Source organism: Phocoena phocoena, chromosome 13, assembly GCF_963924675.1.
Source record: "Phocoena phocoena chromosome 13, mPhoPho1.1, whole genome shotgun sequence".
Classification (NCBI taxonomy): domain Eukaryota; kingdom Metazoa; phylum Chordata; class Mammalia; order Artiodactyla; family Phocoenidae; genus Phocoena; species Phocoena phocoena.
Window position 1 is genome coordinate 43,635,001 of NC_089231.1, and position 144,179 is coordinate 43,779,179.

Genomic DNA, 144,179 nt, shown 5'->3' on the forward strand with positions numbered 1-144,179 from the left:
TTAGTCAGAATTTTAATAAGTATACTTAAAACATCCAGTACAGGGGCTTCCCTGGTGGCCTAGTGGTTAAGAATCCTCCTGCCACTGTAGGGGACATGGGTTTGAGCCCTGGTCCGGGAAGATCCCATATGCCACGGAGCAACTAAGCCAATGCGCCACAACTACTGAGCCTGCGAGCTACAATTACTGAGCCCACGAGCCATAACTACTGAGCCCACGTGCCACAACTACTGAAGCCTGAGCGCCTAGAGCCCGTGCTCTGCAACAAGAGAAGCCACTGCAATGAGAAGCCCGCGCACAAGGAAGAGTAGCTCCCGCTCACTGCAACTAGAGAAAGCCCGTCTGCAGCAGCAATGAAGACCCAACGCAAACAACAACAAAAAAATCCAGTACAGTAAATAGAATAAAAAGTGTGGGCCAATATGTGTATTATATATTTAAACCTTTCTTTTTTTAGTGTTTTAAAGTAGCATAGCATAAAAATCTTTGAGCTTACAAAACTTTAAAAAGTGAAGTATAGTTTATTTATAATAGTGTATTAGTTTCAGGTGTACAGCATACCCATTCAGGATTTTTGCAGATTATATTCCATTATAGGTTGTTACAAGATATTGGGTATACCTCCCTTTGCTATACAGTAAATCCTTGTTGCTTATCTGTTTTACGCATAGTAGTTTGTACCTGTTAGTCCCATACCCTAATTTGTCCCGCCCTCTCTCTGATAGCCATAAGTTTGTTTCCTATGTCTGTGAGTCTTTTTCTGTTTTGTATATACATTCACATTTTTTAGATTCCACAGAAGCTTAAGAAACTTTTAATGTACAAATTTTCTCAGCATCCCCTGACCTCCAATGCTCTGATGTACCGGTAGGTATCTCCTATGTGAGATCCATGTACTCAGGAATCAGAACCGGTTTTTTATTGGCTTTTGAAGCTAATACTCAATAGCACCATCTACTGTTAACACAGTGAAATTTAATAATAGTAGAAAGAATAACAGATTCTCGTATCTTCATACTGGAATGAATACAAGAAATCTTCTAGTCCCAACTTCATAAGCTTACAGATAAAGAATGTGAGGTTCACAAGACAAGTAACTTGTTAAAAGTCACAGATTTCTTGCTAAAACTGTATTACAAGCTATTGCAAGCTAAAATTTCTGTAGATGCTTTCAAAGCGAGGAAACATATGGAAAAACAATTTATCCTAGTGATCAAGTCTCTAGGATTAAGAACCGAGCTGGTTCTGCTCCAGTGTTATCTTTGGCCAAGTTAATTAATTGCTCTGTGCTTCAGGTGCTACATCTGAAAACTGGCAACACATGTGCTTCTCAGGGTTTGTGTGAGAAGCAGAATATATATGTAGTAGACATATATGTGAAGTGCCATGCTTGATATATGGTGAACAATAATGGTGGTATTATTTTTATTCACAAGTGGTGGAGTGGTTTTGAATTCAGACTTCTTTGACTTCAGTGTCTATATTCTTGACCACACCAGACATCAGAAGAGACTAGCAGTATCACACGTGCAAAATAAAACAATCCATGAATGTTTGATAACACAGTATTTCAAAATTGGCATAGCATATGTTTTATGGGATTTTTGATTCTGGGGAGAGTAGTAAGCTGGGCCTTATCTTCAATACTTGGAAAAGAGATCCTTAGTTGCTTGTGTTATTACTATTTTGTCCAGCAAGCTTCCTCTCTTTAAGTGATAGACCCTGTCTGCTTGGCCTTGAGGGTGGGCACATGGCCAAGGCCTGGCCAACCATAACACTTCATGTTTCCTGGACAGAGTAAATGGTTCAGAGGACAAGTGATGCAAAAAGGGTCATTGTCCAGAGGAGTCAGAGAAATGAAAGACATGTGATATCTTAGACCTCAGGCAAATATCGATACATCCTGCAAGGTACCTCATTCCTAATGAAGTGGAGTGGAGACCGTTGACTGTCATCCCATATTCATTCTCCTCTTCATCTAGCAACAGAACCCTCAAGCCTACATTTTCCAGTCTCCTTTGGACACACTGGGGCCAGTGGGATGTCAGTGAAATTGCTGAATGCCATTTCTACAATTTGATCTGAAACCATCAGTCATGTACGTTTCCATTCTCTTTTCCCCATTCATGTAGGCTGAAAAGCAAATGTGGCAGTGACTCAGCTTTAATCTTTAGGGGAAGACAATACCTTAGAAGTTGAATATGTTAGATAGTTTAGGATAAACTAGAAGAGAAATAGTGTTTTACAGTGCTGTCACTTACTGGAAACAGTGCATGCATGTGGTGTTAGATTGTAAAGGCAATGCATAAGACGAAAATCCATTTAGGCATAGTCATAAAAAGGAAGGACGTACTGATTCATGCTACGATATGGATGAAACTTGAAAGTTATGCTAAGTGAAATAAATCAGACACAGAAGGCCATATATTGTATGATTCCATTTACATGAAATGTCCAGAATAAGTAAATCCATAGGGACAGAAAGTAGATTAGTGATTGCCAGGGGCTAGAGGGGGTGTTGCGGTGCAGACTGACTGCTAGGGGGCACCAGGCTTCTTTTTGGGGTGATGAAAATGTTCTGGAATTAGCAGTAATGATTGTGCAACTTTCTGAATACAGTAAAACCCACTGAACTGTACACTTTAAAGGAGTGAATTTTATGGTATGTGAATTATACCTCCAAAAATCCATTTAGGCTAAATTACCCTTGAAAGTCCTTCTCACAGAGCCTAATACAGCTAGTTTTACCTTCAATGTAAAAAATAAATTGCCTTTTTAACTTTGAGTTGAGTACTAAAGTAGTATGCTTGCATTAAGGAGCCCTGTTACCAAAAAATATATGTTATAACTTGAGTCACGCTCTGTTGTGTGAGATTCTTACATTATAAAGGGTAAGGGATATATTAGAGGTATTCAAAAGGTAATATGTATACCCCTGGGGATAAAAGAAGGCTTTCCAAGAGGTCCTCAGGCACAGCCAATTTTAAGGAAATGAATTTCCAGATCCTCAACTCCCACGTGTTATCTTTTCTAGATTGATCTGTGGCTAAGTTGTCATGTCATTATGTCCTATTGTCCTTTCCTACCTCCCATTTTTCAATTTATAGGAGAAAGGCATACTCACCTGTAATAAATTCTTACCAGGGTAGAAACTTCAGGGTGCCAATCAGACAATTTGAGATACTCTTGTTTGGGGAAGCCTCCTTTAAATCAAGGACCGTAAAGCCATGATGTTGGCTTTATGGGTGTTGCATTTTTTTTTCCTTGTCTTACCTTTTTGTCATTTAATTCAGAAGGAGCTGAATAATATTATAGTAAAATTCCTTTCATTCACTTCTACATATTTAGAGGAAAAATCTATAAAAATTAAAGTTAGGAATAGAAGTTCAGGTCTCTATTCGGCACATAATTACTGGATTCCCACACCTCCTTCACTATAAAGTAAATACTCTAGCAGACTATAAAAAGGCGGCAGCGGATGAACGGGTCGGAGGTTGGGCACATCCTTTCCATGAGACCAACAAAAACGCAGTAGTTTCTCTTACACTCGGGCTAACTGCAGCGCCCACAACGGCACACATTTCTGCTCACTGGTTGAGTTCACATGCATGGCAGTCCTTTCTAAAAGCTTTCTGAAAGCATGGTTGTGTTTAAATGATAAGTGGCCTGTTTAGGCCGGCTCCAGCGAAACATCCAAACACCCGGCGGGCAGCACGCTCTCTCCGCTGAGCGGGTGCCCCCAGTCGCTCCACCAGGAGCGTGGGAAGGGCAGGGCGGGCGGGCGGGCAGAAAGCTCGAACACCACATGGTTTACCTACCGTTTCCCAGGAGGGTCGAGTGGGCGTGGAAGACGAACGGGTGCCTGCACCACTGTAACAGCACAGACCACGAGCTTCGGCCTACCGACCCTTACGTCACACTTCGCTGGGCTTTGCCAAGGACGTGCGCGAGAACCAGGCCAACCCCCGCGTGTCTCCGAGCCTGGCTCCGCCCACCGCGCTCGTAGCCCCGCCCCAACCCTGCCCAGTACGGGGGGGCCCACCAGTCGCACTTCCGGCGCCAGCCTCCAGACCGGCCTCGGTCGCTTTTTGCTTCCCTCTCCCTGGCTTTCTTCCCCCGCCCCCAGCTTCTTTAACACTGTCACGTGAGGGGCGAGCGCGGGGGCTGCTGGGATAAGTACGCCGGTGGGTCAGGGTTCGGCCCCAACATGGCGGTTCCTGTCGGGCGGACACCAACGCTTTGCCGTCGGGAGGATTAACTGGCGATTGTTGGCGTCTCCACGTATCAGGGTGGAATGCAAGGACGCCGGGGCGAGCGCTGAGGAGCGGCGGTGACGGAGAGGGGTCGGTGGCGGGTGCCCCGGGAGCCGAGGCGGCGGCGTCTGTTCTGTTGGTCTCAAGGCTTCAGTGTCGGGCCCCGCCCGGCCGAGCCGGGCCGGGCCAGGCCGGCGGGCGGCGGCAGTAGCTGCTGCAGCCGCAGGATCAGCCTCTGAGAGTGGGCCGGAGGGCGGGCGCCGCTGCTGCCTCTGCCGCGGTAATGGCCCAGTGTGTACAATCAGTGCAGGAGCTCATCCCGGACTCCTTCGTCCCCTGTGTCGCCGCGCTGTGTAGCGACGAAGCCGAGCGGCTCACTCGTCTCAATCACCTTAGCTTCGCGGAGTTGCTTAAGCCCTTCTCTCGCCTCACTTCTGAGGGTATGTGGTCTCCCCTTTTCACTGAGCTCCCGCAAAGCTGGGGCCGGGAGAGGGAAGTTGGGGGCGGGCAGGGAAGAGAAGGGCGGTGTTTACATCCCGGAGCCGGTAGAGTGGCGTTGGGCTGGGCCCCCGCGGTGTCTCCGGTGGCCGCAGGAGGAGGGGCCGTGAGGTGGTCAAGACATCTTGGTCCTAATCTCCAGTTTTTCTAGGCACTTCCCCGACCAGCCACACTGTTAGGTAATTAAAAATGTGAATCCCAGAGAAGGGCATTGAGACTGTTCTCAGCCGCCACAGGGAGGGAATTAGGAAGTTGCAAGGCAGGGCAGGGTAAAAAGATGCTCCCTGTTAGACCGATTAGGTCTTAGGGGGAAGACGACGAATCATTTTCCCCTGGGAGTTAAACCGGGCTTTCAAAGTTGTCTTGAGTATTATATTCTTTAGCAGTGAGGTGCATCCCCTTCAAGCGTTCTGTTCAGTTATTTTACTTTTTTCTTTTGAGAATTCAAACATTTCCTTAGGTATCCAGTATTTTACTTAATCTCTCAAGAAAATAAAAATTAACGAAACTTGCAGCAGCCTTTTTTTGCCTAATGGACGAGGAAATAAGGACAAGTTGTAGTTAATTTAATCGAGATAGTTGGAGTTATGATTTATAGAGATGGAAAAGTCCTGAATTTTTTTTTCAGTTAAAAGTTTAATCAACGGGAAAAATATCTTTTATAGAAGAGCTGCCTGTTTTCTCCAGCTTTAGATTCTTTATTAGGGAAAAGTAAGTGTAATAATAGTCAAGTGAGGTTTAACCAATATCTTTACCTGTACTTTGCAAACAGAACATAGTAAAGTATAGGGAAAGTTCTGTGTTAAGAACTTTAAAATAAAAAGGTTCTATAATAAAGCTGTGTCAAGCCAACGACCATGGTTTTTTGGTTATGACTTCACACAAAAAAATGCTGTGCCATAAATTTATTTATTTACATGCCACACGTGTGTATTCTTTGGGAGAATATCTCCATTAATAAGTTTGCTTTTGTATTTATTATTTTTTTAAAATAAATTTATTTATTTTTGGCTGTATTGGGTCTTCGTTGCTGTGCACGGGCTTTCTCTAGTTGCGGCGAGCAGGGCCTACTCTTTGTTGCGGTGCGCCGGCTTCTCATTGCGGTGGCTTCTCTTGTAGAGCAGAGGCTCTAGGTGTGCGGGCTTCAGTAGTTGTGGCTCGTGGGTTCAGTAGTTGTGGCTCACGGGCTCTAGAGCGCAGGCTGAGTGGTTGTGGCGGACGGACTTAGTTGCTCCGCGGCATGTGGGATCTTCCTGAGCCAGGGCTTGAACCCGTGTTCCTTGCATTGGCAGGCAGATTCTTAACCACTGCGCCACCAGGGAAGCCCTCACTTTTGTATTTAAAGGAGAGAGAGAGAGAGCTATCCAATAAAGCAAAGATTGGGAACTCTTGGATTTTCTTCAGCATGTACTTTAGCCATCCATCTCACCTCCTCCAGTATTGTCCTAAGTCAAAAACAATAAAGCGCGCTACATTCTTAAATTCTTAAAAGACAAAACAGTGCGTTTGAGTTTGAGCTGTGTGCTCTTTTCTGCTTTGTTAATAATAATAATGCAAACACCTATACCTACTTACGTAGCATTTGTCTTTGAGTCCTCCTTGAATCCTATGAGGTAGATACCGTTAATACCATTTTAAATTTGAGGACGTTGAGGCCCAGAGATGTTAACTTGTCCAGTCTTGCAGGTGGGAAAGATTTAAAAACAGGCAATTTGATTCAAGACAAGGTGTTCTTAATCAAGTCGTCTTATCTGCTGGTAATATTTAGAGTCACCTATTCACACAACGGAGCAGTGCTGTCCAGTAGTAAAATAATGTGAATCACATGTATAACTTTTATTTAGTAGTCACATTTAAAAAGGCGAAAAGAAATGGGTGAAAGCAGTTTAAGTAATATCTTATTTAACCCAATATTTCCAAAATGTTGCCATTTCAACATGTAGTAAATATACAACAATCTTAATGAGCTATTTTGCATTTTTTTTATTGCTAAGTCTTTGAAACTTGGTGTGCATTTTACACTTACATTACATCTCAGTTTGGACTAGATATGTTTCAAGTACTCAGTAGACACATGTGGCTGGTGCCTCCTGTATTGGACAGTGCAGTGAATAGAGGCAGAAATCAGTACTCTGCTTTCCTTGTGTAGACTGCAAAAGATTTAAGGAAGGAGTATAGTGAGTTGGACTTTAATAGGTCGACGGTTGGTGGAAAAGAAGAGGGTGGGCATTCCCTGTCGAAGACAGGGATGAGGTTAGAATGGTATGGGCAAAGGTATAAATTATGATTCATTGGTTGGGGGGAACAGTGGGGGAAGTCTCTATTGAGTACAGGATAGTAAGGGAAAATACCTAGATAAGGAAGGATCTTGAATTCTGGGAAAGGAATTTTTGATTTCATATCTAATGGTAAATATGTGGCACTCACAGATTTCTTAAGCAAGGGTGTGGAGTTTTGGGGGAGTTGGTGTGGTTTATAAGCAATTGAGTTAAAAAAAAATTTTTTTTTAGTACAGTAAAGTTTTGTGTGCTACGTAAAAACAAAAGATACCATTATTTTATTTTTCAAAATATGTTCTGTAGTACACCAGTTGTATGTTTCCTGGAAAAATTTTGTGGTCAAATAAGTTTGCTTAATATAGCATGTGTTTGGGAGAATTAGTGTCATTCAGCATATGGAGAGTTCTGGGAACACCTGCTGTAAAGAGACCTTTTAAAAACTTAATCCAGTATTTCCCAAATTTATTTGAACATGGAGTTGATTTTTCAGACAGCTATCTTGAGCAACCAGTAATCCATGGGCAGCACAGTGGGGAATGTTGCTTCATAGTACAGTATTCAAGAAACTATATTTATATGGTAGTCTATAAAAGTAAGGTAATGGTAGAGCTGAATTTCACCCTGAAATTGAGATGTTATATGATGCATAACATCACCTTTTGTGACATTATAATCTTAATGAAGCCTTAATATAATTATTTAATTCTGAACCTTTGGATTTTTTGTGTGTGATTTAAGAGCATTTCTCAGTCATTCTTAGCTTTTGCCTTTCTCTTTACTAAGTTGGTTTTGTGCTACTCCAGTATATTACTTATCTATTGTTGTGTAACAAATTACCCCCAAACTTAGCACCTTAAAACAAAAGCATTTATTATCTCTCAGTTTCTCAGGAATCTGGGAGTGGCTTAGCTGGACAGTTCTCTCTTGAGGTTACAGTGGAGCTGTTAGCAGGGACTGTGGTCATCTAGGGCTGGAGGATCCGCTTCCAAGCTCACTCATATGGTTGGCAAGTCTCACTTCCTCACTGGATGCTGGCCTGAGACCTCAATTCTCTGCCGTGTGGGCTTCTCCATAGGTTCCCTGAATGTCCCCATGACATAGCAGTTAGCTTATCCCAGAGGGAGTGATCAGAACCCAAGATGGAGGCTGAACCCTTTTTTTAAAAATATAAATATATTTATTTATTTATTTATGGCTGCGTTGGGTCTTCGTTGCTGCACGCGGGCTTTCTTTAGTTGGGTCGAGTGGGGGCTACTCTTCGTTGCGGTGCACGGGCTTCTCATTGCGGTGGCTTCTCTTGTTGTGGAGCACGGGCTCTAGGCACGTGGGCTTCAGTAGTTGTGGCATGTGGGCTCAGTAGTTGTGGTACATGGGCTCAGTAGTTGTGGCTTACAGGCTCTAGAGCGCGGGCTCTGTAGTTGTGGTGCATGGGCTTAGTTGCTCCGCAGCATAAGGGATCTTCCCGGACCAGGGCTCGAACCCGTGTCCCCTGCACTGGCAGACGGATTCTTAACCACTGTGCCACCAGGGGAGCCCTGAACTCTGACAACCTTATCTCAGAAGTAGTATACCATTGTTTTTGCTGTGTTCCATTGGTCATACATACCAGTCCTGGGATGTGGGAGGGGACTCCACCAGAGTATATACCAGGAAATAACTGGGATCATTGGGTGCCATTTCAGAGTCTGGCTGCCACACATAATAACTAATTTCTGGATTATTAGTAAGATTACCCAATAACTAATAACGTAATAACTGGTTAACCCGTTCTGAATATAGGGCACAACTAGAATAACCTTTTCGTGTTAACACTTCTGGATACTAGAGTCAATTTAAAATTTTGAAAGAGGTTTAATACATACATGGCTACTTATGTTATTTGACAATTATGGATGAACCCTTCAAGGAAAGTACTTGTAAAGTACACTCTAAAAATATCAGAAATGTACCATAGTATTTTTGTGATTTTTGGTCTCTCTGTTTCATAGTTAGACCAGCTGAGAAGTTTCATTAGGGAGAGAGGCCTGCATATGTTTATTTAAATAATTTAGAAAACAATTACAGATGGATGCAGAGAATACAAGAAACATCCAGGTCCTCATTACCTAGAGCCAATGAAATCTTGTCATATTTGCTTTGTATCTTTTCCTTTCCTTTAAAAAGAAACATTATAGATAGAGCTGAATTCACCTTTTTACCCTTCCTCAGTCCCATTTTTTTCCTTCTTTCATCATAGGTAATCATTATAATGGAATTTGCGTGTATACTTTCTGTACATATATTTAGTTTTGCAATACAAGTACACATATTCATGCCACATAGTATTTTTAAAAGATTTTTGTTTAATGTCTTTTAATTAAAGATTTAGAAGTCAACAGAACACACAGGAAATTTAGGAAGACAGTTCTTTTTTTTTTTTTTTTTTTTTTAGGAAGACAGTTTTCAACAGATGTAGCTTTATTTAAAATGTAGGCGGGCTTGAGCTTAAAAGTTTGGTATAAAGTGTTTTCCATTGGTGAAAATAACGTCAGTTTTTAATGGGTAGGTACCCAAAGTCAGTTTTCCAAAAAGTGCCTCGTATTTGTATATGATCCATGATGTACTTGAAATAGAGTATGTTGTACATGCTGCCTCCATCTTAACTATACAGTCATGTGTCAGGCTTGTGCTGAGTGCTTTACACTTACTGTGTCTTCTAAGAGTATCTCACCTAAATCCTTCAAATAACCTTGTAAAGTACATTACTTTCTTTATATATTATAGATGAAGAAATTGAGCATGGGAAAGTTTAAAAGTTGTTTAGGGTAACCCAGTTAATAAGTGGTGGGTTGGAATTTCAAATAAAGTCTGACTCCAAAAGTTGGGCCCTTAATCAATACAGTGGACTGCTTCTTATAGTACCATGGCAACTAATCATCTTGTCTTATTATATTTATGAGAAAAAATACGCTCACATTTCCTTCTGTGCACCGTGGACACTGTTGCTACAGTCGCCTGAGAACCTGTTCCTTGGCCTTGAAGCCCTGAACCACTGGTTATAAATCCCATAGACTGAACCAAGGCAGAGAGGAGGCAGGAGGTATTGGGTTAGAAGAAGGGATCCGGGCATTGGTTTTTTTTTTTCCTTTCTTTCTTTTTCATAGACTTTATTTGTTAGAGCAGTTTTAGGTTCACAGCAAGACTGAACAGAAAATACAGAGAGTTCTCATGTACCTCCTGTTCCAGCACACGCACAGCCTCCCCTCACTGTCAACATCCGGCGCCAGAGCAGCATTGATTTTTATGATACTAGAATAGGGGCTGAGAATGGAGGCATTGCTATCGGAGAAGCAGAGGAAGCCTGCATGCAGCATTTAATTCCCTTTCTGCCCTTTTCCTATTTTCAGTGCTGATACCATAGACCTCACACTGCCGTGGACCAGCCTTAGGGTGAGGTGAGAATTAGACATTTGGTATGGATGGTAGTTGGTCCCTGGCAACTCTAACATAAGAGGAAGGAGAGGACCTAGAGTAGAGTAGTTGTGAGCAGTAGCATTGTGGGAGAGGAAGGTTAGACTGTTTAGCTAGCCCTTTTGGTGTATAATGGAATGTTGTAAGTCAGTTGTATTCTCGAAGACTGTTCCACTTGGAATTTCTGGTTTCCAAATTGAGCATCCTCTATAAACCATTAACCCAGTTTATTATTGTTGTAATAGTTGGCCTGTTATGTTTTGTATAGAAATAATTTCAAGGTTTTTTCTTTTTTCTTTTTAAGTTCATATGAGAGATCCCAATAATCAGCTTCACATAATCAAAAACTTGAAGATAGCAGTAAGCAACATTATCACCCAACCACCTCAGCCTGGAGCCATTCGGAAGCTTTTGAATGATGTTGTTTCTGGCAGTCAGCCTGCAGAAGGATTAGTAGCAAATGTGATTACGGCAGGAGATTACGACCTCAACATCAGTGGTATGTAATAAGGTTTATCATTGTTTTTAAAATGACGTTTTCTTTTTATTAGAAAAGGTAATTCTATAACTTGGAAATCATTCAACACTTAAGTGCTTGCTGAGTGCTAGAGCCTGGAAATACAATGTTGAAAAAAAAAGTCCTTGCTTTTAAGGAGGTTACAGTCAAGTAAGCAGGCAGCCATTCAAATAACTATGAATTATGTGATTTCACTTTACTTTTTCATAATGAAAAATTTTTTTTGTAGTTCTAATTGTAAAGTTAATACAAGCTCCTTGAGGGCAGGAACTTTGGCTCTTTATTTTATTCCTAGTATCTAAAGTAATACCTAGATCATAAGCATAATAAATATTTCTTGAATGAAAGAACTAACAGATAAAAAACTATTCTCTTGTGACATTAAGTAATACTGTGATTACATAAAAAGCATTAAGTTTATTATATTTTTTATCTTGCTTAGCGCTAAGTGGAGGAAATGTTTATAATATATAAATAAATATTTGATCTTAATCTGATTTGAATGATAAATGTTTTCATAATAGGCTTGGTAGGTAAAATTATGTAATACTCTGTAAAGTGAGTTAGCAGTGGTTGGTGTGACTCTTTTCCAGTATGAAAAAGACTTAATGGGGAGACATGGGATAGATTTTTAGAGGGGAAAGATTAAAAGTACATCATCTGGGAGTTCCCTGGCAGTCCAGTGGTTAGGGCAGTGCGCTTCCACTGCAGGGGAGCACAGGTTCAATCCAAGATCCTGCAGGCTGCATAGTGCGGCCAAAAAAAAAAAAAGAAGTACATCATCTAATTAGGATATTTTAGCAGCCTAATAAAATAATCTGAGATCAGTATAACTCATAATCTATTACTTTAATACCTCCTAATTGCATATTTAAAGATTTTTCCAAACATACAAAGAGAAATTAAGTGGCGTGTTTTAAATCCTGAAGTTAGTTGGTTGCACTTGTATGGTTAGAAGTATTTGTAGATTTATTTTGTTTAAATGTTTATAATTTTTCTTCTTTCTCTCTAATTTTAATTCCAGCAAGGCAAGTTAACTTAATAAGACTAAGTTTAGAAGATTATGGTTATCTTTGTAAATCAAAAGAATCCATTTTCAGGATACATAGTTTAAGCAGTTCCTGGCATAACATGTTTTCAACATGAGGCAAAATTTGCAGATTTCTGGGAGAAAGCAGTGGAATTTGAACTGTTTCTGTCATCAATGGAAAATTGATGTTGAGATGTGAAGGGCAATGAATCAAGGGCCAGTTATCCAGTAATTAATTGGATAACTTGAATAAGTCACTTATTCAGAATCAGTTTTATTCTTTGAAAACAAGAGGAATTGGCTAGATTATGTCTTAAGGCCTCTTCTAGACCTTTAATCCTGTGATTCTATTTTATAGGGACTTTAACATTTTTATTATACATGCAACAAATATTTATTGATTTCCTACTGTATGCTTTGCATTGAGATCAGAGATGAATGAGATGCTATATATAACTTCATATATTAGTCATATATCTGGTCAATGATTATAATACATTCGAATTTATAGTATCTTAAGATGACAATATGTTGTGATAGAGATATGGCATATCCAATATGCCAAAGTGCTGAGGGGCACACAGAGAAGGATTAACTATCGTATTTTAAAAAAATTATCTTTTTCTATACTGAAAATATTTTCCTAATCTCCAAAGCTTATATACCTTTAACATAAAAAAAATTTAATTTATCAGAATGATATATACACAGAGACATAATGCTAAAAAGACTTGAGAGGAACAAGCAACAGTTGATCTGCTCTCTGCACCCCTACCCCACCAACTCTTTTCTCTGGTATTCATTTCGTGTTTCTAAGTAATATTTTTATATGGCTATTTATGGCTTAATTAAAATTTTATTTATTGATTTCTCATTATAATTGATGAAGATTTAGCTTAATTACTCCCCTTCCTCCATCTCCCTAATGCAGTTTTTATAATTTTTGATTAATACTCACTATTTACAGTACTGTGACTGAGTATTCACTTCTTCACTGCTGAGACGAATGTTGGGCTTTCAGTTCATTCTTATACAGCTCTTTTTTTTTTTTTCAGTATTTAGTAATTGCTTTTTTAAAAACAACTTGCCCAGAGTTCTTTGTATTTTTTACTAGTCCCTCAGACTTCTAATAGCCTCTCACTCAGTAAGATTTTCCCCTTGACAGATTAATTTATGAGATAATCCATTTATTAAGATCTCCTTCCTGAAGTCTTCTCTCTTTCTATTCCAGGCATTCTCAATGGGGAATGATACCATCCCTCAATGGGGTGAAAATTTGGTACTTGGGGAGCAAAAATATTAGATATTATAATGGTTTGTGGCTCTCCAAAGTACCATAGTCTGTAAATGGATACACAGTGTATCTAAGTATCTAAGAATATTTTTAAGTATTCTTTGGGGAGAATGATCAATTAGAAAAATGTCTAAAAAGGCTCATGGGGGGAGATAATGAAATAAAAGTTTCAAAACACTGTTCTACTCAGTCGTGGTCTGGTTGCTTTCCAAGGCCTGCTCCACTGCTGCCTTTCTGGAGATTTCTTTCCCTTTTCTGTAGCCTCTCATTCATATCTTTTTTGGTGTATTTTGTTGATTTGGTGAAGGATCTCCAGCGGTTTCCTGAGAAAAGTTGTGTGGAAGGTAAAATTTTTGAGGAATGAATGTCTGAAAAGGATATTAGTAAATTGTTGTTGGCTTCTTTTAAGTCTTTAAGTTTTCTTCTATCCTATGCTTTTTCTTTCATTTGTATTATTTTTCAGTTTGTTTTGTTCTCTTTTTCATGTTGGAAACTTTCCTTAAATGTCTGGTGAGCCTTTGGCATTATTTTCTATTTCAAATTGAGGTATTATAACCCTGATTGGGCATAAAAAGGTTTGTCATCTTGTGGACTTCTTTATTGGGTGGTAAGGCTGTGAATAGGCTTGAGAGTTGCCCAGTTTTTATTACTCACAGTTCTTTTTTTTTTTTGGCCGCACTGCGCAGAGTGCGGGATCTCAGTTCCGTGACCAGGGAGTGAACCCGCTCCCCCTGCATTGGAAGCTCGAAGTCTTAACCACTGGACCACCAAGGAAGTCCCTTCTCACTATGAATTATTTGGGGTCATTTAATTATCTTTAGAGAAAGATTCTCAAATCCAGTGTCTGGTTGCCTGTATGTTAGGGATTGGCATATTTATTTTTTTATAGTTTATTAAAGTTGTTTGGTATAGATAGTTTATAGGAACAATGTGGTCATGATTTAGTTGTGAGAAATTTTATCTAATTATATTACTTACATTCTCAGGTCCCTGCCAACATCTCCACATAAGGAAAGATTCAGTGCCATTTGCTTTTAAAAGTGGGTGGAGGCATTACTATAGCTGAACTCCTTAGGCAGATTTTAAAAAAGAATTCCAAGTGGTTAGGACAAACTACAGAAGAAAACAGTTTGTTCAAGTTCTTTCCCTGCTACTTAAGGCACCTCCCTTTAGCTTTATTTTTATGTTGATCTTGAAGACTGGGAATGTGATATGAAGGACTGAATTCATTTTAATAAGATTCTGTTATAACAGAATACTTCTCTTTGGAGATATGAGAGTGGTTTTATCCATTGTAAATAAGATTAATTCTCTGTTTGTCTAGAAATACGCTTCTAGTTTTTACCATTAATGTGAGTCATCATACTTTTCATGCATTCTATTTGTGAAATACATGTTAGATATTTACCTCATAAGCTTGGCTTAACAGTGCCACGTTTTCTTCATCAGATTGGTCAATTAAAGCTAGTGTTCCTTAGTACAGTAATTGGAAAGACACAATGATGGAATTGAAAGAATCTTCCTTATATACAGTTATTTCCTGTGGTGGTCTGTTCCAGATTGTTTACACTCCACTCCTTGCCTATTATCTTTTTTTCCATTCAGCTACTGCTATTATTAGCATTTCTCATTTTTCTAAAATGGAGATAACTTTTATCTATCCTATCATCTACTGTCTATTGTGTTTACTTTTTTTTTAAAGCAATTAAAAATTTTTAAAAAAATTTTATTATTTGGCTGCGTTGGGTCTTAGTTGCAGCACATGGGATCTTCGTTGCAGCATGCAGGATCTTTTGTTGTGGTGTGCAGGCTCAGTAGTTGCGCTGCGTGGGCTTAGTTGCCCCACGACATGTGGTATCTTAGTTCCGCAACCAGGGATGGAACCTGCATCCCCTGCATTGGAAGGCGGATTCTTATCCACTGGACCACCAGGGAAGTCCCTATTGTGTTTACTCTTTTATTTTTAGATATAAATTTATTTATTTATACTTGGCTGTGTTGAGTCTTTGTTGCTGCGTTCGGGCTTTCTCTAGTTGCGGCGAGCGGGGGTTACTCTTTGTTGCAGTGTGTGGGCTTCTTATTGCGGTGGCTTCTCTTGTTGTGGAGCACGGGCTCTAGGTGCGCGGGCTTCAGTAGTTGTGGTGCGCTGGCTCAGTAGTTGTGGTTCACAGGCTCTAGAGCACAGGCTTAGTAGTTGTGGCGCACGGGCTTAGTTGCTCCGCGGCATGTGGGATCTTCCCAGACCAGGGCTCGAACCCGTGTCCCCTGCATTGTCAGGTGGATTCTTAACCACTGCGCCATCAGGGAAGCCGGACATATAGCATTTTAGACTAACACTGTCTAATAGAAATATGTAAGCCATTTACATTATTTTCAGTGTTCTGTAGCTGCAATAAAGAATGTAAAAAGGGGGCATTCCCTGGTGGTCCAGTGGTTAGGACTCTGTGCTTTCACTGCCGAGCACCCAGGTTCAATCCCTGGTAGGCAAACTAGATCCCACAAGCTGCGCATTGTGGCCGAAAAAAAAAATATAAAAAGAAACTGGTGAAACTAATTTTAATAATATATTTAATTTAATTCCAGTTTATATATATATACACACGAAAAAATATTATCATTTCAAATGTAATAAGTGGAAAATTTTATTCTTTTTTTTATATTGTCTTAGAAATCTTATGTGTATTTTACACCTACAGCACACCTCAGTCAGACAAGCTACATTTCAGGTGCCCGCTAGCCACATGTGGCTAGTGGCTACCTACTTTATTGGACTCTGATGACAATGGTGAAATTGATCATATACAGAAATCCCAGTCTATGAGTCTTCAGATGACAATATCCGGGACAATTTTCCTCAAGCTCAAGAACTGATGAGTGAACAATGTATTTCTAAGAACAAAAAGAAAATACAGTATTTTCATCCAGCTAATCACTAATTTAGCAGAAAAGACTTCACACAATATTTTGAGATGATAACCTAGACCATCCCATTTTGTTAAAGGACGTGACCATATTCTTTCATCTTTTATGATCATAAGTTTGTGTAACAAAATTTACTTGATACAGTTTGTAAGTGGACAAATGCTGAAAGCAGGTATGTGTATGAAGGTAATCTGGAAGAATTAGATGATGTAGAAGTAAAAAATTTATTAGCTTGATCGTTCTGTTTGCTGTTTAGAAGTCTAAAGAATGAAAACGTTTTGCAGTGATGGAGCAAATAGAATGACCTTTTTCTTTTCAGCAAATATGAGCCATCACATTTTTCCAAAATATTGCACCTTGACTATGCAAGTGCAAGAAGAAACAGAAGTAATGATAAACTAGAAGTTGTTAGAGATGTGTTTGAATCTGGAATTGGTATTTACATGATGGATGTGTTCTAGGTTTGTGCATGATAGTTGATGAACAGTTAGTTGCATTCAAAAAACGTTGCCTAACTGAGGCATGTATCTTTAAAATGGGGAATATATGGAATACAATTTGAGTTTGCTTTACTAAAATTTATTAAAAAGTTTGTTATGGTTGTACTCTTAATTCTGTAAATTATTTGTAAAATGAATTAAAAATACAATAAAATATCAAGGGTCAGTTAGATCCAGATAGTAAATGCAGTGACTATTTTTCCTGATATACTGAGGGTTACAAGGAATATAGTTTCAATAAAGGACAACCTGTTTTAAAAAGTCTTCTCCTGTGGTGTGTGAGAAATTTAATAATTGGGCATAAGTAATCATGACTCTCATCTCTTTAGAATACTTTGATTTTTGCTGATTTTTCTGAAAACACTTGATTAGAAATATTCTCTTCAAGGATAGTTCTCAAGGTTGTTGTTAAAATACAAGGTTAGTATTTCTTAGCTCTTCATATTATTTAAGATTATTTGATTTGCAAAATGCTCATAAATTTTATATGAGTTCTGGTTTTAGTTTGTTGGTGCTTTTGTAGTCTAAGATACTCTGAATTAAACCATATATTCTGATAATCACTGTGTTGTCAAGTATTTTTGACCTTGAAACTGTATTTTAAAGAATTAAATAATTATACAGCATCTAGTTATCTGATTTCTTTTCCTTACTTGAATATTTTCATTCTGAAATATACTAAGTTTTGGTACTACTGTTTATTTAAAGTTATAATCTTAAGTGACAACATTGTGTGGAATTTGTAATATTTCTTAGTGCTATTTTGTTTAGTCTGAATGGTGGTTTTCTGGTACTTTCAACTTTTGTGAATGATTAGAAAGGGAAAATATGTGATTTACAGGTGACATTTATGTTTAGGGTAGTCAGTCTTTTTCACTGGCAGGTTTGGGATTTCTAGTGATAGTATTTGGTTTCAGTAGAAAGAGGACCAGAGTTGCTCTAGGTCTAGCTCTAGGTCTAGCTCACTGCCGGCAGCCCTTGTTAGGTATGTATTGGAACACTAGTAACTCTGTGTCTGAAGCTACTGGCACTAAGAAGGGAACAAAGAAGAAATGGGGAGAGAGAGAGGGCTGCATTTTATGAGTGTGAGTGGAGGGTATAGAGCATTATGTTGTTTTTCAGCTCTTAGCTGCCTTCCTTACCCTTCTTACCAAGGGAAAAGTACATTCTGCATAGAGAAACTTGAACTGGTAGGATAACATGGTTGCTGTTTCAATTCCAACCAAAGAACATGTAGAGATGGAAAGGAGTATGAACAAAATACCGATTTCATCCCAAAATAAGTACAAGAGAATTTTTAAGGGAAGAGAATTGTCACTAAATGTTAGTCTTTTGTTAATATTAAAAAAATTAATAAACTATTTTTTTTCTACTTTCTTCAAAAATGTCACTAGAAAAAGCAAAAAAGAAGGATGCCCTAGACTTATTGACATGTAAGAAAAATAAAGGGAGACTTCTAGCCCTTCAAGGAAACATGTGGCTGAGGGAAAAACTTACCGCATCAACCTGAATGTGACCTACCTGAAGGATAAAACCCACTTCTGCCATATACATTTAGAAGATTTTCCTGTGCTCCTTATATTCTTTGTTGAGTACCGAGTGTTTTCTTGCACCAGTATTTAGAAAGTATTATTTCCGTTTAAGAACTCCTGCATGTGTGTACTTGGTATTTTTCTTTTTAATTTTAGTTATGTAGACATTTATATTGTTCTAAAGTCAAAACTGTGAAACAAGGTACATTTGCAGAGGTCTAGCTTCTGTTCAGGCCCTTCCCCTTTCTTATCTGTTCTTCTTTCTCTGACACGTGATGGCATTTGTTGGTGGCATTTATCCTTCTGTTATTTCTCTTTGACAATGTAAGCTAATACATGTGTGGCTTTCTGTATCTTCTTCCCTTTCACAAAAATGTATACTTCTCTGCTGTTGTCTTTTTTCACTTAATGTATTCTGGGAGCACTTCATAGTAATATATAGAGATTTTCCCCTTTCTCTTAAAGCTGCATAGTGCCTCCATTTAATGTCCCCCCCGACGGACATGTAGGTTTTCTAGTCTTTTATTCCAGATAGTGTTGCAAAGGATAGCTGTTTTGGAAGACCTAATTTGTTTATTCAGAAGTCCCCAGCCCACCGTGAAACAAACCCCTTTCCATATGTCTACATTTTATATGTCTACATATGTCTACAACTTACTGTTATTTGTTAATTTGTTAATAATTTGTTAATGTTGCATCATTGAAGCAACAAACAGAAACATAATCAAAGCTGATAAAGTCATTTCCCCCATCTGTGGAGATTCCTTCTTCTTTAAGCAAAATTTTCATTATCTAATCTTTATATTTTCTTGGCATTGGATTAAATGAAAGTTAATACTAATTTTCAAGTTAGAGACTAATTTTGATTCATTTGGGGGGAAGATATATTTACTGGTTGGTAAGAAAATTGCTTTCCTGTTTTAACAGACTAATCCTTGTCATTCATTCTCCGATTTTTGCCACTTTTCATATATATTGTACTGTTTCTGGGAATGTTTTCCCTCTTTTATAGCAATGAACATGAGATTTTTGTAATAGCCCTCCTAAACAATATGTGGGTTATTCTCATAGGCATTTTTGCAATTAAAGTTTTTTTGTATATATGGCACCAGGTTGGATATGCTATTTGGTCAAAATGAATAGCTTTTTTTCTTCAACCTTCCCAGTCGTTTAATGTAGTATTATAATGTAAACAGAAAATATACTTGCTGTGTTTTCAGTGATTCTAAGAATAAGACAAAAAAGTACACAAGGTTTTATAGTCAGCATAAGTAAATAGGAATGGAGTATCCTTTTAGTAAAACTGTGATTTAGATAATCTGCTTAAACCTAATGAAATGACTAAGTTTAACTAAATTCAAATTTTTAACATTAGAATAGTTTTAATGTAAAATGCTTAGCATGGAGCAAGAGAGATTTGAATTTTAAGAATCACATCATATACATGTATACAAAAAGTGAAAACACACGTCTTTGTATTTGATTATAAGGTAAGTATGCTTTGAAATTCCATTTGAAGAGGTTTAGTTGCTATCATACTCAAGTAATCAAATTATAAAGTAGGGTTTGGCAGCCTCACCACTGTTGACATTCTGAACAAATAATTCTTTGCTGGGGTCGGGGGGTGCTGTCTTGTTCTCCTCATTGTAGGCTGTACTGCATCATTCCATCATTCCTGACCTATTTCCCAGATGCCAGTAGCACCCCCTCCCTATCCCTAGTTGTGACAGCTCAGAGTATCTCCTGACATTGCCAAATGTTTCCTGGGGGTCACGATCACTCTTGGTTGAGAACCACTGTTCGGAAATAATACCATTTATGAAAAGGAGCTACTTATGACAACATGACTAGTGGCAGGGATACAGAACTTTAGTTCTAAAATCTGATTATTCATGTAGGTAATATTGAAAGCATTAATAAGTAAGCTGTGGGATCATTGGGTAGGTTTAGGAATAGGTCAGTTTTATTTTTGCAAATATATATACTGCCATGTATGAATATATTTGTGTGTATGGCTTATACACATACATCACATATGCGTCTTAAAGCAAAAGTGAAAAATGCTTGTGTATTGCTAGAAATGATGTTTCATATCTTTTAGGAAAATGGACTTGAAATTTTGTCTGTTGTAAACTGATTCTACTGAGGACTTTTAACTGGTTTATTTATTGTTAATTTTAGCTACCACTCCATGGTTTGAGTCTTACAGAGAGACCTTTCTTCAGTCGATGCCAGCATCAGATCATGAATTTCTGAACCACTATTTAGCATGTATCCTTTGACTTTTATGTTCTCTTAAAATCAAATGTTTTGGAAGTTATTAATCTCAGAAAGAGTTATATGAAGGCAAAATTGTTGAGAGGATATAGAGATGGAGAAATTATTTTTTATTGATGATGCTACAAGTTTTATTGCTTTCTTTGTTAAATGGCATCCTAGATATAAGACTGGTGTAACTAATTTTTGATTATAAAATAAGAATACTAAGGGCTTGGTTATTTTTCTTTATCACCCAACTTGAAAATTTCATGCTTAATATGTTTTTAAGCTATTTTAGAAAGAAAAAATGTAAACTGTCGGTGTTAACTGCTTTTGCTGATTGCCTCAAAATTAATCGCTTATGCAAAAGCTCATATTTAAAAACAGTTATCCATTTTTTTAGTAATCTGTTTTATAGCTATTAACCTACTTTGACAGTTATGACTTTCATTTCCTTAATGCAGTTACAGTGAAAAGTTGGGATGGGATAGAATATGAGATCACAGTGAGATGGAATGGAGAGAAGCAAGATTCAGCAGAATTTTTCATTATGTTGATGGTTGCACAATTTTCATATTGTCCATTTTTTCATGGATTTCCTTATTACATATATAAATGATCTAAAAAACTACCAACAAAATAGCTTTACTATTTAGAACCTTGAATTACTTAGAAATGTTGAAGAAATTATCAATGTTTTATGCTTGTAGGAAAACCTGTAAAATCAGTTTTTTTAGCTCAAAAAATATCTCCCTAAAGTTTATATTAATAGGATAATATTTATTATTAAGTGATAAGTGATAATTACCTTAATATGATTTACAAGGTATGTTGGTGACATCGTCTAGTGAAGCTGAACCTATGGAACAGTTTTCAAAGTTGTCACAAGAACAGCATCGAATTCAGCACAACAATGATTATTCCTACCCCAAGTGGTTTATACCAAATACACTTAAATATTATGTACTTTTACATGATGTAAGTGCAGGAGATGAACAGAGGTAAGCTTTTTTTATTTTTTAAATAATTTCCTGTTAAATGAGTTAATGTTGATTTGGACATAGCTTAAGTTTTTGATATATTTTTCATCCAAGAAAGTAAAAATTCATTAATAAAACATTTAACTATATCTCTTATTTGGAGTTATATTCAACAGCTACATCATTTTATGTTAGATTTCATATGCTTACCCAAAATTTTCTTTCAATGTATATCTCTCTTATTGTAATCTTTGTTCACAAGTGCTTGCCATTTTATACCTATAGGTCTTCACTTATTTCTTACTTTGTATAATATTATTTCTCATTTTTTCTCTTTTCTCTTTCCCAGTTTTCCTCTGACTTTTCAATTCCTGGCTTATAGGCACTGCTTTTTCTACTCTTCACTTTCTCATCACTTTATATTTAGCCTTGATGTTTTTCACAGTCTGAGAAACATCCAAGCATTTCTTTCTTATGTTCCCTTTAATGTTCATTATTAGTGATTTGCCATAGTCCTTTTATCTTTGGGATAAGAGAATAGATATCTTTAAAGATGAGTTCTTGAAAAATAAGATAATATTAAAACAATTTTACTTTTGTGGCTTTGCAGTTTATTTTGAATTTTGGTTCAAGATGTGGATCAAATTAATCTGTTGTTTCAAACTGTTACTCTGATATCTCAATGCTGTTTAGGATATGCAATTAAATAATTATTTCTTGCCCTTGTTATGAGCACAATCCATCGTTTTAAAATAAATTTTCCTCTCTAAGACCACAGAATTGTTCTGAGGGTTACAAATCTTTAGAATTTTTTTGACATCATAAACAATCTGTAGCCTATTGGATAAAGTGTACTATATAAATAGAAATAATTTGAACTGGCTATTAAAATTAGTTTCTATCATTTGAATATGGTATATATCTTCCACATTAGATGGTTATAACTAGGATGTTTAAGTGATAATTGCAGTATTAGATCAGTGGTTCTTATGCTTAGCAGTGTCATTGGTAAAGCAAGTAGATGTTTAGTTTTTTGTACTTGAGTGTATATACATACACGTATACTTATATCTGTGTTTATACAAATTTATAACTATTTTATTTATCCAGCTTTCATTTTATAGTGTGTAATATGATTTAATTATTTGTTAGGCTTGTTATTTGTATAGTATTAGCTTCTGCATTTGAATGTGATATAGGATTATCCATGTGCTTTTTGGTTAAAAAAAAAAAAAAAAGCTGTTTAAATTAGGTTAGCTCTATGTACCAAAATTTCATTTTCCATCAGAATGTACTGTTTGATTCTTAGGCTGACTTATCATTTGAAGTGTCTTGTCTGCCACTAACTAGCAAGTCTAGTTAACTAAAAGTAAGGAAATCAAGTGCTTTTTGTTGTATCTGAGATTAGCTCATGGATCCAGCTATTAAAAATTTTGCAAGAAAAAGGGTGGATTTTTATATAATAAATATTTTGGCTGCTTTTCTTGCGTTTTCTCGGTTTTCTTCCTCTGAACTGTGTCCCTTTGGAGACAGCTAAGGGAAGGGTAAACTCTAGCAGTGAAAGATGAATTTTTGGGGGGTGCTATACTTTTTTATGTTAGCACTTACATTTTTTGATAAATGTTCTCTAAGACAGAATTTCGCAAAGTTGTATTTCCTGCAGACTAGTTCACATAGTTGAAAGAGTTTCTGATCTATAAGTTTGAAGCCACTCTTTGGAAATTCACAGTACATATTAGCAAATGGAAGGCTCTGAGGTGGTCTGCTGCAAAAGAAACTGGTTGGCTTGCTTACTGTAGTTCCCCAAACTAGCTTGACCACCAAAACTTTCTGTTTGACTAACATAAGAGTATCCTGCAAAATTTTATTCCATGACGCATACTTTGGTAATTGTGCTTTAAGGTGACAACCAAGCTAGCTAAATTTCAGTTAGGATCATGAACTTTTAGTTTTTTAAATTATTCTACCTCTAACTTTTTGTTCTTTTGGGGGGACTATTTTTTCATGGTTTTTGTATTATTTTAATATCTATTATTGCCTAAGGTCTGCTCCCCATTGGCTACAAACTTTTCCATTTTTTATTTTAGAGCTGAATCAATTTATGAAGAAATGAAACAGAAATATGGAACTCAGGGTTGCTATTTACTTAAAATTAATTCTCGAACACCTAATCGAGCGTCAGATGAACAGATACCAGATCCTTGGAGTCAGTATCTCCAGAAAAATAGTATTCAAAACCAGGTATATGTAAAAAACAACAATGAAGCAAACTACAAAAGCTGTATTTCAGTTTTATGGCTAATGGTATCACTGTAGAATTTGTAGAGTTACTAATAGTTATTTTGTGGAATCTGGCTAGTTTTGATCCATCAGTATGTGAGCTCTTAAGTCAGTAGTTCAGAAGCTGTTTTTAACCAACTGCAGTAATCCCTTATGTGTATACCTTTCAGGTATATAATATCAGTGTTAATTGATTGTTTTCTTAAAAGATGAAAAGTGGGGACTTCTCTGGCAGTCCAGTGGTTAAAACTCCATGCTTCCACTGCAGGGGGCATGGGTTTGATCCCTGCTCTGGGAACTAAGATCCCATCCTGCATGACGCGGGGCCCAGCCAAAAAAAAAGAAAGAGAAAAAAAAATGATGAAAAGTGAATTATACATTAAGAATTGAATTAGATTGACTAAACAAACATGTAGAGAATAGAATTTTTGGCTTGTACATTTAATTCATTATGAATGCTTACAGTCAATTCTTTATTATCCACATGCTCTGGGGTTGCCTTCCTTCATTTTCAACATGCTGTTCTTATGGCCACCTTTTGGAGCTCATACTTTTTAGGTGGGTGGGCTTTTTTCCCTAACTTTCCTCTGATTTTCTTTTCTTTTGAATTTCCAGGAAGTTTTGTTTCTTTCTAATCAACTCTTCTAATATAGAGTTCTAGACTAATGTTAATTGTTGTCTGTTGGCTAATGCGTGTGGGTGTAAGGTTTCACATTCTGTCCAACTTCTAAGGTAGAACTTTATGCCACTTGGTAGTGGCCAAATGCCAAGTTCCTATGCTTAGTTCAGATAATCAAGAGTTGACTTTTTTTTGTTTAGAAAGAGGATTTCTTAAGTAAATGGAAAATATATTTATATTTTGTACAGTTAAACTACATTATGTACTTGATGTGATATTATTTTAAGAAATATGAATTAGAAAGTTCATGTAGTTTTTGATGTTCTAATATAAATATTGTTTAATAATCTGTTTATTTGCCTTTTCTTTCTTATATATGGAATTTTTAATCCAGTTTTATTCACTTTAATATTGAGATAATTGTTGACCTTCTTTAAGATAATGCTGGGGAAAGGTGTCTGAGAGAAAAGAACCAGTTGGATGTGAAGGAACTTTAAATGATGTTTCAGAGCCACACTCAGAATAGGAATAGTATTGAAATATTCAATTTAGAATCCAGCCATCTTAGGTTGGGAAAGGGAACATAATAAGTCAGATTGTCCAGCTGGAGAACTTTTAATAGAAGACAGAGCTATAGAAATTCTACAGCTTAGAATCCTAGAAGCCCAGGATTGAAGGATAGTTTAAAGGTTGTCAAATCCAACCCCTGTTATAATGCTTTAATTTCCTTTAAACCTATAAATGACCTCATCTAGTAAAAGTACTCATTGTCTTCTCAGGTGACCTGTTCCATGTCTGAGCAGCTTGAGGATCAACCAGAATTTTTCTCCCTTTGCTTGTACTCAATCCTATAGGGACCATATCAGTTTTCCATTAAGACAACTTTCAAATTATACATGATAGCTCTCATGTCTTTTAAAATATTTTTCTAGACTAAATATACTGTTTCTTCAACTCTTTCTTAAATGTTGTTTTTAGACTGTTTCTTGTCCTGATCACGTTCCTCTTATTAAGTTCTAGTTTATATATTTTCCCCAAAATTTGGCACTCAGAATAATACCTCATAGTATTAGTAGTCTTATGGAGTAGTCTGGGTATTTTTAAAGTTTTTTTTGTTGGCTGAAATCAGTGCCCCTTTTACAAGTAAACGTTGCATTGGATATTTTTCTTTTCTTTTTTTTTTTTTTGCATTGGATATTTCTCCAAAACACTTCTGTGTATTCAGAATGCACTCCAACCTATTAACGCTGCATCTGTGATCCAGCAGATTCCATACCATCCTTCTTTTTTTTTTTTTCCATCCTTCTTTTTTTACCCCTGCTTGACTCTAGTAGTCCATCTGTCTTGCCATTATTCCTTACATAGATATATATACAGGTTTCATATAAGCATGTGCATACCACATATAAACAGAAAAACTGAGATAGAAGTAACTCGAATTCAGAAGAATTAGGTTAGTAGGTTGCATGTGAAACAGAATTTAAGAATATAGTAGGTGTGGATTGAAGTGATAGAATATGATACATGGAAGAAGTTAAGAATTTGGAGTATTGGAAGAAAAGAGTTGCTGTAGCAAAAAAAAATGAGGTTTACCATAGTTGTTGATGAATTTGATGGTATCTTAAACATGATTAAATACAACCATTAATGCTGTTTAAATTTTATTTTGATAGGAATCATATGAAGATGGCCCTTGTACTATAACTTCAAATAAGAATTCTGATAGTAACTTGCTTTCATTGGATGGATTAGATAACGAAGTCAAAGGTCTTGATATACTTTCTCTAAGTTTCTCTTTTGATTGAAAATATGCACTGTTGTTAAATCTTTATACGTAAAAGATGGGGGAATTTTCATGATGAAAAAAGATAATGGACAGGTTAGCTTTTCCTCTGAAGATTTTATTGAGTTATTTGAGTTTGATGTTTTTTGACATTTAAAAATTTGTTTTTTAAGAGTAATATATCAGGCTTCATAAAAAATTTTTGGGGTAGAAAGCAAGGGAAGATATTATGTGTAGCATTAATTATTCCCCCAATTCACATGATTTTGAGAGCTTTATTTTTGTATTTTAAATTACAGTTTAGACAGTGATAACTTTAAAAATTTTTGTTATAATTTTTCTTATTGGTTAGTTATGCTATTTAAAAATAATTCTTTATATTTTAACATTATTTTTCTTCATTTCTTTACATGAATTAAAAAATTTCTATTACGTGTAACAGGTATTAACCCAGGTCCTAAAATTTTAGGGGGAAAACTTTAATGTTATTGTTTTAGATTTCTTAAGAAATACAGAAAGATAAACAGTTCCAACATTCTTTCTTTTCTTTAGTAATATAGTAGTAATATCACAATTTTCTGTTGTTTTCTGAGAGTAAAATAAAGATCTGTTTTTCAGTAGATGGCTTACCAAACAACTTTAGAACTCACCCGCTTCAATTGGACCCATCTGGTGACTCTTCTAACAGCATTGATGGCCCAGATCATGTAAAATCTGCTTCATCATTACATGAAACAAAGAAAGCAAATGCTGGAATTATTCATGGTGCATGTTTAACCCTTACTGATCATGATAGAATTCGACAGTTTATACAAGAGTTCACATTTCGGGGCCTCTTGCCACATATAGAGAAAACAATTCGGCAATTAAATGATCAGGTAAGATTTAATTATTTGCACTAGTATTTTAAAAAATTTCAGTAAATAGTAAAGTTGAGAATATAGTAGTATAAGTTATTTAAAGAATTTAAGTTTTTGTTTGAAAAACAGACCAATATTAGGGTTTATTAACATTACTATCAGTGATGAAATTCTGTTAAATCCTAGAAGAGGCTTATTTATTTTCACTAGGGATTTCGTCAGCATTTTGGACAGTTTTCTTTAAATCAATGTTAAAATGCACATTTGCTCACTCTTAAAACTTTAGTTATTTAGAGTTTTTTCTTTTGTATGTAAAAGAAAAATATTAAATTCTTATATTTGTCAATATGTTTAATCTTTTCTCTTAGCTAATATCAAGAAAAGGTTTGAGTCGATCTTTATTTTCTGCAACTAAAAAATGGTTTAGTGGCAGTAAAGTTCCAGAAAAGAGCATTAATGAGCTAAAAAATACATCTGGATTGCTGTGAGTAAAATATTATTGTTTTTAGTTTTTCTGTGTTTAACTCTGATTAGTGTTTGATTATATGATGTTCTGCAAAAAATGACTGTGTCTTTAGTTTCTTAGTTTCATATTGGTCAAAGCTGGGGTAGATAAGAATAGTGACCATAAGTAAATTATATTAAATTAAAAAACTATAAGTAATTGGTTATCTAAAAATAAACAATAAGGAGGGTCACTTTATTTTAGGTCTATTTTCCTATTTGTAAAAAGATGGAGTTAGATTAAGTATTCATTAATAACTATATTAAAGTATTGAGGTCTAATAATTCTAAGACATGGCATATATTTAGAAATTTTGTTTAATATAAAATCCTGTTTTAGGGGAAAATAAAGTCCATTTTAGATTTTCTTTTTTTTTTCTGCTGTACATAAAGGTGAGTCACATGGAATTGATCATTTATTTACTTCATAATTTGACAATAGAGAAAATGCTTGCCTCCTGTTGAGAAGTTCTCAGTATAGGGATATAAATTATATAAATAAGGATGTAACTGTCTGTTTCCAGATATCTTTGAGAAATGACACTCTCTCCTTGGAGGTAGAATTCTTATCATACAGGATCAGTTTTTCTCATGTTTTGGACAGTTGGGTATCTTTTTAGACATTTTATAATATTTAATGGTTTAAAGGTCATAAATTGTAAATTCCTTTCTTAACTTAATTTGTATTTACAGGTATCCGCCAGAAGCTCCAGAGCTTCAAATCAGGAAAATGGCTGACTTATGTTTTTTGGTGCAGCATTATGATTTGGCTTACAGTTGCTATCATACTGCAAAGAAAGATTTTCTTAATGATCAAGCAATGCTTTATGCAGCTGGTGCCTTGGTTGGTATTCTGTAGTATTATAATTTCTTGCTTCTGCTACCATAAATGACTTAGAAATTTTTATTTATGAAATGGCAAGCAAACTATCTGGGGATAAGTTGTACTCAAATAGCATACAATGCTTTATAGGTTTTGAATTCATTTATGATAATTTGATGAATTTTTCTTAAACTAGTGCATTGAAACATGGTCATATGTGAGGGTTGGTTTCTTAGATTTGATTAGTACTTTCTATTTAATTTGAATTACAGTTTTCACTGTATTCACAGTATAAAAACTTTTTTTTAGAAGATGCTTTTTGATCTCTTAAAATGATTTAAAATTGTTTGAAATGTTTTTTTCTGATCTAAGACTATATATTGGTTAAGAACATGTACTTTGGTGTGAGACAGGCTTTCATACATTGGGGAAAATCCACTTTTAGGATGAATAAACATTTTTCTGCAACAGTTTTTAAAATAGAAAATAAAATACAGAAATAATTTAATTATCCAAAAAAAAAGAATTATCTAAAAACTGAGATATGATTAAAGCCTTTAACCTGACAGACTATATAAGTTCCATGACAGTATGAACCATATCTGTTTCAGAATACCTCTGTATCCTCAGTACCCAGCAGTGTCTGCTCAAAAATTTATTGAAGAAACTGAATGAAAATACGTGATTTTCACGTGAAAAAATTTTCTGCAGCTCTGAAACATCATGTTTTCTTAACTAGTTTACATTTTAACTAATATACATAATGATATACATAGGGGTCTATATTATACCAAAAACTCTAATATATATTATATATATGGTATAATATTATATAAAAATACATTATATTTGCTATATACGAACTATATATACTGCATATGTATACATCAATAAAAGTGTACTAAGAAAAATTCCTGTAAGAAAAATAGGCCCCAATTCTAAATTATTTTCTAATTTCATTCTACAAGAAATTACAAATCAGTATACACACAAACCGACAATTTCTAAGGATACAGTGAGAACATTCTGAATTATCACTCCAGGTTACTGCACAATCTTCAGTAATAAACCATTAAATCATTTCTTATAGTCTACAGTAATGGATTAATACATTTCACAAAGACTTTCATCAAGAACTGGAGTGATCTACTTAACCTTCAGCTAGTTATGATAAATTTAACTACAGAAAAACCACATTTCTCCAAGAATTCCTATTACTGGTTTCACCGTGATATATCTTTTAATTTTATAGTTAAAATAACTAAGTATCTTCTTAATTATCATCGAAAAAGCCAGGCAATATAGTCTGTTATCAATTAGCTACTATGTGACTGGTAAATAGGAAGGAGATATCAGTGCAAATAAAATTCATCTTAGGCAAGTTATTGAACATCTCTAAGCCTTAGTTTTCTCATCTGTAAAATGGGAATCCTAATGGCATAGGGTTAGATAAGGTATAAGTTTTGTAAGGTGCCTAGCACACTATCTAATATATATAATAAGGTGTCAGTAAGCATTGGCTATGTTAGTTTTTGTAATCAGTATAAAACCTGGGTGTTTCAGAAAGAATTTTCTATGTTTGTTGCCTTATAACCTTTTAATGTAATTGAAAAGTTGTCATAAATATATTTATAATCTGCTTTCTGTGCTTAGAAAAGAGTAAACTAGCACTGTTACTTTCTACAGTTATTTATTTAATTAAACAAGAAGTTTATTTAAACAAGATGCTTAAGTTGAAGGAAAAACTATAGGATTCATTTCTTTTAGAGTAATTTATCCCTATTTAAAGACAGATTGCCCTACATATAATAGCTATGTACAAAAAAGGTATAAAATTGTCCTTGGTTTTACAATGATAAATGAAAAATATTAAAATTCTCCTTGCAACAAGGTATGCAAGGATTTTTATGGGTTTTTTTTGTTGTTGTTAAAGAGTGAGAACAAAATAACTTGCTGAGTATGCTATCCCATCTCCATTTGATGTCGATCAAAACATACCATTGGCCATTTAGTTTAAAAAAATGCAATATGCTTTTGCACATACACCAGTTACTTTATGTACAGTAAAGGAATAGGGAAGGGGAAAATGAAAGAGTAGAGAAACTGTATTGTGGTAGTCAGGATGTGGTGGAACCAAGTTGCAGTTTTCTAATTGAGAAAGTCTTGGTCTGGAGGAACAGAATTCTGAAGTAAAGTAGCAGGTTCCCTTTTTAGTAGATACCTCCTGTCTGCTGCTGAAACACATCAATTGTATCTTCAGCCTCCATTTCCAACTGTGCAGGTGTGTCTGTTTCATTGATCGGCTTCCCATCAAATCAGAATCTGATCTGCCTCATTGACAACCCCTGTTGTTCATAATAGGCTTTCATTAGTTTACTAAGCGGTGTATGCCTCTTAAACTGCACCTCAGAACCATCCTGCCTCACCACCCTCAAATTTATATGATCGTTGTTCTTAGTCTTGACTCCTTTCTTCCGCTTTCGTTGGCCATGGCGAGCGCTGGAGTCTCCTCAGCTGTCTTTTCACAAACGAGGTCTGCCCTGTATGGGCACACAAGCAGCGCAGAAGGCGGAGCGGCAGCCCTGGAGGAGGGAGAGGGCCCGTGCCCCTCGTGAGCTCCCTCCCCCACACGCTGTGTGCCTACGTAATTTTTTTTTTTTTTTTTGCCGTACGCGGGCCTCTCACTGTTGTGGCCTCTCCCGTTGCGGAGCACAGGCTCTGGACGCGCAGGCTCAGCGGCCATGGCTCACGGGCCCAGCCGCTCCGCGGCATGTGGGATCTTCCCGGACCAGGGCACGAAGCCGTGTCCCCTGCATCGGCAGGCGGACTCTCAACCACTGCGCCACCAGAGAAGCCCCCCTATGTAATCTTTTTAAAGACAAGCTATAAACAAAAGTGGAAAGAATAAAAATACACAAGAACTCTACTTCATTGATAATTAGCATGTAGATACTTGTTTAATAACTGTCATCTCTTTTGCATTTATTTTAATACTATGTCTATAAAAATAAAATAGGTGATTTTAAACTGTAAAACTAAAATAGCAAAATTACATTACTATTTTTTATTTCTTAGTATTTTGTTGTTGTTGGGGCTAGGAGTTTATTAATTTATTTATGTACTTTTGCTGTGTTGGGTCTTCGTTTCTGTGCCAGGGCTATCTCTAGTTTTGGCAAGCGGGGGCCACTCTTAATCGCGGTGTGCGGGCCTCACACTGTCACGGCCTCTCTCGTTGCGCAGCACAGGCTCCAGACGCACAGGCTTCAGACGCGCAGGCTTAGTAGTTGTGGCGCACGGGCCTAGTTGCTCTGCGGCATGTGGGATCCTCCCAGACCAGGGCTCGAACCCGTGTTCCCTGCATTGGCAGGCAGATTCTCAACCACTGCGCCACCAGGGAAGCCCTATTTCTTAGTATTTTTAATTTTAAAAAGTCAGCTAACTTTTAAGAAACCTTCAGGAACTGAAAATATGTTACCTTTATGAATAAGAGTGTTTGAAAAATTATGTGAATTGTCCTTGGCTAGACAGTCTCTGGTCTTACAGTCATCTAGTATGAGCTAATATAAAATCACAAACACTTAAATGTTATTTCATCATTTATAAGTTTATAATTTCAAAATTGTACACAATGCATCTGCAAATTGAAAGTTTGGTAAAATCTTAGGAAAGTATGACAAAAACTTTCTATGATTTTATGGTACTTAAGCTTTTTCATTTCTATCTGCATCTGATAAATACTGCATTTAAATCATTTAGATGGAGGCATATTAGTAGCAGCTATATGAGAGAAGGTAGTTTAACACTGGAAAATAAAGGCATAGCTGCTGTAGCATAATATATGCATACCTAAAAATCTTTGTAGTCTAGAATAGCTGCCCTAAAAATAATAGGCCTTAGAGAAAAATAGGGCTGGGAGAGTCTCATAAAACCTATGTATGTTTGTAACCAGAGCATAAAATGTTTGTGTGAGGCAGGTTAGCATGGCAGGAGCTTATCTCAGGGAATAAAAAAAGTATGCAAAAACAATATGTGAACACTGGGGTGGGGAAGAGGAACTTGTAACCAGTGTAATTGCCATGAAGGTGAGCGTGGAAGGAAGCGCAGCCTGCTTTAAACCAAGAACTGTGCAAGGCTGGGAGCATAAGTCTCTAGAGAGGCCCCTTCCAGCCCCCCAACCACACACAGATACCAAGTGTAGTCATTCGTTTTATATTTTCTTAAAATACAGATTTAAAAAAGCTCCTGCTTGAGCAACAGCTAAGCTCAGCTTTTTCCTCTCCTGCTGAAGGTTATAATTCTATATTTGCTATATTTGATCCTGTTGCCTAAGAAAAACTATTTTTGAATGAATAAAAATTTCATTTGAGCTAATATCTCTTTCCTATTTACCAGTCACATAGTAGCTAATTGATAACAGACTATATTGCCTGGCTTTTTCGATGATAATTAAGAAGATACTTAGTTATTTAACTATAAAGTTAAAAGATGTATCATGGTGAAACCAGTAATAGGAATTCTTGGAGAAATATGGTTTTTCTGTAGTTAAATTTGTCATAACTAGCTGAAGGTTAAGTAGATCACTCCAGTTCTTGATGAAAGTCTTTGTGAAATGTATTAATCCATTACTGTAGACTATAAGAAATGGTTTAATGGTTGATTATTGAAGATCGTGCAGTAACTTGGGGTGATCATTCAGAATGTTCTCACTGTATCCTTAGAAATTGTCGGTTTGTGTGTATATTGATTTGTAATTTCTTGTAGAATGAAATTAGAAAATAACTTAGAATTGGGGCCTATTTTTCTTACAGGAGTTTTTCTTAGTATACTTATTGATGTATATATATGCAGTATATATAGTTCATATATAGCAAATATAATGTATTTTTATATAATATACCATATATAATATATATTAGATTTTTGGGTATAATATAGATCTCTATGTATATCATTATGTATATTAGTTAAAATATAAACTAGTTAAGAAAACATGATGTTTCAGAGCTGTGGAAAATTTTTTCACGTGAAAATCACATATTTTCATTCAGTTTCTTCAATAAAGCAGCACACTGCTGGGTACTAAGGATACAGAGGTATTCTGAAACAGATATGGTTCATTCTGTCTTGGAACTTACATAGTCTGTCAGGTTAAAGGCTTTAATCATCTCAGTTTTTAGATAATTCTATTTTTTTAGATAATTAAATTATTTCTGTATTTTTTTTCTATTTTAAAAACTGTTGCAGAAAAATGTTTATTCGTCCTAAGAGTGGATTGGCATTAACAAGTTTTTCCCCAGTGTATGAAAGTTTCATTTATTTCTAATTAAATTATTAAAACTTGGTCTACATGAGACCACAAGTGTGGACATAATAGAATATTTTACTAAGAAGCCAAAACCTTCATTCTCATCTTCATTTCAAAATTCTTCAGCACTATTGTATATTATTTGAAGTATTAACAATGGAATGGGTTTTTAAAATGAAATAAGAAGTCCTAGAAAATTGACAGTAGTATAGGTCTCAGAAATGGTGTCTGTGCCTTCTGTATGATATAGAATATAAACTATAGGGTGTATAAGTAGCTGAAAAGATGCATAGTGCAAGCTGTTATGAGCTCTGTTTTCAAATTTTGAAGCCAGTACATTGGAAGGAGACACACTTTATTTTGTTTCTCTCTATATGGTTCTGTCATTGGTCTGTTCTTTAGTCATTAAGGAATAGGGAATAATGAGGAGGAGATGGTAGCAGAAATCTTAAGCTAGGCTCACTTGGTAGTTATATATACCATGACTGAAAGTATAGTTATATATATACCATGACTGAAGTTGTTTACTAGGTCTTCTTGAAAAAACTCGTTTAAATACTGAATGACAGACTTTGGAATTTGACTAGAGAATTTTGAAACTAAAAGCATATACATATATTTTCCAAGTCTGCATTAGGCTCTCAGATTTATATATGTGGATACATAAAAAAACTCAGCAAACTTCATTCCAGTTTTTAGACTTCCTGAATGCTAAACTACAATAATATTTTCCTTTTGAAATACTATAAATAATGTCTTTTCCTCTAGGAAATGGCAGCAGTGTCAGCCTTCCTTCAGCCAGGAGCACCCAGGCCATACCCTGCACATTATATGGATACAGCAATCCAGACATACAGGGATATCTGCAAGTAGGTGACTAGAATATTTATGTTCTATCCATTTAGAGGTAAATTTGACATTTATATGGTTATTAGATATAAATGGTTCTTTGTTTTTTATGCTTTAAACTTAAATAAGCTCCCAAATCAAGTTAATATAGACATAGATAAGGTGAGATGATCTTTTAAAACTAGGGTTTTACTACATTTTCCTTTCCTTTCCAATTTTGTTTAGATATGTGGTTAGGAATTTGTTATATGTAATGTTGAGGTTATTTGTTCTATTGAGGGTGATTTATATTTTGGGGACATCTCTAACTTTAGCCACTGTTAAGCCAGGAGTTAGCTAGTTTGAACTTTCCTTGTTAAATAGGCAAACACAGAGAGTTAAATAATGGTCCAGGGAAGAAAATGAGAAATGTTTTGTACACATAGTGAGTTCTGTTGAAACTCTATGGGAGTTAGAACTCACCACCTGTAAAGGAGGCTATGAGCTGGTCCAGAGAAGGTGTCACGGTATGTTTGAGGAATAGACCTTGAAAGAAAGGTTGGTTGGTAGTTGATAGCCATAAAGACATTTTTAGTAATTGTGATTGGCAGGAACAATGTTTTGGATACAGTATTACTGCTGAAAAGGAATAGAGCCCTGGCTAGGTTAGAGGGTTTGTATATATGGAAAGGTGTTTTGAGAGAAATCAGCGTGGGGGAGCATTAACTCTCATTTATTATTATTTTTAAGCTGTAGTTAAGATTTGTGTAGTAGTAAATGGAGGAGTTACTGAATATTTGAGTAGAGCCTTGATAATAAAAGTTATTTTTCAGAAAGATTAATATGACTTTTCTATGTAGAATGGATGGGTTACAGTCAGAAACACAAAGGCAGTTTTGTGTCCTATAATGTTGAAGTAGAAGTAGTAGTCATAGCAATGTGTTTACAACACAACACTAGTAATAATGATTAACATTTATTTAGTGCTCAGCATTTACCACTATGCCAAGGTAATTTACATGCTCATTTAATCTTTAAAACAAGCCTGTGAAATGGTGGATACCATTTGATAGACAAGGAGATTGAAACTTAAAGAGTTTAACTTGCCCAAGGGTATGCAGTTAATAAATGGTGGAGCCAGTATCAAATCCTGCCCTTTGTATAGAATACTTTGTATAATCTGTTTGAGAATATATTTGGAGTTTCTGACAGGAGAAACAGCCTTCTGTGAACGAGGAACCTTTGAAGGTTTCCGAAAAAGTGAGATTCAAAAGGTAGAAGAACTATGAGAATGAGGCATTAAGGAAGCCAGAGCAGTAAAGTCCTTTCTCTGAAAAGATTTTCCTTGTCTTCATGAAGCACAGAGCTTTTGGAGAGATGCACGCGGAGTGGTGCAAAAGAAAAGTGAAAATACCAATTGACCCAGATAGCCAAATAAGCCGTGGCAATCCAGTTTTGTCCTCCTGTTCATAGCAGACTATATGCTTTTTCTAAATACATACTTAACTGACATGCATTTAACTTATAATCTTTTTTCTAAGTTACCATAATTGGTAAGGTTTATCAACAATTTAATAGATATTTTGGGATAAATTAGAAAATACTACATTAGTTATACATATCCATTTTAAGAAACTCCCTGGTCTCAGAAATATTAAAATGTAAATAAATTTTCTTAAGTACAGGATATACAATATTACTTTTGCAATGCCCTTATAATGCCAGGCTCTACTTTTTAACTGATGCAATCCTATTTATACATTTCTTTTTTGAAGCTTTCCCTTCCCTCCTTTATCTCCCCAAATTATAATAAAAATCAATGGTACCCTGTTCATTATCTGTTTTATGTCAGTTTCTGCATTTAGATAGGGATTGTGTCATAGAAACACTTGAATCTTTAGTAATTCCACTGCCTGACACAAATGACTTTTTAAAATCTTGCTTTAATAAACAAATTAATATAAAGTCCTGAACTTGGTAGCCTTGTGACTTCATAGCTGATCACAAGGGGAAATAGCTGAGGATAAAAATAAAACAATTGTGTTAAGATTTGTAAAGTTTACTTAAGAAGATTTAAGAACTGAGCATATTTGAGCATATTGTAGTATGTGAGTAGGTACTGGCAAGGAGGAGTTAGTCTTTTGTGTTCATTAAAACATTCTCAGATATTCATAAATACCAACCCGCTAAAAAAAATCATGATTTGTAGAAAGTTTATGGCAGATCACTACAGTAATTTTGAAAGTAGTGAAATGTATTTTTAAAATATCACTGTTCAGAATGACCTTCAAGTTAGTAGTCTTTGGTTGTAATTTTAAGGTCAAGTGGTATATTTTTGTATAAGAATTAGAAAGTAAAATGAGAAAAACTTTGCTGCTACAGTTGACCCTTGAACAGGATAGGTTTGAACTGTGTGGGTCCATTTCTTTTTTTGGCCATGATGTGCAGCATGTGGGATCTTAGTTCCCAAACCAGGGATTGAACCTGTTCCCCCTGCAGTGGAAACGTGGAGTCGTAACCACTGGACCGCCAGGGAAGTCCTGCGGGTCCACTTACACATGAATTTTTTTCAAGAAATATATACTACAGTACTACACAATCCACGGTTGGTTGAATCTATGGATGTGGGACTGAGGGCCAACTGCATATTTTTGACTGCACTGTTCAGTGGTCAACTGTATTTCTCAACAAAAGGATTCCATCTTGTAATTTCACAGTAAAAAATATTTTCATTTATTTTTATTATTTTGAAGAATAAAAAATCTAACTCTAGATTTTTGATGATAGTTGTCCACAAGAAAAATCAACTGATTTTGTGTTTTTACAAAGAAGATTTTTCTCAGTAACAGTCAGGCAACACTGGCTCCATGCTATCTCCAAGTGAAACATTTCAGTAGTACTAACCAGAGAGAAAATGCCTAATTATTCCTAAAAGTAGTCAGTAAAATGAAACACACATAACCAGAGTTTGCAATAAGGAAGGAAAAAGAAATCTGGGTGAAATGTTTGTATTCCTTTATGTCTGAAAGCAAGTTTTGTTAACTAACTGCTGATTCAGAGATACGAGTTGGGTTCTAGCTTTTTTCATACAGGAAATGTGACTTTGTATTGTAGTCTTACTACAAAATTATACAATGCTAAAAAGTTTTGATGAGTTACGAGAATTCTTTGAAGTTTTTTTTTTTAACCTTTTTTGGTAAGTAGAGAACAAAGACATGGATTTCTTTTTACTTAAAAACTAGAATTGGAAACTTTTGTTGAACACATGGTTACTATGATGTACTAAAATATTATTGTAGTGCTAATTATATTTTTCTTGCCTTTTTTTCTCTAGGAATATGGTATTGGCTGAAAGATGTGTATTGCTTAGTGCTGAAATCTTAAAAAGCCAAAGCAAATATTCAGAGGCTGCAGCTCTCCTAATACGGTTGACCAGTGAGGTACTAAAACTGTGTCGTATTTGTTCTAATTAGTATTGTTTCATATATTTTTTTAAGTGTTTCTTTTTTCTTGAGAGGGTATGCAAAACAAAATTAGAGGGTTATCTCTCTTTGGGAATTTATAACCTGGCTACTTTAGTAATTTGCTGAATTAATTTTAAATGCAGTATTTTGTAAACTGAATTTATTTTATTTACACATTTTAAGCCTGCATGATTATTAACCACAAACATGCACTGTATGTTTTCTATGAATTAAGTTTTGACTTATGGATAACAATATTTAAGGCAACATGCATATACATCTTTCCTAATATAAAATTGATACTTTAAAAAGTAATTATTCAGGAATTTTAAATTTTGTTTTCATTCCTATGAACTTGTTAAAAAATCATCTTACGCATTTTTAAAATCTATATTATGAATATTTCAAAAGGGAGAAAAAGAAATTCACGTAAATAGTTGCTGTTGAAGGTTTCCAACAGACATTAAGTTGTATTGACTATAGGCTTGTAAAGAATGGCAGTAATTCTTTGTAAGTATGGTTAAAGACATGTTTTTTAGATGAATGCTCAAGAACAGAAAAAACAAAATCAAACACCTTTGTGTTTATATTAATGTTCCCTAGGGTTTTAATCCTTGGACCATTGTACTTTTTTACTTCATACATGTTTTAGGTAATCTATTTACAGTTATGATTTTCACTCTCAAATCTGTCTTCAGCCCTGATGTCTCCTTGAGCTTTAGATTTGAATGGCCAACTGCCTTTTAGACTTAACCTACTTGAGTGTTCCCAGTACACCTTTGAGTCAACATAGCAATAACTAAACTTCTACTTTCTTACCTTATAGATCTTGATCTTAAATTATAACCAGCCAGCTCCTTATTTGCTCAAGGCAAAAACTACTTGAGATGTACCTATATTCTTCTATACTGTCAGTGACACAATTAGGGGATTTTTAATCAATCAATTAATTAATTAGGCTGCATTGGGTCTTAGTTGTGACATGCAGGATCTTCGTTGTGGCATGTGGATCTTTTGTTGCAGTGTGCAAGCTTCTCTCTAGTTGTGGTGTATGGGCTCTAGAGTGCGCAGGTTCAGTAGTTGTGGCACATGGGCTTAGTTGCCCCATGGCATGTGAGATCTTAGTTCCCTGACCAGGGATCGAACCCATGTCCCCTGCCTTGGAAGGCGGATTCTTAACCACTGGACCACCAGGGAAGTCCCAGGGGATTTTTTGTTTTTAAACTTCTTAAACATGTTTTTATATCTTCACATATTTTACTTATCTCTCTTTCTCTTTTTAAAATCCCTCCTATTACTGTCCTGGTTCATGTCCTTAATGTCCTTCTCTTGGACTTTGGCCCTTTTCCTCTTTCTTCACCTTAATTTAGTAGTCCTGATTATCAGTCATATCCTTCAGATATTTGTATGTAGTACCCAGGTTGTTCTAAGTGTCTCTGTCCTGTCCTTTCATATATGCTGTGAGACCTGACTTGTCATATTATATTGGAAATTATATTTAAGCTGTTAACTTCTTGAGGATAGGGAACTGGGTTGCTTTCTACATTTTTATCCCTAGTGCCTAACACTGGGCTTGACACATGGTATATGATTTACAGATGTTTGTTGAACTGAACCATTAATTATTCTAAAAAGGTTTCTGTCAGTTATAACTAAGTAGGCTAAGGGATGATTTTAAAAATATTTAATAATTGATACTGCATGGACACTGACCAGTATGAACAGTTGTCAGAAACTATTTGTTAGAGCTGAATATAGGTTCTTGAGTGTGTTGATATTCTGTATTATAATAAATAATCTTAACTTGGGTTTGAATATGTTGCTGAGTTTTTCAACCTAGGGGTTATCAGTGAACGTAAAAGGAATTTATGGTTTAGGAGCTTGGAGTAAAATTTCTTTAGAGCAAATTCTTCCATCTGCATTGTAGCGTTATTATTTTCTTTCATTATTCTTTTTCTTTCCAACTCTTTGTTTTTACCTTTCTTTTTCAAACCTGGATGATTTATTTTGTCATGAAATTCTAGGAAATTTATCATTGTCATTTACTGCTTTGGGGTGACAGATGGGGGTGAATGATATATTTCCCCAGAAATTGTGATTTTCACTGGCCTTTTCTACTATACCTGTCAGATATTTCTTTGAGATAACTTGAAAGTAAAGACTGTTAGGCATAATATGTCTAAGGTTATTAAATTTTAACTAATAATTTGTATTTATTGTAATTTTGTTAACTAGAAAGGCTGTTTAAAATGAAAAATGTACTCATCCTGAGGATAGGGAACTGAGTTACATAGTCTTGACATTCATGAATTGTTTTTCCTAGATTTTCGTTAATCCCATTATAGCAAAAGATAGCTGTGATGAAAAGAGTTGTGCTTTGACTTTATTTTTCACTGTAAGTTTATGGGCAAGTAGGTCTTATTGTTGTGTTATGCCCTGGGATTTTCAGCATGGCAGAGCAAACCCAGTTTAATGATGAAACATGTCACATTTAGTAGCACATAGGTAGTGTTTAAATTTGGTGCTTAAAACATGGTGCTTTCCCCTTCCTTGTGTCTGTGTTGAACATTTATTCTGGTCATATAACCCTTTTTGTCTGTTACTCCATTTAAATACAATAAATCACCTTATCAAGGATATAGTAATAGCACCAGTTTTTTATAAGTTTCTCCAACTTGGGAGGAACTGTTCCTGTGGTAAGTTGTTCAGCTGCTAGCACCTTTCCTGTTAATTTCACAATTATGCAAAGAAAAAAAATCTTAGTGCCATGCCATCCTTGAGATTTGATTCAGTTAAGTTTGTGCAGCGGGTGCCTTTTTTTAATGGAAGTGTTTATGGAAACCTCTACCTCCAATGATTTTTTTCCCTTATATTTATCTTCATATTTTAAGTTAGTGTTGCCTTTTCAGCTTTTGTTAAAATTATATCTTGGCTGTGGGCAAAGTTCACAGGCTGGAGTTCTTGTTGAAGTGGTATCATGGGGTTTTTTCCTTAGTTCCTTATAGAGCATATATGATAGACTTGTCATAGTGTGGATGTGAACTAACACTAAAATAAAATTTTATTCTTCAGCTCATTCAAAGAAAGCCTCTACTTTCTGGATAAAATTATCACTTTGTGAAATTCTTCCATTTTTCTTCCATCAACACAGATGGCAGTTACCATTCTTTTCAGGGCCATTTTTTGGTTTCAAAGCAGTGTTTTTTTTCTACTTTAGGTGTCACTGTAAGACAGGACCTAAACGAAGAACAAAGGCTGCAGTGAGATATGAGTGCAGGGTGTTTGGCTCTGCAAATCAGTTCTTTCTCAGCAAACAGTTTCACTGGATGCAGGAGGCAAATTTTGCTTCAGTTAAATTAATATATGCTGTGGACTTCCAGGTCTCTCTTGAATTGGTCAGTCAAATTGAAGTTCAGAATGCTGAGGGTTTACTGTGCTGGTTCTCAATTGAATTGTACATTAGAATCATTTACACACCATCAAAGATATCTAGGGTATATTCCTTACTTTATTCAGAATGTCCAGGACTGCAGCCCATCCGGGTTTTGCAGGTTAATGAAGCTTTGTAGGCAATTAAAAAAATGTTTTTATGCTGTGTGTGTGCATGTATGTGTGTGTGTGTGGGTGCATGTGCATGCTAAGAATAAACTTCAGAAATTTATAGGACTTAAACTGACTCTATTGAGAAACCTAAATAAAATTCAAAAATAGAAGAAGTAATTAGAGGGAATCTACCTGTTCTAGATATTAAAATGTATTATAAGGCTTTAGAAGTTAAAACTGTTTACAATAAGAATAGACAGAGTAATGGAATAGAATGAGAATTTAAATACTACATATAATTAGCTGTCATTTTGTCATATTAGTGGGAAATGTTAGGTTATTCACTGAATGGTATTGTGACATCAAACTAGCTGATTCCTGTCTTATTCATTACATGATAATTATAGCTTGATTAAGTTATAATATGAAAAAATGAACAACCTGGAAGAATATATGGGAGAACATTTTTTAAAATCTAGGAATGATAACATTCTTTCTTAGTTTGATACAGTATTTTGAAGCCATAGAAGCAAAGATATAGTATGTTTGACTACTAGAGAATAGACTCTGTCATGTCAAAACTGGGAAATACTATTTGCAAATATATGACAGAGGCCTAATGTTAATTAAGTGTACAAAGGGCTCTTACAAACCAGATAATCACAAAAACCCATTCACAAATGGGCATAAACAGGCAATTCACAGAAAAAATACAAAGACACATAAACATATGGAAGATGAACAGCCTTACTATTAAAGAAATGTATGTTGAGAAACAAAGTGTTATTTTTCTTTTATGAAAGTGATAAAATTAAAAAAAAATGATTTTTGGCTGAGTGGAAAATGAACTCTTATTCTCTTATGGGAATTTTTACTGGTATGCCTTTTTTTTTTTTTTACCAGTTTGGCTATATTAATTGGAATTTGAAGTATATGCATAGCTTTCATTAACTCAGCACTTCTACATCCAAAAACTTGTTTAATAAAAATATTTGTATAGTTACCCAAAAATCTTTTTGTAAAGATGTTTATTGAAGCATTTTTGTAGTAATTAAAGTATGTGGCAGTATTAAATCAATCAGTTGGAGACTGTATTAATAAATTATGCTACATTTATATAATGGAATACAATGTGGCTTTAAAAGAAATGAGAGATGTAGATGTTTTGGAAAGAAGTCCATGATATTAAGTTAAAACGCAAGATAATACTCTGTATAATACCATTTATGTATAAGGAAGTATGAGTATTAAAAAAACTGTTGTATTTAACATATAAGTACAGGGAGGGAGAGAGAGAAACGACACAAACCAGCACCATGTTGGTAATAGTAGTTACCTCTGGCAAATTGGATGAGGAATGAGGTGGGAAAGAAAGATACTCACTTTTTTTCTTCAAACATTTATTCTTTAAGGAAAAAAAGAGGCTGTATTTAATAATTTTTTGAGAAGAAAACATTTTCCTAAAAAAATAAAGAAGTAAGCTCCCTAGCTTCCCCAGGTAATTCCAATGCAAACCCTTGGTTAAGAACTGCTTGTTAATTGTATATTCCTAATTTTCCCACTCACTAGCTTTTGGATTTAGTTAACTAAGAAAATCATCTGATCATTTAGTTTTTGTTGGGGGTTGAAATAGGGGGTTGAAATAGATTAAATAGATTAAATAGATTAAATAGATTAATAATATCTACCATTTACTGAATGCTTTCTGGAGTGTCTCCTCAGATCTTTTTCCACTCTAATATAATTTTATGATTGCTACAGAGATAGTTACAGTAATCAATGGTCTATGAACACTTTTTGATGTAACTATAATTTGTTGAAATTATTGCATTTAAAGTCAATGTTTTCTGTTTTCAACTTTCCCTGGGGAAAATAATGGCAGCAGAACACATGGAAGGGCATGGTAAGTTCAGCTTGAGAACAGCTGAAAAACTAGAGAAAGTTTGGTGAAAATGTTGTTGATGCTTGATCAGCAACCTTCAGTACTTTCTCAGTTATTTGTAAAGTGACGATGGCTCTGTCATTTGAAAGGTTGTCCTTACGGGTGAAGCTATAAATGTAGTATGTGGTCTTTGTAGACTCTGTTGTAAGTCAGTTGAAGTGGAAACTAATTTGAGTTATACCATTTACTAACTAATATGCTAACAGTAGGTGATAATCTTTGAAGGGGAAGCCTTCTGGACTTTTTAATGCAAATCAGTCATTTTGACCCTCTTGAACTAGAGCAAAAACTGAGAATTCCTTTTAAGTACAGTAAAACCTGATAGAGGACAGAGTAGTAAATTAGATTATGTCATGAACTACACACATTCTATCTTTCCTTTTTTCTTGGATGGATGGAAGTATACTATTGTATGTCACAGATCAGTTTCCAGAAGAAATTAGATTAGTGTGAATCTATTTTTTTTTGTACTCCATTTTCTCGTTTATCTTTAAATCAGTATATCTGTATTAAATTCCCAGTTTATATTCTTTTTTGCCATTTGAAAAGAGATTGCATTTCTTCACAGATTTATTACATGGGGCATATCATAACCAGACATTTGGCTCTATGAAAAGCAAAAGAAAATATTTCGTGATAGAGACTTTTTTGGACTTTTTTAAAATTTGGCTTATTGGAAGAAAGAATCATCAAGACTGGATTGTCTCTTGATCTCTGCCCTCTGATACTCCTAAGTTAAATATTGCGTATGCTATATATTATTTTAAGATAGTAAATGTTTTTTCACTAATTACTTCTTTACTTTTAATTTTGTGACGTTAACCTTCTTTTTCTTTAACATTCAATAGGATTCTGATCTTCGAAGTGCACTTCTTTTGGAACAGGCGGCACATTGCTTTATAAACATGAAGAGTCCCATGGTTAGAAAATACGCGTTTCATATGATACTGGCAGGTCACCGGTTTAGTAAAGCAGGGCAGGTGAGTGCATTTGCTTTAAAAAGAAAATAATTTATTTATTTTAATTTTTATTTGTTATAATTTGTTTAGTTTATAGAGGTATGTTATTTGTCAATTTTTTGATTTAAAGTTCTAAAGATGGAATTAAATTTTGTTCTGAGGTAATGTGTTATATTGATAAAGACATGAGATTTGGATTTAGACAAATCTGAGTTTAAATCTTGATGTACTCACAACTTGACTTTTTAAAGTTATGTCTTTGAGCCTCCGTTTTCTTTTTAATTTATAAAATTTGGAATTTTGCCCCAATTTTTGTGAGGTTAAACTAAATCATATATGTGAAGGCCAGATATACTGCACTTAAGTAATTTTACTTCTTCTTAAAGGCGATTAAACCCTCCCTATTTCAACTCTGGTCTTCTATTTTCTCTCAGAATGTCTCTTAATGGTATTTACTAAATATTTGATGGGTAGAAATCTTCTGTCTCTTGTCCCTGGGAGCAGTTGGGTTGGAAAAGATCTTTATTAATTTAGAGAGATTCTCTGGCCCCAGTTGTCCTTTTAAGCGTTAGCTGGAGGGACCTTTTTAGAGGCAGTTACCACTTTCTAGAGTGGTAACAGCAGTTGAGATATGGTGGTTTACTGTAAATATAGATAGAAGTGTGGGTTGAGTAATCATCTCTGTATTCCAGGGACTTTGCTAGGAGCTGAGCTTACACCCGTAAAACTAACATGTCTTGTCTCTTAAGGAATTTTTTAATCTAGTCAGGGAGTGTGAGGATTTTTTTGAATTTAGTTAATAAGAATTTTTATGAACATACATTTTTCAAAGTCTGCGATAACCAGAACATGCCAGTGTTGTAAATTATATGTTATTTCAAAGATACAAAGAAATAAAGATGTTCTAAAATTATTCTCAATTTCATGTAAGAATGCCATGAACTTTTCAAGATTTGGGTTCCTCCCTCTATTTTTGGAAACTGGCAAGTTAGAAAATATGTGACCTTGCTTTATATTAAATACAAAACTGTAAAAATATTTATAAAATTAAAAGTCTTTATAATAATTTGATGTACTTCATGTATTAGAATTTCTCAGGCTCTGAAGTAGGGGTAAAAACCTCTGATTTTTCACAGCTTTTTTCCATAGTGAGTATAAAATGCATCTGAAACATGCTATTCCATTGTTTATCTTTGCTTAAAAAGTGTTATTCAGAAATCTACAAAATGTGTTAAGCATGTGGTTTCCTTTCCTTAGAAGAATAATTATATGCCGCGTTAGGAATGATTGTGTCTCTTATTAAAAATAAGTTATCCTGGGCTTCCCTGGTGGCGCAGTGGTTGAGAGTCTGCCTGCCGATGCAGGGGACACGGGTTCATGCCCTGGCCCGGGAAGATCCCACATGCCGCGGAGCGGCTGGGCTCATGAGCCATGGCCACTGAGCCTGCGCGTCCGGAGGCTGTGCTCTGCAGCGGGAGAGGCTACAACAGTGAGAGGCCCGCGTACCGCAAAAAAAAAAAAAATAAGTTATCCTTTTTCCACATTTTTTCCACTTTTGTGAATGGTTTCATTTATGGTTATGATGTCACTGGATCTTGTATTTACCTTCTAAAAGTACAGGGCGTATTGTTTCTAGGAAATGCATAGCAAGTTAAAAATGGCTACATTGTGGTAGGTTGACATACATTTGCTATCTGGCCTAATAATCATCTTTAACTGTAGTTATCTCATGGAGTTAATGATTCCAAAGTAGGTTGCTGTTTTGTGACCACTCTGTATACCTTGAACCCAGGGAATTGCTTTCTCAAGTAGTAGAAACTTGAAAATATAACTGGTAGTGAAGACCTATTGGAAAAGCAAATATATGTCCCTTTGAAGTTTGTCAAGAACAGTATCTTCCTTGGAAGATAGGGCACGCCTAGGGCACGTAATTCTGACTGAGGCCAGGTTGTTTCTGAGAAGCACCAACTTTTTATAACATTTCCATTAAAAACAGGTGTGTGTATTGGGAAGGATGAGTGAGGAGCATAGAGGATATTATATATATATAGTAATGTCATTTCTCAGTCCTCTCTGTGAGTTCATGTTGAATTACTTGTCCCCAGAAATTTTTTATAATTCAGTTTTTTCATTAAGAATATGAACACGTATAAGGTATTTAAAGTTAGAGAACTGACATTATAAGAGACTTTTACAGTTAAAAAAAAAAAAAATTAAGAAAGTGCTGGAGAAGGTGTTTGTGCCCAGAATACCCTGGACAGTCTTTCTATTTTTTACTTCAAAAGGCAGACTTTAAATCCTTGTTACCTCTTAAATCTCTTTAGATGCTTTTTCAAGAGATCCTAAAAAATGCACTTGAGCGTGACACTTCTAGACACCTTTGTTTCTCTTTATCTCTCAGTTTGTAAGATTCAGTAACTGTGTTCCTTTACTAAATGCAGTACGGAGATTGGGTTTTTTGTTTTTTAAAGAAACATCACTTAAAAATTATTTTGAAATAATCTCAAACTTATAAAAAAGTTACAAGCACAGTTCAGAAACTTTTGTTTACTTGACCATTTGAGAGTTGTGTACCTGGTGCCCCAGTACCCCCCAGTACTTTAGGACATATTTCCTGTTTCTTAGAAACAAATTTTTTTCTCCTGTATTACCATAAAACAATGAAAATCAAGAACTTAGTACTAATACAGTACTACTATCTAATCCTTAGACGCCATTCAGGTTTTGATAGTTGCCCCCAAATGTCCTTTGTAGTGAAGGATCCTGTTCAGAAGGATACTTTGACATTTATGATATTGACACTTTTAACGATTATAGGCCAGTTATTTTGTAGAATGTCCCTCAGTTTAGGCTTATCTGATGTTTCCTCATCCTGAGATTCAAATCGGGTATCTTTGTAAGAATATCACAAAAGAGAGACTGTTCTTATTGCATGCTATCAAGTGGCAGATGATTTTGATTTGCTTTCTTTATCTCTTTTCAAGAAAACATTTCCTAAAAAAATGAACAATTCTGGTTAAACGTGGTACAGAATTTGTAAATCTGCCCTGGAGAGGGGAGTGGTTACAAGAATTTAGTCTGAAGCAAAAGGTTAGGTGGAGAGAAGCCTTTTTCTTGGTACCAAATCCCAGTTTTAGAATGGAGGTTGTCTGAGTTCAGAGGGTGGCAGTGATATGTAATTAAAGGCAAATATCTGCTCATGGGTGTGGCAGGATGCAGTGGTGGGCAGAAGAAAAGGATGCCAAACTCTATCACTACCAAACAAACAAGACCAATAAATATAAGTACATACTTATACCATATACTCATATATGCAGTATTAGAATTCACATTACTGTTCAGCCCAGTGCGGTGGTATAGAGAGCTGACCATAACAAAATTTAGACTTTACACGATAGCTCTCAGCTACAAGCTAACGGCAAGTCTCTAACTGATCCATGACTCCATGTGCTACCGCTCTGGAAACTCCCAGATGGTTTTTCATGAAGTCATTATTAGCCCTGACTTCTTGCCCTTGGACAGAGCAGTTACTTGTTTGCTTGAGGACCACTTGGTTTTTAGCAGTAATTACAAAGGGGTTTTCATAAATGTTAGTTTCATTTTCCTCATCATCCCAGTGTCTGTTAGAGGAAGAACTAATTACCAGTTACTTGATTTCGTGTGTGTGTGTGTGTGTGTGTGTGTGTGTGTGTGTGTATTTTTTCCAGTCCAAGAGAAATTTGGATTATAATACTTTGTTTTGTATATTTTCTTACAGAAGAAACATGCTTTACGCTGCTATTGTCAAGCCATGCAAGTTTACAAAGGAAAAGGCTGGTCTCTTGCAGAGGATCACATTAACTTCACCATTGGACGTCAGTCCTATACTCTTAGGCAACTGGACAATGCTGTGTCTGCTTTTAGGCATATTTTAATCAATGAAAGTAAACAATCTGCTGCTCAACAAGGGGCCTTCCTCAGAGAATATCTTTATGTTTACAAGGTGAACACTTATTTTCAAGAGTGTATATTAAAATTATATATGTCATTATTTTCAGCAAAAAGCACATTCAGTACTAGCTAGTAGGAGTCTTATAAGTTTATTAGAATATATGCAATTATCTGTCTTAATATAGCAGGCTAGGCTTTTTGGTCATAGATCTGAGTTGTGCTGCCTTTCCACAGTTCTCATAAAAGAGAATTTTAATATTCCAGTAAACATTTGTATCTGTACTTGGAATCTTAAAAAAAAAAAGATGCCATGAGCTTTCTGAACTGTTTCTTCAGTACGTATTTTTGAATTATAACTGGTTTTACAGTATATTGGGTTATCTCTCCATTTGGAAAGTACATTCCTCTCTTTTTCCTATGAAAGATAAGGAGATACAGATATGTGGGAGGTAGATAGATTAATTTGATGTAATGCAGTAGAATTAATAATTAGGAAGAAAAAATATTTCACTGAGACAGGAGGATAGTAACTTTGAAGCATTGTTTTGTGGAGAAATGGAAAGTTGTAATTTTTTCCTCAGGGTCCATGAATAGTAAATATTTTATCTGTCCTGCAAAATATAATTACCCTTTTATACTTTATTAATTTGAAATAATATGGGTAAGAATTTTGGCAGAGAGGATGCTATAATGAGTCCAGGTAAAAAACATACAAAAATAAAGATGTGTTACATATATACAATGGAATATTACTCAGCCATAAAAAGGAATGAAATTGGGTCATTTGTAGAGACGTGGATGGATCTAGAGAGTGTCATACAGAGTGAAGTTAAGTCAGAAAGAGAAAAACAAATACTGTATATTAATGCATATATGTGGAACCTAGAAAAATGGTACAGATGAACCAGTTTGCAGGGCAGAAATAGAGACACAGATGTAGAGAACAAATGTATGGACACCAAGGGGGGAGGCGGTGGGGTGGGGGAGGGGTGGTGGTGTGATTAAAAATAAAAATAATACTATTTGGAGGTATAACATCCAGAGAGAACTAACTAGCAGAGTAACCTTAGGGAGATTCTCCTGGACTACAATCAATGATATCTAAAGTTCTTCCCAGTTATAAAATTTTATGACTCTAAAATATTAAGTAAAACTAGTAATTAATATTCTTATTTAACATGTTTGTAATATCTTGTGTATTAAAAAATGAGGAAGCACATTTTGAAGGTAACGAAGTTTTCTCAAAAATTGTTCTTTTCTTTGGTATTTTTCCTAGAATGTAAGTCAGCTATCACCAGATGGTCCTTTACCGCAGCTTCCTTTACCATATATTAACAGTTCAGCAACACGGGTTTTCTTTGGCCACGACAGACGACCAGCAGATGGTTAGTAAAGTTTAATTTGGCTTTGTTACCTCTTGACTTTTTTTTTTTAAGTTTTTTCATCTTTTTCCATTTAAAAAATAATGTGTAGTTGTTAAAGAATATTTGAAAATAAACAGCAATACCATATCATCTATTATCCTGCTACCTGAGCTACTACTTTGGGGTTTTCCTTCCAGCTTTAAAAACTAAAAACAATAACAACAAAATAGCCGTACTTATAATGACTTCTCTTATATAATATAAAGAATTCTCATGTTATTACATAATCTTGATAAACATTTTTAATGGCTGTAAAATATTCCATTCAGTGCATATAAAGTATTGTAACATTTGCTTGTTTTATAGTTTCCATCTTTTTGCTTATATAAAATCTAAGTTGTAATAAACATTTTTGTGGATAAAACTTGTCTTAACATTTTATTATGGAAAATTTCAAATGTATACAGATGCAGTGAACAGTTGCCAATATTATGGTGTTGTTATTGTAAGACTTTTTTAAAACATAGGATTATTTCCTTAGCGTTGAGCCATAGAATGGCAGTCCTGGGCCAAAAGTATAAATATATCAAGGGTCTTCATGCATGTTAAAGTAAACTTTGTAATTTTAAGCTTTCTTAATTGGAGCTTAATATGTTTCTTTTTAAGAGCTAATTTAATAATTTATTTAAAAATATTTATCAGGATGCTTATAGCAGCATTGTTTTTAGTAGCAAGAAAAGTAAAACAGCAGGGAATGAATTGATAAATTTTGGTACATTCATATAATGGTTTCATGGATAATACCCCCAGCATAAAGCTGAGTGGAAAAAGTTGCAGAATGATGGCTGAAATGTAATTCCATGTATATAAATTTCAAAAATATAAACCAACTCTATGAATTGTTTATGTATACACTCATTTGGTAAGGTAAAAAAAATAAAAAATATGAGTGCGAATGTTATGCTTCAGAGTAGCTCTGGGAAGAAGTGGTACCAGTGGAGGAGATGAAGGAGAGTGACAGGATTGGGGAGGGTGACACAGAGGACATCAACTCTATCTGTAACATTTATTTTATTTTTAAATAAAATTTGGGATCATATAACAAAGTTAACATTTGTTAAATTTTGATATACAAGTATTTATATTATTCTCCATGCTTTGTTCGTATGTTTGAAATATTTCATATAAAATTGTAGACAACTAGGAAGGTGTATTCTTTCAGAGTCAGAAGGAAAAAAGCATCAATATTATAAGTTAAGTTCCAGTCAGGCTAGAATTAGTAAGAGGTTATTTTTCTCTCAGATAATTGGAAATAGGCAAGAATGGTATATGTGTTTATTTGGGTACTTTAGACCTTTATTTTAAATATATTTCATTTGAGGGCAGGTGTTAATAAATATGCGTATTTAATAGTGACACTTTTCTTTTTTCTTTTTTTTTAAGGTGAAAAGCAAGCAGCTACTCATGTAAGTCTTGATCAAGAATATGACTCTGAATCCTCTCAGCAGTGGCGAGAACTTGAGGAACACGTTGTGGCTGTGGTCAACAGAGGAGTACTTCCATCCAACTTCCACCCCACAGAGTACTGTTTGAACTGTTACTCAGATAACTCAAGATTTCCGCTCACAGTTGTAGAAGGTGATATACTTGAATTTCTTTTTTAAAAATATTTATTTATTTAATTATTTATTTATTTATTTTGGCTGTGCTGGGTCTTAGTTGTGACACACAGGATCTTTAGTTGCAGCATGCGGGATCTTCTTAGTTGTAGCGTGCGGACTTCTTAGTTGTGGCATGCATGCAGGGTCTAGTTCCCCAATCAGGGATCCAACCTGGACCCCCTGCATTGGGAGCGTGGAGTCTTACCCACTGGACAACCAGGGAAGTCCCTTGAATTTCTATTCATGTTCCCCCCCCCCATCTTTATTGGAGTATAAATGCTTTACAATGTTGTGTTAGTTTCTGCTGTACAACAACGTGAATCAGCTTTTATTTTGTTTACAGTGTATTCAGGATAATGTGGGGTTTTTTGTTCTTTTAATTTAACTAATTTATTTATTTGGGCTGCGTTGGGTCTTTGTTGCCACGCGTGGGCTTTCTCTAATTGTGGCGAGCAGGAGCTACTCTTAATTGCTGTGTGTGAGCTTCTCATTGTGGTGGCTTCTCTTGTTGCGGAGCACGGGCTTTAGGCACACGGGCTTCAGTAGCTGTGGTACGTGGGCTCAGTAGTTGTGTGTCGCGGGCTCTAGAGCGCAGGCTTAGTAGTTGTGGCGCACGGGCTTAGTTGCTCCATGGCATGTAGGATCTTCCTGGACCAGGGCTCGAACCTGTGTCCCCTGCATTGGCAGGTGGATTCTTAACCACTGCACCACCAGGGAAGCCCTCAAGATAATGTTCTGCTTGCCAATATGACTAGAAGTTGGGGATGCAAAAGTAAATTGAGTACTCATAATATAGTGAGCTGCATTTATAAAACCATGCAGTGAGGGCTTTAATACAGGAATATGCAATGTGCTTTTGGAATATAGAAGACAGAATGACATTCTTTGGTACAGAGAAATTGGGGAAATCTTGAGAAGGTAATTTAAACTGAATCCTGAATAAATGGACATTTACAAGGTGATAGGCAGAAATGCAGGGCTGTGAAAGCAAGGTGTGTTCAGAGAATTGAAGCATAGGGTGATGTATGGGGTTTATTCAAGTTATTAATTTAGGCCTTTCTTTTATAGAGCCAATAACAGTGGAAGTGGCTTTTAGAAACCCTTTGAAAGTTCCACTTTTGTTGACTGATTTGTCATTGCTCTGGAAGTTTCAACCTAAAGATGTCAGTGGAAAGGAAAATGAAGAAGTTAAAGAACTAGTAAGTTGTTAAAAGGTATTTGTAATAAGCATGTTTCAGTAACAGTCTTAACAGATGCTGTAATAGCATTTCAACTTCTTCTGTTCAGTGAGCTGAAGTTACTCTTTTTTGTTTGTTTTGTTTTTTGTTTTTGCGGTACGCGGGCCTCTCACTGTCGTGGCCTCTCCTGTTGCGGAGCACAGGCTCCGGGCGTGCAGGCTCAGCAGCCATGGCTCATGGTTTCTTCATGAGCTGCTACTGGTGATGGACTAAGATGCTGAACTGGAATTTAGGGAAATGAAATTTTTATTTCTTGTGTCAATTAACTAATTTCATGGTAAAAGTTAAACAGGGTTTATGAGGATTAAGTTTACCCCAGTGTGAGTCAACTTTAGCCCTGCTTTTGGAAGAGACAGGACTTTTTTGCTCTTCCGCACTGCCCTTATTGTCCACGAATCTTATGTATCCTACTTAAGCTGTTATTACTTTTTCCATGTGTAATTGGCCAATTTGGAAAGAGGCTGGTCGGAGTAAAATAAAAAATTTGCTCTTATTGCAAGATTAAATTAAATGGCCATTTTGGCCATTTTTTTACGATGAGCAACTGAACTTGTATCTCTTGAGGTTTTATCTTCTTGGTGGCTGTGAATTTGAGTAATCACTTATCTTCTGCAGTTGAATTGGACTGAATGAAATGAAAATAAAATAAATCAAGTGCCTACTACTGCATGACTTTACTGCCGGTGTGAAATCAAAGCACTTTGCATATTGCTTAGCACATGGTGAAAAGCTAATAAATGCTAACTATAGCTGTTGTTATTGTTCTTAAATATTGATACATAGAAATGTTAATAATCTGATACTTTATTCATTAGAATGCATATTTTACATAATTTACTTTTCAGGTAAAAGGTGACCCTGAAATGATTGGAACTGAAGTTGTTTCAGAATTCTTAATTAATAGTGAAGAATCTAAAGTGGTAATTGTTTCATTATTTTTCTGTCAAGTCTTTAAAAGTAAGATGAAAACAAATTTTAAAAATCCATTTATTCAGTTTGTTTTATATTCCAGTTTTCTTAAAAACTAAAATTTGGAATATTAGGAAAGTGGAATTGCACGGGGGAGATTGATTGGGAAAGTAGGTTTGCAGTGGTCTTTAGTTTGTTAATTTCCTAAGAAGCCTGGTGGAAAAAGTTTTTGCTTTCTTTTTGGGATGAGTATTGTAATTTCATATGATATTTGGTTGACCAGAATATTTTGGCTTTTATTAAAAGTATTGATGAGGATCCAGGCCTATAACTTTTGAATTTAGAAAATTTCTTTTGAAGAAAATGCGTTCTAGTAAGAGAAATCAATTGATAGTTAAGTTTAGGTCATGAATTTATATTGATATTAAATTATTGATATTATATTGATATTAAATATAAATTCTGCAACATTACAGAATTTAGGTATTGCACTATTTAAGAGACTATGAAAACAGATAATAAGAGTGACTTATATATCTCCACAGGCAAGGCTGAAGCTCTTTCCCCATCACATAGGGGAGCTGCATATTCTGGGAGTTGTTTATAATCTTGGCACTATTCACAGCTCCATGACAGTAGATGGCATTGGTGCTCTTCCTGGATGTCACACAGGTAAAGCTATAGAAACTAATAATTAAATCTCCATAGAATAAAATGAAAAATGAGGTATTTTAAAAATAAGTTTAATGTACATTAAATAAGGCATTTAATCAAATGAAAGAATGGATAATTTGGATTATTTTTAATTCTGCCATTGCTTCAAAAATAAAACAACTTTATTCCCTTCTGACGTATTTTTGATAATTCTTTGGTTCTACCCTATGTATTTTTCTTTTTTGTTATTGATCCAAATTTAGTAAATTCTAACTAAATATATTCTAACTATTGGTTGAGATATCTGCTGCCAGTACAAAAATTGTATTAATATATTCTATTTTTTGAATATGAAAACTAAAGACCAGTGTTTTCATATCATTGGATGTGAAACACCTTAAATTCTGTCATCTGTTTTGTAAAAAGAGTAGGATTTAGAGTTACGCTGATATTCTTGGTGTCCCAGATGATAAGTTTTACAAAGTTTTGAAGAGTAAAACTACTAGATATATATGTTTAACATGGTTTGCCTTTTTTTTGCCCTTTAATTTTCAGGGAACCCTTCTTGTATTACCTTGTAATTGTTATTTGAGTTTACGTTGACAAGATGCTAGAGAGAGAGTTTACTATAAAATCCATCACTTCTATCTCTTAATTTTAGTAGCTAAGTCTTTTTTTTTTTTTTTTTTTTTTTGCGGTACGTGGGCCTCTCACTGCTGTGGCCTCTCCCGCTGCGGAGCACAGGCTCCGGACGCACAGGCCCAGCGGCCATGGCCCACAGGCCCAGCCGCTCCGCGGCACGTGGGATCCTCCCGGACCGGGGCACGAACCCGCATCCCCTGCATCGGCAGGCGGACTCCCAACCACTGCGCCACCAGGGAAGCCCCTTATTATTTTTTTTAACAAATTATGGTCATTGGCAGACTTGAATTTAGCATTTACAAAAGCTGATTATATTGGGAAATCTTTTGGGAACACTTGGAAAATTTGTTGGTCCTTTTAACCTTCAGTTGGATATTTCTCCTTGCCTGCATATCTAGGATAATTCAATAAAACATTTTTTAAAAAAGTATACAGAAGTGGAATGAATCCATAAGAATTCAAAAATTATAAGGAAAAAATTGATACTAAAGTTGAGTATGGTGTTTATGCATTTTAGTACTATATGTGTAATTCTTGGTTGAAAAGCACCAGACAAGATTCTTTTATAAATAATCTTGCTAATTTTTGAATATTTTAAGTAAGTAAACTGAGTGTTAAAAACTTTTTGAAGCTTCTTTCCTTTCCCACTGTACCTACCTAGGATTTTAATCGAGTACTACAAAGTTACGGTTGTCAATAAATTATAGCTAATTGCTTCATTTAAGGTACCGAATATATGCATTAATAAATATTTTATGACATTAATGGGAGGAGAACTTGAATTAACTATTAAATTGCATCTTATAGCAGAATTTTTATGAAGTTTTAGTGTAGTTCTATTTACTATGTAAAATGCTAATAGGGATCTGGGTCAGATGAGGTATGGGAAATGCTACATTGTGTGTCTGGTCTGGGAGTATCACAGTGATCTTCAGCACATTAAAGACTCTAAGTATTCCTGCAGGAAATAAAGTTGTACACCCTGGCTTTTTTCACACCTACATGCAATGTGTGGAAGCTTTTGAGGAAAATCTCACATGATTATTAAGTGAGTTTAATTTTGAGAAAGCTACCTTTACTATCTTTAATTTTCTTTGTGCATTCTATTAAGAAGATGTAGTTATTTATAATCCAGAAATAATTCAAATTAGTATATATATACTGAATATGAGTAGCTGTTCTGTCAGATAGATCTTTTTGGTTAATAGCCATTATGGTTAAATGTAGGTTTCAGAAACTTCCTATTTAGTAGTCCTTCTGTAAAGTAAGTAAATCCTAATAAAATTAGAAATTAAGCAGCATACAATAGGTGTTGTTAAGCATGGAAATAAAATATGCTTAATTCTTTGATTAACCATGCTAATTAGTAATTGTCTAGAATTTTTCTAGAAATAATCTGAAACATACAGTATTCATATATTCAAGCTAAATTGATGTCAGTTAACGTACCAAATTATTTTAGGGCATTGATTGTTTTTTATTTCAGGAAAGCATTCCTTGAGTATGTCAGTCCGAGGGAGACAGGATTTAGAAATTCAAGGTCCTCGACTTAACAACACAAAAGAAGAGAAAACATCTATTAAATATGGTCCTGATCGACGTTTAGATCCCATAATCACTGAGGAAATGCCACTGTTGGAGGTATTTCACTTTTTAAAATTTCATACACTTAATAATTTATCTGTAAGATGAGGATATTTTGGGTAGGTTAATTTTAGACTTTGGTATTATTGATAGATTGAAATGCACTTTTAAATTCTTGGGGACTTCCCTGGCGGTCCAGTGGTTGAGACTCTGCGCTTCCACTGTGGGGTTGTGGGCGGTGTGGGTTCGGTCCCTGGTCTGGGAGCTGGGATCCCGTTGCTGTGTGGTACAGCCAAAAAAAAGCTGATGCTGAACAGATGTAATTTACAAAGATAAGATAATCATGCAAATTAGCATTAAGTCACAGCCAGGTTGTAAGATACAATCCTCAAAATACTAATGGAAGTTGAGAAAAACCTTCTGAAAGAACACTTTGGTTGTTATTAAAATCAATGGCTCTTTCTGGGTAGGATATAAAAATAACAGGAGTTAATTCTTGTAAAAAATTTAAGCAATATAGATAATTTTTATATGAATAAAACCAATATTCCCTTCACTTTCTTTGTATCCCACCCTGTCATACTTTCATGCCATCTTTTAGTTGCAAAAGATAGAAACTGATGCTGGGTAGCATAACCCGCCTCCCCCCACCAATATTATTTAGTTTGAAGGATTTTGGAATATCTCATGGAAACTAAAGTATCACAGAACAGTAGGTCTCAAGGAAGAGTAAGGACTCAGCAGCTCCAGGGAATTCGTAAAGCCTTTAGAAAGCATTACTTTTGATATGACTTCAGTCTTACAACTTCTGGTCTTTGTGCCACTTCATTACAAATCTAGGAAAGAACTGTGGCCCACCTTGAATCAGGTGTTTACCTGAAAGGCAGGCCAGTGGCACAGCCATGAAGTATAAGTGTGAACACTGGAAGGAGGGCCTTCCTCCTGCATCCTCATGTTTCCCTAGTAGGGGAGTTAGAAGCTTAGTCATTCACCTTCAGAAAGCGCCAGTGATTCCAAACAGATGTTTCTCTTTTCAGACCTTTCGTTTTACACTTACATATATTTTTAATAATCATACCGCACATTTTATCCTGTGACTTGCTTTTTGTCTTTAACAACAAAGCTTGGTCTTTGTTCACAATCAGTAAAATTCTTTTTTAACAGCTGTAATGTATTCAGATACATTACAATGTATTTTAATCATTTATGTATTAATGGGTATGGTTCTAGTTTTTCATCATTACTGACAGTTCTGCAGTAAACATAATTTATATACATATTTTGTTCATGTTCTAGTTGAGACTAGGCTTTTAGAAATGGAATTGTTGGGTCAATCATGCAATATACTATAAAATTACCTTCAGCAAGGCTGTAGGAATTGACACTTTTCCTTCAGAATGAGAGTGCCCATTGCTTCATGTCTGTGCCATAATGGATACTATCAGGTTTTTTTTTTTTTTAACTTCTGCAAATCAAAATGGCATTTCTTTGATAACTGATAGGTTAGTCAATCTTCATCTTTTTGGTCCGTATGATATTTTCCTTCTGTAAGTCCATATGATACCCTTTAATTGGGTTACTTCCTTTTTCTCATTGGATGATTTTATGGGTACTAATCCTATAGTGGTGGGGTAGGTAACATGCTCATGGAAACGGTGATGTGTGTGTGTTAAGGGAAAGGTATTGTTGAGCTGCATGTATTCTGCCCAGATTTTACACTTGCTTAATTATGTTGCATTTAAAGAGTTGTGTAGGGCAAATAAAAGACTCATTAAACACTGATGGCAGTGCCAGTTTCTGGTTGATAAATATTTGCACATACTTTAACTTTGATTTGGTGTCTTTCATCACTTAAAGATTTTTAACTTATATTAAATCATTCTTAACTGATAGTCCTTTACTTGGTTGCTTCTAAGTTTTATATTTACTTACAGAGACTTCCCTAGTCAAAACTTTTATAGTTTTATTGTTTAGTGTCTTTGCTTTGAAATCCAAGGGAATATACTCTCTGAATGTCAGGGGGTAGGGATCAAACTTTGTTTCTAGTCCCAATTACCATTAATTGAATATTGGCAACTTATTATGGCATCTTCCTAATATACTAATATCCTGAAAGTATGTTATGCAGATGATACCTGTTCTCCTTGACATTTCTTCTTCTGTTTTTGTGTCATTTCCATACTCTTGCTTTATCATCTTTTTTTAATTTGGCAAGCCGAGGCCTGCTCATAATAATTTTTTTCTTACACTTGTGCCACTTCTGTCCAAGTTCCCACAATAATACAATAATGAAAATTGGCATTTTTATTACAATTGCATTGCTATAGCTAGGAGTTTTGAGACTGAAGATGAAATGAGTTGGGATCCAAATGTTATTTTAGGACTATTCAATACCATTGTAGTTTAGAAGTTACTAATAAACATTTTGCTTAGGATTGTATATGTAAGAATTTGCTACAGCTTACTTGCGAAAGGGGAGATTCTGACCTCTCTGGTTTAAGTTTTGAGATAAATCAATAGAGAATACCAAAATACTCAGTTTTTATAGATTCTCCTAGCTTATGGTTTTTATTATACCATATTAGTTAAATGTTCTTCAATTATTAAGACTGCTAAATGTGCCAATGGTTTTTAAGTGCAGTGCTTCTCAGGCACACATTAAGGATAGAGCTTAGCTTTTCAGCTTCTGTCTAAGCCCATCTCTAATTATATGATCTTGGAAAGTTTCTTCACTTATAAAATGAGGGAAGTTGAACCAGTTGATGTTTGACTTTAAGTTCTGTTTAACTCAACAGTCTTTAAATTTACATTCATCTTGTTTTCGATATTGCTGGTTCTGTACTTAACTTTGCCTCTTGCATACCATAGTGTTTTTGTTTTGTTTTTAAAATTTTATTGTTATAGATGCAGTTCTCCCTGAAGAGGGTGTTTTAGAGCAGAGGACCTCTTGTTCTACATAATACAGCAACTGGTGTTTGGTTGATTAAACAAAAAAGCTTGTAAAGTGAATAACCAAAAAAACCATAATAAATCCATACCCTAAACATTTTACCTTAATTGAAAACATACGAATATCTATTTATTTACTATTTTGGGGGTGTGTGTTTAGGTTAGAGACCTTTTCTATGAGTTCTTTGTGTTGGTATGGGTTTCCTAATATGAGTTTCATTTCATCTTTCATGCATTCTTCCACATCCATAAGTTGACATTTTAAGTGTCCAGTTTTGGTTTCTTCAGAGTGAGAAGCTAAAGGAAATTGTCAAGTAATCTAAGTACAGTATATGTCTAGATTTTATCTGCAGATAAAAGTTGTACTTTAAGGTATAAAAGAGGGTGGGTTTAGTAGAAAACCAAAAGCTACTAATGTTCAGTTCCATAAACATCACTTAGTATTTTCTACTGAAATACTAGAGAATTTGGTTAATCCAACAGACATGGTATGATGGAGGTCAGTTAAGAGACCTTATATTATACTTGGATGAACAGTAGTGTACATTAATATCAGTAAAAATCATAGAATATTCCCATTCCTAATATCTTATGTCAGAAATATTTTGTAGAGTTTGAAGTGTTTAAGGGAGTAGTGAAAGAAGTAATCAATCTACAGCATCTGATGAAATAGTCTCTAACTGTATATGTTTATCAAAACAAGATTGAGGATGAAAATTAGAGAAACTCATTGAGAAAATATAATTAAAGTGTCATGTGTTAACTCTAATGTGTATAGCATACTGAAAGCAAACAGTGAACTATGAGCTGTATCTACTTAGAAATATTTTGTATTTAAGTTCTGTTGGAGAAAAAATGGTATCATTCCAAAACTTTTCTTCACTTACTGATTTTTAACATTTTGTTAGGATAAATTTTAACATAGAATAGCAGAAAGAAGAGCAGACCCCTTCAGGTTCTCACTGCATAGGCAGTAAGTTGTGTACATGTAGTTTATTCAACCAGACTTGTCTGTCACTTGTGTCCAATCACTTGCTGTTACAGATAAAACCACAGTAAATAACCTTATGCATATCAGTTTTATACATTATGTATATGCATATCACACATATATCTTCGGGATAAATTAGTAGAAGTCACACTCCTGGTTCTTGGTCTTATTTTCCATTAAAATTTGAAGCTGTCCAAAACACCACCTGTTTAAAAGGACTTTTAGGGACTTCCCTGGTGGTCCAGTGGTTAAGAATCTGCCTTGCAATGCAGGGGACGTGGGTTCAATCCCTTGTTGGGGAACTAAGATCCCACATGCCATGGGGCAGCTAAACCCGTGCACCCCAACTACTGAGCCTGTGCGCCACAGCCAAGAGTCCACATGCTGCAATGAAAAGATCCTGCCTGCCACAATTAAGATCCAATGTAGCTGCCCCCGCCCAAAAAATAAATAAAATAAAGGACTTTCAGCAACAGTGCATTTGAAGTAAAGGCTAGATACACTGGTTCTCCTTAGAGTCAACATAGTGTATTTAGTAAAACCTTTATTCTGAAGGTATATTACACAGTATCCTACAAGTGGTGTATCACTGGTCTTATTCCATCACCCTTCCCATTCTACCAGTGCTGTAGCCTTATTGATGGTATCTGGGTATCGGTGTGTGTTTTAGTGTGTCTTTACAGTACTCTGTTTCACTTGTTACTCATGTAGTTGTTTTTGATATAACAACTCAAAATTGATATTCCCTCACAAATTTTAGCTTATTTGACTAAGCTTATTTGATACTAGCTAATTAGTACATCATCAGTGTCTTCAGTATAATGCTATACTTGGTTTATTTTTTCCCATCTTCTTAATCTGTGTTTTGGATTTCTGCCTTAATCCCTTATTTTCTCATGTCTATTTTTAAAGCTTCTGATTTCCCCAAATTTTATCTGATTCCTTAAGAATGTGGCCATAATGAAGTCCTATTCAAACTAAGACTAAAAGACAGATATTTCCACTGGACTTTGTTTTTTTTTTTTTTTTTTTTTTTTTTTTTGCGGTACACGGGCCTCTCACTGTTGTGGCCTCTCCCGTTGCGGAGCACAGGCTCCGGACGCACAGGCTCAGCAGCCATGGCTCATGGGCCCAGCCGCTCCGCGGCCTGTGGGATCTTCCCGGACCAGGGCACGAACCCGTGTCCCCTACATCGGCAGGCGGACTCTCAACCACTGCACCACCAGGGAAGCCTCCACCGGACTTTCATAACTCCTTTGGGACAGCCAGCTGTAACTTTATTCCTCATACTGTTACCTTTATATTCTTCCTTTCTTAGATGCTGTCAGAGTACTTCTGACATTTATTCTTCTGGATCTTTTAAATGCAGATGACTTATTGGATGATTTTGTTAGTCCGTATTTCCATCTCTTATCTGAAATCCTGAGGCCAGGCATGTGTTGGAAGTCAATTTTTTTTTTTAATTTTTAGAAATTGTGCATATACATGTGTGTTTTTATCTAAAGCGTTATGTGACCCCTGTTGGGTTTGTGGCAGCACCTGGTAATCAAGCACATTAATGTGGCTTGAGTGAACCACATGAATATGACACTAAATGGAAAAGGCTATAAAGAGCCTCCATTTGTCAGATCAGGTTTTGCTTCCACACAGCTTACTGAAAGCCTGAGGATATTCGAAGATACTGGCTTTTAAAATTATACATATGGAATCATGCATCTATATGCTTTTCCCTTTTAAGACCTATTGTGCCTCTTTTCATTTTAATGCTGTATAAATAGATAGTTGAGCTACTTTTTAAGTTGACAATGTTAAGGGTTTTTCAGCTGATAATTGTTCATGTGACCATGCTAAATTACTTATAGCTTCTCTTGTCCATAATCTACACAGTTGTGAAAGTTTTGCCGGTGACCCTGTAGTTATTGACACTGTACCTTTAATTCATAACTCTGAAATCTGCTACTGAGTAACACTGGTCTCTGTCTCATTCTCTTTTTTAAAATGGAGTTCTTAATACCACATACCCAGGGAGATATCAAAGAGAATTAATAAAATACTTGTAAACCTGTAGTAAAGAAATACAGCATCTTAAAGTGTTATTAATTAGAGGTTCAGAATTTTTAACAGACAATATAATAATATTTTTTCCCTCCAATGCAGGTGTTCTTTATACATTTTCCTACAGGGCTTCTCTGTGGAGAAATCCGAAAAGCATATGTAGAATTTGTCAATGTCAGCAAATGTCCTCTTACTGGATTGAAGGTTGTTTCTAAACGTCCAGAGTTCTTTACTTTTGGTGGTAACACAGCTGTTCTAACACCACTAAGTCCCTCAGCTTCTGAGAACTGTAGTGCTTACAAGACTGTTGTGACAGATTCTACCTCTGTGTGTACAGCACTCATATCATCAGCTTCTTCTGTAGACTTTGGCATTGGCATAGGAAGTCAGCCAGAGGTGATTCCTGTTCCCCTTCCTGACACTGTTCTTCTACCTGGAGCTTCAGTTCAGCTACCAATGTGGTTACGTGGGCCAGATGAAGAAGGTGTCCATGAAATTAACTTTTTGTTTTACTATGAAAGTGTTAAAAAGCAGCCTAAAATACGGTGAGTATTATAAAACTTTTTAGGTTTAACCTCTGCATCTAATATATATAGATATATATACACCCATTCAAATAAACATTTTGATATTTGTTAACATATGTCATAGTTTACTAAGAAATTACTCCCTTCCAAATTATGCATGAAGTTTATATCTGAGGTTGTCCCTAATCTAATTGTAAGTTCTAAGCAGCCAAAAGTGGAAAAAATTAAGCTACATTAATCTTTTTCGTGCTTCTTTCTATAAACTTCATGATTCTTCGATACAACTAAGTACTATGGCCAAAGTTATCACATAATAATGAAATTCACAGGTATCATGTATTAAAACAGGGTGTCATTTGTATATGAAGACAACTTGCCTACAGTCATCCTTTTTAAAGAAAATTACTCTGTTTTCCTTTTCCTTTTCCCTAGTGCCCTCCCCTGCCTCCCAAAATGTATGTATTTGCAGAGCACATGATTTAGGTGGTGTTATGGGCATCACTGAGGAAATCAAACCTAGCTGGCTTATACAAGGATCTGTAGCCTGTAGTGCAATAGAGTATTTTATGATAATGCCATTGTCATTTTTACAAAATTAACTGGGAGTAATTGTGCTACATTTAAAAATTTAATAAAATATCTTGTAAGGCTTACTATGAGAACCAAAAGATATAATATTTGTAAGGACAGGTACATTTTAGGTCCTCGGTAAATGTTAATTCCCCTTAAGAAGATGATAGAGAGTTCTCTGGCCAAAGCAATCCATTAAGACTTTGTAGAATGTAGTAGTGGTAAAATGAACTTCCAAAGAAGGTAAAGATTTCAGAATTTGGATCAAAGGGGATAGGCAAGAGAGTAGTGGGTATTCCCGGAAGTAACTGTATATATGAATGAAAATTTCCAACTTGGGAAATATGAACTGCATGTAGTTTGGCTACAGTATAAAATGTATAAAGGGGGAATAAAGGTGGAATTGTAAAGCTCTATTGTGGAGAGCCTTAAATGCCAGGTGAAAGTTTGGCATTTACTTGGTAGGCATTCAGTCATTAACTTTGGAACTACTATCAGAAGAGGTATAATCAAGACATGACCATATGATGATTATTTTCATGTACTATACGGTGGCTGAGTTGGATGAGCAGGGAAAAAAGGAGACTTATAGTTTTCTTCCAAACTGAGAATAAAGAATTGAACTAATGTTAGGCTAACTAGATAATTTTACCTTATTGTATCTGTCTTGGTTTTTTTAGAGTATAAATTGTCCTGAGGGTGAATAGGTTTAAAAAAGCTTTATTTGGAATTAGAGAATCATAACAGTGGGAGAGAGTCTTAGATTAAATTTGTAATTTTTACTTCTTTAGTCACAGAATATTAAGACACACGGCAGTCATTTGTACCAGTCGATCTTTGAATGTGCGAGCCACTGTCTGCAGAAGTAATTCTCTTGAAGATGAGGAGGGCAGAGGAGGCAATATGCTAGTCTTTGTGGATGTGGAAAATACCAATACCGTAAGCTGGTTTAAAACTAAATTTTGTCTTTAATTATATTTTAAGTGTATCCTTTGTTTTTCATAATGATTTTTTTTCCTTCACAAGACAGCATAAGCTAGGAATTTAGGGATGTTCATATAGAATGGAATGTAGAAACATGTTAATTCTCAATTTGCTTTGTAATTTTATCCCTCAGTACTTCAAATTAAAGGATCTAGTGGTATTGGGCTTCCCTGGTGGCGCAGTGGTTGAGAGTCCCCCTGCTGATGCAGGGGACATGGGTTCGTGCCCCGGTCCGGGAGGATCCCACATGCCGCGGAGCAGCTGGGCCCATGAGCCATGGCCGCTGAGCCTGCACGTCCGGAGCCTGTGCTCCGCAACAGGAGAGGCCACAACAGTGAGAGGCCTGCGTAACGCAAAAAAAAAAAAAAAAAAAAAAGCTCTAGTGGTATTAGTGGTATTAATATGATACATAATCATATGGTATATGGCCATATACCAGTAATTCAACCAAAAAAAGATCTCATAAAGTGCTTTCTAGTCTCACCATTGAGGATGTGTTGTTTTTTTTTTTTTAAATGGGTAATTTTTTTGTTTATTGGTACTTATAAACGAACCAGCCAACTGGTAGTATTATGATGTGGACAAATTAAAACATCTTTCTACAAATACTAGACTGGTGGAAAAAATTAGGGGTTGTAGTAAAATAGCAAAAAGGGGTAGAGGAAATCAGTAAAGCACATTGTAGCTTAACCCTTCACCTTAACAACTGAGGTTCTTAACAAGTAAAGCCTCCCCATCCCAGAAAATATGAATAATCCTTCATTACACATCTTTGTACTTTTGCTCCCTATTCTTGAGGTTAGGTTCTAGATCCTAAAGATACCAAAAAAATAGTATTATAACCTAGTTATCTATAGCCGCCTGTCATCTTTTATCATGATGTCCGTAGAAGCCAATGCTTGTGAAACCTCTTTGAGTAGACACCAATCATACACCCCCAAATTGACACAAAAGGCGCAATGAAAAGCAGCTTATCAAGGCAGAGAGATACGTAATTGTAAAAGAAAAATTCTAGGGAAGTAATAACAGTCACAGCTCAAATTGAGATTGAATAATACAGCCATCGTTAGAAATCTTCAGACTGTGTGTTCAGGGAGTAATTTGGGAATAAATCCATGATTTGCTGTTGGGAATTGAAATACTTAGCAGTTTACTGTATTATGTTATAGCTTTCCCCGGCAGTTTCCAAGGTGGCCTCCAAATCACTGACAGGAGAATTTTGCTAGAACTGGATCTGGGGCTGCAGGAATTCCTCAACATAGTTGTTGAATTGATTGTTCCAAGTCTGGTTATTCCAAGCTTGGGGGCACCAGGTCTGACTGTTCCAGCTCTGGTTGCTCCAGGACTGACTATTCCAGCTCTGGTTGCTCCAAGTTGGGTTATCCCAGGTCTGGTTACCCCACGTGGGCAGGTTTCCGGAAGAGTTCACCAGGCATCCTTGGTGGTAGGAATAGAAGCCCGGGTATTCTGTAGTTGCTGGGCCCTGAGTCACAATGTTGCTATTCCTCAGCCAGTTGTTTTTCTGCCACCTCTTACATTTCATTCTCTGGTTCTGGAACCAGGTCTTAACCTGTTTGTAGCTAAGGTTCAGGATGTTGGAAAGTTCTTGCATTTGCTGGAGGCTGAGGTATTTCTGCCTGTGAAATCTGTCATTGAGCACACACTGCTGCGTCTGAGAGAACACGGTTCTGGTCTTCTGCTTCTTGACCAGGACCTTCTCTTCCTTCTTCTCTGTGCTCTTGTCCGCAGCCATGGCTATTAGTTTTACTGTGGGGCTTGTGGGAGAATCAGGACTGTCCTGAATAAGCAGATCCATGGAGAAGGAAGGAAGAGGAGAGACAGTCTCCATGTCGTGGGTCTCAGCAGATGACATTTGCAAGGACACATAATTTTCTTCAGGCCCGTAAATCTCAGGCATTGGTGAAGATTCCCTAGAATTGGATGCTTTGGGGCCACGCAGGCTTTGGGGACAAGCTGGGTCCACACTCATGTTGTTGAATCGAAGGAGAGGGAGAAAACCAAAGAGCTAGATAGATGGTAGGAAAAGTCCAGGCTTAAGAATCTAGGTAGAAGAGCTTAGAGAAAGGTGAAGATCTCCAGGTGTAAAAGTATTAAAAACATGGGATGAAGGGAAGTCACCTGTATGGTAACAGAAGCCTACCAGCCCAATGTAGGAAAATGACGAGGATGTGAGGAAAATGACGAGGATGTGTTTTGATGTGCTTAAATTTACAAAGTTCTGTTAGGATTTCACATTCAGTATTAACTTGATAACCCCTTACTTATACATTTCCAGCAGTACCATTTCCTTTATATAAAGCATTTTAAACATTTTATATTTCCTGTTTATGTACTCTAAATATCAAAATGAATATTCTTGAAGAAGGAAATGTGATCTTATTAAAGGAGAATCTTAGCTTCATATTGATTCAGTTTAGATACCTGTTTGAAATGTTACTTATTATTTCTGTCATGTCTTTTAGCTTCATAAATTTGTATGGTCATTTTAGGACATTCAAGGTCAATGTGCTGATATTTCGGTGTTCTTCCCAAAAAAATCAGTATTTGTAAGAGTAAGAACATTTGAATAATTTCAAATTAGCTCCTATTCAGGAGAATAAAAAATATATGCAATTTAAATAATTTTATGTACATTGACTGTATATTGGGATTCTGTTCTTTGTTGCTTTTTGCCTTAACAGGAATGTGAGAGAAAGATTAGAAGAAATAAAAGTGCTATGGTTTTGATTAAAAATTGGCAGCAAATAATTTTTGATATATTAAATAACTCATTATAATAGATTCTAATAACTGAATGCCTTTCAATATTTAAAAATTTGCCACTGGGAGTATATTATAATTAAATCTATTTTGTGAATAAGATGATGACTTATGTGTTTTAAGAATGTTTATAGAGGGATTGAAATAATTTACATTTCTGAAATGTATTGTTAATTTATTTCAAAATAAAAATTTCATCTTATGTTAATTGATACTGACTTTGGTAGCAGTGTCATTCTCATTAGAGTATTCTACGTTAGTGCTCCTAAATCTTGAATGACTCTTATTTCCTTTTGATAGAGTGAAGCAGGTGTTAAGGAATTCCATATAGTACAAGTATCAAGTAGTAGCAAACACTGGAAGTTACAGAAATCTGTAAATCTCTCTGAAAACAAAGGTTTGTGCCTTTTTCCCTCTTCATAATAAATTCTGATATCTTCCTTCATTGATTTTATTTTTTTCAGAACAGTACCAGAATGTCATAAGATTATTGGTGCCTTTCTTTTTTTTTAACTCATTTAAATATCTGTATATACTTTGCTATAATTATATCATATATTACATTATATCAAAGTCCTTTTTTTAACATCTTTATCGGAGTATAATTGCTTTACAACGGTGTGTTAGTTTCTGCTGTATAACAAAGTGAATCTGCTATACATATACATATATCGCCATATCTCCTCCCTCTTGCGTCTCTCTCCCACCCTCCTTATCCCACCCCTCTAGGTGGTCACAAAGCACCGAGCTGATCTCCCTGTGCTATGCGGCTGCTTCCCACTAGCTATCTGTTTTACATTTGGTAGTGTATATATGTCCATGCCACTCTCTCACTTCATCCCAGCTTACCCTTCCCCATCTCCGTGTCCTCAAGTCCATTCTCCATGTCTGCATCTTTAATCCTTTCCTGCCCCTAGGTTCTTCACAACCATTCATTTGGTTTTTTTAAGATTCCATATATATGTATTAACATATGTTATTTGTTTTTCTCTTTCTGATTTACTTCACTCTGTATAAGAGTCTCTAGGTCCATCCACCTCACTACAAATAACTCAATTTCGTTTCTTTTTATGGCTGAGTAATATTCCATTGTATATATTGCCACACCTTCCTTATCCATTCATCTGTCGATGGACACTTAGGTTGCTTCCATGTCCTGGCTATTGTAAATAGAGCTGCAATGAACATTGTGGTACCTGGCTTTTTATGGTTTTCTCAGGGTATATGCCCAGTAGTGGGATTGCTGGGTTGTATGGTAGTTCTATTTTTAGTTTTTTAAGGAACCTCCATACTGTTCTCCATAGTGGCTGTATCAATTTACATTCCTACCAACAGTGCAAGAGGGTTCCCTTTTCTCCACGCCCTCTCCAGCATTTATTGTTTGTAGATACTTTGATGATGGCCATGCTGACTGGTGTGAGGTGATATCTGATTTTAGTTTTGATTTGCATTTCTCTAATGATTAGTGATGTTGAGCATCCTTTCATGTGTTTGTTGGCAATCTGTATATCTTCTTTGGAGAAATGTCTATTTAGGTCTTCTGCCCATTTTTGGATTGGGTGGGTTGTTTGTTGTTTTGATATTGAGCTGCATGAGCTGCTTGTATATTTTGGAGATTAATCGTTTGTCAGTTGGCTTCATTTGCAAATATTTTCTCCCATTCTGAGGGTTGTCTTTTGATCTTGTTTATGGTTCTGTTTGCTGTGCAAAAGCTTTTAAGTTTCATTAGGTTCCATTTGTTTATTTTTGTTTTTATTTCCATTTCTCTACGAGGTTGGTCAAAAAGGATCTTGCTGTGATTTATGTCATGGAGTGTTCTGCCTATGTTTTTCTCTAAGACTTTTATAGTGTCTGGCTTTACATATAGGTCTTTAATCCATTTTGAGTTTATTTTGTGTATGGTGTTAGGGAGTGTTATAATTTCATTCTTTTACATGTAGCTGTCCAGTGTTCCCAGCACCACTTATTGAAGAGGCTGTCTTTTCTCCATTGTATATTCTTGCCTCCTTTATCAAAGATAACGGGACCATATGTGCATGGGTTTATCTCTGGGCTTTCTATCCTGTTCCATTGATCTATATTTCTGTTTTTGTGCCAGTACCATACTGTCTTGATTACTGTAGCTTTGTAGTATAGTCTGAAGTCCAGGAGCCTGATTGCTCCTGCTCCCTTTTTCTTTCTCAAGATTGCTTTGACTATTGGGGGTCTTTTGTGTTTCCATACAAATTGTGAAATTTTTTGTTCTAGTTTTGTTAAAATGCCATTGACAGTTTGATAGGGATTGCATTGACTCTGTAGATTGCTTTGGGTAGTAGAGTCATTTTCACAATGTTGATTCTTCCAATCCAAAAACATGGAATATCTCTCCATCTGTTTGTATCATCTTTAATTTCTTTCATCAGTGTCTTACAGTTTTCTGCATACAGGTCTTTTGTCTCCTTAGGTCGATTTATTCCAAGGTATTTTATTCTTTTTGTTGCAGTGGTAAATGGGAGTGTTTCCTAATTTCTCTTTCAGATGTTTCATCATTAGTGTATAGGAATACAAGAGATTTCTGTGCATTAATTTTGTATCCTGCTACTTTACCAGGTTCATTGATTAGCTCAAGTATTTTCTGGTAGTATCTTTGGGATCCTGTATGTATAGTATTGTGTCATCTGCAAACAGTGACAGTTTTACTTCTTTTCCAATTTAGATTCCTTTTATTTCTTTTTCTTCTCTGATTGCTATGGCTAAAACTTCCAAAACTATGTTGAATAATAGTGGTGAGAGTGGGCAACCTTGTCTTGTTCCTGATCTTAGTGGAAATAGTTTCACTTTTTCACCATTGAGAACAATGTTGGCTGTGAGTTTGTCATATATGGCCTTTATTATGTTGAGGTAATTCCCTCTATGCCTACTTCTGGGCGGTTTTTATCATAAATGGATGTTAAATTTTGTCAGAAGCTTTTTCTGCATCTGTTGAAATGATCGTATGTTTTCCTTCCTTCAGTTTGTTAATATGGTTTATCACATTGATTGATTTGTGTATATTGAAGAATCCTTGCATTCCTGGGATAAACCCCACTTGATCATGGTGTATGATGTTTTTAATGTGCTGTTGGATTCTGTTTGCTAGTATTTTCTTGAGGATTTTTGCATCTGTATTCATCAGTGATATTGGCCTGTAGTATTCTTTTTTTGTGACATTTTTGCCTGGTTTTGGTATCAGAGTGATGGTGGACTCGTAGAATGAGTTTGGGAGTGTTCCTGCCTCTGCTATAGTTTGGAAGAGTTTGAAAAGGATAGGTTTTAGCTCTTCTCTAAATGTTTGACAGAATTTGCCTGTGAAGCCATCTGGTCCTGGGCTTTTGTTTGTTGGAAGATTTTTAATCACAGTTTCAATTTCAGTGCTTGTGATTGGCCTGTTTATATTTTTTATTTCTTCCTGGTTCAGTCTCGGATGGTTGTGCTTTTCTAAGAAGTTGTCCATTTCTTCCAGGTTGTCCATTTTTTTGTCATAGAGTTGCTTGTAGTAATCTCCCATTATCCTTTGTATTTCTGCAGTGTCAGTTGTTACTTCTCCTTTTTCATTTCTAATTCTTCTTCCTGTTTTTCTTGATGAGTCTGGCTAGTGGTTTATCAATTTTGTTTATCTTCTCAAAGAACCAGCTTTTAGTTTTATTGATCTTTGCTATTGTTTCCTTCATTTCTTTTTCATTTAGTTCTGATCTGATCATAATGATATCTTTCCTTCTGCTAACTTTGGGGTTTTTTTGTTCTTCTTTCTGTAATTGCTTTAGGTATAAGGTTAAGTTATTTATTTGAGGTGTTTCTTGAGGTAGGATTGTATTGCTATAAACTTTCCTCTTAGAACTGCTTTTGCTGCATGCCATAGGTTTTGGGTCGTCGTGTTTTCATTGTCATTTGTTTCTAGGTATTTTCTGATTTCCTCTTTGATTTCTTCAGTGTTCTCTTGGTTGTTTAGTAGTGTATTGTTTACCCTCTATGTGTTTGTATTTTTTCCAGATTTTTTTCCTGTAATTGATATCTGGTCTTATAGTGTTGTGGCTGGCAAAGATACTCGATACAATTTTAGTTTTCTTAAATTTACCAAGGTTTGATTTGTGACCCAAGATATAATCTATCCTGGAGAATGTTCCATGAGCACTTGAGAAGAATGTGTAATCTGCTGTTTTTGGATGGAATATCCTATAAATGTCAATTAAGTCCATCTTGTTTAATGTATCATTTAAAGCTTCTGCCTCCTTATTTATTTTCATTTTGGATGATCTGTCCATTGGTGAAAGTGGGGTGTTAAAGTCCCCTACTATGATTCTTTTACTGTCAATTTCCCCTTTTATGGCTGTTAGCATTTGCCTTATGTATTGAGGTGCTCCTATGTTGGGTGCATAAATATTTACAATTGTTGTATCTTCTTCTTGGATTGATCCCTTGATCATTATGTAGTGTCCTTCTTTGTCTCTTGTAATAGTCTTTATTTTAAAGTCTGTTTTGTCTGATACAAGAATTGCTACTCCAGCTTTCTTTTGATTTCCATTTGCATGGAACATCTTTTTCCATCCCCTCACTTTGAGTCTGTATGTGTCACTGGATCTGTAGTGGGTCTCTTGTAGACACTGTATATATGGGTTTTGTTTTTTATCCATTCAGCCAGTCTGTGTGTTTTGGTTGGAGCATTTAATCCATTTACATATAGGGTAGTTATCAATATGTATGTTCCTATTCCCATTTTCTTAATTGTTTTGCGTTTGTTTGTCTTTTCCTTCTCTGTTTCCTGCCTAGAGAAGTTCCTTTAGCATTTGTTGTAGAGCTGGTTTGGTGATGCTGAATTCTCTTAGCTTTCACTTATCTGTAAAGGTTTTAATTTCTCCATCGAATCTGAATGAGATCCTTGCTGGGTAGAGTAATCTTGGTTGTAAGTTTTTCCCTTTCATCACTTTAAATATGTCCTGCTACTCCTTTCTGGCTTGCAGAGTTTCTGCTGGAAGATCAGCTGTTAATCTTATGGGGATTCCCTTGTATGTTAATTGTTGCTTTTCCCTTGCTGCTTTGAATATTTTTTCTTTGTATTTAATTTTTGATAGTTTGATTAATGTGTGTCTTGGCGTGTTTCTCCTTAGATTTATCCTGTGTGGGACTCTCTGTGCTTCCTGGACTTGATTGACTATTTTCTTCCCCATATTAGGGAAGTTTTCAACTGTAATCCCATCAAATATTTTCTCAGTCCCTTTTTTATTCTCTTCTTCTGGGACCCCTATAATTTGAATGTTGGTGCATTTAATGTTGTCCCAGAGGTCTCTGAGATTGTCCTCAGTTCTTTTCATTCTTTTTTCTGTATTCTGGTCTGTGGTAGTTATTGCCACTATTTTACTTTCTAGGTCACTTATCTGTTCTTCTGCCTAAGTTATTCTGCTGTTGATTCTTTCTAGAGAATTTTTAATTTCATTTATTGTGTTGTTCATCCTGGTTTGTTTGCTCTTTAGTTCTTCTAGGTCCTTGTTAAACGTTTCTTGTATTTTCCCCATTCTATTTCCAAGATTTTGGATCATATTTACTCTCATTACTCTAAATTCTTTTTCAGGTAGACTGCCTATTTCCTCTTCATTTGTTTGGTCTGTGGGTTGTTACCTTGTTTCTTCATTTGCTGTGTATTTCTCTGTCTTCTCATTTTGCCTAACTTACTGTGTTTGGGGTATACATTTTGCAGGCTGCAGGTTCGTAGTTCCTGTTGTTTTTGGTGTCTGCTCCCAGTGGGTAAGGTTCGTTCAGTGGGTTGTGTAGGCTTCCTGGTGGAGGGGACTGGTACCTATGTTCTTGTGGATGAGGCTGGGTGTTGTCTTTCTGGTGGGCAGGATCATGTCTGGTGGTGTGTTTTGGGGTGTCGGTGAACTTATGATTTTAGGCAGCCTCTCTGCTGATGGGTGGATTTGTGTTCCTGTCTTGCTAGTTGTTTGGCATACAGTGTCTAGCACTGTAGCTTGCTGGTCGTTGAGTGGAGCTGGGTCTTGGCATTGAGATGGAGGTCTCTGTGAGAGCTTTCGCCGTTTGATATTACGTGGAGCTGGGAGGTCTCTGGTAGACCAGTGTCCTGAACTTGGCTCTCCCTCCTCAGAGGCATAGCCCTGATGCCTGGCTGGAGCACCAAGAGCCTTTCATCCGCACGGCTCAGAGGAAAAGGGAGAGAAAGCAAAAAAAAGAAAGAAAGAAAGAAAAAAAATGAATAAATAAAATAAAATAGTTATTAAAATAGAAAAAATTATTAAAAATAAAAAAACAAGAAAGTAATTTAAAAAGAGAGAGAGAAAGAAAGAAGAGAGCAACCAAACAAGAAAGCAAATCCCCCATTGATAAGAAGTGCTAAAAAGTATACCAAAAAAAAAAAAAAAGGACAATCAGAACCCTTGGACAAATGGCAAAAGCAAAGCTATAAAGACAAAATCACACAAAGAAGCATACACATACACACACAAAAAGAGAAAAAGGAAAAAAAAAACCTCATATATATATATATATATATATATATGTAAAATAAAAAAGGGAAGAGAGCAACCAAACAATAAACAAATCTACCAATGATAATAAGCTCTAAAAACTAAACTACGATAAACATAAAACCAGAAACAAATTAGACACAGAAAGCAAACACAGTTGCTCCCAAAGTCCATTGCCTCAATTTTTGGATGATTCGTTGTCTATTCAGGTATTTCACAGATGCAGGATACATCGAGTTGATTGTGGGGATTTAATCCTCTGCTCCTGAGGCTGCTGGGAGAGATTTCCCTTTTTCTTCTTTGTTCGCACAGCTCCTGGGGCTCAGCTTTGGATTTGGCTCCACCTGTGTGTGTACATCGCCTGAGGGCGTCTGTTTGCCAGACAGGATGGGGTTAAAGTAGCAGCTGATTAGGGGACTCTGGCTCACTCAGGCCGGGGGGAGGGAGGGAGGGGTATGGAATGTGGGGCGAGCCTGCAGCGGCAGAGGACAGCGTGACGTTGCAACAGCCTGAGGCGCACCATGTTCTCCTGGAGAAGTTGTCCCTGGATCTTGGGACCCTGGCAGTGGCGAGCTGCACAGGCTCCTAGCCGGGGTGGTATGGATAGTGACCTGTGCTTGCACACAGGCTTCTTGGTGGCTACAGCAGCAGCCTTAGCATTTCATGCCCCTCTCAGGGGTCTGTGCTGATAGCCACAGCTTGTGCCCATCTTTGGAGCTCGTTTAGGTGGTTGATGACTTTCTTATAATTAACTTTTGTAAGCATTAAATTGTGCTTTCATTACTTTACATGACTGTAAGTGAAATTACTGTGTTAATCGATTCTTTCTCATCTTTTTATTCCACATCTTTTCTATTTGTATATATTTTTTCTTTTTTAAAAAATTCAGTTGTAAAATCAGTGCCTGAATACATGGTCACTCAAAATTTCGAGCAGTACAGAAACATATAGACTAGAATTGAAAGTTTCTCTTTGTTTCCTTTACTATTGGAAAGCTGGTTTTTCTGTGTGTAATCAAACTTGTGTGTTGACTGGCTTTTCTGTGTATTTGCGTACCCATATAACTTTAAACAAAAGAATATGCACACTTGTGATACATACTGTAAAATTGTTTTCCAAAATATTTCCATCATTTTATCATCCTGCTAGTAGTATGAAAGTGCTTAGTGCTTGTAAGAGTAGATCAAAACTGGCAAAATATTTACTGTTTCTGGAAAGAATTGTACAATGTATTTTAAAAGATTTTAAAAAAATGTTTAAACCCTTATCTAGCCTCATAGTAATTCTTATTTTTGGAATTTATACAGAGGAATTAATTCAAAATATAAGAAGATCCATATATTCAGAGCAGTTTATTGTAAGATTATGTTTAATAGAGAAAAATCAAATGGAGCTTTAATGTGAATTAAGCTACAACTCAGATTATTTTGTGGTCATTAAAATATATAAGCTTTTAAAATATGTCACAATAGTGGGGAAATGCATCATAGCAAATATGTGCATATAGTAATATTGGTATAAATCCTCCATATGAAAAAAATATTGATAGGACATGCAGAAGTGATAGAGTGGTGGAATTGTGGGCTCCCTGGCTGCCAAGTTCTAATTTTTCAAATTTTCTGTTTATCTATAATGTCATACATATCTGAATATATATGTGCATATGAACGTGCATTTCAAGAAAATTTAATCTTACCTTTTTAAGGAGCTGAATGAGATTTGCTTTATTGAGAGGAAAGCAAAGATGCTTTTCATTAAACACTATTTATAATTATGAAATATTTTCCAGTGTGACTGAAGAAGTCTGAGTAATGAATTAGGTTTTACCATGTTATAAACTGAGAAAGATACTTGAAATTTTCTCTTTTCTCTTCCTAGATGCCAAACTTGCAAATAGGGAGAAGGGAAAGTTTTGCTTCAAGGCAATACGATGTAAGGAGGAAGAAGGTAAATTCATTTTACTGTCACACTTTCTTAAATGGTTATTTTATATTTCATGCCAATGATATGATTAGTTTGTTCTCTCCTGTTTTTTAGTTGCTACACAGTCCTCAGAAAAATATACCTTTGCAGATATCATCTTTGGAAATGAACAGGTATGCGAATAAGCGCAATAACGTTTGATTTTAAAAGTCACAGTCTGGAGTATCTTGACTATTTTGGTAAAACTATTGCTTTAGTAATCCCCAAATTCTTTGGTGGATGAACATGTCAGCTTTGTTGGGTTTTGCAACTTGTCTTCATGCCCCAAAGCAAACAAAAATGCTATATGGAATATAGCATTTTAATTAGTTATTTAAATTTAACTTTCTTTTAGAGTGTAAGATACTCATGAAATAAGTTTAGTCCTTGGGATTAAAGAAACAGGATTATATGAAGGAACCTGTTTATTTGGGAACGTGGTCACAGTGGAACAAACAGATGATAACCCTCTGGATTTGGGAATATCATATGGTTCTGTGACCCAAATAATAAGCTGTTTGGTAATTTTAAATGTATTATTGACTAGGGCACTGATACTCCCAATAATTATATGTTACAACCACCTTGAGAGTGGTTTTCAAACTTTGAAATAATGTGCATGTAAGTCACCTGGGGATCTTGTTAAAATGCAAATTCTCAGTCAGTGGGACTGGATGAGACCTGGGGCTCTGAATTGCTAAAGCTTTGAGGTGATCTTGAGGTTCAGTCTGCACCCTCTATTTTTTAAAAATTTATTTTATTTTTGGCTGTGTTGGGTCTTCGTTGCTGCGCACGGGCTTTCTCTAGTTGTGGCGAGTGGGGGCTACTCTTTGTTGTGGTGCGTGGGGCTTCTCGTTGCGGGGAACGGGCTCTAGGTGCGTGGGCTCTAGAGCGCAGGCCCAGTAGTTGTGGCGTGTAGGCTTAGTTGCTCCGCAGCAAGTGGGATCTTCCTGGACCAGGGTTCCGACCCATATCCCCTGCATTGGCAGGTGGATTCTTAACCACTGCGCCACCAGGGAAGCTCTGCACACAATTTTTTATCTAGAGAATTTTCATAAAAATGAAAGCTTTGCTGTCCCACCTCTAAAGCTCTGGCTCATACTTTGGGTAGAGTTTGGGAATACACATTTTCATCCAGCTCTGCAGATAATCTGAAGAGGTGATTTGGGGACCTGCTTTGAAAAATACGGACCAAATTCCCTGTCGTTTTGTGCTGTTACTAGTATTATTTCTTTGTGTTCTTCTCCTTGATAATTCCAAACATACTTAGACTTTTGTATTGTGCTTATCATTTGCCTTCATCTGACCCACTCTTTGTACTATCTTTTGGCCATTTGAGGAAGCAGCTATTTAGAAATATCCCAGAGCACCAAAAGTCCAATAATTCCAGAATGAGTATGACTTTTGGACACTGTGCTTCCTTGCTTCCTGAATGGTTGAATTTTAGCTTTTAGGACTTAAGTTGTTTGTTTTGTTTGTGTCTTTTTAAAAACATTCCCTAGAAACATCATCAGGACCCTTAAATTATATCAAGGTTGTAATTTTTATTATATTTATTGTTAATAATTTTGTGTAGGAGCACTGCAGATGGCATAAACAAAGACATTTTCCCTTTTGATGAATCTGAGTAAATAGAACTCACCAGGCACTACACGTTGATGAGATAACTATGTGGACAATGGTTTACCAGAAAAAGTTCATGTCTAAGGGGGAAAATATATGTATTTATTAATATTTAATAATTAACTTGAAGCTTAACAGCTATATAATATAGTTTATAATGCAAGAAATTGTTAAGTGTAGAGATTTTACTGTGAAACACAGTAGTCATTAATTAAGGGAAATTCTGTAGTTCTGAGTCTGTTTAAAAATCTTTTCTCTTGTTCTCTCCCTTCAAGTATAAAAGCCAGGTTAATGCCAGTGTCTTCATTCGTTCTGTTTCATTGGATATCACTTAGTCTTCCAAGTATTTGAATGGGAAATATTTGTTATTTTTAATAGTTAAAAAAATCATAATTTCCTTTAAACAATTCACTTTTTTTTTTTTTTTTTTTTTGTGGTACGCGGGCCTCTCACTGCTGTGGCCTCTCCCGTTGCGGAGCACAGGCTCCGGACGCGCAGGCTCAGCGGACATGGCTCACGGGCCCAGCCGCTCCGCGGCATGTGGGATCTTCCCGGACGGGGGCACGAACCTGCGTCCCCTGCATCGGCAGGTGGACACCCAACCACTGCGCCACCAGGGAAGCCCAACAATTCACTTTTTAAAAAATTGAAGTATAGTTATTTTACGATGTTGTATTGGTTTCAAGTGTACAGTAAAATGATTCAGTTATACATATATATGTTGTTTGTCAGATTCTCAACAATTCACTTTTTATTCATTTTCTTAGAGATACCCATTTACCCTCCCTGGATACTTAGAAGGTTAAAGCCAGTGCCATGGAAGTGTAGATTTATGAATTTGAGCTTCAAACTTTAAGATTCAGGGTAATTTGTGCCAAATATTTTAGGTATTCAAGTCTTAGGGTGGCCTCCTTGTATTCAACCAAATTGATAAGAAATTACTGAATAAGCCTTTTGGGTATATGTAAGTTGTAGAAATTTAAATTTTGGCAGGGTATATCTAATTGAAAACACATACAGACAAACGATTTTCTTTTAACAGATAGTAAGTTCAGCAAGCCCATGTGCAGACTTCTTTTATCGAAGTTTATCCTCTGAATTGAAGAAACCACAAGCCCAGTCTTCTCTGCATACAGAAAAACAGTCAATAGAGGACACTATGAGATTAATTCAGAAGTGCAATGAGGTGGATTTGAATATTGTTGTATTGTGGAAGGTATGTGTTGTTAAATTATTTCAGCAAGCCTCACTTATACTTGATTCTTAAGCTGAAGAGTAAATGTAAGCTGCTCTTTATATTTTCTCTGCTTAAATTTTCCAATTTGAATATTGAAGTAGTTTTATAAGTTTTTCAACAGTTCCAAAATAACTTTTTTTTTGCCTAAAGGGAAGAATTCATTCAAATTAGATGACTTTATTCTGTGTTACTTATTACTTGTAAGAGGTACTGAGAATGTTGTAGACATGATAAGCTCCATGAAAGCAAAAATGCTGTTATTAAACTCTTTATTGTGAGCATTTTCAAACTCTGAAAAAGGAAAAATAGCACTATGAGCCCATTACTTAGGCTCCAACAGCCACTAATTTGCTGCTGTTCATTTTCACCTATTCCTTTGTTTTATTTTTACCTTCCTTTATTTTTTAGCTGCAGTATATATTTTTAATGACATATTTCATCTGCTTTTATGTGTACTTCTAGCAGATGAGGACTTTCTTGTTTAATATTACCCCACCATATTACTGTCTCACCCAAATTAACAGTAATTCTTTACAATTATCTAATTGTTGGTCTCTGTTGAAATTTTTCAGATTATTTGAAAATATTTTAATTAAAAAAAATCAGATTCAACTAAGATTTGCACATACACATGGCAGACCAGAATGAGGTTGTTTAGGCATTGGTCTTCCCTAAAGTTAACTGTAATGCAGAAGAGGTTTATTTTTCACAGTACACCCTTTTGTATCTTAAGTATGTATCTTTTTTTTTTTCCACTGTAGAAATGATTCTACAGTGAAATTTAGGATCTTGCCCAGGGATAGTCACCTGAACTATGTGAGGAGGTTTGATTTTGTACTGTGATATAAGGCCTAACATGGAGACATGCTCATAGTAGATGATTAGAACATGTTATTTTAAGTTGATTCAGATGTTCTAAAGTGTTCTTTTTACCAAACTGCACACTTTTAAGTAAACTTTCTTGAAACCAAGCTGGCTTTACATGAATTCCAATAAAACTGCTTAAGCAAATTGATACTTTCGTTGACTATAGAAGGTGAAGGTGTTTAATGTTAAAAAGATAAGTTACACGTTATTAGTTTGAAATCAAATGTTCTTGGAGCTTAGAATCAAGAGAATCCTGGGCTTCCCTGGTGGCGCAGTGGTTGAGAGTCCGCCTGCTGATGCAGGGGACACGGGTTCGTGCTCTGGTCCAGGAGGATCCCACATGCCGTGGAGCAGCTGGGCCCGTGAGCCATGGCCGCTGAGCCTGCGCATCCGGAGCCTGTGCTCTGCAACGGGAGAGGCCACAGCAGTGAGAGGCCCGCGTACTGCAAAAAAAAAAAAGAGAATCCTGTTTTCAGGCTCAGTAGCATTGCCCCTTAATGTAAACCACCCATCCATTAAATGTATGGTAGACCTTTAGCATTTGTAGCTGTCACTCCACAGATTCCTGCCATGTAACAATTTGTAATATTCGTGAGACAAGATTTTGAGTTATGTGTGCTGTATTCTGTACTCATCGTTGAGCCCGCAGTAACCTTGGTGGGGGCGGGGCGGCCAGGGTTATCTTTCAAAAAATCACCCTGAATAAAAGCCAATTACTAGTATTGCTGATTATCATTGAAGAAGAAGAAAACTACCCAAGATTATGATACTCCTTAGTTAGAAAATGGAAGTTTGAATAGATTACAGGATGGGATATTAAATTTGGTAGGGGCTAGTAGCTATGATAAGTTTATTATTCAACTCATTTGAGGAAGTGACTAGTAGATTTTCTTTAGTGAAGACTCTAGATAGTGCACAAAGGACCACCTTGAACGGAAGAAAACTTGACAAGTCATTTAAGTTGTGGAGTTGATGCATAGGGAACATAGTACTCTAAAAAATTATGATTCAGGAGAAAACTAAGACCTTGGACAACATTTTTGTAAAAAAATTTAGTTGGTAAGGAGGTATAGTATAACTTATAACCAATCTTAACCAAAAATAAAGGTTTGTTTTGAAAAACTAAGACTTTGTGCAGGAAAGAGAATGCATTATAGGGTTATGCATGGCTATGGGTGACTTTTGTTTGGCCCCTGAGACCATTGGAAAAGATGTGCGACCTGTCTCAGGATGTTATCTATCAGTTGTCATCCTCTCTTGATTAAAGGTCACCCCATCAAGTATTTAACTCCTCCTGCATTTCTGGGTTGTGCATGGATGGGTGCTGAGCAGGTCCTGGGCCTGCCTCTGCCTTAGTGCAGCAGTTCTCCAAGTATGATCCATGGATGGCAAATTGTCACTCATGATAAGTATAGAAATTGAAAATAAACATTTAGGAATGTTTATAGCGTTCTGACTGAGTAATTTTGAATCTGTTCAATCTAATAGTAAAAGAAATTGGGCTTATCAAAAAAAATTAAGCATCTGTATTTGCATAGTGTGACAGTACCAGTATATCAGAGCCATGTACAGATTTTATTTTCTCCAACACAGAAGAAGTTCAAGAAGAAAAGTTACGTGCTGGAGTAAGTGTTTTAATTTAGATGAGATCAGTTCATTGTATAGGAAGAAAAAAAATTTTTTTTTTCTCTTTTAAGCATAGGTATCAATACTTAAATTTAAGATCTCCAAGGATATGGCATTTCCACTTCTAGGATTTATGATTGTACTCACTGATTTTGCTGCATTATATGATAAACCCTGGTGCATTTCAGAAGCAAGACGATAAGAAAAAGCCTTGGGAATTCCCTGGTGGCTCAGTGGTTGAAAATCCGCCTGCCAATGCAGGGGACATGGGTTTGAGCCCTGGTCTGGGAAGATCCCACATGCCGTGGAGCAACTAAGCCCACGCGCCACAACTACTGAAGCCTGTGAGCCACAACTATTGAAGCCTGTGCACCTAGAGCCTGTGCTCCGCAGCAAGAGAAGCCACTGCAATAAGAAGCCCATGCACCGCAACGAAGAGTAGGCCCCACTTGCCACAACTAGAGAAAGCCTGCACATAGCAATGAAGACCCAACGCAGCCAAAAATAAATAAATATATTTTTAAAAAAGAAAAAAAAGAAAAAGCCTTTTGCCTGTATATTGGCAGTCCAGTAAAGAAAATAACTTGTGTTATGGTATGGCACTGTTCTTTTGGACTAGTTTCTTAAGCGCTCTAGAGAAAATTGGAAAAGATTTCAAGAAGTGTCTCTCACGTATCCAGGCCAACTGTTTTATATTGAGGCAGAGCAGATTTTGACAGATACTTAATTGATTGAATGAATGAACAAAAGTAGAAATGTTGAAACAGCCATGAGTGTTGGTAATTGATAGATATTAGCCATAATACCTCTGCTTTCCATCAGATATTGCGTTGGTTACTTTTGAGGTTACTGCCAAGCAGGCTAACATTTTTGTGCTTTGTACTTCTTAGGCGTACGTAGTGGAAGACAGTAAGCAGCTTATTTTGGAAGGTCAGCACCATGTTGTTCTTCGCACTATAGGAAAAGAAGCTTTTTCATATCCTCAGAAACAGGTAATGACAGAGTTTGCTTTGGGGCCTTCCTGTGAACTTGTGGGGTTTTTTGTTTGGTTGCTTTTTGTGTTTTTGAAGGTATCTGGTTTGTGCAAGCTTTTATATTAGAATTTGAGTTGGGGCTTGGTGGCAGAAAGCTGATTAAAATTAGAAGTGAACATAAATTGATTTTAAAATTCACTAGCACTTCATAAGAGTATTGAGATGCATTTGTGATCTTGGGGTTTCCTAAGATATATTCTTTATTGAATCTAGAACTCACAGTTGGCTTGAGAGGAAGGGAACCATATTCTCTATATTATCTTGTTTGTTGTTTAACAGGCCCATACCATTGCAGAACTCTATGGGGCCTCTCATACAGTGTAAAGGATGGCCTCTGGAGTTGTGCAGAAGCTGGTAATACTGTTTATTTTCTTACTTTTCCTAAAATACTGTTTAATCTTACCAAAAGTTCTCATAGTATGTGTAAATATTTAAACCCAAATCTGTTTCTTACTTTAAGAAAATTGTTTTTCTCAAACTGATTTGATTAGTTAAAAAAGTCCCAAGTTTTAATTGCAAATTGTCATATTTTGATAATTTCGAACATCTCAAGGCAAGATTTTTCACCTAGAAAATGAAACAAAGTGATTTCTATAAAATTCACTCAAGTTATAGTCCCATTTTACTAAAATACTGTGTAGGGCATATCCTTTTTTTCCTCTGTATTTCACCTTTGAAATACTTTATATTCTCTTTATATGATTAACTGAGTTGGAAGATGCAGCATGTTCATCATACTAAGAATAATATATTTGGAGCCCAGAGACTTTCAGATTGATGGCCTAGTGCAAGTTACTCGCATAATTTGATAAACTTTTAGCTTACATATAAAACAGGGGTAATAGCACTTTATACCTTGCCTCTCTTGTGATGGGACTGTCTGTCATAAGGTTGAATCAAACCCTTATTATAAAACTACTGTACAAATTGTCCAGCACTCATTGCAAAAATACCTGTTGTTGCTTTTAAGCTAGAAGATAGGGAAGCTCTTCTAAATATTCCCTCAGTAAATTAGCTTCAGGTTTTTGGTATCCTTTTCTGGCCGTTGTTCGTGTGTGTTCCTCCTGGTAAGTAGTATGTAGAGATTCATTTAGTATAATTTAGAAGTCTCAAATAACAGCTTATTTTTCTTAGATGATTAGATTATAATAATAGTACATTTTTTAGACTTTTTATTAAAGTGTAACGTAAATGCAGAATAGTGACTAGGTCATTGACTCTTCACAAATTGAAGAACACTTCAGTATAAGGAGGACCCAGATCAAGAAAGAGAACATGACCCGCATCCAGAAGTTTTGCTCCTGCTCGCTTCCAGGCACAAGTCTTCCCTCCTCCAGAGTAAACCTCTAGTCACTTTTCTCTCACTCATAAGTCAAAAGCAGTTTTAATTCTTGCTTTTGCAGCTGTATAAATCAAGGGTCAGCAAACTTTTTCTGAGGAAAGCCAGGTGGTAAATATTTTAGACTTTGCTGGCTCAGAGTCTTTGTCAGAATTACTCATCTGTGTTGTTTGGAGTCCAAAAGCAACCATAACCAGTGTGTAAACAAATAGATATGGCTCTGTTTCCATAAAACTTTCTTTACATAAAGAGGAGGCAGGCTGAATTTGGCCCATGGGCTGTAGTTTGCCAGTCCTTGGTGTAGATCAGAATCCAGCTAGGCTAGCAGGAAATTAAAAAATCAAAATTTTCTGGACGGTGAAGGAAAATGGAGAAAAAAATGACCAAGAAAGAAATAATAATACTAGAGAAGTGGGACATGATTCTCTATTTTCGTTTAGACGATAATATTTATTGAAATGTTTACAGTGTGCCTCACACTAGCTATGTTGAGACTTTTACATGTATGTTAACCTTCAGTTAATACAGTTGAGGCACTATAATCTGTAAAAACTCAGGAAGCTATTTTCAAAAATGACTCTTTAAGGCAATTTTAGTTTTTCAACTATTAAAACAGATGCTATACAATTGAATATCTATAGCCTAAGTACTAAGCAATTTTATTAGATGAGAACCACAGCAACTTTTGAAATTATTATTATTGTAAACCCCTTTTTTACATATGAGGAAATTGTCTTAAAGTATTAAATAACTTATCCAGGATCACAGAGCTAATATGTGAGGTTGCTGGATTCCAAGTCTAACCCCAGCACATAATAAATAGAGAATGAATAAATGATTACAGATCCTAGTTTTTTTATCCTAGGTTGTATGTATTGCATATGATTTCAACTGTTAGTTTGTTAGTTTTTACAGCAGAAAAAGTATTGTTCATGCTTTACTTTATCTCTACTGGTTTTAACTTCTTTAGTTTGTGTGTGCTATACTTTATTTTAACAAGGCAGTGTTTTTATTGTCATATATTTTTTCTTTTCTCAGGAGCCACCAGAAATGGAACTATTAAAATTTTTCAGACCAGAAAACACTATAGTTTCCTCAAGACCATCAGTAGAGCAGCTTTCTAATCTCATTAGAACGAGTCTTCACTATCCAGAATCATTTAGTCATCCTTTTCATCAAAAAAGGTTTGAGATGTATTTTTGTTAACATTTTTCTACAATATACACACCTGTGTGTGCATGCACACACAGACATACACACATTTATTAATAGCATTAACCCAGATACTGAAGAAACAATTTAGAATACTATTGAGTCTGTAGAAATTGCCCTTAAGTAATTTACCCTTTACTATGATTACTGTATGTTGCTGCTGTAATTAAAAGATGGGTATTTCCTCAGCCAGTTAGTTGTCAAAAGTTTTCTTTTGGGGCTTCCCTGGTGGCGCAGTGGTTGAGAGTCCGCCTGCCGATACAGGGGACACAGGTTCGTGCCCTGGTCCGGGAAGATCCCACATGCCGTGGAGCGGCTGGGCCCGTGAGCCATGGCCGCTGAGCCTGCGCGTCTGGAGCCTGTGCTCCGCAACAGGAGAGGCCACAACAGTGAGAGGCCTGCATACCGCCAAAAACAGTTTTCTTTTGATGAGCAGGTTTATCATTAAGTCAAGAAGAAGGAAAAAATACCGTCATTTTGTTTTTGTTTTAAGTACAGAAATTAAATCTAAGACATGACTGTAGTATAGACTCATCAAACAGTTTAAATTTAGACAGCATCATTTACTTAAGATTTATTAAGTGTTAAACTTCTGGGGGACTGATGTATTTATAACTTTGGTAAATAGCCTGATTATATAAACTTAAGGTTCTAAAATAAAAAGTCCTAAGTCAGATGACACTTCAAAAAGTGGCTGGTTTACAGATACAAAAGAAGATGGAGAGAAGTCTGTTAGAGCTAGTCTGTGAATTATAACTGAAGGTATAAATTTTGGTGAAGTCACCTTGGATAGAGGTAGGGATGGGGTGGGATAGAACAAAAGAGAATGGTGACCTATAGAGCAGTGGTGTTTGAGAGATGAGCTAAGGAAAAAGTCCACGAAGAAGACTGATTGGGAAGTAGCAATCAAACAATTAGGAAGAAAAGACCAATGAGGAGAAAGTGGCATCACAGTGGCGGAGTGAGAACAGTTCAAGGAGGGAGAGCGGTTAACAGTTTTAAATGCTGCAGACAAGTCGTTCATTGGCTCTGACAGTAAAGAAATTGCTCATGCTTTTGAGAATGTTATTATATAGTGGGGGTGGTAGCATGATATAGTAGGTTGAGGAGAAATGGGAGGAAGTAAGTAAAGATACTCATGTAGACCACCCTTTCAAGAAGCTGGGCTATGAACAGGGATCAGGGGATAGCCATGCAATATTATTGTTTTACTAGGTAAGATATGGATGTATTTATGGTCTTGAAGGAAATGATGGGATACAGGAAGGGCAACAGAATCCTTAATAGATGGAAAGATACACCAAAGAGTGGCAGGATTAGCTTTGGACTGAAGAACGGACCTCCTTACTATGGAAACGGGGAAAGATGAAAGTAGGGAGAAATTTTAACAAGTTACACATTATTGGAATGCCTCCACTTTTCAGGAGTTTATAGAAGCACGGTTAAGTACTCAAAGTAATCTAGGAAATAAGAGAATAAAGGGTAGAGAATTTTTAAAAGTGAAATTTGAGAACAGCTACTGAGAGGAATGAGGAGCTGGCCAAGGACACACAGAAGGAGTGCTGGGCAAAATTAAGATGTTGACTTAGCATCGGAAATATTTAAAAAGTAGCTTAAATGGTGCTAACCATTTTTAAACCCTTTTATCGTGAGATATAACACACAGAAAAGTGCTCAAAAATGAAAACTTGTGGCCATAGTGATTATTTTTCACAAAACTGATACCCAAATAATCACATCTAGGGAAGAAATTAGAATATTGCTAGCAACCTCAGAAGCCCCCTGTGTACTCCCTTCCAGTCACTCCCCCGTCCATCCCCAGTATTAGCAGTCATTTCTTTGCTCCTCTTTATAATTTTCCAACCAAGTGTTACATATCTATATTTTGATTGTCATGGTTTTTTAAAAAATATATAATTAATTTATTTATTTATTGGCTGCGTTGGGTCTTCGTTGCTCTGCGTGGGCTTTCTCTAGTTGCGGCGAGCAAGGGCTACTCTCCATTGCGGTGCACGGGCTTCTCATTGTGGTGGCTTCTCTTGTTGTGGAGCATGGGCTCTAGGCCTGTGGGCTTCAGTAGTTGTGGGTCGCGGGCTCTAGAGTGCAGGCTTGGTAGTTGTGGCACATGGGCTTAGTTGCTCCGTGGCATGTGGGATCTTCCTGGACCAGGGCTCGAACCCGTGTCGCCCGCATTGGCAGGTGGATTCTCAACCACTGCACCACCAGGGAAGTCCTGTGGGTTTTTTTGAACTTTATTTATGAATGGAATTATACAGAGTATATTCTTGTTACGTCCAGTTTCTTTCACTTAATATTATGTTATTCATCAGCCATTGACGAAGCTGTGGAATTTTCATTGCCAAATGAATATGTTTGAACATATTAGAATTAGTTTATCTACTCTATTGTTGATGAACTTTTGGATTATTTTCATATTTCAACTTTCTGCTCTTGAATATTCTTGTATATATCTCCTGGTGCATGTGTGTTTGCTCCCCTCTTTTTTTTCCACATTTATCTAGGAATTTTTTCAAAGTAGTTTTACTAATTCGTATATTGCACTAGTAGTGTTTGGGAGTTCCCTCTGCTCATAACCTTCAGCAACACTTTCTGTTGTCACACTTTTAAAGATTTTAGCCATTTAAGTTATTTTTAAATACTTTTGGTCTTAAATCTTTGTCTAGGTCTTAATTGCTCAGTAGTCATTCTGTATGCCTTTGACTGACAGAGGCACACTGGGGTCACCTGGGGAAATTTAAGAAATACAGATGCTTTGGTCCTACTCCCAGAGATTCTGATTGGCTGAAGGTTGGGGGCTGGACATCTAGATTACCTAAAGTTCTCCAGGTGATTCTAATGTACAGCCAAAGCTGAGAAAAAATTTCTTGTTTTATCCCTAGTGAACCTGTCTTCCCACTCTTCCATAGACAGTTTTGATTCCATAATGTTTCATTTTAACCCACCGTTCTACTTTGTCCCTGTTTATCAAACCTGTCCTGCTTCACATACTTCCTGAATATCTTAGATGCCATGGTGCTGCTTAGTGGTTGAAACCCTGGCTATGCCTTAGAGGCTGGGATATGTAGGACTTCTCCATGTGCTTCTATTATGGTAAAAAGCATCATAGACTCTAGGCAGTTCAGGGAAGTATGTGAAACAGGACAGTTTTGATTAAACTAAAAGGAGAGCAGTGGGCTAAAATAAAGCATCATAGAATTAAAACTGTGCATGGAAGTATGTGAGAACAAGGCAGATTTGAGAAGGACAAGATATGGCAGTTTCTTCCAACTTTGGCTCCACATTAGAATCACCTGAAAAATTTTTGAAAATCCTGATACTTAGGCCAGTTAAATCACAATCTCTGGGAGTAGGACCTATGTGTCTATATATTTTAAATAAATCCTCAGATGATACCAGAGTGAATCTGTATCCGTTTCTATTGCTAAATAATGCTTCGTAAGAACGCACTCCAGAATTCAGTAGTTTACAAGGCATTTATTCCCGCGCTCATGGGTCTGCAGGCCAATGACAATTTGGCTGAAGCTCTGCTTCAGGCTGTGGGTTGGTTGGGTTCATGTTTGTGCCATATACATTTGGGGTCAGTCCAAATGGGCAGCAGCTAGCTGGGTTATGTTCTTCTCATGGCATATCTCTGGAGTACAAAAAGTGAGCCACATTGCAGTAGCACGTTTAAGCCTTCTGTTTGCATCAGAGTCATTAATATTCCATTGCCAAATAGCCTTTCCTTCACAATCAACAAGGATGATCCACCGTTGCACAGTGGGAGGTGAAGGGAATGAATAACTGCTAAACAATAATTACCATTATCACAGTAACCAGGATTGCGAATCAGTGAAGTCGAGGGTCAAGTGATTGGGCATCCTTGTGAAACTAAAGATCAGAAGTGTAATTGAGTGAGAGAGCTGGAGATAGTGGTCAGAGAGTGGAGAATCTCAGTAGTATTTCAGAGGCAGTTATTTTAGGTGACTAAAACAAATTCACAGTATGGTCATGGAAGTTAGATGGCTGAGTTTTGAATAGTATTGGTGGTCATGGAGGTGACAGATCAAGGGTTTGAGAAGGAGTTGAGTGAGTTGTCTACCTTGACAGTGAAGTTCTCCAAAAAGATGACAAAATTCAGGATTGAAAAGAAGAAAGCAAACTCATCCAGAAGCTTTTAAAAAATGAAGCCAATAAGATGATATGGAAGAAAAATCTTGAGCAATGTTTCCTTTCTAGATGGTAGGCCTCTGCTTGACAGATATACTAGATGAATTTCAGGTGGGGGGAAGAGGGTGAAGCAGATATTTCAAAAGGCTCATCCCCTCCCCCTCCCCCTCCCCCAAAGAATCTCTGCTATACTGAGTTACTGTCACTGGTATTAGTTTGTCAGTATGGGGACAGAAAAAAAGAATAAAAACCTTGGAGTAGTTTATGACCAAAAAAATGAGGTGTTTTTATAGGAGAGGTAGGAGGAAGAACTCAAGAAGTGGTATTAACTATATTAATGAGACATTCTGGCTAGAGATATGGAAGATGTTGGAAGAAGAACAGCATGTGTTATTGAGAGGACTGCAGAGGAAGCTGTGTACTCAGCCAAATTTCAGTTAAAGTAAGATGTAGACATATAAAGAGAGGAGACTGAGGATCTAGAGGAGTGTTGTTCATGTGGTACAGAAATGTGGGAGGGGTGGGACAGGGAAGAGGTTTGGTCATAGCAGTGGAACACAGGGCAGCAGAGGAATGAGAATATGAGAAACAGCAGGTGACCAGAGATAACAAAGATATGAATCAAATAAATTGACAGGAATTTGTGAAGAATAGTAGAAAATTGGGAATGGGGGCTAGTGAGGCAGTAGCCCCCATTCCCACTTATTAACACTTAGTATGATGCCTAAGGTTTGCTGGGGAGATGGGGGTGCTATTCACTGAAGCAGTGAATGGAGGAAGTAGAGGAGTGAAGGTAATGATTTTGGGGCTAAGAAACATCCAGATGTTCTGATTTCTTCTTTTACTAGAAGCATTTAGATAAAGCATGGAGAATTTGAGGCCCAAATGGTAACAGAATAGCAAAGTTTCTGAGGTTTTGCTTTGGGTTACAAATTATGCAATTGGAATTTAACTTAATGGGGTGCTCTAGACTGGAAACCTATTCGGTAGTCTTTGCTGTCCTCTTTTCCTTGTTAGAAGTTTGTGGAGGAGGTAAGGGCATAGCACCGGTACAATCTAAGAATAAGTCTTTGAAATTATTTTAGTTTTTGTTTAGGGAAATCTGTTATTTGCAGTATGGTTCAGAAAGTAAGAGGATATAAAATTTCTGAAAGCATAAAATATATTATCTGAGCAGAATTTTAAAGTTAATTTTGTGGGAGCTTATAGGATTACTTTTTTCTTTTTTACTCTCCCTTTGTTCTTTGTGTTAATAAACTATTTTCAATAATAGTATGTAACCATTTGTGCATAGATATGTTCATTTATTATGTTCTTGATTTTAAATCTGCACCAGTCTGTTCATTAGGTCCTCTTCTATCACTCCATGTCCTTTCTCCTATGCTTTAGTGATTTACTAATTATAAAGTGAGATCAGAAATTAGGTTAACTGAGCAAATGTGTCTACTTGAAAGGGCTCTCCTTATAACTTGCTGTACAGAAATAATTATCATATTCTCCCAAACTTGATGGCTTTTATGCAAATTTGATAGAAGAGCAAATGTCAGTTCTCAAAATTAAGTAATTTTCACGAAGCATAGAGAACAGGATTAGTTGTTGGCATTTTCATGATTTTTTATCTCCATTGATCTTTCTTAGTTGCAATTATTCTGTTTTGCATTTTGGGAAATAACCACCTAGAAACATTTTGGTTATTTTTTAAGATTAGCTTCAATAAATATAAATAAAATGGTTTTGTAGATGTATATATTCTGGTATCTAGTATTCAGGCATTGTATTAATATGTTTTACTTCTTGTTTATGCAAATAATTTGGCTTGAGTGATTTTAGAATTCAGTTTTTTTCCTTACTTGAATCTAATTGTTTTTGAGGAGCTTATGCTATTAGGTACTCTTAAGTTTTATTTTCAAGAAAGTGGGGTTTTTTTGGTTGTTGTTTTTTAATATCCCGCTAACCTTTTTTATTTATTTTTTTTCCACAGCCTTTGTTTAGTACCAGTGACTCTTTTACTTTCCAATTGTTCAAAGGCCGACGTCGATGTAATAGTTGATCTTAGGCATAAAACAACAAGGTAAAGATTTATTCAGGGCAAGTTTATTTTGCAGTTAAAGATTGATTTGAAAGCAATTTAATATTTTGAAATTATGCAAATAATTACCTAACATAGAGAAAGTTTACTCAGGCATGCCTTTATTTTTTTGTTTGGTATTAAGAAGTGTTAGAGAAGACTTAACGAAGATTGTCTTAGAATTTCAATATTGGCAAATGGAAAGCAATTTCCAAAAGCAGCAAATTATTTTGACCAGAGACGACAATTTTTATAAAAGTTTGTTGGTGATAAAGAACTCTAAAATTGAAAATCAGCAAGTTCAGGATAGAAGTTTTTTTTGTCTTGTTTTCTGATTTATAAAATAATGCTTAACAACAACGACAACAAAAATGCTGGTCCATACTGGCACTCCAAGATCTAGATGCTTTTCAGAATTCAGAAATTTTGGGGTTTTTAGAAAAGCAGTGTGAAGCGTATGCTGATTATTATTGTATAACACTCCAAACAGGATCTGGGTTAGCTGTGTGAAATCCAAACATTTTGTGTATGATTATGTGTATCATAAATTAATTTGCTAATGCCTTATTGGTAGACCCTTGGTTGCTTTCCATTTTTCAGTATTATAAACAATTTCAATATTATAAGCATTCTTATATGCACATTTATTTTTATGTATGGATAACCAAGTGGTTAAAAGCTCAGGTTTGAAATCAGGTTCCATTATTTACTAGCTGCTGTTGCGAGTGTTAAGTGAGATAATTCATTCTTAGCATTGTGCCTGGAACATAGTAAGTGTTAATAAATTTTAGCTATTATAGAAATTGTAATGTTAGCTATTGCCATTATTGTTATTAATACAGTTGGTGTCATAAAATAATTTCTAGAAATAGAATTGCTAGATGAAAGGGATGTGTTATTGGGACTTTGGGAAAAAATTTATGAAGAAAAAAATTCTCCAACTTACTACTTGCCTCCTCCCTTAGCCCAGAAGCATTGGAAATCCATGGATCATTTACATGGCTTGGACAAACACAATATAAACTTCATCTTAAAAGCCAGGAGCTTCACAGTTTGCAGCTGAAAGCATGCTTTGTCCATACAGGTGTTTATAACCTTGGAACTCCTAGGGTATTTGCCAAGTTATCGGACCAAGTTACAGTGTTTGAAACAAGTCAGCAGAGCTCCATGCCTGCCCTGATCATCATCAATAACATGTGATAACTTACAAATTTGTACTGAAATCCACAGGAATCAGTTTTATTTTACTGAATGGTTTTTACAGCAGTATTTGAAATACCTAACTTGTTTGGGAGGTTGGTATTAGATCACTGTAAAATACTTTTGATTTGTCAATTTGTTGATGATGCAAAGCACGTTGGACTGAGAGTACTTAAATTCTTTTTTTGTATTTCTTTAATCCCTGGTAATAATTTACATGCTCATAATACAGAATTTCAGCATATCCATGCACCTTATTAAGCCCCACTTAAAACCAGTGTCTAAGTCTGCTGTTACAACTTATCAATGGTATATGAACATTAGGAGATGATTTTGAGGAAGAAAAGGCCTTGTTGGCAATATTCCTGTTAAGCCATTAGTCTATAAATTCCAGCTTTACTGTGAAGTTCTATAGAGTGTTAAATACAGACTTTGCTGTCTTGCTTCACACAGTTCTCTAAAATCAGTTTTGAACGTTGGTTATAGGGTCTTCATACTTCAGTATCTGGTTGTTCCTATGGCTTATACATAACTTTGTAAAAAGAAGAACTTTTTTTTCTGATGCTTTGATTATAGTTTTGGAAAGAGTTTGACTCCCCCCCCATTCATCTCAGCATACAGTGCACTATTTCACAATATGAGATTTTTGTCATTTAAATTATCATATTCTTTATTATGTAACTTTAACAATTGAGATGATCTGTTTAAAATATAAATCTACTCAAGTTAATTAAAAATAAGCTTTTCAAAAATGTATTATATTTATAACAAATGTACTGTAAATAGAATAAAGACATGCTATTCACTGTATAGATTTATTAGATGCCTTTTTAAAAAAATTCTGAGAACTTAACATATTATTGAAAATGAATGTCAGCCAAGACTTCCCTGGTGGTCCAGTGGCTGGGGCTCCGTGCACCCAGCACAGGAGGCCTGGGTTCGATCCCAGGTCAGAAGCTGAATCTCACGTGCGACAACTAGGAGTTCACCTGCCGCAACTAAAGTTCCTGCATGCTGCAACTAGAAGGTCCCGCGTGCCGCAGCTGGGGATCCCACACCCTGCAGCTAAGGATCCCGCACGTCACAACTAGGACCCAGTGCAGTCGAATAAATAGATGGGTAGGTGGATATTTAAAAAAAAAAAAGAATGCCAACCATATTATTATAGCAGGTGCCAGATCAATTTCCTGAGAAAGCGTTATCTTTGTTTCTAAAAGTGAATGACAATCTTTGTTCCTATAGTCCTTGGTGGCCGTGTTATACATGAACAAATGAATTTTGTCTTTAAATGTTTCATGTCTGATACCCAGTTACAATTTTGGATAACCTTTTTATATCCTGGGAGAAAGGAAGATCTATGCTTATTGACCCTACTGTAAATAACCACATTGCAGACTCTTATGCTGGTTATGGCAGACTAGGTAATTTAGCCCTCCTGCTGGAGAAAAGTAAAAAGTCAGAACACAATAGAAGAAAATGTTTTACTAAAAACAAAGTGTTATCAATATAGTCTGTTATTAGAGGACCAAAATCCAGTAGAAGAAAGTCTAGAGAGATGATATTTGGGCCTACTTTGCCTTAGGTTTGCCCACTTAGGAAGAAGCAGCTGAGAGGCAGAGCGGATGTTTGACTTATTTTGAGACAAGAAGTATAGGTTAGGAGAAATAATTGAAACTGAAGCAAAGAGAAGAAAAGGATGGAAAATAGGCCAAAAAAAGGTAAGAAACCTGGATTCAGTGAGAAAGTCTTACGTATTTATTTGGAGTCCTAGAAAGGGGGAGAGGATAGGGCAGAAGCAGTATAGAATCTGAGAATTTTCTAAGATGGACAACAAGTTACAGATTCAAGTAGTTCAGTAAATTCCAAACAACATAAATGTAAAGGAACCTATATACAGATGCATCATAGTGGAACTGCTAGAAATCAAAGACAAAGGGAGAAACAGTCTTGAGTACAGAAGGCAAAACTTACTTGAGTGGTAGCAGTAATTCAACTGATGGCAGACTTCTCAACAAAAATAATGGAAGCCAGAAGATAGTTTCTTTCAACCCTTTGAAGATACCCTATTAACTGCTAAGCCCAAATTCTAAATGGCAAGGATACCTTTCAGAATGAAAGTGAAACAAAGACATTTTCAGACAAAACCAGAGAGTTTACTTCAGGTGACTCTAGGATAATCTGCCTAAATCTAAATCTTTCCACTCATTCTGCAAATAAGTATACAGATCAACAAGAGCAAGTGAAACCACACCTAGCTCGTGTGTTTAGCGTAACTAGACAATATTAACTTCAAGTTATCTGCACATGGAAAATTTAGCCTTAAATTCCAGCTGGCTATGTCAAGCATCTATGTCAAGCCTTTGTACAGAGTGGATGCAGGTGGGGAAGACCGGAAGCCGGAAAGACTCTGTGGAAAGGAAATAAGAGGACAGGGCTTAAGGGTGAGCTGAAATCACTCTAAACAAAGAAAGTCATCCTGACTGTAAAAGTACAAGACATCTGGTAGATCAGAGCCCTGGTGACAGGCAAGGCACTTGAGGCCTTGCAGTGGGGTCTTGTAGGAGCAGAAAGGAACGGGGTCCATTTATCACACAGCTAAGGAAATACATCCTAATAGGAATTACCTTATAAGTCGGCTACTTAGAGTGTTGAGTATTTTGAGGTTTGTGCACCCCGAATCAAGTGAAATTGTTCCATTAAAGCTTCATACCCTTAGGCCTGAGTTCCAGAAGACTCCATTAAAATGCAACTGCCTGTAGGTACCCTAATAACTCACTCTCATTGTCCTTTAAAATGTTAAGATTTGTCAGGCCGCCTATAAGAGTGAGGCAAGACTTGGAATGCGACACACAACAGTGTCTAGAAGGGAGGTGAGGGGAGCTGGTGGGAGGAGCAGGAAATGGGGAGAGGGGAAGGAGGAAGGGATAGGTTGCTGAAGGAAAACTTGGCCTGTTTCATAATCTTGCTTAGGGTCAACCCTATTTGGTAGTATTCCATTGTTCCTCAGGATTATCGGGCTGTAGGTTTTCACCTTGGGAGAAAAGTTTGCATGTCATGTGCCTTTTGTCCCTACACCCTGTGTTGTTTTTTTTTTCTAATTTATTTTTGGCTGTGTTGGGTCTTCGTTGCTGCGCGCGGGCTTTCTCTAGTTGCGGCGAGCGGGGGCTACTCTTCGTTGCGGTGCGCGGGCTTCTCATTGCGGTGGCTTCTCTTGTTGGGGAGCACGGGCTCTAGAGTGCAGACTCAGTAGTTGTGGCGCACGGGCTTAGTTGCTCTGCGGCATGTGGGATCTTCCCGGACCAGGGCTCAAACCCGTGTCCCCTGCATAGGCAGCAGCTTCTTAGCCGCTCTGCCACCAGGGAAGTCCCACTCCCTGTGTTTTTGTTTTGATTTTTAAGCTATGATAGATGTCAGCTTTCCTAAAACTTGGAACAGTTTTCAGTTTCTCACCTACTTGAGTATGCTGTACTTGGTGGCAGGAAAGGATGCGTCTGGTAACAGGATGTTTGTGAAAAGGCAAAAATGAGTGTTCTTTTTCACATGTGAACAAATGGTATGTCTTAGTTGAATTAACATTCCACCAGGATGTAGTATATAAAACAACGTGAAATCTTTTGAAGACTATTAATAATCTGTTGCTTAGAAAGTCTGCTCTAAAAATAACTTTTTGCACTAGAGAAGAGGCATTTGGCCGCAAGAGGGAACAATAAGGAATTTTAATGCAAAGCTCAGAGGAAGGGGAGGAGAGTGCTTGGAAGGGAGGCTCTTGTCCTTGAAGGAGAAGGGCTGTGGGCGAGGGGGTAGCTGCGGGAGCCCGAGCCCTGTGCCACTCCAAGGTCTGTTCCAGTCTGCATCCCATCAACCCTCCAGGGGAACTGCACGAAAGTGAGGCAAGATCAATAAACCCCGTTTTCCAGGTTCAAAAAGACTGACGATTCAAAGCCTGGGCGCAGAGCAACTCTTGTTGAGAGCAGGGGTTGCTGGTCTGCACCTGCCACGTCTCACGTGGGCATCTCTTCTGCTGCTCCACGCCTTCCGCCCTGCGTTTCCCTGCGTGTAGGGCAAGGTGGAGAGGAAGGTCACGTTTGGGGGCACGTATTTCTTTCCTGGAAGTTTAGGGCCATGGTTTGCAAAAAATGTTCAGCAAAGAGAGCAAATTTGAGAGTGAGAGGGAGGTGTAGTCACTGCTGAGGTGACACCATACACCTCAGATGGGACTGGAACCCACCATCTTCCAACTGAATCCACACAACTTGTCTGAGGACTTAATGAAGCTCAGGTTCTTTATGTCTCAGCGCAGAAGGAATTCAGCAAGCAGCAGAGTGATATGTAAGAAGTAAACTTATTGAGAGATACACATTCCATAGGCAGAATGCGGCCCCTCTCAGAAGGCAAGAGCGACCCCAGAATATGGGGTGGATAGTTTTTATGGGCTGGGTAATTTCATAGGCTAACAAGCGGCAGGATTATTCCAACTATTTTAGGGAGGGGAAGGGGATTTCCAGGAATACGGCCACTGCGCACTTTTTGGCCTTTTATGGTCAGCCTGGGAACTGCCCTGGCGCCTGTAGTGTGTCATTTAGCATATGCTAATGTATTACAGTGAGCGCATAATGAGGCTCAAGGTCCAGTGGAGGTTGACTCTTCCACCATCTTGGGCCTAATAGTTCTAACCGGTTTTTGTCTATCCAGTTTTTCTCAAGGGCTGTGTATTGTACCCTGCCCCCTTCCCTCTTGTCTCAGAAACATGTTCACAACACACAGGAGGGCCAGTTATTAATGTTCAGGACTTAGCTGTGAACCGACTGTTAAACACAGACACTACTGAAAAATCAAGTAATACTACCTAATGGGGAGCCCCTGCACATCTCCTCCCAATGCATTCAATCCCATCTCTTCCCAACTCCATGTTATCTGGCTCTGGGAGCTTGAAATTGGCCAAAGTGGGAACTTCGGCCTCTGGAAAATCAAATGCTGAACATCTGGGCTTGCTGTATTGATTTTTGCTGTTTATTCTCAAACTAAGAAAGTCATGCAGAAAATGTTAATGCAGGTTAAACTTTAAAGCGTTGCCTGCCTGTAGCAGGCAACACATTATGAATAGCACAAATAATTGAGAAGATATTCCTCTGGTGTCCAAAAACTGTTACCCAGGTCAGAAAAGTTGCTCATGTCATTGGTAAACAGGAGCAGATGTGCCGTCTCACTTTCCTCTTCCTCCTTAGCATAAACAAAAATATCAGCCAGCATCATACTGGAATTATTCTCATTTGTGAATCGGAACCCAGGTTGGTTATCCAAGAGCTCGGCAAAACTCAACAAAAGTCCTTTGTGAGAATCATTAGGCTATATGGAATTTGCAGTAAAGAGTATTGCATATATAGATTTTTTTTTTTTTTTTTGCGGTATGCGGGCCTTTCACTGTTGTGGAGCACAGGCTCCGGACGTGCAGGCTCAGCGGCCATGGCTCACGGGCCCAGCCGCTCCACGGCATGTGGGATCTTCCCGGACCGGGGCATGAACTCGTGTCCCCTGCATCGGCAGGCGGACTCTCAACCACTGCGCCACCAGGGAAGCCTGAGTATTGCATATTTTATTTTTGTTTGTAAATTATGTGCTACAAAGACTATATCAGTTAAAAAGAAGGTTTTTTCCTGGAGAGGATTTGATAAACATTTATCAGCACACCTCAGGGTATGAGCATAGACCATGAAAAAGTTAGTGTCCTGACATCCACGTTGCTCTTAGCCAAGACCTAAGGTGTCTTGCTGAATCTTCCAGCCATTAGGACCCCATAAAGCAGTGGTTCTCGAAATGTATGGGCATGATCATTGGGGTAGCTACCAGAAATGCAATTCCAGAGGCTACCTCCCCAGCAATTTGGTCTACCTGCCTCGATCAGTTTTTGTTGGTCTGGTTTGAGTGTGGAATCTTATTTTTGTTGTTGGGTTTTGTTTCGTTTGTTGTTTTTAGATTGTGGGGTTTTTAACAAGCCCTGACTCTGAAGAGAAGACCTGGACACCACACTTCGGGAAACGTTGCCCTGGGGAGCCTTAGAAGCACTGTGTCTAGCAGCAGACTTTTATAAAGTTTGTTTGTTTCTATCAAGTTTTCAGGCACATCATGGAAACGTTACTAGTCTTTAAAAGTTCTGGGTGGCTGGGCCAGTGTTTTAAATATATGCCCCTAAGACATGGCAAATTGCTCAAAGATTAATTTTCTGCTTAAGGGCAGTTGAAATAAAAATTGGGTTTACAATAACTCATTTGCTCAATTAGTTAAACACACTAAAGGCTGGGATTGACACTCAATCCCAGCTTGCCTGTCAGTTTTATTTCTTGGCCATTGATCATAACTGCTACCACTTACTAGCTTTTGGTATTGTCCGTTTTGCCATTCACGATGGTTAGGCTCTTTTGGACAGATATTTGTAGTCTCTACTAGGTACAGGTAGATGAGAGCTGTAGATAGGATAATTGCTGAAGTTTTCACCCAAAATGAGGCATTTTGAGAGTGAAAGGGGGCACTTTAACAATTAGGGTGTGTTCCAGACACGCTGGAGTGTGAGTTCATACTGGCCTCAGCTCTCCTCTTAGGCTCTCTGCTGGCTGGTATGTTACAGTGAATTCTGCTACACATACAAATACTGCATATTCACGAAAGTCGTATGGCTTATCCTTAGGTGTTTGGGGGAGCCCTAGTTCCCTGTTTTTTGGGCAGAAATGTTGACTCAATTCAGATGTGATGATGAGTGGCAAGATTCAGCTAACCTTCAGATTAGAATCCGGTGGCAGAATCCTCTGGTTACCTAATGCCTGGAACCAGGACTGAATTTTAGCCCTGGGCTAAGAATGCCACTGCAATGAGTGTAGGCTACTCGCCTAACTAGATTCCTAAACCCTTTTCATTCAAGTGTGAAGGAGCTTGTACAATATTTTTAGCCAGTACACACGTATCGTATCTTGAACACCACTTATATGTCCTTTATGTTGATTTGCAAACTTGTTAGTGCTAATATTTGCTGAGATAGCTCATATTTGAAAGGCTTTTGGTAGCCACTTCTGGATTATGGGCTGACCAGAGTTTTTCAAAGGCTATATAACCACTCCTGGGTTAGGTACTTGAAATGTTTTTTAACTACTCCTAGGTGGTTAAAACTAACTTACCTTACATATATATCACACTGTTTTTGGTGAAATTTTTTTTTTTTTTTTTTTTTTTTTTTTGTGGCACGCGGACCTCTCACTGCTGTGGCCTCTTCCCGTTAAGGAGCACAGGCTCCGGACGCGCAGGCTCAGTGGCCATGGCTCACGGGTCCAGCCGCTCCACGGCATGTGGGATCTTCCCGGACCGGGGCACGAACCCGTGTCCCCTGCATCGGCAGGTGGACTCTCAACCACTGCGCCACCAGGGAAGCCCTTGGTGAAATATTTTAAAGTAAATTATACTCAGTGTAACATTTGATTCCTAAGGTACAAGGTTTCAAGACAGAATTTCCTCTTATATCAAGAAGAAGTGTAGTAATAATGACTTGAATTTTAAATTTAAGCACAATATTATAAAACAGTATTTCCCTTTCACTGAATAGGATGTTAATAGGTATTAGGTGAAAAAGGAGTTCCCTGACTAAACAAATTAGGGAAATGTGGAATTAAATGAAATTAAAGAGGTTTCTTTATTGCTCATGTGCATTCATGGGGGGTTTCCCTAACATATTGTTAGGGACCAGCCAGTTCTTCCCAGACAAAGCATTTTTCATAACTGGTGACATGCTTTCATAACTGGTGACATGCTTGGTAAACTTTTTCTGCGAAGTGGCAGATAGTAGTTTAGGCCTTACAGGTCATACAGTCTCTGTTGAAGCTACTTAACTATTCCAGCTTTAGCGCAAAAGCCGCCAAATATGTGGGTGTGGCTATTTTTGTAAATACCTTTTTCTGTAAATAAAGTTATATTAGCTTTAGCACTGAATGACATTGTCAGCATATCTTGGAAACCTGGATAAGACTAGACAATAGAGGAGAAAGGAGAGGACCGATTGTAGGGAGAAGGGATGCCTCCTTCCTTTCTAAGGCAGGTTTCTTGTTAAAACCTAGCAAGTGATTCTTGAAACCAACTGTATCCACTAGAGGGCACCAGAAATGCAATTTTGCATCAGTGCCTTCCTATTTACATGTAAAATGTTGCAATTAGCATTTTATGAGGTAACACTTAGTGGGGTTGGGTTTCACATTAGACGTTTTTTTCTTCTGCTACAGAGAATTAGAATCAGACAAGTTAATGGTAATTACCAACCTAAAGTTACGATATTAACTCAGGAAATACCTCATAATTAAAACTGTTGCTGCTGCGCTTCCCTGGTGGCACAGTGGTTAAGAATCTGCCTGCCAGATGTAGAGAATGGACTTAAGGACACGGGGAGGGGGAAGGGTAAGCTGGGACGAAGTGAGAGAATGGCATGGACATATATACACTACCAAATGTAAAATAGCTAGTGGGAAGCAGCTGCATGGCACAGGGAGATCAGCTTGATGCTGTGTGACCACCTAGAGGAATGGGATAGGGAGGGTGGGAGGGAGACGCAAGAGGGAGGAGATATGGGGATATATGTATATGTATAGCTGATTCACTTTGTTATACAGCAGAAACTAACACATCATTGTAAAACAATTATACTCCAATAAAGATGTCAAAGAAAAAAAAAAAAAGAATCCGCCTTCCAATGCAGGAAACAGGTTCGAGACCTGGTCCAGGAAGATCCCACATGCCGTGGAGTAACTAAGCCTGCGTGCCACAACTACTGAAGCCCGTGCGCCTAGAGCCCATGCTCTGCAACAAGCCACAGGGCTTCCTTGGTGGCGCAGTAGTTAAGAATCCGCCTGCTAATGCAGGGGACACGGGTTCGAGCCCTGGTCCGGGAAGATCCCACATGCCATAGGGCAACTAAGCCCGTGCGCCACAACTACTGAAGCCCGCGTGCCTAGAGTCCGTGCTCCGCCACAAGAGAAGCCATCGTAATGAGAAGCCCGTGCACCGCAACAGAGAGTAGACCTCGTTCTCCGCAACTGGAGAAAGCCGGCGCCCAGCAACAAAGACCCAACACAACCAAAAATAAATAAATAAAATAAATACATTTATTGGAAAAAAAAAAAAAGCCACAGCAATAAGCCCGCGCACCACAACAAAGAGTAGCCCCCGCTCGCCACAACTAGAGAAAAGCCCGCATGCAGCAACGAAGACCCAATGCAGCCAAAAATACATTAAATTAATTTAAAAAAAAAAAAAAAACTGTTGCTGACTTTTCAGTAGTCTTTACTTCATTCAGAGAATCAAGATAGATGGATTTTCCTGAAACTTAATCTTTTCAGACATTGTAAAGTTTTATTGATCAGAAATTCATTTAATTTGTCATAGTGCAATCTAAAATGGAGGCTAAAATGGAACATTGTTAAATCAATGAAAATTCTGATAAAATATGTGGGTAAGAATTCTTCCATCCCTGCTTGGTGGCTATGGACACACCTCTTAACCTTTTTCTTTCCTTATATCACAGGATTCTTGTACGGTATGTGGTGAGATAATGGGTTTTAAAGTTCCTAGAACGTGGTTGGTGTCCAGTGCATGCTGGCTAAATCATGTGTTGGTGAGCTACCAGTGTACCTGGAGAATTCCTCCCAGCAGGATATGACGTTATAGGGCAAGATGACTCAAACCAGAAGAATGCCCACACATTGTGGAAAACGGGAAAACTTACCAGCTTAATTCAGTCATTTGGGCAGGTTTTTAAAGTATCGCACAGATACCCAAAAGTCACAATCTGGGGCTGTTAAGAAGAAGTTGGCTTGCATGATCTTTCAAATTTTGTAACAGAAGTTCCAATATTATAAACTGAAACATTGATTTCAAAATCAATATCAAGATAGAGATGTCAAGTGTAATACTTAAGTATTTTAGATATTTAAAGGGAGGTTGTAATATTTTCTGAGCAAAAATGTAAGGGGCTATGATTCGGGGCGTATGAATTTACTTGTGGATAATGGACCATAATCTCTGCAGACAAGACTGCCTTGGAAGATCTAATACCAATGGCTCCTAAGCCTACATGGATTTGAATCCACAGCTTTGCTCCTTACCAAATGCGAGACCTTGGGAAAGTAAAGGTAACTTAACTACCTTAGTTTTCTCATCTGTATAGTGTGACAACAATAGTTCCCATATGACTAGGTCATTGTGGTGATCAAATGACTAAATTCCATGAATTTCTTAGTTCAGTGACTGACTGGTAGTGAACACTCAATAATCTGTCATTTTTAAACATGATTTACTTAAATCCCATTTAAGAATGCTCTTTGTAAGCTCCTCTAATAGATGCCATTTCAAATGGCTGTATGAACCGTAAACCCATAATTCTATCTATAGCAGCCACCACACTATTTTAAGTTTCCAATTTTGTTCAAGATTATAGGCTTTATTTTGATTGCAGGCTTAGGCCTCATGCACATCAACTATGAGATTTGCTCCCTTCATATCATCCCTTAATACTTAGAACGGTGCGGGACACATGCTAGAAATTCTTGTTGAGTTGAATATAAGAATTGATTAAATTACCTTTTGTTTATTACAAGTGCAATGAATCTTGTGATTCGCAGTGCCAACAGGCAACAGCTCTTCAATGACTTTAATATAACATGTGTAATGCTTTATAAATGAGAAATATTCATAATCCTGGCATTTAGTTTGATAAAAATGAGCTTTTAAAACTGAATTTACATACTTGCATTCATATGAATTCATTTTCCTGTTAAAAGAATGGAAGAAAACAGCAAGAATAACTGAGTCTTTTATTCATGACAAAAAGTTTAAGGGTTTTAGGGAAGTGGAAACATTGGGTTTGCTTCTGTATTGTGCCTTTTTGCTAACATTTTCACTAAAAGTGATTTCAAGTATAGAAGTTCTAATGGGTCATTCGTTCAACAGTTATTAATAGGGTTTTGCCTTGGCACTGTTCTAGGTGCTAGCAAGACGATCCTGGCCATTGGCTGCAGTAATAGCTAATGTTAATTTAAAGATACAAATTTGAGGTGGGGGGGAATTCCCAGGAGTCCAGTGGTTAGGGAGCCACGCTTTCACAGCAGGGAGCACGGGTTCAAACCCTGGTCGGGGAACTAAGATCCTGCATGCTGCCTGGCGGGACCAAAAAAAAAAAAAAAAAGTATTTTTAACTTAAGTGTGGCACCCTTCAGACAACAACTATATGAATAGTACATTTGTGAAGAATCAGAATTTCATATTTGAAAGTTGCAGGAAAGTGTTTTGCTATGTGAATTTACTAGACCAAGCAATGAAATCTTTTGATTACATTTTTCAAGCTACTACCTTAAAATTTTTTGTTCACTTTATTTACATACTGTAAATTCATTCCTTTCGGTATACACTTCTGAGTTTTGACAAACACATGTAATCATGTGACTACCATCATGATTCAGAGACAGAAGAGTTCATCACCCTTAAAATTCCCTTGTGCCACCCCTTTAGTTTAGTTTCCTAGGGCTGCTGTAATAAAGAACCACAAATTGGCTGAATCACACAATAGAAATTAATTTTCATATTGTTTTGGAGGCCAGAAGTCCAAGATCAAGGTTTTGGCAGAGTTGGTTCCTTCTGAGAGCTGTGAGAATCTGTTCCGTGCCTCTCCCCTCCCTTCGGATAGTTTGCTGGCAATCTTTGGTATCCTTTGCTGTGTAGAATCATCCTGTCTCTGCCTCCATCTTCATATGGGTTCTCTCTGTGTGCATGTCCATGTCCCAATTTCTCGTTTTTGTAAGGACACCAGTCATTTCAAATGAAGGGCCCACCCTACTCCAGTACGACTTCATCTTAGCTAATTACATCTGCAGTGACCCCATTTCCAAATCAGGTCACCTTTTGAGGTACTGGGGAGTTACGACTTCATATGAACTGGGCGGCGGGGGCGGGGGGGACACAATTCAACTCATAACAGTAGCCAACCACTACCCCGACCATCATCCCTGGCAGCCACTGACCTGTTTTCAGGTCCATAATTGTTCCTTTTTCAGAAAGTCATATAAGTAGCATTATACAGCATAGACTCTTGTCTCTGGCTTCTCTCACTTAGTATACTGCATTTGAGATTCATACACATTGTTGAATTAATACCAGTTTTTGGAGGTCACAGATAAGCTTTCTATTAACAGTCACATTCGTGGTTTTACGTGAACGTAGTTTTGATTTTTTTTTTTTTGGTGAATTCCTAGGAGTGGGAGTACTGTGTCACATACTGTGCAGGTAATGTATGTTTAACTTGATAAGAAACTCCCAAATTGTTTTCTAAAGTGGCTCTACCAGTTGGCATTCTCACCAGCAATGAACGAGGGTTCTTGTTGCTCTGCATTCTTGCCAGCAATTAATATTGTCAGTTTATTTATTTATTTTTAAATTTTAGCCATTCTAATAGGTATGGTAATTCTTAGCTTTTTTTTTTTTTTGGCTGTGTCGTGTGGCTTGCGGGGATCTTAGTTCCCCGACCAGGGATCAAACCCGTGCCCCCTGCAGTGGAAGTGCAGAGTCTTAACCACTGGACTGCCAGGGTTAGTGGTTTTAATTACCATTTCTTCGTGGTTTTAATTAACATTTCTCTAATAGTCATCACTTAAAAATTTTTTTGTTAATATGATGGGTACCTACTGTTTGTACTGTAATAGTTATGCTGTATAAATCCTGTCATCTTTTGATGTTTGAGGACTCTCTTTGTATGTTTTTGCTTATAAAGAAGATCATTGTTTTCATTAGAGGTTTAAACCTTGTAATATATCAAGGAGCATGTGACTTAATTCTGCCATCATGCCTTTACTCTTAGCCTCAGTTTGATGCGCTTTCTTATTTCTTGGTTTCTTGCATTGAAATATAGTATTTTACCTTAAAACAAGTAAAAAAAATCCAACAATTTTATTTTGTCAAGAAAAAAATATGGTTTCCCGAAGCGTCACGAGTGTTACTACCTATTAAAAAAAGCTAGGTTACAATATGCTTTCTAAAATTTGAATGATTTATGACTTCTAAGCCCACAGGAGTTGGTTGTTGCTACTATTTAAATACAGATTTTGAAAACTGCGTGATGTTTAGATTATATTTATGGAAGGTTACAGAAGAACCAAGTCATGGTGGTTGCCTCTAGACTGGAAAGTTGATAATAGTGGGACAGGAGTGGGAGGGAAACTTGCTTTCCACTCCGTATTCTTTGTCGCCATTTATATTTCAAACTAGGCAAATATCTTTATTTTAAAAACTGAAATAACTAAAAACATAACTTGAAAGCTAATTTCCAACTTTTAATTAAGCAGCTGTGAGTAGGGAATCATGAATTTACATATTTAACACCAAAAAAGTTAACTTTTTAGGTTTCCTCAGGAATTTGTCATTGGTATGAGTGTAATGATAGAATTTAGAATTATCTCCTGAAGGAATGCGTAGTATCAGTATTTACCAGTTGTTGCTGTTAATGCCTGTAGTTTTCACATTAACTAGATTCATAATAATCTAGTTTTTTTGCCTCTGACTGATGTTTTTGGATCAATTCCCCTTGTTGACGAGGGAGTGGCATGTTCTCACAGAGATTCTCAAGAAGTACTTTACATCACTCATGGGCAAAACATGTCCCATTTCCTCACACAATGCTCAGTTGTTTCACTCTCTGAATTACCAATAACCCAGACTCTATGTGTAACAGAAGCTCGAAGGTTTGTGGCATTGGCGGGTTGTTGTCTTGAAGCCAGCCCTGTAGCAAGTGAAAACTGAAAACCAGACATCTAGGTAGAAGTCCTTTGACAACCCTTATCCTTGGGCATCATTTCCCACTGACCTACTTTCACACAGTTTCCATCTCATCATCTGGCTCCCAAACCTGTCTCCCTTTTGCACTGCCTCCTGAAATGCAGTCTTCCTGTCTTGTGTAGCTGTTACCTGGAAAGAGCAGGACTTCATAGGATGCAGCAGAAAACAATTCTATTCTTTTCCCTCCCTCCCCCTGCCCCCAACACATGCACCCAAACCCACCCAGACACATTGAATGAAATGTTGGTAACTCTTTCAGTCAATGTGCTCCTGTCACTTTAAATCTTAAGAACAGCCTCGATTTCAATAATTAAATTTTCTAAGCACTTTAACAACCAGCATTCTGAATGTCATAATGTTAAAGCTCTAGCTTTCTGCTGGGAAGCCTTAAATTAGGGAGGAGGGTGGCCGAATCTCCCTTCTTCTATCGTGGGCACTGCCTCTTCTGTCTCAGTATACCTGGCTGCCTCGGAACCTCCCAGAATTTGTCCTCCCTCCCTGGTGCTGTGGGAATCTGGCATTGATGTCCTGTGGGCACTCTGGTCTTGGTAGCTGTTTAAAACTCATTCTCAACGTCTTGTCTTTGTGATCTTGTATCTCTCTGCCTTGTGCTTTTGTTCCAGAGGGGTTTGGTTCATTGTGTTTGTTTTTTTATCTGATGGGTATATCAGTATCTTTGGTTGCATATTCTGTCTGCTCTGTGTCAACATTATTCTGATAATTTTTCTTGTCGTTCCTTTTTCCTTGTAGTATTTTTTATATATTTTCTAGTCCAATTTCTAAACCTATCTTTAAAAGAAATGAGTTCCACGACTTATTGTTCCCATTTGCAAGAGGCCCATGGAGAGAGGGTTGTGTATGTTTGATATCGTTGTGTCCCAGTAGTTTCCTTATGATTGAGGGTTTTATATATATATAGAGAGAGAGATAGATAATTTTATTATATATATATTTCTATAGATAGAGACAGATAGATAATTTTAGCCTTTGCTATTTTTTAGCCAGCTAGGATTAATAGCTGCAGAAGTTGTTGCAGTGTTGCACTCTGTCTCACTGCAAGATTTTTCTTAGAAAATGGCTGGTCAGTGTAATCTCTAGTTCAGCCCTGCCTTCTCTGCTTTTCTTCAGATTCCTACTCAGACAGGAGAGACTGTCATCTTGACTTTCATGTTAGAACACCCTTCTGGTTTTCCTCAGACAAATCTGATGCTCCGTTTGTGTGTCCTTTTTAAGCTCGTTTTCCTTTCTTCAACCACTTCCACAGGCCTAATTATTTTCTTAAAGAGTGAGCTGGTTTGGGCACAGAGTGAGGTTTCCATTAAAAGGGGGGGCTTGATTCTACTCCTGTTTTTTATGTCCACACTTCCCTGGGATTTGGGGTTAATAAGCATAGAAAATCATAGGGAAAGTGACCTTTCTCCTGCATTTTCAGGGTGCGTAATTAAGCATTTAAAAATCAACAGTGCTCAAGGACTAGATGAATTAATAAGAAACACAACAGAGAAATTGCTGTATAATAGAAAAACACTCCAGAGAAATGAGATAAAATGAATTTAAAAAATATTCTTATATAATAAATGCTATGCTTTAGAAAGTTATTATTTTGTTATGAAAAACAGAATTGTAGACTCAAGGAAAGTTAATTAAAATCTAGGAAATGTCTGTTAGTCTAAAATGAATTGCAGTTTGGGGAGATTCAAAACTCCTTGTTAAGGATCCTAGATCACCCATGACATGCATGCCACGTGTCCCTATAATTGATGAATCTTGTCATTTAATTGAGGTACAACTATTCACTTAGCCAAAGCTAACTGAATTTTTAAATAAATAAACAGACTCAAGCCACCAGCAGACAAAATATTTATGGAAGTTATCAACTTAATTTTTAAAAAGGATCTAAAAATGCAAAATAAACTGTATTTGATTTTACAACCCCCCCCCAAAAAAAAACTCCTTGTTAAGTTTAATATTTAAAAAATTGGGACCATCTGCCTAGCAGTTAAATTTTTTATGATGCATATTTCATGTTGAATCAGTCAGAAAGTGGATAACTGCAATTCAGGTATGATTTAAAAATAAATGATTATTGCTAATGTAATAACCTAATACAATTAATGTAATGTAGTAATTCCTATATTCCTGTATACAGGAACTTGGAAGGGGCTACTTTATATAAACATTCATCTGCCTATTATAATTCTTTTAAAATGTAAATTTAGGTCTACCATATAGGAATTTGGAATTGGATACTTTTCACAAACACACATTTGTCAGTTATAATTAATTTAAAATGTAAGCTTAGATCCACCATTTTGAACATGTTGATCGATCACAAATTTCTATCTCTATTAGCCAAAATTTCTCTCTGAGCCGTAGCCCTGGACATTTGACCTCAGCATGTTCTGAGCTCCCCAACCCTCCCAAACCCTGATGCGCCTACCAACTTCCTTGTCTTGGATGTGGCACCACCATCAGCCACATCAAAGCCAGGACACGTAGACTTGTCCCTAAGTTTTTCCTCGCCCCCATTCTCCACATCCAATGAACCGCCATGTCCTCTTGATACTATCTCCTACCAGGTGCATTTGTCTTCCTTTCTCCTTTTCCCTTGCTACCCCCAGACTCCAGGCTGCTGTGATGGCTAGTCTGGTTTACTACAAAAGTGACCTAATGTGTCTAACCCTTGTGCTACCCCACCTCCAATCCAGTTTCCACATTGCAGCCAGAGTCTCTTTCTAAAGTGCAAAGGTGATCAAGTTATTTCCCTGTTGGACCCCCTTCATTTTCCAAAAAGAAAATCTAAACTCCCAGCAAGCTCTTCATTGTGAGTTTTATTTTAGCTGCATCTCCCACCCACCTCAACCTTGCACTCTGTGCTCAGCTTTCAAAAGGACTTTGAGCTTCTCTAATGCATTGTGCTTTCTCTCACTTCCAGGTCTTTATATAAACTCCTCCCTCTACCTGGAATGTACCCTCCCACTCATGCCTTCAGGACAAGCCTAGCTGTCCTTCAGGATTCCAGTTAGATCTCTTCCCCAAAGGTCCCCGAAATCCCAGAAGTAGTTCCCATAGCTCCCAGTGGGCTGCCTACCGCATTGTGTTATACAAGCTATGGCGGTGCTGGTCATCTCCCCTCATTTCACATACTAGAGCCCCACATCTTTAGCTGGCACATGGCTGGTCAGAATAAGGAACTCTCCGGTAGAGTTGATGTAGCTACGTTTCTAAACTCCGGCCTCTGGTATGTAATTGGAAGTATTATGTGGGACTTCTGGGGAGTGTCCCAAAAGGGAGGGGGTATAACTTCCTTCTCTCTTTTCATCCTTGCTAAAGGCCAGGAAACACAGGCTGGGATGACTGAAGCTAGAACAGCCATCCTCAGCCACAAGGTGGAAGCCATGTGTTGAGAATGGAGAAGCCAATTAGTAGAAGCCCGTGGTCCTAGTGATTGTGGAGTCTACGTAGTAGCCTATCTACCTGAACTTTGGTGAAAAACAAATGAACCTTAATTTTATTTAAGCCATTGCTCTTTTTACTGAACATAACCCTAAATAAAACATAATAAAACTGTGTAGCCATTGTCAGTAAGATGTGTTGTTACCTTTAACAGTTAAGATCCTCGAGGGCACGCATCATGATCGCCATTGCACCTCTGCATCTTAGCATAGTGCTGGCCGGCAACTATATCCTCAGAACTATTTGTCCAGTGAGTGGATCACTCTGATAGATTTATGGAGGCAGGCTGGTTTGGTGTGCCATATTTTACTTTTTAAATTTTTATTTCTTTATATATTTTTGCTTTTTTTTTGGCTGCTTTGGGTCTTCATTGCTGCGCACAGGCTTTCTCTAGTTGCGGTGAGCGGGGGCTACTCTTCATTGCGGTGCGTGGGCTTCTCATTGGGTGGCTTCTCTTGTTGTAGAGCACGGGCTCTAGGTGTGCAGGCTTCAGTAGTTGTGGCATGCGGGCTCAGTAGTTGTGGCACACAGACCTTAGAGCACATGGGCTCAGTAGTTGTGGCTCACGGGCTTAGTTGCTCTGCGGTATGTGGGATCTTCCTGCACCAGGGCTGGAACCTGTGTCCTCTGCATTGGCAGGCGGATTCTTAACCACTGCGCCACCAGGGAAGTCCCCCATATTTTATTATTTAAACCCAACTTTTAATACAGCAGTTAATTTGGTTGAGGTTAGCATTGCTATTGTTAACCAGTCATTCCCCCTAATTCTCCATTTCCCAGACTCATCCTTTTAAAGTCTAGTCTTTGACCAGATTCCCCTCACCATTCCCAAGGAAGTTTACCCTACTGTAAGTCTGATTTTGGAGAGACAGCAGTGAGTGCTAGCTTGCAGTGAGCAGCAGTTTGAAGCAAGATCTTAGTTCCCTGACTGGGGATCAAACCTTGGTCTTGGTGGTGAGAGTGCTAAGTCCTAAACACTAGACCACGCGGGTCAGTGGCTAGAGTCTGGGTCCCAGTTCTCATATGCCTTGAAAAAAAATGGACAAGGACACAGAAGGTAGAAAGGAAAGTAAGGCGTTGTTTTAGAAAAACAGAGTACATGCAGACAGACGCACGGGGGAGCTCGGAGAGAAAGTCGTGCCTTTGGGAAGTTTAAATCATTTATAAGGGGCCAGTCTTCCAGGTCTTTGTTTTCCTCTGGCCAATCGTCTTGCTTTGTTCTTTGACTCAGGGCCCTCTCTTATGTGTGCATGCATCCTTTAGCCGAGATGGATTTCAGTGCAAGGACCTTTGGGAAGTTAGCAAAACTTATTATGGTCTGGCGTCCCCTCCCTTTTTGATCCCCGAGGAGCCTTTCTACTCATGTGCAGTCGAGGTCTCTCTGGCCCCAAGGATGAAAAATATGTGACCTCTTGATTTTTTATGCAGGCAGTGGTTAGCCCCCCTCTGTCTCTGCCATTACTGTTTTCTTAAAGTGTCCACAGGAGACAAAGTCCAGCTGTTTACCCTGTTCCTGTTGTTATTTCTATCTTGAAGTATAAACAGGAGGCTGGCTGTAAATGTCTAACCTGCAGCCCATCTATCTCCTGCCTCAAGTTCATCCTGGTTATGCTTGTCTGGACAGCTGCTGCTCTGGCTTCTGGGCCACCTCTGGCCATTGGGAAGGTAACAGGCTTCTCTTCAGCTGCAGCTTCTCCCAGGCTGCTTTGCCCCAAGTGTGGCCAACCTGGGCCCTTGATTAAGTCCTCAAAGGACAGCTGTTACTAAGCTGTAGCACTGAAACAAGAATTCACTGAAGGCTTACTGTTAACAAGAACACAAACTAGGGTCTGTTTTCCAATGGAGTGAAATTGCCAAATGGCCAAGTTTCCTAATTTAAACAGAAGTTTAAAGTCCAGTCTTCATCAATCCATTTTTCTCAAAGGGCTTTCACTGACTGATTTGTGGGACAACGTAAGTTCAAAAGGCTGTTTATAGAATATTTATGCCAACAAAAAATTAATCAATAGCTGATCTAAGAAAGAAATGGAAAATTTTATTCGAGCCAACCTGAGGATTACAACCCAAGAGAGAGTCTTTCAGAAAGTTCTGAGGGCTGCTCTGCCCATCAGAGATCAAAGCTTAGTTTTTGAAACAAAGGATTATACATCAAATAGCGCACTCACAGTTTACATAATCCAGATCTGCATGTACAAAGCAAGTAGTAGGTCATCGTGATCCCTTACGAGATTAAGAAGTAAGGTTATCTCCTAGGAGGGCTGGTTAATGCCGACGCACGATCCACGCTAGACGGGAGGGAGGAGGCCTAAACGGGCAGAGAAAACTTTTATGTTTAAATTTTTCTTATCTTGCCGTAAAATATGAATTTTATTTCATCATTTGTAAGATACCTTTTATAATGGGCTATAAGCCAACCTGCTTGAACCTGACTGCAGAGAGGGTCATTAACTAGGGTTATCCTGGACACGAAGCTTACAAGGCTGTTCACTACACATCCTGGAAAGGGTAGTCTGAAACCAATGGCCACGCGATGCTTCGGCTCACGAGACAAGTAGAAATGCAGGAGCCCCGTGGAGAGCTGTCTCCCAACAGAAAGCAGCATTTTGTCTCTTGAGGCTACTTGAACATTTGAGAAGTTTCCTGAGTAATGTTAAGACTAGCAAAACACTTTTACCCCTCAGCATGTAATCTTAAAGGAACAAGGAACAGGTTCTATCAAGAAATTGTTGGGATTGCTAGCCAAGAACCGAGGAACATGGATAGCCTTAGAAACGATATCTATACCCTCTGCTGTTCCATCATAAACAAAAATCTGTGCTAGACATTTATTTCTTGGTATCTTGCCTTAATAATCAGATCATAATCAGGAATTCTTTGCAGATGAAGACAGTTGTTCTACAGTCTGTCCTCAAATGACTGATAAAGCAATTCCAGGGTTCCTGATATTCACACAAATTTTTCTATTTGGGGAGGCTGGCACCTGGTCCACAGCTTGTTATTTCCTTTTTCTTATTCACCCCTTTGGCTTTGCATGCATTCAAATGTTCTATATTTAGCATAACTCTTCCCCAATACGAGATGGGGTGATATCATAGAGGACTGTTAACTCTTGCCAAGTAATGTAGCTTTACCTTTTCCTTATTTATGACAGAAATATCACAACTCTCATATTTTGTAGTATTTTTAATTCTTTCATTTTTTATGTGATGGAATAATATGATAGGAAAAATATAATTTTAAAGAGAAAGAAAGACAAGCTGACTCTAATTGAGCAAACTAAGCTCTGAACTTTATGTCAACTTTTAAGTGATTGTGGCTTTGGGAATCAAAATTCTATGTGCTCCAATTTGTGAATTAGAAAGTGTGTGTGTGTGATATACATTTTCTTGTTTGTAATATTAAAATACATACATGTGTATATTTATTAATTCATAGACTGTTTCATAGAAATAATTATTCTGAAAATTAGAATTGTTTGCAATAATCAAAGCAATGTCCCTATTTGGTTGGAACTGATGAGGTTTTATACAAAGGAAGTTCTCTAATTTGTTGATTTAAATTAAGCTCAAATTTTCACCTGTTAAATGTTCTTAAAGCACAGGATCTTATACTGTTGCCATTTTGAACGTTAAGATACATGCTCGGGTGTTGCAGGAGGGTGTCTGTCGCCGGCAGAGACCAGCTGCCACTCCCAAGAGCATTCACAGGTGGTATTCGCCTCAGCCAGTTCATGGCTTTGAAGAGATGTTCCAAAGCCTCCAACTCTCAGAAATCTGGCTTTGACAAAAACCGAGAAAAAGATTCAATACTTGTATAGACTGAGGTAGGCACACAAGCCCTGCCCTGACACATGCATTATAACTGCGGGGAGTGTATCATGTACACCCATTTATTAACTTACAAAAACAACAGCACCGATAAATTAATCAGAGCGCTTACGTTGTCAGATCTCCCCTTGGGCTTCTTGCGGACAAGCTACTAAGGAGTCAGGTTATCATCCAAATGTGGTTTGGAGAGTGTAGGGTCAGAGCAAGGGGAGTTTTTTGATTGGAATCTTTAATTTCACTGACCTATATCAATCTCCATGAAGAAGATTTCGGACAGGAGATTTGGGAGTAAACTCTAGATAAATAATGTGTCTGAAAAGTCTACAGATATCTAATCCTTCAATCTAGATTATTCTAAAGCAAGGGACTGGAAAGTGATTATAATTTAGTAAGGGGAAAACCAAGTTATATATGATGCCTTCTTTGGAGAAAGCCTGCAGAAACACAAGTGGCTTGGTCAATTTGAAACCTATAAAACTTGTTCCCAAAGAACCAGCCATTGGCAGCACCCACCCAGACAGGTTTAGGAGAGAGGGCACCCCGTCCAGACCTGTGCCCTTGTGTCCTGCCTCAATCCCACCAGTCATTGACCTTGACGTCAAGTACAGTTTCCTCATTAGAAAATGAAGAACGTCCTCACACCAAGTGCTATGTATGGTCTGAATGTTTGCACCCCTGTACAATTCACATGGTGAATCCTAATGCCCAGGGTGATGGTGTTAGGAGGTGATTAGGTCATGAGGGTGGAGCCTTCACGAATGAAATTAGTGATCTTATAAAAAAGACCCCACTGAGCTCCCGAGAACCGCCTGGCGTGTAGAATCTTGGATTCTATTCATAGGAAGATACCTCTATCATAAGAGGAAACAAAGCTTTGTTCAAAGCTTATTCCAGTGAGGTACAGAGGACATAGAAAACAGGATTTTGTTTTTTTTTTTCTTTGTGTGTCCTTTCTGGGTTGTTACCTTCTTTCTGATAGAGCATGATCTTGTCAGCCGGCAAATCACATGAATTCTTGATGTTTCATACAACCGCCTGTTTCAAAATTTGTATATAAGTGATGTGGATTTGGCTGGGATTGAGGATTTTGATTCTATTAGAAACTGGTCAAACCCAACAGATGTAGCAGAAGTATTCTAAGGCAATTAGCTGGGACAGCAAAAGCTACAAAGGCTGGTCATTATGCAAATGCAAGGTCATTAAATGTCAGCTTTCCCTGCATAGATAACAGTCAGAACCAGCTTTACACCCACAGGAAAGGAAGATAAATGCATAATGTTTTCTTTCAGCGCAATTCACCCCATTCAGACCGAGCCATCCCCGTTAAACCAGGCTAACAGATTTTGTTTAACAGTAAAGACTAGCAGATGATTTCTGACTTAAATGATGTTCTCGCATTCTGGTTAGGTCACCTTTTGGTATCTCCTCAACTTTGAAGGTTTTTTTCCCCTAAGTTTCAGGGTCAAGGACACACAAGAAAATAAGCAAGGAACATAATCTTTTTAAAGTGTAGTAGTCCATTTCCCACCTATTTTGCATCTCATGAGCTGTAACAAGTATTTGCGGGGACAAAGGGTATCCGTTTTGCTTCATCACTTAACAATCCAGATTGTGATAAATGGCTGTTTTTCCTCTTTCTCCTCCCAATCTTCTCTTCCCAGAACCCGTCCAGGTTAGTGTTGCCTTGCCTTTAGGACTCCTTGTTAAAAGAGGACAGAATAGGGCTTGTAATTTACAGTTCAGTTATTACCTAAATGAAAAATCCCACGGCACAGAGCGGTGGTATCACAGAGTGAGGGGAGAGAGTGGCGCTGTTGCGATGTTTCTACGTGGTCCTCACAACAGTCTAGACACAGCGCCACCAAGAGGCACAAATTGGGAGGAACGTAAAGGGGAAGGATGGAGCAGCAAGCAGGAAAGAGAAATGACAGAGGCTTGACGAGAGAGGGCATATCTGGGGAGACAAGCATTGTTTTGGGGTCAACAATCCTACAGGGGAAGTTTCTTTGACTTGGACTCTGAAGGTCGGTTTTAGATCAGTTTGCTGCATACTAGCAATGGTATTGCCTGTTTCCTCTTAGCAAGGGGAGCCTGACACCACCTTCTTTGCTCCCCTCATGGAGATTGCAGTCAGTGAGATGCAGATGAAACCCTCTGTGGACTGTACAGCAGAATCCAAATAAATAGGAGTTCTCAAGAGTGTTAAGCTGAGGCATATTAAAAATGTTGAGTTTATCTGAGCAAAACTCTATGAGAATCAGGCAGCGGTAAACTGGAAGTGATTAGGGGCATCCAAGGACAAGGAGCTGCGGGACAGTCAGAGAAAATTCACAGAAGGGAAATTACAGTAAGTCCCCTACATATGAATGAGTTCTGTTCCGAGAGTGCATTTGTAAGTCCAATTAGTTCTTAAGTCCAACAAAGTTAGCCGATGTACCCAACTAACAATCAACCATATAGTACTGCACTGTAATAGGTTTATGATACTTTTCACACAAATAATACATAAAAAACAGACACAAAAAATAAAACAGTTTTTACCTTACAATACAGTACCTTGAAAAGTACAGTAGTACCAGCTACATCACCACCGCTTTTACGCTTGCTTCCGGACATGCTGGGCTTGAAATAAAGATACTGTACTGCTGTACTCCATACCGTACTGTGCAGTAAGGTACACGATAGCACAGCCTCTTGTGGAGGACGCGTGCACGTGACCACGTACGCCAGACACGTGAACCGACTTACGTGATTGGACGTGTGAATGCATGTTCGCATCTTTGAAAGTTCACAACTTGAAGGTTGGTATGTAGGGGACTTACCGTGTTTGATTGGCTACAGCTTAAAGCCTGCGTGGCTGTTTGTGGCCTTAGTGTTTTGATTTGTAACCTTGAGGCATTTACATCACACTGTTTGCTAATGGAGGACGGCAGGGTATCAGAGCCATCTCAGTCTAATGGCCTCCTTGTCTAATTTAACAAGAGCCACAAAGAGCTGAGGTGGGTCCCCCCCTGGGAAATGAGGAAGCAGCTTTCCTCTGCTCTCTTCTTGTTTCTCTAGCCTGCATTCCTCTTTCTCCGTAAACCACAGCCTCCAAAAAAGTACTTTCTGGTGATGGAGTTTCTCAGATTCAGTGTTTCTTCTTCCTGGCTGAACCCTGAGGAATTCCTTCTCATCATTCAATACCCATGTATTACCTTCCCTGCGGATGACCTCCTCTGCTCACCTGTTCCCTCTTCAGATACTCCTGTGGCCGTGATAAAGCTGGTTTCCTTCTGTGTTCAGTCAAGCATCAGTTGCTTTTCTTCTCCTTTCTTCCCATTCATGGCCTGGGAGAAACTCTAACCTATAAGAGAAACTTTGAGCAGATTGAATCACACCTGTTATAATCCACTGGTTTAACACTCAGGGGTTAATATGGTATCTCTTTCTTAAAATTTATTGGGGGAGATTTCACAGTCCCATCCATATATGTGTCATTATCAGAAGGTGGAATTGTCACGAAAGGAGGGATTTTGGACTTGGGGGACTGCTGACTGTTGCCGTGGCACTGGCTGAACCTTGGACCCCACACCACGCTCTGTGTGTGTGTGTGTGTGTGTGTGTGTGTGTGTGTGTTGTGTGTGAGTGTGTTGTGTGTGTGTTTCTGTGTTGTATGTGTTGTGTGTGTTGTGTGTGTGTTGTGTGTGTGTGTTGTGTGTGTGTTCTGTGTGTTGTGTGTGTGTGTGTGTGTTGTGTGTGTGTGAGGTTTCCCCCGAAGAGAATACATGTTTCTACTGTTAATCATCCTGAGGTAGGATGGGAGGAGGGAGGACCCCATCTGGGGTAGAGTTGGGTCTGGAGTCAATTTGTGGGGTTGCTTAGAGAGGCCTGGGATTCCCACTGGGGAGCAAGGCCTGCTCCTGGCACGAGGAGGTCTGTTGCAACTTGGTTAAGCAAGTCTAGAGGTTAGGTTTGTAGCGGTTACACAGTGTTCTCAGCATCCTTTTCTGTATTCCCACTTTACTAAAAATTAATAAAAGCTGCCATCCGGTCTCAGCTGTTCTCTGGGCATTAGTGGCAACAGGATCCCCAAGCTGAGGACCGAGTGGAAGCAGTGGCATGGTCGTCACGAGGGACAGCTGACCCCACCAGGGGGCCGCTTCACAAGGCTCATCAGGGTTGCAGGTTAAGAAGAAACCAGGGCACCTGCGGTAAAATTCCCCTGAGGCAGGACCTTGGAAACGCCAGCAAATAGCTAGGACGGCACTTTGGAGGAAGCAGGCCTGTGGATGTCTGAATCATAATGAGTTGAATAAACAAAGATGTAAGCCCATTCTGAGGTCACAGGCCCTTGCCACTGGCAACAGGAGTTGCGGCAGTGTCTTTCACACCCTCCACTTCCCTTTCTCCTAAAGCCACGCTCACGCTCACCGAGTGACCTTTAAATAATGATTTACCTTCCCCAGGATTTGCTAACAGGGAGAGAACACACTGGTAGTAGTGGTAATATGTATTCCAGTTCTCCTGCAGGCTTTATTTTGCTTGTTAGTCAATATTACTCTTCTGGTCCATAAAATAACCTTTTATGAGTTTGGTACCTGTGAGTCGGTCCTTGAATGATTATCTGGTGTGCACACGAACAAATCAGATTTTTGTTTCTGCAGGGTTGAGGGTGTGATCTGGGTCCATAGCCTCTTATATTAGTCTGCTCTGGCTGCCAGAGCAAAGTACCATAGGCTGGGTGGCTCAGACAGCAGAATTTTATTTTCTCACAGTTCTGGAGGCTGAGAATCCAAGATCAGGTGTTGGCAGGTTTGGTTTCTCCTGAGGCCTCTCTCTTTGGCTTGCAGGTGGCTGTGTTCTTACTGTATACTCACTCGGCCTTTTCTCTGTGCACCCACCCCTGGTGTCTCTTTCTCTTCTTATAAAGGACACCGATCATACTGAATTAAGGCCCCACCCTTAATGACCTTAATTACTTCTTTAAAGGTTCTGTCTACAAATTCTGTTCTATCACATTGGGTAATAGGGCTTCAACATGAATTTGGGGGGCACAATACCCTCCTTCTTGTCTCCCCCAACCGCAGGAATACCTCTCTGTGAGGCCCAAAGAAACCAACTGCTCTCCCTAGACAACCCTTCCCTAATGACCCTTCTCTATGACCGCATCAACTCCCCATACAGTCCTTGTCACCACTGATTCAGCATGAGGAGGCTCCCCTACACATGGTGACGCTCACCCCAGAGTCCAGCCTTGACCCCACCCTTCCTCATGCTGTCGCCGTGGGTGACTTCAGCAAGTGGAACACTTCTCCCCCAGGACTCACATCTTTACAACCAGGTCGACCCATTGAACTACTCCCTCGCTACCAGTCTCAGCTTGTAGATCCACTGTGGCTCCATACAACTCACTTTGTAGGCCCTCGACCTTGGATATGTCTTAAAGCTCACTTTCTCTTCTCCAGCACTAGGTAGCTTAGCTCTTCTTGAGAAAATCGAAACATCTTTATTTTTTTAAATTAATTTTTATTGGAGTATAGTTGATTTACAATGTTGTGTTAGTTTCAGGTACACAACAAAGTGAATCAGTTACACATACACATATATCCACTCTTTTTTAGATTCTCTTCCCATATAGGTCATTACAGAGCATTGAGTAGAGTTCCCTGTGCTATCCAGTGGGTTCTCATTAGTTATCTACATATAGTAGTGTGTATATGTCAATCCCAATCTCCCAATTTATCCCTCCCTAAACATCTTTAGATTAATACAACAATCAACCCATCAGCTGCAACCTCATTTAAGCATCACTGGAATTTCATTTTACCTTCCTCTTGCTCTGGTTTCTCACAGTAGCTCTTAGCAACCTTAAGCCTGCAAATAATAATACACTTAATATGTGTCAGTCACTATTCCAAACCCTTCTTATGTTTTAAGTCATTTAAATTTAATTCTCATAACAACCCTGGGAGGTAGATACTATTATTATTACTTCTCACCTCATTTTATAGATGAGGAAATTAAGGCACAGAGAAGTTATATAACTTGCTCAAGGTCACACAGCTACTAAGTACCAGAACTAAGATTTAAATGTAGGCATCCTGTCTGCAGAATCTCTTAATCACTATGTGATGTTGCCTCTGTTTCCTGTACATTTGGGCTCTGACCAAGGTCCACTCTTACAAAGAGATGATGAAAGCATAAGCACCATTACCTTCTTGTCTTTCATCTACTCAGTTCTGTACTGATAAACAACTTCTTTCCCTCCAGGCTCAGAACAAGAAATGCTTTTTCCTGTCCCAGGTAAATCCCTCCACTTGAGATATCCATCATATTCCCTCTTCTGAGACCCGGTTCTCTCAGTTATTTCCTGTCTTCAAATTCTTTCTTTCATTGGCTTTTTCTAGCTTCGTGATTCCCCAAAGCTCAATTATGTCAACATCTGTGAAGTTGAGTGAATTCACGAGAACTGATATATCAAACAATCCTGAAAAGTGACATCCCAATGTATTAATTTAGAGTGACAGGTGTACCTTCCAAGGAAACCAAGAAGTCATTACTGTTCCTTCGAGACAAAGCTTAAATCTCATCTCCAAGAGGCCCTTTCTTGTTTTGTTGTTTAGCTTTCCTTGGGCACTTTGCATTTGCCACTGTGTTTTGCTATTATTGTATTTATTACTATCCTGTGACACCCAACTAGGCTGAAGATCTGTTGAGAAGAGGGATGATAGCCAGTCTTACTTGCTATGTTTGGCCCAGCGTCTTGCACACAGCAACTGCACATGAGAAATCTTGGTTCTTTCAGCATTTTTTTCATCCAACACATATTTATTGAGCTGCTACTATGTGTCAGACATTGTTCTAGATTTTGGGGGTCAGTAGCATATAAAACAATGAATCTGATTGCATGGAGCTTATGTTCTAGCAGAAGGAGATGAGCAACTAGGAAATAAATGTATGTCAGGTTATAATATGAACTATAGAGTAAAATAATGCAGAAGATAGCATTAGGGGCTTGAGAGGGATTGTGGCATTATTTTTACAGAAAGAGTCAGAGAGAGCTCTGATAAGGTGAAATTTGAGTGGAGACCTGAATGCAGTGAGGGAGCAAAGGACTGGCTTTATCAGCATGAATATTTATGAAGCTGCTGGTTTAGGCCATCTGACACCACTAACCGGCCACCTCATTTTTTTTTTAACATTTACAAAAGTTGAAATAATTTTACAATGAACACCAATACCACCACCTAGATTCTACCACCAACATTTTGCTTTATCACACATCTCTCTGCCCATCTTCTAGTCATCCATCAATCATCTTTTTTTGGATACATTTGAAAGTAAATTGAAGACATTTGAATAGTTTCCCCTAAATACTTCAGCATACATAGCATTAGTTCTATTTTTTTTTAGTTTTATTTTTCCTGTACGTAAAATGAAATGCACAAATCTTAAGTACGCATACACCTGTATAACCCAAATTCTGATCATGATATAGAACATTACTTTCACCTCAGAAATTTACCTCATGTCTCATCCCATTAATCCCTGTGACCTACAGGCAACCACTGTTCTACTTCTTACCACCAAAGATTAGTTTTGCCTGTACTAGAACAGCATATAAATGGAATTACACAATATATGCTCTTTTCGGGCAAGGCTTTTTTCACTCGTAATGTTTTTGAGATTCATCCATGTTGTTGCATGTATCAGTAACTTTAGTTCGTCTAAAACTCTTGTCTGGTGGTTCTCAATCAAGGGCAATTTTGCCGCCAGAAGACGGTTAACAATGTCCGGAGACATTTTTTTTTTGGTGGGGGGGCACATCGTGCGGCTTGTGGGATCTTAGTTCCCCGACCAGGGATTGAACCCAGGCCCTGGCAGTAAGACTGCCGAGCCCTAACCACTGGACCACCAGGGGATTCCCTGGAGACATTTTTGGATGTCACCCTGTGTGGGTTGTTACTGGCATATAGTGGTTAGAGGCCAAGGATGCTGCTGAATGCTTAGTCCTTCAAGGACAGCTCCCTCCCCGCACCTGACTCCAAATAATTATCCAGGTCCAGATGTCGGTAGTAGTAAGGTGGAGAAACCCAACTCTAGCCAGTTATAAAGCATGAATGGGCATCTTTCCATCCAGTCAGTATCTTCTGTCAGTTATCATTGATCAACTAAGGTATTAAATCTGGATCTTTGCTTGGTGTTAGTTTTCTTGGGATATTTTACATTTTAAAAAAGGACAACATTTTAACAAAAATAATTTTTCTTTCAGAGTGGAAAATCCGTTCATCATAGCAGACCCAGGTAAGAGGAAATTTGGGTTATGATTCTTTCCTGGGATTCATCAAATCCTATGGCATTCAGACTTCTTGGAAAACCCAGGCTGGGCCCAAACTATACTAGCCTCTAGGAACGAGCAGAGCAGATGCAAGTTAGAACTTTCTTTTCCCTTCCCTTCCCTTCCCTTCCTTTTTTCGACATCCCTATGAGCATGGGGAGTGACTAAAGTGGCCACCTGATTGAGAGAAGGGTCTGGATGTTTCTTGGTTTCATTTTTCTCCCGTTCAGAGCAATACTCCAAGAACAGAAGCGAGCCGGTTGGGGGGAGGTAGAAGCAGACAGTACTTTGCAATGTTCTGTTGCACTTTTCAAACAGAAGTCATTGACTACCATACAGAGGAGAGCAGTTACATTAAGTGTCTCATAAATAATGGCTACTGTTTTGAACTACCCGATAGATTTTCTCTTATAGCTGCCATGATGCTGAATTTCTTGTTTCAACAAGAGCCGTGATTAGCATTCGCATAGCTCCCAGGTACCTCTGAAAGTGGCGTAAAAACAGAATAGAACAGTTCTCTAAAGAATCAGCTGCCATTTTTGCATTTACACACAAATTTTAGGATTCACTTGTCGATTTCCACACACATACAGTGATTGGGTTGAATTTATAAATAAATTTCGTGAGAATCGATATCTTTACACTATTGTTTTGTAATCCATGGACATGATATATTTCTCCGTTTGCTCAGTTCTTCTTTAGCCTTTTAAAATAATGTTTTGTAGTTTTGTTAGAGGTATTCACGTTTGTTAGATTATTCCCAGATATTTAATATTTTTGATGCTACATTAAATGCTATACTCATAAAAAAACAACAACACAGAATCAGCTGTCATGAAGTTCTCCATTTACAAGGTTTTTATTATCTCCATCTATGTTGAGTTTTTATTTTAACTATTTTATCTACGTTAACTATTTTAAACATTAATGAGCAAAATTAATAAAATCATGGGTGTAAATGCCATATTTGTAACTTTGGATTTTATTTTCATTGTGTCCCTGACTCTCCTTGTGTATAAATATAATGCAATCTGGTTTTTGATAATCAGTAGTTTTTAATTATGATTTTTTTTACATAAGTATATTGTAAGTTAAACAATGTACTTATAAACAAATAACATAATATAATGATATATGAAATACATAGGGGAACAAATCACAATAAGCCTGTTGTATAGTAGTATCTGTTATCTAACATTTACATTCTCATAGTTGAAAAGTAACTTCCTTGAAAACATCAGTGTGTTTCTTCATAAGTCAAAGTTCTGTCAGCTGGTGCCCTTCTCTCCTTATTTTCCAGAGCCTCTTCCCCCGGTACCCCCTCAAGAAACTTCTAACAAGAACCAAATGTGATTAGCTATTGCTCACCAACATTCTTTTCCTTATAATTTAGTTAAGGAGTTAATAATCTCCTTAAGTCAAATATATATCTTTTGGCACAATTAGCTTCTTATCCTGAGGGGTCCAAGTGATATTTTCCTCACAGATTCTTTCAAAAATGCCATGACTGTGCTTCCCTGGTGACGCAGTGGTTGAGAGTCCACCTGCCGATGCAGGAGACACAGGTTCGTGCCCCGGTCCGGGAAGATCCCACATGCCGCGGAGCGGCTGGGCCCGTGAGCCATGGCCACTGAGCCTGCGCGTCCGGAGCCTGTGCTCCGCAACGGGAGAGGCCACAACAGTGAGAGGCCCGCGTACAGCCAAAAAAAAAAAAAAAAAAAAAAAAATGCCATTACTGGTCACAAATTCCAGAGGAGAACATTGTCTTCCTTCTACACAGTAGTATTAAATTGATTTGCTAGGGCAGCTATAACGAAGTATCACACATGGCTGCTCAAATAACAAAATTTTATTGTCTCACAGTTCTGGAGGCTGGAATAAGGTTTTGGCAGGTAGGTTACTTCAGAGGCTGTGAGAGAAGAATCTGTTCTAGGCCTTTCGCCTTGGCCTGTAGATAGCCATCTTCATGTTCACATGGCATTCTGCTTGCATGTGTAGATGACTCCAAATTTCCCCTTTTTATAAGGACACCAGTCATATTGGATTAGGGCCCCACCTAATGACATCATTTTAACTTGATTACCTTTGTAAGGACCCTGACTCCAAATAAGGTGACATTCTGAGGTACTAGGGTTTAGCAGTTCAACATATCAATTTTTTTTTGGGGGGGGAGGGGTGCAATTCAACCTTATGGTCAATGACAAGTGTCATTTTCTAAACTTCCTGAGAACGCTTACAGAGCTTAACACCTACTCATACCAAATAATATACATGTAGAATAAAACAGTTCATAGACCATTTTTAAAACTACTCAGTTGAACACAATAAACATCTCACACAATTGGTGTTTTATCACAAGACCAAACATATTTAGAAAATAGAACAAAGATTTAAACATAGATAATTCTATTTTCAAACAACATTCTTTGATTGTCATTTAGAGAATGATTACAGAAGAGAGCCTTTTAAAAATCTTTGTTTAACAACTTTATTAATGTATAACTGGCATATAATAAACTGTACATATTTAGAGTGTACAATTTGGTAAGTTTTACGCAAGTATATACACCTGTGAAACCATCACCAGAATCAAGATAATGAATGTATTCTTTACCCCCTCCACCAAGATTTCCACAGGCCCCTTTGTCATTTCTCCTTCCTGTTCTTCCTCAACTGCTCTATCCCCAAGGCAACGACTTACCTGCTTTCTGTCATTATACATTAGTTTGCATTTCCTATGTTTTTTTTTTTTTTCCTGTGGTACGTGGGCCTCTCACTATTGTGGCCTCTCCCGTTGTGGAGCACAGGCTCCGGACGCGCAGGCTCAGCGGCCATGGCTCACGGGCCCAGCCGCTCCGCGGCATGCGGGATCTTCCCGGACCAGGGCACGAACCCGCGTCCCCTGCATCGGCAGGCGGACTCTCAACCACTGCGCCACCAAGGAAGACCCCTCCTATGATTTTATATAAGTGGAATCATAAGTACATAGTCTTTTTTGTCTGCCTTTTTTCACTTAGCATAATTACATTGAAATTGATCCATGTTGTTGTCTGTATCAAGTGCTAACTTCTTCTTGCTGAGTAGTATATTCCAATTTTTGGGTACACTATAGTTTATCCATTCTCCTGTAGTTGGACATTTAGGTCGTTTCCAGATTTGGGCTATCACAATGAACTTTAGCTAATAGCTGTGGACATTTGTGTACAAGTCTTTCAACGGACCTATGTTTTCATTTCTGTTGGTAAAGTGCCTGGGAGTGAAGTGGCTGGAACGTAGAATAGGTGTATGTTTAACCATTTAAGAAACTGCCGAAGTGTTTTCCAAAGTGGCTGTACTACTTTATACGCCGCCAGCAGTGTACGAGGGTCCAGTTCCTATGCATCCTCACCAACACTTGGAACGGTCAGTCTTTTAAATTTAGTCATTCTGATAGGTGTGAAGTAGTAACTCGTAGTGGATTTAAGTTGGATCTCCCTCATGAATAATGACGTAGAACATCTTTTCAGGTACCTTTGGGTCATTAATTCAGAAGAGCTCATTGTGAAACAAAATTTCTTAGACAAATTTGATTGTGATTTTGCCTAAGTTCATTAATTTTCTAGGGGGCAAGGGAATCAGTAAAGGTCAAAGAGGAGAGAGAGAGAAAGAGAGGGAGAAGGGCAGTGAAAATAAAGGTATTAAATAGTTGGGAAAAAGGATGATTACATAAGTAGCTAATGTTTTCCAAAGTAAGAAATATTTGCAGTTTCATTTCGTATCACGACTCTTTCAGTGGTTACAAAAAAAAGTCTGCGAGGGCTGGTCCCAGATGCCGGGTATGCTGTCTACCAGACAAGAAAGAACAACCACTACAAGCAAATGAGGCAGATATGTCTATGGTGCTGATCACTGGAATAGCAAAATTTCATCCCCCAGCTGAGATGCCGATTTGTCCAATCAACCTGAAAGGGTGAAATGGGATCAGGCAGAGAGTAGAAGCGGAGGGCCTGGGAGTGTAGCTGAATTTTAAACAGGCCATTGCCTGTAATGACACTTTTCAGGATCCAAGCAAAGATGCAAGATACAAAATTCTTCCATTTCCCAGTTTGGAGGCTATTCTTTCCCCCGTGATACTATTAGAGAGCATGGGAGAATATAATTGTTGTAGGTAATAGAGTGAGGGGAGTTAAGTTTCTGTGGATTGTCTGAGGAAGGGAACTTCTGAAAAGAGAATGGTGTTGGAGGAATGAGGGCAGCTGAATTACATGATGAGGTAGTAAAAAAACAATTGAAGAACCGGTTTCATCTAATTTTTAGGATTTGGAATTGCTGTCTTGTATACCTCTGTCGACTCCAAATGTCAGTAAATTCTGTTATATGCATGAATGCCTTATTTTGGTTGTGTGTGAGCGTATGAGTGTGTATGTGTGTGTGTGCACGTGTGTGTGTGTGTGTGTGTGTGTGAAATAGAGCTATTTACTAGTTACCCATTGGAAGGTCTGGAAGGACAGAGAGCCATATCTGACACTGGCATAGAGACCACAAAGGGGACCAGACTTGAAGTGACCAAGCCCTCCTCACCTGGCCGTTCTGTGGAGCTGAAAGTTGCAAAGTATATCTCGACTTGTGCTACCTGCCTGCACGGGAAGACTTCGTTCCAGTGTGAAAACATACAAACCGTGACTTGAACATATTTATATCCATGAGTTGGAGGATGTTGTATGAAATCCATTTGCCAAACCTCGAATGGTCCATTCGACAGTTTAAAATGCCCAGGAGCTGTATAAACAGGCTTTCTTGGGTTGTATTTGGACAAGTGGGACAAGTGAGATGGGCACTCTTTGCGGCCTTGTTAATGTTTCCCCACCAATATTGGTCCATGAATGCTATAATTTTTTCAGTAGACCAATGGTTTAAGGCATGTACAATGGTGAGGAATGAGAATTTGAGAGTCTCCGGTAGGACTGGGTTGTTACTTGGTGCAAACCAGAGCTTTCTCTTTTTACCAAACCAACAATTGTTGAACTTCCCATCTTGTTTCTCCTTCTCTGAGGTCAGTTGTTGCACTGTTCTAACCAGTTTTCCTAAGTTGTCATTTAGGGAAATATCTCTCGGGACAATGGCAGAGGTTTGGCTGACATTGGTTTCTTTAAGGGCAGCGTTTTTTTTTTGAGGAAATGTCAGCACAATGATTCTCCTTAACTACCAGAGAGTCAAGTTTAGAATGCCCTGAAGTCTTAATAATAAAGCTAAAACACAGGTAAAAGTATTGCATCCAAGAATTCCTGAAATAGGGGCCATTTTAAATTCTATTTCCGCTGGGAGTAAGGAAGTCACATTACTTCTACAACATTCCAAAATCATGGGCTATTCCAAAAACATATTTACTATCAGTTATAAATGTTGGCAGTTTTGCCCTTGGCTGAAGTACAAGCCCATGTAAGAGCGTATAATTCAGCCTGTTGGAGAACTTAATCTCTAAGTTCTAGAATGATTCAACGATATCAAAAGGAGTAGCAATAACATACCCAGCACAATATTTGCATTGTCACCTTTTAAATAAGAACCATCAGTAAACCATAAGAAGTCAGCATTACCCAATGGAATTTCCTGCAGATCTTCGAAAGGAGTCAGGTGATCTTGTCAGTGTTAAGGAGTCATGAGGGACTTTGTCAGTGATGGAGGGGAGACGAGTACCCAGGTTAAGGTTATGACAATGTAAAAGAGTCATAGAAGAAGCAGTTAACAAGAGACTTCATAGTAGGTGAGGCATGTGACTGAGAAATATTGAGTGTGATGAGAATTCAGGAGGGCTTCTACTGTATGAGGTACAAAAGTGATTAAAGGGGATCCCACAGTGATGTTCTTGGTGGCCTTCACCAAAAGGGCAGTGGCTGTAATGACTCTAAGGTAAGGGGGTTATTATCCCCATGCCACAGGGTCCAGCTGCTGGCTGTAGTAATCTATGGGTTAGTGGTGGTCCTGTGTTTGGGGGTGAGTACCCCAAGGACCGTCCCTTCCTTTTCATGTACAAAAAGGAAGAAAGGAATTCAGAATTGGGATGCCCAAGGGTGGATTCATCAAACTCTCCTTTAAGGCCTTGATGGCTATGTTGCCTGATTCTTCCCATGAACTTGGGTTCAGGGTTGTTATAATTGAGTAAAACACAGAGGTTTGACTACAAGAGAGACACTTGGAATCCAATTTCAGCAATAGCCACCTAACCCAAGAAAACTTCACAGTTGGTTCTTAGTTTGGGGTTTTGGGAAACTCAGGACACCATGAAACCTATCTAGATCGAGGTGTAGTCCTTATCCTGAGATAGCAGATGCCCTGGATATTGAACCTGGGTCTGGGCAAGCTGCAATTTTCCTTGGCCATCCTAAGTCTCATTAAGGCTAAAAGCTTTAGCAAGTGGGTGCTGTCTTCCTGTGATGAGGCCCGAGAAAAAGAGCAAAGAAGCAAATCATCCACCTATTATAACAAAGTAGAACCTCTAGGGAACTTTATATCAAACAGATTAGCCTTCAGGATTTGCAAAAAATAAGGATTTTCAGTAAAACCCTGAAGCATTACCGTCCAGATGAATTGTTTTTCTTCCCAAGTGAAGGCAAAAACGTATTGCTAGCTTCATCAACTGAAATACTAAAGAATGCACTGCATAAACCAATTACAGTAAAGAATTCGCTTCTGGTGGGAATGGATGTGAGCAATGTATGAGGGTTAGAAACAGCAGGTTGTCGGTGAGATAACAAGGTTTTTTATTGCTGGGAGGTCCTAGACAAACCTCTACCCTCATTCTTTAGGTTTTCTCACCAGTAAAACAGGAGTGTTACAAGGATTAATACTAGGGAGAATGAGGCCTTAAGCCTTGTAATCTTCTATTATGGGCTTTATGCCTTGAAGGGATTCTTTACTTACGGGATGTTGATTAATTCTGGGAAGAGGTTTTTTTTTTTTTTTTTATGTCAATGTCACTTTTATTCTAGTTAATTTATAATTCCCATTTGCCGTTATAGTCAAACCTATTCAGAGAAATAAACCAGAATTATAAGGGTAGTAGACACTGCAAATATGTTCTCTCACATGATATTTAAGGCTAGGTATCTATCAAACCACATTAGAGGAGCTGACGATATAAAGTTTGGCAGTTCTCAAGAAACATTAGTCAAACCAGAACTAAATCTCAATGCATCAGTTAACATCTGCCGAACACTTCCTCTTGCGGTTAGCATTGTATTAGTGCTTAAACCCAAGTAGTTTGACTCAGTAAATTCTAAAAATACATATTTAATTCTCATAATATTATTCACAGAGTTCTTGGCAGAGATGAATTTTGAGGTTCATGTTGTCTCTCTTTCAGTCCCAAAAGCTCTCTTTTGAGTTCTCCAGGCTTTGGTGGAATTTCAGATATTGTCAGGTCCGGCCTGTAGTACCGGTGCACCACCTCCGCGCCGGTGCACGTGGCCAGGAGGCTGGCGGCGAACATTTTCAGATAGGACGTCCAGGACACGCCCGCGGGCATGGTCGTTGGGCTCGAGCTGCACTGGCCCTCGGAAGCAGGTCAGGGGACGGTTGAAGGGCGCTCCGGAGACTGAGCGGGCGGCCGCGGATCGGACCGAAAGTGCAGGGGATCTGGGAAGAGGTTTTGAGGGATCTATTTGAATCTTGATGGGAATTGTGCTGTGAATTTTTCCAATATCATTTGGAGATTTTGCCCATAAAGAGGGCGGTAGCTGATTCAATAGGGACAAATGATCGGTGTTTCCAGATCTACTCTAGGACTGTTAGAGATGGAACAAATAAAATATGTCAGAGTCAGGTTGGCTGCTTTGATGACTTATCTCCAAGTTCTAGAATGATGCCCCCTTTTGGGAGAAAGCAATTCCAGCATAATCCTTCTCTAGGAAGTCTTGCCCTAACAAACGGGGCAGAGGAACTAAGGAGAAAGGGGTGTGTATCTCTCAAAGGTCCTAAACAAAAGGGAGTACGTTCAGAGACAGGAACCTCTCAAGGTTCGTTAGAGATCCCCACGATTTGAACAGGGGTTGCCTTATAGTAGTGGGGTTGAGGACCAAGAGTGTGGCTCTGGTGTCAATTAGGATGGGAAGAGATTCATTCCCAGTGAAGGGAAAGGTCCCAGTTCAGCCTGTTAATAAACAGAGTTAAAAGCTACCCAGGTAGAATCAACATTTGAAGGAAGACCTGAATTTTCTTTAAAAACAATCTGAAGTCAATTGTAAAGTCATGAACAGGTTCATCAGATTTTTGTGTTCTAGCCTGAATTTTGTTCCAATCAACAGGCTTTGGAAAAGCCCTGGAAATTGCTCAGTGAAGTCGTCTAGCGAGTGCTCAAGCCTGATCATGTATGAGTTAGTGGGCTGGTCTCCCAGTTGTAATTCTAGAGACATTCAGGATTTTCCCAGTGAGCTGTTTTCATCCAATGTTGGGCCTGACCTTCACTGACAAACGTATGAACTAGCTGATATAAGTCAGAGAAATGAGGCTGGTAAGTTTGAATGACTCTATTAAATCCCTCAGCAAATCTGGAGAATCCTTGGGTACTTTGCCTAAATCTTTTGACTATGGCTCACAGTTCAGCTTTAGTCCAGGGAATATAAGAAAGTAATGGTTTAGCCTCTGGATCCTCGGAAGGCTTAATTTTAAAGGAACAGATTCTGATAAATTCAGAGGAAAAGGGAGTGGGGAGAGTTTCAGTGGAAACGGGAAATTTTACATGAAAATTCATATTGGGGAGGACGGTGGGGTGGAGAGGTGTAGGTGGCATAGAAGGGAAGGAAGAAGATGGTGCCAGAGTCAGAGACTGAGACACAAAAGCTGGGGAAGAAGAGCCTGAGGCTTGAGAAGCCATTTTATCTTTCTTTGTTTGCCTCAGTTGATCTTGAAATCTTATTTTTTAGAGAGGCAAAGGTTCCTAAGAACATTTAGAAGCCTCAAAATCCAATTGAATTAGGTGCTGCATTCAGTTTTGGAAATTTTAGAGTTAAGTAAGTTTGGGGATTTCAAAAGTTCCCCATAATGGCCACTGACATTCTAAATTGTCTTTAGTTAGGTCGGTCCATTTAGTTAGAAAGGCACATAAGGAAGGACGGTGGTTTTCAAACATAAAATTGGCCGAGGTCCCTGTAGAGAATTCAAAATGTGAATATTTAGATAACTGGGATCCCACCTTTCAGAGGTTTTTCTCTAGAGTAAGGGAATAATTTTCAAATAGACTTACTGTTCAAATAGCTCAAACGGCCTAATACCAGCCAGTTCTAAGGGACAATCTGGTCCCCAAGGAGCCAGACTAAAATCTTAACAGGGCAATTCCAATAGAACAGCCCCTATTTCTGATAGAATTGGGTTGAAGACAGAACCGGCACAGCTCACATGAAACAGTCTCTGTTCCTGATGGTATGGGCTGACGTGTAGCCAGTTCCAATGCAGTATCATTTCACAATCATGCCAAAGTGCCAAACGAGTACTTGCATACAGAACAAGGCCTTAACCAGAAAGGATGAAACTTTAAATAGATCCTGACTAAGACCTGAGAGCTTCAAAAAGCAGAGAAGGCCAAAGTTGGGATCCTGGAGAAAGAATTACCCTCAAATCCCGGAGTCGGCCAGAAAAGCAATGAGCAAAAACAGGTTCAATGTGAGCACTGCACCTGTCTGCTCAGCAGTCTTGGAGTCATTGGGGGTCTTCTCTGGTCCCTGTACAGGCCACCAAAATGCTGACCTAAAACAAATAGACTACCAGTTATTTCTCTAGCAAAAATGGATATATTTGGGCTCAATGAAGAATGGCAATTTGGGGTCTGCAATCATGGCAAGCCATGTGCAAGTCCCCTACATCAAGGAGAGGACAACTCTTTTAAAGAGGGGCAAAGGAAGTTGGGAGGGCTACCGTAAACAAAAATTCCATTGGAGGAATCGAGATTTCAAAGTATAGTGGCTTTTCGTTGGCTGAGTTGTGACAACCTCTTAAGAGCTGAGCTCTTGCCAGGCCAGAAGAGGACGCCTTTCTTCTCCTGTTGGGCTCTGCTTTCATTGTAGGGCAAGAGAGCGCCCTCTTCTGACCTCCCAACTCTATATTAATTGAGGTGTCTGTTTATTAATTTTTTATACTCAAAGTCCAAAACACTCTGAGAATGAAATCCATTTGGTGGCAAAACTGCCCTATCCTGACCTAATTTGACCGCATAACCATGATTGAACAGGTGGAAGGCTATGCAAGCTCCTTAGCACTTAGTGTGGTTAGCAATATACTTTGTGGCAGAAGTTTTATTTTTTTGGCTGCACTGGGTCTTCGTTGCTATGCGCGGGCTTTCTCTAGTTGTGGCGAGTGAGGGCTACTCTTCCTTGCGGTGTGCAGGCTTCTCATTGTGGTGGCTTCTCTTGTTGCGGAGCACGGGCTCTAGGCACGTGGGCTTGAGCAGTTGTGGCTCATGGGCTCTAGAGCGCAAATAAGCTCGTGGGATCTTCCTGGACCAGGGCTCCAACCCGTGTCCCCTGCATTGGCAGGCGGAGTTTTTTTTTGAGTTTTGAGTATTTATTATATTTGATTTTAATAAAATAAATTTAAGTTTACATAATTTAATTTTTAAATAATGGCTGGCTGAGTTTCAACCATCAGTTGTCCAAATTCCTGCAAATTTTGGGAATTCCCTGGTGATCCAGTGATTAGAGCTCCGAGCTCTCACTGCAGAGAGCCTGGGTTCAATCCCTGGTCGGGGAACTAAAATCCCACAAGCTGTGTGGCACGGCCAAAAAAAAAATGCCTGAAAATTTGACAGTGAGCCCTTGTGGGCCAATATGAACCAGCTCCAGCACTGTACCGTTTACCATCCTGCCTTAATGAACAGGACCAGGATTCTATCTGCTTTATTGGCAGGCGGATTCTTAACCGCTGAGCCACCAGGGAACCCCTGTGGCAGAAGTTTTAATGTGTTTGATTATGAGACATTGCTACAGTTCCTGCTGGGAGCGTTTTACATTTGTTGGGTTTTCACTGTATTCCTTTTCAAAATCTGAAACATTCTGAATCTTGAAACACAGCTGTTTTCAAAGAAGAGATTGTGGATTTGTATTTGCAGACAATTCTTAAGCCTTGACATCTGCAAATATCAACATTTATCAGTACTTTAGGAATTGAATCTTTATCTCAGTTTTACCAAGAAGTCTTTGCTTCTCTCTAATATACTTTTCAAAATTCTGGTTATCTGCTTCTATAGCTGCTCAAGGAGTGGTTGCTCAAGGTCACAGTCCCCTCATGTCTGTGCTACCTCTTTGTTCTGTTTCCAAGTCTAATTATATTCTTTGTGGGGAAGAGTCACTTCTGTCGGGGTCTCCCTTATAAATAGAGTTTCCCTTTACACAGGTCCTGGGTGTGTCCCTGTAATGCCATTGACCGATTCTTCTGGAGTAGCATCTCAGAGGTTTACCCTTTCATGTTCACTATGTTGTCAGTTTCCCAGATAGGGATTCCATTAAAAATGTAAATATTGACAATTGTAAGGAAAGAGGATCCGGAGTTCTGGCTTGAAAGAGAGTGTTAGTGCTTCAAATAAAACATTGCATCATTGGTGACTTTATTTAGCATTGGAATTCATTAAAAACATGTTTCTAATTAAATAATTACCAAGCTGAGGCCATGCTGGTTAACTCTACCTACTCTATTTTGCATATTAGTTTAGTTGCTTTGATTATACACATTGCTCAGTTTTGGCAAGATATTATTACATTGTTTTCTGTAATTACACTGTCATGCAATATTGATTAAAAATACCATGCAAAGTTAGCTCTCTAAATTTTTCTCTGTTTTGAAATAATTTTAGAAAGGAAACTTTGATGCAAATCTATGCCAAGTAAATATTATTGGGAGCCTATTATGTGACAGGCCCTCCCACTGGGAGTTGCAAAGGTGAATGAGTCGCAGTTCCTGTTTTTAAGATACTCATATGCTGATCAGAGGAAGAGATGTTAGAAACACATATGATTCATACTAAAATTGGGCTTTGTTGTGTAAGATACAAAAACCTATAGGGCGGGGAAGGTGGTATCTGCATTTGACCATTGGGTTTGCCCCGTGTAGAGCTCAGTCGTGGAGTTTCATTCAGAATCAAAATCAGTGCCTCTTTTGCCTATATTCACATTTAACCTTTTCAATTAGCAGACAGTGTGCTAATTGAAAGATCACTCAGGATTCTAGTCCCAGCTCTGCCACTAACTTTCTGACTGATAGGGTCCCCATCAGAGTCACAGGCTTATTAAAAATGCATATCCAGTGACTATAGTAGGTAACACTGTGTCGTATAATTGAAATTTGCTATGAAAGTAGAACTTAAATATTTTCACCACACACACACACACACACACACACACACAGGTAAATATGTGAGGTGATGGATGTTTAACTTCACAGGGGTATCATTTTACAGTACATACATATATCAAATTATATCTTACAATTTAATTGCCAGTTATACTTCAATAAAGCTGGAAAAAAAAAAAAGCACATCCAGGCTTTTTTGCAGACGCCGCCACCCCGGAACCTCCCGCTCTGCCCATCCACGGTCAACCCTACCGTGTTCTTTGACATTGCCGTCGACGGCGAGCCCTTGGGCCACGTCTCCTTCGAGCTGTTTGCAGACAAAGTTCCAAAGACAGCAGAAAACTTTCGTGCTCTGAGCACTGGGGAGAAAGGCTTTGGTTCCTGCTTTCACAGAATAATTCCGGGATTTATGTGCCAGGGTGGTGACTTCACACACCATAATGGCACTGGTGGCAAGTCCATCTATGGGGAGAAATTTGATGATGAGAATTTCCTCCTGAAGCATACGGGTCCTGGCTTCTTGTCCATGGCAAATGCTGGCCCCAACACAAAACGGTTCCCAGTTTTTCATCTGCACTGCCAAGACTGAGTGATTGGATGGCAAGCATGTGGTCTTTGGCAAGGCGAAAGAGGGCATGGATATTATGGAAGCCATGGAGCGCTTTGGGTCCAGGAATGGCAAGACCAACAAGAAGATCACCATTGCTGACTGTGGACAAATCTAACAATAAATTTGACTTGTGTTCTATCTTAACCACCAGAGAGCACCCCTTCATCCCTGTCTGCTCAAAATATCCTATAATCTTTGTGCTCTCATTGCACTTCTTTGGGTTCCATATTTTCCTTATCCCCCTCCAAGTTAAGCTGAATTGCAAAGTTAAGTTCATGGTTATGAAATAAAAACTAAACAACAGAAAAAAAAAAAAAAGCACATCCGTAGGTCCTACCCAGATCTACTGAATTAGAACTCAGGGGCAGGGCCTGGAATCTGCATTTTAAACAGGCACCACAGGAGATGATTACACAGGCTGAAGTCTGAGAAGCACTGGACCGCAGAGCTGTGTCAAGTCTTTTCCAGATCCACAAATTCGAAGCAGTGGGGTTGCAACGCAGCAGCCATCCACGTCTTCCTGGAGCTACCACACCCTGCAGCTCCGCCCACATCTTCTTCCCTTCAGTTAACTCATCACAGAGAAGATTGAAGGAGAGAAGGGAAAGCAGCAGGCCCCACGGGAGCCTGAGCCACTGGCTGTGTTCGGACAGTTCGCTGTGCCTTTTGGTCCTACTTGGGTCTGGTTACACGTACGCCAGGGGCCGGCAAACCACAACCCATGGGCCAAATCCAGCCCGACCCCTGTTTTGTAGCCTGCATTCTTTGTGAACTAAGAATGGTTTTTACATTTTTAAATGGGAAAAAAATCAAAATAAGAATAACATATCATACACATAAAATTGTATGAAATTCAAATTTCGATGTCAATAAATTAAGTCTTCTTGGAACACAGCCACAGCTCATTCATGTACATTTTGGTTATGGCCACAAAATTTGCTCTGAGTGTCATGTGCTGAGGCTGGTCTCAGCTAATGGGGGGATTCCATTTTCTTTGTCAGTGACTGACCGGGGGTAGGTATGTGGCCAAGGAGAAATAAGAGAAAGTCTTCTAGGGGGCTCCAGGGAAACGTCCTCCTCCCTTATAAAGTGGTACAAAGAGATTTCCTTAAATCTTTGAACAATGTCATCCAAGGGCATCATGCTTGGATTTTCTTCAGTTGCTGTCTTGCATGGGGAAAAGTCCATGGACAGTGGAGATACTGAGCTGGAACTCTGTCACAGCTGGTATATATATATATTTTCTCTCTTTTTCCTCTCTTGCCAATAACATCAAGAATGCTCCAAAGTAATTGTGCTTTTCTGATTAAGAACATTCTGGGTAAAATGATTTCTGACTTGTGGTCTAGAAGGAGAGAAAGTGTGCTGTTGATATCTTGCATTGCAAGAAAGACAGAGCTGGGTTATTATAGGTGTTGACATTTCCTATGAGCCCCACTTACAAAATTGAGATTAAGTAACTTGCCCAAGTTCACATAGCTGGTCAGTATGGATTTGAACCCAGGTGCCAAGCTCCAGCACCTGTGGTGTTGACCTCTGCACATCACTGCCCTCTCCTCGAGGTCTGGATGAGGCCGATGCTCTCTCTCACCTCCCATCTACTTTTCAGGGTGGGTCTGATAATCAGGCATGGACAAGCAGTGCATTCCATTCTCACTGCCAGAGTCACTGGTTCAGGTGGGATATGTGACACAAGGTAGGCCAGGGAGTCGCAACCCCAAGGCTTTTCTGGAACTATTATGAAAGAGAATCTATGTCAGATGAAACAGCCAAACCAGCAGGTTGTACACCTGAAGCTGCTGTTGGCCATCATTCCACCACAGAGAGAGAGTCAACACAGGACTATGCAATCAGAGGAAGGAGACAGACAGCTCCTGCTGACATATGTGAGTCTGCATCTAGTCAAGCCTGACACCCTTTTCTTTCTTTTCCTTCCTTCCTTCCTTCCTTCCTTCCTTCCTTTCTTTCTTTCTTTCTCTCTCCCTCCCTCCCTTTCTTCTCTCTCCCTTCCTACCCTCCCTCCCTGCCTCCCCTTCTTCCTTCCTTCCTCCCTCCCTCCCTCCCTCCTTTCTTTCCTTCCTTCCTTCCTTTCTTTTTCTCTCCCTCCGTCCCTTTCTTCTCTCTTCCTTCCTTCCCTCCCTCTCTCCCTCCTTGCCTCCCCTTCTTCCTTTCTTCCTTCCTTCCTTCCTTCCTTCCTTCCTTCCTTTCTTTCTCTCTCCCTCCCTCCCTTTCTTCTCTCTTCCTTCCTTCCCTCCCTCTCTCCCTCCCTGCCTCCCCTTCTTCCTTCCTTCCTTCCTTTCTTCCTTCCTTCCTTTCTCTCTCCCTCCCTCCCTCCCTTTCTTCTCTCTTCCTTCCTCCCTCCTTTCATTTCATTTCCTTCCTTTCCTTTCCTTCCTTCCCTTTCCTTCCTTCCCTTTCCTTCCTTTCCTTTCCTTTCCTTCCTTTCCTTTCCTTTCCTTTCCTTCCTTTCCTTTCCTTCCTTTCCTTTCCTTCCTTTCCTTTTCTTCCTTTCCTTTCCTTCCTTTCTTTTCCTTTCCTTTCCTTTCCTTCCTTTCCTTTTCTTCCTTTCCTTTCCTTTCCTTCCTTTCTTTTCCTTTCCTTTCCTTTCCTTCCTTTCCTTTTCTTCCTTTCCTTTTCTTCCTTTCCTTTCCTTTCCTTCCTTTCTTTTCCTTTCCTTTCCTTTCCTTCCTTTCCTTTCCTTTCTTTCCTTTCCTTTCCTTCCTTTCCTTTCCTTTCCTTTCCTTCCTTTCCTTTCCTTTCCTTCCTTTCCTTTTCTTCCTTTCCTTTCCTTTCCTTCCTTTCCTTTCCTTCCTTTCTTTTCCTTTCCTTTCCTTTCCTTCCTTTCCTTTCCTTTCCTTTCCTTCCTTTCCTTTCCTTTCCTTTCCTTTCCTTCCTTTCCTTTCCTTCCTTTCCTTCCTTTCCTTTCTTTTCCTTTCCTTTCCTTTCCTTCCTTTCCTTTCCTTTCTTTCCTTTCCTTTCCTTCCTTTCCTTTTCTTCCTTTCCTTTCCTTTCCTTTCCTTTCCTTCCTTTCCTTTTCTTCCTTTCCTTTCCTTTCCTTCCTTTCCTTTCCTTCCTTTCTTTTCCTTTCCTTTCCTTTCCCCCCGAGATTTGCTTGCATCAGCTTGTATTTTTTCTTTCGCAACCACAACCCACGGGTAATACAGGAGCCATCAACATTCTTCAGCAGATGAAGACCTAAGCAAGTGCTGAGACCTTGGGGATACATAGTTACATGAGAAGTGAACTGTGTCTTCACAAAACTAAACAAAGTGAACTGTGGATACAGTCAAGTGTGCCACAGGCCATGCTGTGGTGTGTATAGAGTGTGGTGGGGAGAAGGGGTCCTCGTTTAGATTGAGGATTTAGGAAAGGCTCCCAGAAGCTAAGTAGGAGGTAGAAGGAAGGACACTTTAGGCAGAGGGAATAACGATATAAAGGCAAAGAAGTGTCAGCTAGCAAGTTATCCTTAATTCTGGAGACCACGAGTAGTTTGTTATGGGGCTGTTGCAAAGGGTGCCTTTTGAAATGTGTTGGCAGTAGGCCCAAGGGTAGGGAGACATCAGATCATGAAGGACCTTTATCTTTCAGATGGAAAATCACTTAAAGATTTAAGCGGGGAGAAAATGTGGTTAGGTTTGTTAGTAAGGTGATCACCTTGGCTCTCGTGTGGAGGATAGATGGAGAATAGGCAATGTTCTCTCACTCATGAGACTGTAAGCATCTCTCTTTAATTCTGTTTCTCACAGCAATCTGATCGCCAACATCTCGACAGAAGGGCTATAGTAAAAGTGAGAAATCACTATCAATGTCGGAGAAAAAGCAAACCAAACCAAAGAAAACAAGTATATCTTTCAGCCCCCAACAGTGCTACTATTGAATACACAGCAATTACATTTCGAATGAAAATCATTGCTACCAAAATCAGTCTTAGTATGAGTGTTGGAAACTCCTTTCTCCTTCTGTGAAAAGGTTTTATTTCTTTTCACTAAAACTTAAAGAGGACTCAGGGGTTTATAGGATTCATTCAGGAGCAGTTCACTATAGGAATGTATTAGTGGAATGGGCAGTGAAACGCCATCATTTGATCCCAAGAAAGCCTGTCATTTGATTCCATTTACGGTGGGTAGCGCACATCAGTGGGTGGTGTAGCCTGGGGCTATGACCTACTTTGCGGCTGATGTCTTCCACCGTTCCTGGGAGGGAGGTTATTTTTGTTTCCGCTCATCTCTTATACACACACAGGAAACATAAGCGTCTGACGCTCCCTGAAAACATCCCGATAGTTCTAGGGCAAAATGGGCTTCAAGGTTATTTAACTGATGCCTCTTAAATCCTGACCCTTTTTTCCTCAAGTGAATTATATGCAGTATATAGAACTTTTAACCTTTTACTCATCTTTTCCTTACCATCATTTTTTTTTTTTTAAAGAAAATATTCCAAGGCTTAAGTGGCTGACTATGAACTCCCAGGTTTTGTGCTCCTGGATATAATGTTTGTTTTGTTTTCCTGAAAGATTGCACTAAAATCCTCTTTTCTTGGTATGTGTATTCTAATTTGAAAAAAATGATAATTTAAAAGAAGTTTCAGTAACATTTCATTAGGAAAACAACGGGGAGCACATCTTCATGTGGAGGAGGTTAGTGATGTAAGAAACACTTGTAGTGTCTATACCTTTTAAGATCTAGGGATTTGTTGGCTTTTAGTTATCCTTGGATTACTCTGGTTTTAATTTTATCTGGCTTGTTTAGAAGATATTGCTATGCTTGTTTAAAAGGAAGTCTTCTCACGTATTAGGCAGTCATTTTGTGGGAGTTCGTTCAGACTAATTTTATGTTTTGATTCGATGAGACGGGTCTGAGTTCATCTAGCATCACGAGGCTTAGTTAACCTTCTGTCGGTACAATGGCGCCTGATATTTGTGAGCTCGGGAAAACCTTACCTTCTGTCGATACAATGGCGCCTGGTATTTGTGAGCTCGGGAAAACCTTTTTCTTCCCATCAGAATCTGTGGTTCACGACAATAAACCTCACCCAGGTATTCCTATAACAACACACCAAAATAACAGTACAGACCATAAGTCGTAAGGAACACAAGCTTTAGAATGACTCATCTGTATTCAAGTGCTAACTCCACTACTACAAAGCTATATGATATCAAGGAAGTGACCCTTGGGATTTTCATCTGAAAAATGGTGTAATATTTACTGCAAGTGGTTGTTCTGAGTTACTAATGAAATAAAATGCTGAAGAAGTTACCTAATATGGCATCTACTAATGACAGCGTTTCAAGTCAGGAAACTATTGTTATAATTTCCTTTTCTTTTTATCTCACCTTTTGTATTTCTCCCAATACCTTTCTAGTTTGGAAACGGAGTCTACCTTTCAGATATCTAATTCTTCCTTGCTGGTCTTGATCTGTTATTTTGATTTTTCTCGAATGGCTTCACTGTCTGGATATAATAATCTTACTTTATTCTGTCCATTTTATTTCCTCTACTCTGTGAGGTCTCTCTTTCTTCTTCACTGGTTATGCTGATAACTATGATCAAAGTTTCTATCTTTAGACACCAAATTTCATCCCATTTGCTGTCAGAGCCTCTCAGGGTGAATTTAGAGTCTACCAGCTGACATTTTCTTTCTTTTTTTTCTTAGAAATATTTTTATTACAAGGGTTTTTTTGGGGGAGTGCTGCTTTTTTAAAAAATTGAAATATTTCTAACCTGACATATTTTTATTGAAGGATGACTTAGACTTGCAATCTTTACTGCTTTTATTTTGTATTTAAAATTTTTAAATATTTTTTTATAAATGCTTTAAATTTTTAAAATTGTCCCTCATACTTAATATTATTGTTTTTCTCAAATATTTCCAATGTGTACAATGTGATGATATACGTATACCTTGTGAAAGGATTCCTCACATCAGGTTAATGAGCACATCCATCACCATCATTTTGCTTTTTTTTTTTTTTTTTTTTGCGGTACACGGGCCTCTCACTGTTGTGGCCTCTCCCATTGTGGAGCACAGGCTCTGGATGCGCAGGCTCAGCGGCCATGGCTCACAGGCCCAGCCGCTCCGCAGCATGTGGGATCTTCCCAGACGGGGGCACGAACTCGTGTCCCCTGCATTGGCAGGCGGACTCTCAACCACTGTGCCACCAGGGAAGCCCCACTTTTGTTTTTTTGGTGAGAACATTTAAGTTCTATTCTTTTAGCAAATTTCAATTATGTAATACAGTATTATCCACTCTAGTCACCATGTTTTACATTAAATCCTCAGACCTCATTCACCTTATACTGAAAGCTTGTGCCCTTTTACCAAGCTGTCCCTCTTTGCCCGACCCCCAGCTCCTGGCAACCACTTTTCTACTCTGTTTCTATAAGTCTGATTTTCTTTTTTTCCTTGCTTTTTTAGATTCCACACATAAGTGATACCATGCAGCGTTTGTCTTTGCCTGGATTATTTCATTTAGCATAATGCCCTCCAGTTTCATCCATGTTGTTACTGTTTTTAAAGGACAACCACCATGTAAACATTTCCTAGCATCTGAACATTGGAGCCCAGCCAGTGGGACCTAAAAGTCCCATCCCTCACGAGACCAGTTTCTGAATGGTTACACATATAAAAGAAACACAAACTGGGCTCCAGTGTTTGGCTTTCCCAAACATTTCTTGAGAATCTGGAAACTGGAATTTATATTGCATTTTCATATAATTGAATTTAATTTTAATATAATTGTATTTAATTTAAATACTAATACTAGTATTTAAATAACTCTTCCACTCTCTACTGTAGCTCTCCTATCTACTCCCTCCCCTGTCTTTCTATTCTACATGCTGCTCTATTTTTTTTAATTTATTTTCTTTCTTTCTTCTTTCTTTCTTTCTTTCTTTCTTTCTTTCTTTCTTTCTTTCTTTCTTTCTTTCTTTCTTTCTTTCTTTCTTTCTTTCTTGTCTGTGTTGTGTCTTCGTTGCTGCGCACAGGCTTTCCCTAGTTGCGGTGAGCGGGGACTACTCTTAGTTGCGGTGTGTGGGCTTCTCATTGCGGTGCCTTCTCTTGTTGCAGAGCACGGCCTCTAGGCACGCGGGCTTCAGTAGTTGTGGCACGCGGGCTCAGTAGTTGTAGCTTGTGGGCTCTAGAGCCCAGGCTTAGTAGTTGTGACGCATGGGCTTAGTTGCTCCGCGGCATGTGGGATCTTCCCCGACCAGGGATCGAATCCATGTCCCCTGCATTGGCAGGCAGATTCTTAACCACTGCACTGCCAGGGAGGCCCATACACTCTGCTCTTTGCCACCAAACTAGTTTTCTCCTCTTGACTCCCAGTCCCAGCTTCATCAAGCTCTTCCTACTCTCTCTGTTTCCCAGATTTCTTCTGCATGGGTATCTCCAAGCTCTTTCTCATGTGAAACAATTTAGCTGCTCTTAGATTCTCCGTGTGTCTTTTCTACCTTGTTTACCCGTTAATTATAACAAAGGCACATACTTAAAAGAAATTATTTTTAAAATTGAGGTATGATTGACATACAAAAAGCTGTTCTTATTTAATATATACATCTTGATGAGTTTGCAGGTAAGTGTAAACCTGTGAAACCATGACTATAACCAATGCCATAAACAAAACCGTCACCTCTATAAGTTTCCTTCCTCCTTCTTTAAGACATTCTTGTTATAAGTGTGTCAATGTGATTTACCTAAAACTGTAGCCTTCCTGCATCAACACGACTTAGTTGTTTGTTCCTGAAAACACTTGTTCAGAACAAACCAATAAATAACTTCACCGTTTGCTTCAGGAAATTCCCATAAACCAAGTTATTGGAGATAATAGATTGCTTACCTGGGCAAAATCTTGTTTATTAACCACAGGTTACTTATTCAAGACCCTTGCTTTGCTGTGTCCACCAACCTAAATATAAACAAATTAAGTAATAATAAAGTAACATTTATATATTACATGTAAAAATAAACTTTATGTATAATATAAACAGATATAAAGTTCCCTGCCTTGAAGACCCATCTTAAAACACTTGAGCTCAGACCCCAGAGCCGTATAAATATCTCACTTCTGAGTTCCCCCTTCTGAGATGCTGCTAAGATTGTCTTCTCTCTTTGGCAGAAAGTTCTAATAAATTTACCTTTGCTTTATTAAAAGGTGATATTTTGGAGAGATGAACTGAGCAAATAAATATTTTCTCATTTATCTTGTGCTCTTGGTAATTACGTGTTTAAAGGACACACATAAAGACTTGTCTGTATTTATAATTTGCTTTTTCCAGAGAATCCTACTTTTATTTTTATTTTTAAAATTTATTTTTATTGAAGTATAGTTGATTTACAATGTTGTGTCCATCTGCTGTACAGCAAAGTGACTCAGTTTTACGCATATAGACATTCTTTTTAAAAATATTCTTTTCCATTATGGTTTATCCCAGGAGATTGGACCTGTGCTATACAGTAGGACCTTGGTGTTTATCCATTCTAAATGTAATAGTTTGCATCTACCAAACCCAATTTCCCAGTCCATCCCTCTCCCTTCACCCATCCCCCTTGGCAACCACAAGTCTGATCTCTATGTCTGTGAGTCTGTTTCTGAAGAATCCTACTTTTAATTAGAAGAAATACAATACTTAGACCCAGCTCGTGAGGTGTCTTTATCTCTGGGATGTGTTTAACTTCTAGTAGACATGAATGGATGACTACAGCTGGCCTTAGGCAAAATTGTGAAGTAGGTTAAAATGAATTTCAATATAATAAATCTACTTTGTCTCCTATGTCTCACTGAATATTTGACAAATCTACCTGAGGTAACCCAGTCTCTCCTGCTGTCCTGGGACCTGTACTCCGTTCAGTCAACTTGCTACCCAAGTTCTCCCCTATCCCCTCCCACCATCCTCTCTGCCACACATACCCCTCCCACCATCACCCCATTAACAATTTTATCACTCCTTGGTACGTTCGTGATTTTATAACAGGTTTGTAATCCTAGGAATCAGAGCAGGAATTCCCAACTCTGATTTCTCATGTCCAGGACTGAGGACCCCTGAGAGTCTGTATTACTAGCAATATGTTAAGAATTTTGCTTTATCCATTTTGGGGTGTGGGAAGGTGGGAAGAGAGAGCATGAGGGTGAAGGGGAGGACAGGGAAGGAAGAGGTACAGAGAACTAAGAAGGGTAGATGAGATTGACACCTCCTGGCATGTGACACTGACAGTCTCAGAAAATAACCACGTTAACATGTTAAAGCTCAGAGTTATGACCTTCCAGTGAACCTTCTCATTTAATCTGTGAAGCCCAGAAAGTTGCTTAAAGTTCTATAATTACAGGCAGAACCAAAAAGACAATTTATCTATGACCATTCAACATCCAAAGATGGGAGTTAACTGGAAAGAAATTAGGTAATCTGCTGGCCCTGAAAAGTTAGGCTTTAGTCCCAGAAAGAGGGGAGGTTTATATTACTGTTCTAGGCAGAATGGAATGACACAAAGGAGAGTCTCAGGTTTCAAGACTTTGTGTGATAAGTAATTATTAAGTGACTGCTGTGTACCAGGCACCAACAATGAAATATGTTTCATCCTTTTTTCTCAAAGTTCGTTAAGAGGTGAACATTGTTAGGGATCATTATATTTTTAAAGAAACTTGCCGTCTGTTTTCGACTGCCTGTCAAGTTCAGTTGCTAGGGTATGAAATGACAGTGGTGTGCACGGGAA

At 37.9% G+C, this 144,179-nt stretch overlaps 1 protein-coding gene and 3 pseudogenes across 1 annotated transcript; 2 read left to right on the forward strand and 2 right to left on the reverse strand.

Annotated features, from left to right (window-relative positions):
• Positions 1–4,536: 4,536 nt before the first annotated feature.
• On the forward strand, positions 4,537–92,095 carry TRAPPC8 (trafficking protein particle complex subunit 8). The gene is made up of 29 exons (XM_065889810.1): positions 4,537–4,693; positions 10,785–10,979; positions 20,457–20,546; positions 21,361–21,535; positions 23,602–23,755; positions 26,087–26,180; positions 26,818–27,074; positions 27,425–27,540; positions 28,254–28,404; positions 34,457–34,557; positions 37,851–37,956; positions 44,314–44,445; positions 48,182–48,406; positions 49,631–49,739; positions 51,162–51,356; positions 52,448–52,585; positions 53,470–53,537; positions 54,072–54,198; positions 56,309–56,463; positions 62,504–62,946; positions 64,290–64,437; positions 67,564–67,660; positions 75,636–75,704; positions 75,795–75,853; positions 78,385–78,558; positions 81,963–82,064; positions 84,484–84,629; positions 90,809–90,898; positions 91,861–92,095. The coding sequence occupies exons 1-29, from the start codon at positions 4,537–4,539 to the stop codon at positions 92,093–92,095; spliced, it is 4,308 nt and encodes a 1,435-aa protein (XP_065745882.1).
• LOC136133142 (small ubiquitin-related modifier 2 pseudogene) lies at positions 30,594–33,548 on the reverse strand (annotated as a pseudogene).
• On the reverse strand, positions 65,549–66,472 carry LOC136133143 (homeobox protein NANOG pseudogene; annotated as a pseudogene).
• A 42,178-nt stretch (positions 92,096–134,273) lies between the features above and the next one.
• On the forward strand, positions 134,274–134,589 carry LOC136132675 (peptidyl-prolyl cis-trans isomerase A pseudogene; annotated as a pseudogene).
• Positions 134,590–144,179: the final 9,590 nt, after the last annotated feature.

Excerpts from the sequence above, each read along its gene's own strand:
- TRAPPC8 (XM_065889810.1), top strand. The coding sequence starts at position 4,537 with ATGGCCCAGTGTGTACAATCAGTGCAGGAGCTCATCCCGGACTCCTTC. Across the intron at positions 4,694-10,784 it reads CTCTCGCCTCACTTCTGAGG|TTCATATGAGAGATCCCAAT; the intron begins GTATGTGGTCTC and ends TTTCTTTTTAAG. Across the intron at positions 52,586-53,469 it reads AGTTAAAGAACTAGTAAGTT|GTGACCCTGAAATGATTGGA; the intron begins GTTAAAAGGTAT and ends TTCAGGTAAAAG.